The 126,682-nt window shown below is 34.1% G+C and overlaps 10 protein-coding genes and 1 long non-coding RNA gene across 16 annotated transcripts; 5 read left to right on the forward strand and 6 right to left on the reverse strand.

The window, feature by feature from the left end:
* Positions 1–12,157: 12,157 nt before the first annotated feature.
* On the forward strand, positions 12,158–24,441 carry LOC134236443 (uncharacterized). Of its 3 annotated transcripts, none has more exons than XM_062718625.1 (8): positions 12,158–12,645; positions 13,620–13,721; positions 16,849–16,959; positions 23,029–23,121; positions 23,234–23,338; positions 23,486–23,539; positions 23,708–23,782; positions 24,109–24,441. In XM_062718625.1, the coding sequence occupies exons 1-8, from the start codon at positions 12,583–12,585 to the stop codon at positions 24,172–24,174; spliced, it is 669 nt and encodes a 222-aa protein (XP_062574609.1). In that variant the 5' UTR covers positions 12,158–12,582; the 3' UTR covers positions 24,175–24,441. The 3 variants fall into 3 exon arrangements, with proteins under 3 accessions (XP_062574609.1, XP_062574610.1, XP_062574611.1); XM_062718626.1 differs by having other exon boundaries at positions 12,159–12,645; positions 16,849–16,947; XM_062718627.1 differs by lacking the exon at positions 16,849–16,959 and having other exon boundaries at positions 12,165–12,645.
* Positions 24,442–25,382: 941 nt separating this feature from the next.
* On the reverse strand, positions 25,383–27,850 carry LOC134236459 (uncharacterized). The gene is made up of 2 exons (XM_062718643.1): positions 27,448–27,850; positions 25,383–26,507 (listed from the first exon to the last, which is right to left on the reverse strand). The coding sequence occupies exons 1-2, from the start codon at positions 27,667–27,669 to the stop codon at positions 26,406–26,408; spliced, it is 324 nt and encodes a 107-aa protein (XP_062574627.1). The 5' UTR covers positions 27,670–27,850; the 3' UTR covers positions 25,383–26,405.
* A 4,602-nt stretch (positions 27,851–32,452) lies between these two features.
* Positions 32,453–33,722, reverse strand: LOC134236460 (uncharacterized). Its single transcript, XM_062718645.1, has 2 exons — positions 33,474–33,722; positions 32,453–32,682 (listed from the first exon to the last, which is right to left on the reverse strand). Exons 1-2 carry the CDS (start codon positions 33,693–33,695, stop codon positions 32,584–32,586), a joined length of 321 nt encoding a protein of 106 aa, XP_062574629.1. The 5' UTR covers positions 33,696–33,722; the 3' UTR covers positions 32,453–32,583.
* Positions 33,723–38,466: 4,744 nt separating this feature from the next.
* LOC134236444 (small ribosomal subunit protein eS6-like) lies at positions 38,467–49,372 on the reverse strand. Its single transcript, XM_062718628.1, has 5 exons — positions 49,307–49,372; positions 48,678–48,809; positions 48,301–48,511; positions 41,825–41,974; positions 38,467–38,727 (listed from the first exon to the last, which is right to left on the reverse strand). The coding sequence occupies exons 1-5, from the start codon at positions 49,310–49,312 to the stop codon at positions 38,501–38,503; spliced, it is 726 nt and encodes a 241-aa protein (XP_062574612.1). The 5' UTR covers positions 49,313–49,372; the 3' UTR covers positions 38,467–38,500.
* Positions 49,373–49,688: 316 nt separating this feature from the next.
* LOC134236445 (TP53-binding protein 1-like) lies at positions 49,689–71,014 on the forward strand. The gene is made up of 33 exons (XM_062718629.1): positions 49,689–49,845; positions 49,981–50,160; positions 52,353–52,428; positions 52,546–52,666; positions 52,867–52,913; positions 53,109–53,282; positions 53,743–53,819; positions 53,934–54,029; positions 54,383–54,487; positions 54,819–54,897; positions 55,068–55,217; positions 56,417–56,566; positions 56,680–56,911; positions 57,168–57,365; positions 57,535–57,991; positions 58,181–58,597; positions 58,824–58,949; positions 59,246–59,402; positions 59,553–59,619; positions 59,746–59,957; positions 61,379–61,436; positions 61,551–61,639; positions 61,891–61,963; positions 62,169–62,369; positions 62,518–62,639; positions 63,069–63,392; positions 63,852–63,938; positions 64,455–64,610; positions 64,922–65,013; positions 65,566–65,691; positions 66,133–66,206; positions 68,224–68,360; positions 69,754–71,014. Exons 2-33 carry the CDS (start codon positions 49,993–49,995, stop codon positions 69,927–69,929), a joined length of 4,824 nt encoding a protein of 1,607 aa, XP_062574613.1. The 5' UTR covers positions 49,689–49,845; positions 49,981–49,992; the 3' UTR covers positions 69,930–71,014.
* A 1,933-nt stretch (positions 71,015–72,947) lies between these two features.
* LOC134236463 (poly(A) RNA polymerase GLD2-like) lies at positions 72,948–79,347 on the reverse strand. Its single transcript, XM_062718649.1, has 14 exons — positions 79,227–79,347; positions 78,622–78,925; positions 77,957–78,083; positions 77,572–77,686; positions 76,779–76,870; positions 76,362–76,425; positions 75,940–76,006; positions 75,604–75,684; positions 75,499–75,502; positions 75,115–75,166; positions 74,755–74,801; positions 74,496–74,626; positions 73,838–73,944; positions 72,948–73,745 (listed from the first exon to the last, which is right to left on the reverse strand). The coding sequence occupies exons 2-14, from the start codon at positions 78,900–78,902 to the stop codon at positions 73,606–73,608; spliced, it is 1,308 nt and encodes a 435-aa protein (XP_062574633.1). The 5' UTR covers positions 78,903–78,925; positions 79,227–79,347; the 3' UTR covers positions 72,948–73,605.
* A 127-nt stretch (positions 79,348–79,474) lies between these two features.
* Positions 79,475–89,337, forward strand: LOC134236446 (regulator of nonsense transcripts 1-like). Of its 2 annotated transcripts, none has more exons than XM_062718630.1 (24): positions 79,475–79,692; positions 80,036–80,175; positions 80,493–80,582; positions 80,762–80,971; positions 81,292–81,504; positions 82,763–82,935; positions 83,147–83,245; positions 83,375–83,483; positions 83,585–83,792; positions 83,923–84,069; positions 84,178–84,266; positions 84,354–84,468; positions 84,622–84,765; positions 84,927–85,140; positions 85,333–85,450; positions 85,574–85,730; positions 85,851–85,993; positions 86,157–86,199; positions 86,310–86,441; positions 86,647–86,719; positions 86,838–86,996; positions 87,202–87,335; positions 87,928–88,044; positions 88,398–89,337. In XM_062718630.1, the coding sequence occupies exons 1-24, from the start codon at positions 79,513–79,515 to the stop codon at positions 88,515–88,517; spliced, it is 3,327 nt and encodes a 1,108-aa protein (XP_062574614.1). In that variant the 5' UTR covers positions 79,475–79,512; the 3' UTR covers positions 88,518–89,337. The 2 variants fall into 2 exon arrangements, with proteins under 2 accessions (XP_062574614.1, XP_062574615.1); XM_062718631.1 differs by having other exon boundaries at positions 87,202–87,326.
* Positions 89,338–96,748: 7,411 nt separating this feature from the next.
* LOC134236448 (SHC-transforming protein 1-like) lies at positions 96,749–108,637 on the forward strand. Of its 2 annotated transcripts, none has more exons than XM_062718633.1 (12): positions 96,749–96,854; positions 100,406–100,553; positions 103,678–103,748; positions 103,998–104,055; positions 104,478–104,597; positions 105,133–105,186; positions 105,576–105,754; positions 106,583–106,733; positions 107,131–107,245; positions 107,531–107,704; positions 107,970–108,292; positions 108,447–108,637. In XM_062718633.1, exons 2-12 carry the CDS (start codon positions 100,407–100,409, stop codon positions 108,582–108,584), a joined length of 1,530 nt encoding a protein of 509 aa, XP_062574617.1. In that variant the 5' UTR covers positions 96,749–96,854; position 100,406; the 3' UTR covers positions 108,585–108,637. The 2 variants fall into 2 exon arrangements, with proteins under 2 accessions (XP_062574617.1, XP_062574616.1); XM_062718632.1 differs by lacking the exon at positions 96,749–96,854 and adding an exon at positions 99,708–99,875.
* Positions 108,638–108,730: 93 nt separating this feature from the next.
* On the forward strand, positions 108,731–111,676 carry LOC134236449 (uncharacterized). The gene is made up of 2 exons (XR_009985611.1): positions 108,731–109,687; positions 109,730–111,676. It is a non-coding gene; the product is annotated as an uncharacterized LOC134236449 (long non-coding RNA).
* A 2,050-nt stretch (positions 111,677–113,726) lies between these two features.
* On the reverse strand, positions 113,727–115,710 carry LOC134236461 (zinc finger CCHC domain-containing protein 9-like). 2 transcript variants are annotated; one of them, XM_062718646.1, is made up of 6 exons: positions 115,664–115,710; positions 114,933–115,347; positions 114,683–114,827; positions 114,206–114,298; positions 114,013–114,084; positions 113,727–113,877 (listed from the first exon to the last, which is right to left on the reverse strand). In XM_062718646.1, the coding sequence occupies exons 2-6, from the start codon at positions 115,338–115,340 to the stop codon at positions 113,747–113,749; spliced, it is 849 nt and encodes a 282-aa protein (XP_062574630.1). In that variant the 5' UTR covers positions 115,341–115,347; positions 115,664–115,710; the 3' UTR covers positions 113,727–113,746. The 2 variants fall into 2 exon arrangements, with proteins under 2 accessions (XP_062574630.1, XP_062574631.1); XM_062718647.1 differs by having other exon boundaries at positions 115,657–115,687.
* Positions 115,711–118,064: 2,354 nt separating this feature from the next.
* LOC134236450 (uncharacterized) lies at positions 118,065–121,018 on the reverse strand. The gene is made up of 2 exons (XM_062718634.1): positions 120,930–121,018; positions 118,065–120,386 (listed from the first exon to the last, which is right to left on the reverse strand). The coding sequence occupies exon 2, from the start codon at positions 120,369–120,371 to the stop codon at positions 118,737–118,739; it is 1,635 nt and encodes a 544-aa protein (XP_062574618.1). The 5' UTR covers positions 120,372–120,386; positions 120,930–121,018; the 3' UTR covers positions 118,065–118,736.
* Between the last annotated feature and the right edge of the window lie 5,664 nt (positions 121,019–126,682).

The following is a 126,682-nucleotide window of genomic DNA, read 5'->3' on the forward strand; positions in this document are numbered from 1 at the left end:
ATTATATAGTGAAAATGCATTAATTCTATCAAAATCTTCTCCTCTGCTCCTGGGTATTAAATAAACTAAGTACATAGTTATGATAAGCAAGAATGCCTTCTCCAAAATGGTGAATTTTATAGCCCCAGTGTCAGGGGTTCTGGTGTTAGGGCGAGGCTCTATTGAATATATTGGTGAAAATGCATTAATTCTTTCAAAATCTTCTTCTCTGCTCCTGGGTATTAAATTAACGAATTTAGTATAAAGTTATAATGCTTCAACCAAATTTGTGAATTTCATGGCGCCATTTGGTGTAAGGGGGCGGGCTCTTTTGGTTATATACGAGGGGTGATCAAAAAGTTCGCGAACTATCTCTATATTTACAAAACCACAATTCAGATCAAAATGAAAGTAGGCACGCATAGAGTCCAAAACATGTTCTATAAATAGTATATGTAATGGAACGTTTTGCCCCATGTCTGTGACGACACAATGTGAAAATGACGTCATAAGGTAGATCACTTGTGACAAAAAATGGTTGACTCAATCGTATTCGAGAAATGAACGGCTGTAAAGTTAAACGTATATCTTGGAAATTCCTTCGCAGAAGTTTATAATAATTTGTACACGGTTTAAGAAGACAAAAGACTTGCCAAAAGTTTTTTCTTAAATTGGATTAATTGTTTAAGCGAAGAAAGGGAGATGTTTGAAACTGATGTTTGTTGAAAGCAAACTGGGAAAGAGAAGTGTCCTTTGTTAAGCAATTTGATACGAAATATCGACAACTTACAGTTAGAAAAATAGATGAATATCTTTGCAATAATATAATAGTCTCTAAAATAACGTTTACTTTAGACTTTAAACATATCAGATATTCATGATAAAGTGAAGGCACTAATACTTTATCCACATGAAATTATCGACGCTTAAAAGACAGAGGACTTGGGTTTTGATGGTCACCATGCTCATTCTGCAAAAGGATATCATTATCCACCCATACTATTGCCGAGATTAGGCCATTTCTGACAAATGGACTGTTTTTGTTGTAAAAAAAAATAACTTGCATGGTAAGACATATAATTTAAGCTTCTGTGACAGAACGCTAAGAAGCATGTCACGTGACTGCCTATATCACGTGATCCGCGCATGGGCAGAATGGTTGCAGAGCGGATTAAAATCGGAGAGGACTATTTTGAAAAATTTTAACACTGAAACTTTATTTCATTCCTTTTTTGGAAATCATTCAATTAGTTCGCGAACTTTTTGATCACCCCTCGTAGTGAAAATACATTAATTCTTTGAAAATCCTTTCCTTTGCTCCTGGGTATTATGCTAATGATCTAAGTATATATATTTATGATGAAGAAAGGTGCATCTAGCAAAATGGTTAATTTCATGCCCCCTGGGTCAGAGGTATCGGAGGGGGGGGGGGGGGTTACCTAGTTTGAAAATAAATTAATGCTTTGAAATTTGCTCTTTGGTATTAATCAACCATTTATGATGAAATAAAATTTATGATAAAATTTCCAAAATTTTGAAATATGTGGTCCCAGGGTCAGTGGTTCCTGTGGGGTGGGGTGCACAACTGGTTATAAAGTGGAAGTGCATTTTCTCTTTGTTACTCTGATCTACCTTTGGGTATTACGTAAATAGAGTAAGGATGCCAAGTTTATAATTATGATAAGCAATGGTGCTTCTTTCAAAATTGTGAATGTCATGGCCTCTGGTTTAAAACACGAACCAAATTCAATTGTTGAAAAGTTGTTACATGATACTCAGGTGACCTATAAGGCCCGTGGGCCTCTTGTATTATCTTATGATTCATATTTGATGATTTTTTTTTTATTGAATTGTGATGAAACTAAAGTGCTACCTGCACAAACTACCTGCAAATTTTCTTGCAGTGTAAATCAGAACTCGAGATACATGTGTATGTAAAATTAAAATTTTGATCTGTTCTCAGTTCATGGTTTTGATGCATATGCCTTGTTGATTTGACGTACATGTATTGTCCATATCATTTTATGTTTTGTCATTAAAACATATATATTTTGAACTTAAAATCTTAAAGGAATTTCAACTTAATGTTCCACAAGTTGTATATAATTATGAGCTATTTTTAATGTAAAAGATGTTTTTAATGCATTTGCACTTTTCTTAAAGAGTGCAGTTTTATGTACCCGAAATATTTAAATCAAAATAAGTTTATAAAGTGCACAATGCTTAAATATTCCGGTAACGCCAACTTAATGAAGAGCATTTTAATCTTTGAATTTTCACTTTTAAATAGATATTGAGAAAACTGTATGTAATCTTTTTATTTTATAAATAATAATAATGTACAATCATCATGACAAATCCTTGAGAACACGTGGAATCGTCAGATAATTAAAGGTGGAAATTTGTACTGTTTGCATCTCAGGCATTGTCCATACAGATTTATTAACCTTGGCTGATCCATTATATTCATAATACAAATTCTATAGTTAGAGCCTGTTATCCCACGTGACAGCCTTTCACATGTTCGTCGTCTTTTTCAGTACCATATATGCACATTCTCCTGAGAGATAATTGGCATAGGAGAATACTATGTCCTCAAAATCTGTCAGACAATGCTATTTAGAACAATTATTACTAACCGAACAAGAGAAAACTGCTATACGAGATGAGAGCGGCGACACTATCATACTCATTCTTATTATATATACTTTATCAGCAGGTAATTATAACTGCACAGGTGCCCTATGATGTATTACTATACATTATTTTTTTAAACAGAACTCTAATGAAGAAGAGGAAAGGAAGCAATCATGGTTTTGTTTATTTTGTCCTCATTCATTGTTTGCTTCAGTGTGATAATCAATACCTTGTTAGAATATAAGAAGAATTGAATAAAAATGAAAATGATACGCGAGCTTCTGTGGAAATAATTTCTTCCCTATACACTGTATATATAATTTTATTTTAACCTCGATGAAATATTAATCGATAGAAAAAAAAAACTACGGTACATAAAAAAACAAAAATGGTGGATTTCCTCTATGATTTAGACCTATATGATATTTTTTAAATAAACATTGATATCCTTTTAAGTCTGTTGGTGTGCTTTTTAAGATCTATTGATCTTTTGAAGTTCAGCCATTGATGGATTTATGGTAGTTTTTTTTTTTCATTTTTAATACCTATGATTGTTTCGAAATACACTTTTTTCTTTTTTTTGTAGATTTGGATTCTTCTGCTTACAGATCTAAATGGTGGTGATTTTCTCTTGGATTTTATCCAATTAAACAAGACAAATCGGGAATAGAGCAAACAAGGACCTCTTAAACATCAGAGACAGAATCAGGTGCCATGGGAGGAGTAATACATCCTCTTTAGACTGTTCACACATGTCACGTGCTCCTAGACTTTATCGGGTTAACAGAACAATCTGTAGAAATTTCAATAATTACGTATATACCTAAGAACAATATGTATGAAAATATTATTCAGCATTTGACCTAATGATTTTATGTTTTTGTTGATCAGGTCACCCTATCGACCATAGGACTTGCAAAATTCATTGACTTCATTCGAGACTGTTCATTCCTTGTTACATCAATTTGTTGGTTAATCGCTTGCCTCGTTTTAAAAACTGATCGTACATAGAGAATGTTCTTGCGTATCGAACCAACCTGGGGCCATAAACCCCAAATGCTGGTGATACGTGTATATTGCGACAGTTGAAAGAAAGTAAACGATAGAAAAGTTGAAGTCATCACGTTTATTATTATGCTTTGATGTTAGGTTACCTTTAACTTTTTACTGATAAAATATTCAAACATGAAACAGATGAGTCTGAATCTGTTGTCTTTTATTTCAAGTTCACTTGGGCCCCGTGGGGATCCGGGTTAGAATAGGTCCTCAGTACCCCCTTGTTTGTCGTAAAAGGCGACTAAATGGGGCGGTCCTTCGGATGAGACCGTATAAACCGAGGCCCCGTGTCACAGCAGGTGTGGCACGATAAAGATCCCTCCCTGCTCAAAGGCCTTAAGTGCCGAGCATAGGCCTAAATTTGCAGCCCTTCACCGGCAGTGGTGACGTCTCCATATCAGTGAAATATTCTGGAGAGGGACGTTAAACAGTATACAATCAATCAATCAATCAAGTTCACTTGGCTACTGTAGAATAATTTATTTTAGCGACATCTTTTTTCGTCAGCTATTAGCTATTCGGTATTTTAAAGCGGGTCCAAATTATCGCGAGCTATGGCTTTTGCTGTAATATTAATACAAATATATGCGAAAATTAAATTTTCGCGAGCAGGCAAACTCGCGTAAATACGCGAAAATAAAGTTTTTGCGAATAAAAAGTGATTTACAGTATATGGATAACCATTGTTTATTGGTAATACGTCGTCAATATATCTTAATGTCGAATTGAAAGCCACAGCAAGTGTGTTCTTTTGGAGAAGTTTCTTAATAAATTTTGCTTCATATGAATATGAAAATAGGTCTGCTAATAACGAGACACAGTTGGATTCCAAGGCAGTTCCAACAGATTGATAGATCTGATCTCCAAAAGCTACAAAGTGATTTTGTCAATCAGAAACTAAAGCATTTTTTAAAATATTAACTTCAGAGTTATTTCAGGGTACTTGTGTACAATCAGGATGTTTTTGATTTGACTTTGCAAATGACCAATGACCAACGACAAGGTAAGTATATTTCGGGTTTCATTTTGATTGAAAAGGCAGCTGTCAAAAAGCCTGGGCTATAATTTATCGTTGAAATGGTTGTATAAAATGTTAAAAAGTCGAACGTTTTAATGTTATTATACTTTTTTCATTTTGTGATTTCAATATTTCTAATAGTTTCTTGGAGATTTTCAGTATCCATATCTGTTTTACACATCTTTTCAAATATAAGATAGTACCTCCGAAGTTTCTTCTTTACTGATGCAATATTTTGGTGAGACGTAAAGGAGACATTGTAAAACCTACTAAAACAAGCTGTGTAACCTTTCGAGAAGTTTTATGAGGTTTTGAAATCCGGTATAGATATGGTAATTCAAAGTTATTTTGATTGTAGTGAATATTATTAAAAATATTTAAAACTGGCATTATCTTTTAAGAAATTCCTCCTTAGAAAGGGAGCTATCGGTGTAAGCTGGAATATCACTCGCAGAACTGGTTCCTTTAAGATACAATTCAAAGAATGAGCCTTAACACAAGAGAAGACAATTCTGATAAATGCTTTGTCAGCTGAGACCAGTACACAAGAAAATGCACATTTAATATGTAACTTTTCTAAAGTGCACTTCGAACTCATACGACGTGTGTCTGACAGTGCAACTTCCTCCTATGAATAAAAACCACAACCAACCCTCATATAATGTACTTTAACACTATATGAGGGTTGGTTGTGGTTTTCACCAATTGGCGAAATGAAATTTCAGCAACTGGAACTGAACACACATTTTAAAATAAAACATGTACTTTAACATGTTTTATTTCAAAATGTGTGTTCAGTTCCAATTGCTTAAATTTCATTTCACCAATTGGCGCACATCTTCTGTAACAAGTGTGTGCTTGGGGTAATGTCTAGATTGCATCAATTTTTAAAGCAAAAAATGATTTTAAACTTAATGTTTTTTGTAGTCATGCGATTTTAAGGAAGTAAAAAAGTTTATTTTTTAAATGCACTTGCACTTTTGTTTAGTTTACGGTATTTATTGTATAAGAACTACCCAAACAAGAGGTTTATTGGCCATTAAGGTCACATGATCGGGAGACTCTTTCTTCAGGTTATTTTTCCTTTCAACTTGCATTATGTTAAATTTTATATTAGATTTTAGCCTCACTTAAACTCTACAGTCCATATTTCGAAAAAGAAAACAAATCCATTAACTAAGTACCGCTTAGGAATGTTTATTAAATATGAATAATATTCAGTGTAGCCTTGCTACAGTTGAAAGGACTTTTTTTACTTCCTCTAAGAACTATGGTCCCCTATGGTAGCTCAACTATATTCCAAAGGTCCCAGTTAAACAAATTTCAATCCTTGCTACTTAAACTTGAATATAATTATAATAACTAATAATACTAATAACGGCACTGGTGTTCTTCAGTAAAATCTTTAAAAGATATATTTATGTACTAGTATTTCCATGTAAAGCTTTTTCAAGAGTACTGTGCAACAATATATTCAAGAAGTGGTGTGAATCAGATGTGGATACTCAAAAATTCCAAAGAACTTTTGGACAATTTGAAATCACAAGATTTTACCAAAATCAACAGCTTAAAAACTTATGACTTTTCAACTTTATACACAACAATTCCCCACGATAAATTAAAGTCCAGGCTTTTTGATATCATTGGCAGCTGCTTTTTTCAATAGAAATGGAACTCGTAAATTTACTTACTTGGTCATTGGTCATTTGCAAAATTATTTGGTTAAAACACATTCTGATTGCACACACAAGTACTCTGAATTTGACATCAAGATAATGCTTGAGTTTCTGATTGACAATACCTACGTCGTTTTTGGTGACAATGTCTTCCAAAAATCTATTGGAATTCCCATGGGTACCAATTGCGCTCCGTTATTAGCAGACCTATTTTTTATTCATATGAAGCAGAATTTGTGCAAAATCTTATGCGTGAAAAGAAGAAAACACTTGCTGTGGCCTTCAACACAACATTTAGATATATCGACGACGTATTGTCAATTAACAATTTCCTTTCTTATGTCGATACGATATATCCTGGTGAGCTTGAGAAAAAAGATACCACACCGTCAGAATCTGACACATTTGTTTCAAACTTGGATATTTTACTTGAAAAAGACGTTAATGGTAATCAAACAACCAAACTCTATGATAAACTTGATGACTTTAACTTTTCTATCGTCAACTTCTCTTACTTATGCAGCAATATACCTTCATCACCTGCATATGGCATTTATATATCTCAGTTGATTCGATACGTAAGAGCATGCTATACGTATGAACAATTTCTAAAACGAGGTAAATTATTGACAAACAAGTTGATGAAACAACAATATCAGCAGTCTCGTTTAAAGTCACCATTTCGTGAGTTCTTTGGTCGATACAATGACATTGTCAGTAAATACAATTTATCATTGAGTCAAATGCTGATTGACATTTTTCATACTAATTGTTCGTCTTTTATTTATACACTGGATTAACGACGGATTTACCCGTTATTTCCCGATCATGACAAGGAGCACACGGCGGGTGTGACCAGTCAGCAGAGGATGCTCACTCCTCCATGGTACCTGATCCCACCTCTGATGTTTTAGAGGTCCGTGTTTGCTCTGCTCCTATTTTGTATTGTTTTATGGACTTTGGTATTGAATACTGTTCGTTATCTCCATATCCTTCATTACTGTAATTGTGGTCTCATCTTATCCAAGATTCCATGATTTGAATACAATTGAATCTTCATTACTTAATGATGTTTGCATATAAATATGACCTATTCTATACACTACCCTGTAAAATGTGAATCATGTTTTATCATTGCGATGTTTTAAATTCTTTACTTGTCCAGTAACTGTGGTTCTTAAGAAGAGAAGATTTTAAATGATTCCACTAGATTTTCAATTCTTCTTAATAATTTTCTCCCCTTGAGAGGGTTGCCTTTCCCTTGGACTTGCTGAATCCCTTTTTATCCAAAGATGTAAATTTAACATAGTGGTTCTTGAGAGGTCACTGATGCTAAGTAACTCACAGATAATGTTAGCAGCTTACCCCAGCTTTCTTCTCATGTTAGCTAAAAATGAGTTATAAGGTGCTAATTTTATGATAGAACATAATTAAATATAGAGCTAGTCCATCTTTAAATGATCAAATATAAACCTTTAATGTGCATATTTGTAATACATTATTATAATTACAGCATATAACATTGTAATTTATTTTTAATCTATAGCAAGTATATCCAAGAGGTCAGTTCTATTGTACAGACACCACAACAGACCATTATAAAGACGTGCAATCGTTAAGTCATATACTATACACGTGTTTGTATCTGATGTATTGTCTGTAGGGTATTATGTATTCAATTCAGTGATCGGGAATAATATAATACACAGTCTGCATCAAAATAGAACCTCACCATGACAGTATTTCACAGCTTTAACATCTATGTCAATAACATACTCTGAGAGATAATTGGCAAACGCGTATAAGCTCCATCTGCTCTTTTTGGTTTATCTTTGAGCTTTTCTGATTAAGAATGCCCTGCGTTTGATTGTAGTTTGTAATGTGTTGTTTGTAATCTGTAAGTTTTCACATTTTGACTTGGTCTTTTTCTATGGAACCACTAAGCCAAAATTATTTCATATTTAGACGTTACGGTCTGGGTGTTCAGGAGGCTGGGGGTGGGGGGTCAACAAATTAACCGTCAGATATAACTCTTTTTAAAAGTATACATTAAGTTGTCAACTTTCATTTGGCAAAGAAAAATCTCAGTTTTAAAAATCTGATCATTTTTGTATATCTTATACCGGTATAAAGAAGATCAATATAGTACGAAAATGGTCACAACCACCCAGCCCTCTCTAATTTTAAATAATACATTAATACATGGGGGATTTCAAAAACAGTTACACAATTCTCAAAGGCGGATCCAGGGCCGGCGTGCGCCCCCCCCCCTCCCCTCCCCGTTTGAAGTTATCCTATAATCATGGAAAAAACATCTCTTATTTGTAAAAACTTGTCAGCTTGTGAAGCCCCCGGACCCCAAAAAAGGACCTTGCCTTAGACCCACTTTGGGCTTCAGTACAGCCGACAGACCCCCCCCCTCCTTTCTACTACGCCCTCCCGTTACGAAATTCCTGGATCCGCCACTAATTCTTGTTATATTGTTACTGACTCATCCCCAAGTAGCTTGGATTGACATTTTGTTAAGCCGTGATCCGTTGTGAGCTCTGATGAGCCAAACTAAAAGGTGTCAACATTTTAGCGGGAATATGGAGGCGGAGAGCGCTGAGTCCCGTGTGCCTCTTGTAACGAAAGCTTTCAGACTTTGCAATGAAATAAAATAAACATGAGACGAATGCTACGTGATAGACAGTAGACACACAATCAAGACTTTATTTAGACACAGTATGAAATTTCAACAGCAGGATATTACACTAATGTTAACATGTTTTAAGTACAGCTCTACTGTTGTAGAGGTGTATTTTTATACCCCCCGCTTGAAAAGTGGGAGGGTATATAGTAATCGGTATTTCCGTCCAGCCGTCTGTCCGTCCGTCCGTCTGTTACGCTTTGGGGTACCCATCTCTTATCCGCAACTCCTCTCATACCACTGAAGGAAATTTAATGAAACTTTCACAGATTCTTAATTACATATTGCCATTGTGCACCTCCTATTTTACTTTTTGATCTGACATATATTTTTGATTTTCAAGAGCAAAACATGGACACTGCCATTATATTCATATGGGACGCGGGGGGTATCATTTAGTGAGCTCATTGCTCACAGTACCTCTAGTTGTGATAGGTAACTATACAGTTTCTAATTTCGTTGTTTTCTAGGCATGGCATGGAAAGACCCACAAATTCATGAGCGCTATTTAAAAATTTTATATGTATAACTTCTAAAGATTCTCCCAGCAAACCAATATTTTTTCTCAAACCTCGAAAAGTTGATCCCGCGAAAATATATGGAGATTGATGATTTCACAGTACATGTGTCAATAGTTTTTAAAAAGCCGAAGTACTTTCTTCACGGGGTCTTAATTCTACGGATTCTCTATTTCTGTTCAATCTGCGGGTTGAAAATTAAGCGAATTTCTTGGATAACCATTGAATGTTTTGTTTTGACTTTACGGTTCATTATACCCCCGCTTGAAAAGTGGGGGGGGGGGGGGGGGGGGGGGGGGGGGGGTATATAGTAATCGGTATTTCCGTCCGTCTGTACGTCCGTCCGTCTGTCCGTCCGTCTGTCTGTTACGCTTTTTCTCTTATCCGCAACTCCTCTTATACTACTGAGTGAAATTTAATAAAACTTTCACAGAATCTTTATTACATATTGCCATTGTGCACCTCCTATTTTACTTTTTGATCCAACACATATTTTGGGTTTCCCGGCCACAGCAAAACATGGACTTTGTCATCAGTTATAACCATATGGGAGGCGGGGGGTATCATTTGGTGAGCTCATTGCTCACAGTACCTCTAGTTGATACTCTGATAAGAGAGATAACTCTTAATAACATAAAAGTCTATTATTCCTTTATAGATTTGCAAAGTTGAAATGTCTTTTTGGTCCAATTTTGCCCAGCAAGCTATGCTATAATTGTTTGTATTTTTACTTATAAAATACAATTGTTTCGGAAAATCATTAAGGTTCATACAACATTTTATATGAGTGAGCAGAGGGTTTATGAACCTTAAGTACGGGTTTTTTTGACAAACGTGTGACCGTGAAATTAGCGTTATTAAATCCCATGCTAAAATACATTTTAATAAGAGTTTCGTTTCTTGTACAATCTTTCTTTTTATTTGGCTCATTTTGATAAAATCAATATATCATTTAGAACAGAAAGAAAAGAAATAAATAACTGGATTAATGACAACTTACCTGTTCGTGCGTGATTTTCTTCTCGATTTTATAAGATATTCTAGTGAAGATTATAATCTCGAAAGAAAAATCGATCATGCGAAATGTAAAAACCATATATATGGCTTAACGAGCTAAAAATTTTATGATGCGTTTCCATGACTCGACAAAACGGGAGAGAAAGGCTTGAAAATGGTATAATTAGTATAATTATGTGATGTAACGTTAAGACATCTCTAACAAAAAGTGCATGTCAGCTACTGAGCTAGCAGCGATTGGATATACCCTGTTGAACTGAGGACGAACATGGAAGATGTTACGAAATTCCTGGATCCGCCACTAATTCTTGTTATATTGTAACCGACTCATCCCCAAGTAGCTTGGATTGACATTTTGTTAAGCCGTGATCCGTTGTGAGCTCTGATGAGCCAAACTAAAAGGTGTCAACATTTTAGCGGGAATAAGGAGGCGGTGAGCGCTGAGTCCCGTGTGCCTCTTGTAACAAAATATTTCAGACTTTGCTGTGAAGTAAAATAAACATGAGACAAATGTCATGTGATAGACACACAATCAAGACTTTATTTAGATACAGTATGAAATTTCAACAGGAGGATATTACACTAATGTTAACATGTTTTAAGTATACAGCTCTACTGATGTCGAGATGTATTTTTGTGATAGATAGCTATACAGTTTCTAATTTCGTTGTTTTCTAGGCATGGCATGGAAAGACCCACAATTTTAGGAGCGCTAATTAAAGATTTTATACGTATAACTTCTAAAGATTCTCCCAGCAAACCAATATTTTTTCTCAAACCTCGAAAAGTTGATCCCGCGAAAATATATGGAGATTGATGATTTCACAGTACATGTGTCAATAGTTTTTAAAATGCCGAGGTACTTTTCTTCACGGGGTCTTAATTCTACGGAATCTCTATTTCTGTTCAATCTGCTGGTTAAAAATTAAGCGAATTTCTTGGATAACCATTGAATGTTTTGTTTTGAATTTAAGGTTCTTTGATACTCTGATAAGAGAGATGTCTTAATGACATAAATGTCTATTATTCCTTTATAGATTTGCAAAGTTGAAGTGTCTTTTTTGCCCAGCAAGCTATGCTTTAATTGTTTGTATTTTTACTTATAAAATACAATTGTTTCGGAAAATCATTAAGGTTCATGCAACATTTTATATGAGTGAGCAGAGGGTTTGTACGGGGTTTTTTGACAAACATGTGACCGCAAAAATAGCGTTAATAAATCCCATGCTAAAATACATTTTAATAAGAGTTTCGTTTCTTGTACAATCTTTCTTTTTATTTGGCTCATTTTGATAAAATCAATATATCATTTAGAACAGAAAGAAAAGAAATAAATAACTGGATTAATGACAACTTACCTGTTCGTGCGTGATTTTCTTCTCGATTTTATAAGATATTCTAGTGAAGATTATAATCTGGAAAGAAAAATCGATCATGCGAAATGTAAAAACGGTAAAACCATATATATGGCTTAACGAGCTAAAAATTTTATGATGCGTTTCCATGACTCGACAAAACGGGAGAGAAAGGCTTGAAAATGGTATAATTAGTATATAATTATGTGATGTAACGTTAAGACATCTCTAACAAAAAGTGCATGTCAGCTAGCAGCGATTGGATATACCCTGTTGAAGTGAGGACAAACATGGAAGATGATGGAACAGACGACATCTTCAGGGACATATACTAAGATCAAGCTATACTATAACACAATTGCTAAGCGGTGTTTATTCTTTGACTAATGGAATTAATGCTGATTTTATTAGATCGGATCAATTAATCGGACAGTACGGAACAGGGTCTATCAGTGGCGTGTTTATGAATTAATGAGCGTGACCATCTCTGGGCTTTGATGGTTAGTGGCAGGTAAACAAAGCTGACCTCTCACTGTCTTGTTTTCCATTGATGCCTTTGACTTCTCACGGCCGTGGTCAGAATTCAGTTGCATGTTTCAGTGTTTTGGTGTTTGTAATGTGAATAAAGTGCGACAAAATGAAGACTTCATACAATCTGGAAAACCATTCTGATGGTGATGACCGGCAGGTCTATAATAAGGTAAGATATTGTGATGGAAATGACTTGGTCCTTCAATGTGTGTTTGAATGCTGATTATTTTTAAAAGGAATTTGGGAATTTAAACTTAAAAGGTGTAAGGTACTTGAAAGTCCTATTCAGCTACCTTTTATGGTCCTAGTCAACTGACATTAAAAAGAGAAAAAGATCACCTCGGAAAATACACACCCTGGAAGACTTTGGCAATTGGTATACAATGTAACTCTCTGTGAGGGCTATAGGAAAAGGGGGTAAAAACTGACAAGTAAGAAGGATTGCTTCATCCGTCGGGCTCCCATCTGAAACCTCACCTCTTTCTAACTGGAAAAGTTTTGACATTTTGTAAAAAAAGAAAAAAAAATACAACATATTTTTAGTGTTAGCTAGAATGATGATCCGCGCCTGGCATTGCCTACTAATAAGATTTTCTTTTATAATCTCACAAAAGCTTACACCAAAACTGGTCAGAATTTAAGTTAGTTCACAAGAGAAATGAAGGATTATCTTAAGTAAAAATTAACAAAAGACTCTTTAACGAAAAAATGGCAATTCAAAGCAATGTTTAACTTATTAAATATTTACCATTTGTAGTGTTTACCAAGATAAATTGCTGCATAATATCATTGCTTTTTTATTGAATCTGTCCTTTGGTTGACTCGTTTGGGATTATTTGGCTTTCCCGTGGCATTTAAAGACTATATAAGAATATATTCTTTGGCCTCTTTGTACTTGACCTTTGTGGCTAAAATGAATTTTAGCACGAAAATATTTATTTGATTTACCATCATTCAATGGAGTATTTGTCTACCTACAAACAGTTGTTTATGTAAAACTGCACTGGATTTGCTAATCGCTTTACTTCGGATTATTGAAATGTTCCTGTACCTTTAAAGGTATATATGTATGTAAAGTTTAAATGTAACGAATGTCGTCATTTATATACAAAAAATAACTTCACTGAACTTTTTGAAATGTAGGTTGAAAACAGTTTTTCTGTCCGTGAAAACGGAGCACCGTTCAGCAGTATGGCAGATTTGGATGTCAGTGACGTCATCATAAAGACGGAAGCAGAGAACGAGGTGAGATGTTAAATATTTCAGCCAAAAGTTTCAATGAAAAGCTTACGAAAGTTATAGCAAATAAAATAGTAGCGGCAACGTAAAAGCTGCTTGTATGGTGGCATATTTCTGCCTCCTTTTTTTCATTTCATTTTATTCAGGTAAAAATATCACAGAATGTCATGATTCACAAATTAAAACATTACAGACTAGCATACTGCTAGAAAAAAGAAATACACACACATTATCTCAGCACTATGCTAATTAAGGAAAATCCAATTTAACATATATATGTAATTATTATTAAATACATTGCATGACATACAGATGATAGATATTACCTAAGGATAGCCCATAAAAGCCTTATTAAAAAAGCTTATTTCCAATGGGGTCCTCAAATAACAGCCATGTTAGTAAACAAAAAATAACAAAATTACATAAACATTGGAATTTAGGCAGGTACTTCTATGAGTATATTATAATGCTTTGAAAAATGACATGTTTACAGTAGCATATTTTGTCTTGATAATTATCACAAATGCTTATGATACTAAAATAATAAATAAACGATAAAATTAGACAAGCTTTTTATGTTATAACACTAGCATTTGTAGATAAAAAAGATTTTACAGCTTTCTTAAAACTTTGTTTTGTTTTCACCTCTTTAATCTCCAGTGGCAATGTATTCCAATCTTTGATAGCATTATAGAAAAAACATGAAGACTCTTTCCCTTTTATCTTTGGAATAATAAAATTCTTATTTGTTGCACTTCTTGTGATATTATTATTTAATACAAAATGTTCATGGAGGTAAGCTGGTGCATTACCATGATATATATTAAAAACATGAATTAATCTTAATTGTTTAGCTCTATCCTCCACTCTTAACATATTTAGAGAGTTTAAAATATTGTTAGAAATACTCTCTCTAGGACTAAGGTTTAAAATGAACCGTTCTACTTTGTTCTGGGTTACTTGTAATCTGTGTTTAAGTTGCTTGTTTATTCCACAATACCAAGAAGAACTGGCATAGTCAAAATAACATTGTATCAAGGCAGAACATAGGGTCTTTCTAGAATGTGTACTAAGACAGGATGCATTTCTATATAAAAACTTAAGTCTAGCATTAACTTTTTGTATGATACTTAAAACAATATTTTCACATGAAAGAAACTTGTCAATACAGATTCCTAAATATTTAACACTGTCAGAACCTTTAATAATGTGACCATTACACACAATTTTAAAATCTGTGATACTTTTAAGCTTTCTTGGAGGACCAAATAAAATAGATTCTGTCTTACCTAGATGGGGTGACAATCTATTGTCAACTAACCAAGAAGAACATTTGTCAAGAACAATGCCCAGTTTTTGAGCAATAATAACAGGATCTCTGTGTGCATAAAAAATGGCACTGTCACCCGCATATAAAATTAATTTACAGTCATCATCAATATTGACAGTCATATCGTTAACATGTATTAAAAATAAAAGAGGTCCTAAGATGCTGCCTTGAGGAACACCACAATTTACAGTATTAAAGTCTGAAGAAGTATTGTTGACATGAACTTGTTGTTGTCTACAAGACAGATAAGATTTGAACCACTCAGTGGATAAAACTCCTAAAACTTTTAACTTATCACATAAAATTGTATGATCAACAGTGTCAAAAGCTTTTTGTAAATCCAACATTACCATACCTGTAAAAAGCCCTTTGGATGTATTACTTTTAATAAAATCTAACATATGTATTAAACAAGTATCTGTTGAAAATTTGTTTCTAAAACCTGATTGGTAAGAATACAACAAGTGATTATTGTTTAAAAAATCTAAAAGTTGAACATGGACACATTTTTCTAAAATCTTTGAAACTATACATAATATACTGACTGGCTATATAATTTCCCACTTCAAGGGAGTTTCCTTTCTTGAACAGAGGCTTGACTCTTGCCATTTTAAAATCATCTGGTACAATACCGGTGGTTATAGATTTGTTTACAATGGACATTATAGGTTCCTTAATATAAAAAGCACCATCTTTTAAAAACCTTGCAGGTATATTATCTAAACCAGTGCTTTTATTTACATTCAAACTTCTTAGTTCTTTGTATATAAAATCTTCAGTCACAGGTTGAAGTACAAAAGTTTTGTTTTCTATGTTTTTATCTGCATAAAACTGTCTAAAAACCCTTGAGGTGACAGAAAACATACGAGTATGAAGGATTAGGTAATTTACTTACAAGTTTTAATGCAATAGTTGTAAAAAAAACAGTTAAAATAATCTGCTAAAGTTTTCCCTTCATGTTGTACTATACCATCTATGTTTAAGACAATGTTTTCACTACTTTTTTGTTTATATTTATATCCTATGTTCTTGAGTTGTTGCCACAATTTTTTAGGCTCTGACCTATTTTCTTCAATTTTGTCTTGAAAGTAAGAGGATCTAGCCTTCCTTACTTCTCTCTGCACTTGATTTCTCAATTTACAAAATATCTTATTGTCTTCCTGACTTTTATGCTTTCTATATAGATATAAATGTTTATCTCTATCTCTAACTTCAATTAAGCGAGATAAATTAAATGTTGATGGTAAACTTACTTAATATTAAAACCAGTATACATGTACGACATCAGGGAAACAAGATTATTTTGTTAACATGCAAGAAATCATCATATTTATGTCAACATGCGACTTTTTAGTGTCAACATGCGACTTATTTTTGTCAATATGCAAGTTCACTATCTTTCAACATGCAAGATATTTATCTCATCTAGCAAGCTAGGTTGTCAGTTGCAAGTCAACATACTTGTCTCGTACGTCGCCATAATTAGCTTGCATGTGAACATAATTATCTTACAGTTTGATATAAATAGGTCGCGTGACTATATTTATTCTTGCATGTTCACATGAATGAGTGCATGCCTACTTAATGATGTAATTTTTGTATGTGTGAGGGGGAGTGGTTAAGAATTTGCCGAAGATGGGAGCATTTGTTAATTCGTAAGCTAAAATATGGATTTTTAACTTTATACTCTCTCTCCTACTTGGTTATTTCAGGTTCATCTCTTTCTATTGCATGTAAAACTACAGCATGTATTTTTGTTAATTAGCTCAACTTTAATTAAACTATTAGATATTGTTTGTTCAGGACACGAGAGACAGACATAATGACAGTCTTATCACCGACCTTGATGACGTCAGTGTATTATGTCATGAGGAAGAGAAACCAAGATCAGAATGCTTTAACGTGAATAGTAAGGTAAAGGTTACACTGACTTTGACACCTTTAACACTAATAAATCCTATGAATTGCACGAAGATTTTCTGACGTTCTTATTGAACAAATAATTATTTCTGTCGCTCTAAACACTGCTTTTTTCATGTATTATTTTACTGGATATCTCACTTTCTTTTTAGGTCACCTGAGTAAACTCAGGTGACCTATTGCTATCCGTTTTCGTCCGTCGTCGTCCGTCGTTCCTCGTGCGTTAACATTTAAAAATTTTCAGCTTCTTCTCTGAAACCGCTGAACCAATTTCAACCAATTTTGGCATATAGCATCTGTGGGTGAAGGGGAACAAAAACTGTGAATTTCATGGTCTCTGCCCCCCTGGGGCCTGGGGGTGGGGCCAAAACCACTAAAATTAGTGCAATCTTTAAAAAACTTTTTCTTTATTCCTGGACATCAAGCAGTCAAACTGTGGGTATGATTGTAATCAGCATTGAGTCCTCTACCAAAATTGTGAAATTCATGGCCCCAGGGTCAGGGGTTCTATTGCTATGGCGGGGCTTCATTGATTATATAGTGAAAATGCATTATTTCTTTGAAAATCTTCTTGTCTGCTCCTGAGTATTAAATAAACTAAGTACATAGTTATGATGAGCAAGAGTGCCTCTAACAAAATTGTGAATTTTATGGCCCCAGGGTCAGGGCGTTAGGGCGGGACTATATTGATTATATATTGAAAATGCATTATTTCTTTAAAAATCTTTTTCTCTGCTTCTGGATAGTAAATTAACAAACTAAGTGCATAGTTATGATGAGCATGAATGCCTCTACCAAAATTGTTAATTTTATGGTACCAGGGTAAGGAGTTCTGGTGTTAGGGCGGGGCTGTATTGATTATATAGTGAAAATGCATTATTTCTTTGAAAATCTTCTTCTCTGTTCCTAAGTATTAATCTAATCAAATACATAGGTTATGATGAACAAGAGTACCTCTACCAAAATTGTGAATTTTATGGCCCCAGGGTCAGGGGAAATCTGGTGTTTAGCATGGGGCTCTATAATGATTATATAGTGAAAATGCATTAATTCTTTGAAAATCTTCTCTACTTCTGAGTATTAAATATACCAACTAAGGAAATAGTTATGATGAGCAAGAGTGCCTCTTCCAAGTTGTGAATTTTATGGCCCCAGGGTCAGGAGTTCTGGTGTTAGGGCGGGGCTCTATTGATTATATAGTGAAAATGCAGTATTTCCATGAAAATCTTCTTCTCTGCTCCTAGGTATTAAATAAACTGACTAAGTACATAGTTATGATGAGCAAGAATGCTTCTACCAAAATTGTGATTTTATTGCCCCAGGGTCAGGGGTTATGGTGTTAGGGGGTGGCTCTATAATGATTATATAGTGAAAATACATTACATATATGAAAATCTTTTTTCTCTACTCCTGGGTAATAAGCAGATGTTCTACCTATATAGTTATGATGTGCAAGGGCTCTTCTTCCAGAATTATGAATTTCAAGGCCTGTGGGTAAGGGATACCAAAGGGGGGGGGCTCTACTTATATACTGAAAATGAATTGTTTGAAATCTGCTCCTTGGTATTAATCAAACATTTTTGATAAGCAAGTGTGCCTTTTCAAAAATTGTGCAATGTGTAGACCTAGGGTCAGGGGTTCATGTATGATAGGGGCACTTCTGATTATTGCTGAATATTACTGATTAGTTGAAATGCATTTTTGTTCCCCTACCCTGCTTATGGGTATTAAGTAACCAAACTAAACAATTAATTGTTAAGTGTATAGTTATGATTAACAATGGTGCCTCTTTCAAAATTGTGAATGCCATGGCATCTAGCTTAAAACATGAACCAAATTCAATCATTTGAAAGTTGTTGCATGAAGCTCAGGTGACCTATAAGGCCCATGGGCCTCTTGTTCTATTTACCCATATGACCAATTGTCTCACTCATTTTGCACATTCTTTCACAATGCTGGGAAGAAATTGTATTTTATTTGGTAGTGGACGATAGTCCGCAATAACATAGCTCATTTTAACCGAACATTTACATTTCAACAAATAATGGCCTAACAATAAGAAAAACGTCTGCAATTAACTTATTGAATGTTGTATTTGCTGAAAAGGTAATTGAATCTACCATAGATCTTACGAAATGATGACTTCAAACGAGTCTGTTGACATAATTGTTTCATCAACTTGATGGCCAATAAGTTACCTCATTTTAGTAATTGTCTGGCGCATGCTCTTGCAAATCGAACAACCGACAGAAAAAATCCCCATTACAGGTTACTGCAAAAGTTATGGAAATTAATGGTTGAAAAGTTAAAGTCATCACGTTTATCATAAGATTTTGTTGTTAGATTACCATTAACGTCTTTTTCAGGTAAAATTTCCAAATATGACACTTTACGGATGTGTCAGACTCTGTACGGAAGCGTAAATGGCTCTACACTTGTTTAGTTATGACTTTGTATATTGTCTTATATTTTATCGACTTATCAACATGTAAAGTGTTATACCTTCTTATCTATGCACATATTTTAAATTGTATCAAGAGTTCTTAATATAATTGATGGCAACTTCTTTTGTTCAATAGATTTTATTGCTTTAAGTTTTATCGACTGAAATAATAAATTGATTTTCAGATATTGGTTAAAACAAGATATTTATTTATATCGGTATAGTATTGTTGATATGATGAAATAAAGATATAGTTACATCGATTTTAATTTATGAATATTTTCGATTAAGAAGTCAGAATAAAGTGTTTTTGTATTATTTTCGCGGGGGCGGGAATTCCAATGATTCTTCACTTCACTCGGGATTCAGTAAAAGCTTATGTACATGTATCATGTACGATTAAAGGCTGAATCAAATTAAAAAGTATACTCCAGTATTGAAAAAGGGATCCATAGTGGACTATTGCACCGATCACCACTTTTGAAGAGGGGGAGACAATCTTGAGTAGCTTTGTGCCCCTCATCCAGCTTTAAAAAAAACTAAGTATAACAGAGATCTATTAATATGTCCCAAAATTTAAGAAAATTCTCGCAGTTAGATTATTAAATCCTTGGGGTGTTTTGCTTGTTATATATTTATTTTGGCTGACACTACACTTTCCTCCTTTAAACATTGTGACTAAGCTTATACAGATTGGATGAAATCAAATTATTTTATATTATTTAAAGCATAAGACGTTAGATCTGGTGTTTATATTTTTATGCACGGGGGGTGGGGGTTCAAGACTGTTGAGGTTCGCATTCATGAGTCAGGTCCTACATGTATGTATAACACAGAGTGGAACAACATTAAATACTTACAAAGTACATATATAATCAGTGTTACTTTTATAATACATAGTGTTACTTTCTATTTTCGCTTCATTAGCAATTAACAATCCCCCACTGAACTCAAGAGATATAGGCAGTAAACAATGATAGAATATAACAGATCCCCTCTTCAGAAGTAGTTATGGGTACATTAACCCTCTATGACAATGGTAATAATCTAACTGATGATGTCTCTCCATCTCCCTTTTTCAAATATTTTTGAATTTTGTTTCAGTCTATATAATCGTACACAATAGCAAATGCATGGTACATAAGCTTCCTAAGTGAAAAGAAGATTCATTAGAATTCCCGCCCCCGCCAAATTAATTCAAAAACACCTTTTTCTGACTTCTCGAAAATATCCATATATCTATATCGATATAACTTTTATATCTAAATATTTATTTCTTCATATAGACAATACTATATTGACATGATTGAATATTTTGTTTCGAACGATATTTCAAAATTAGTATAATATTTCAGTCGATAAAAGTTAAAGCAATAAAATCTATTGAACAAAAGAAGTTGCCTTTAATTATGTAAATACAGCTCAATACAATTCAAAATATGTGCATAAATAAGGAGGTATAACACTTTATATGTTGATAAGTCGATAAAATATAAGACAATATACAAAGTTATAACACAACAAGTGTAGAGCCATTTACGCTTCCGTACTCTGTAGTATCTTTTATTTCAAGTTCCCCGGGATATTTGTCGACGTAAGAATGGAATTGACCATAAGATTGTTAATTGTCAATACGTCGTCGATATATCTACATGTACATGTCGAGTTGAAAGCCAATGCAATTTAATTAAGGCCATTTAAAAAAAAATGTTTGCTTGCCCCCTCCCGAATCAGAGTAAAATTATTGGGTCGATAGGTTGGAAAATCTTTTTTCCAGAAAATTTCAATATATTTGTCAACTGGATAGGAAGAATAAAAAGGGGAAAAATGTCGTGTGTTGGAATGTAAAAAAGTTTTGAGTCGGGCCATTTTAGTCGGCCGGTCGTGAGAGGGCAACCAAACAATTTCTTAAAGATGGCCTTAGCCCAATTTTTTTTTTTAAAAACAATCCATGATTTCCCATTGATTTCAGTCATTACCCTTGTATGTGATGTAGCACATTGGAGTCGATTTAGAAGGAATTTCCATAGAAATAGTGATACATCAACAGTGGCCAATATAAATATCGTATATTTGAGTGTTTTTATATTTTTTCCGTTATTTCTCGATCATAACAAGGAGCACACGGCGAGTGTGACCGGTCGGCAGGGGATGCTCACTCCACCATGGCACCTGATCCCACCTCTGATGTTTTGGAGGTCTGTGTTTGCTCTGCTCCTATTTTGTATTGTTTTATGAACTTTTGAGCTTGAATACTGTTCGTTACCTCCATATGTTTCATTGCTATAAAGTTGTGACCTTTAACTCGACATTCATTCTATAACAGACGTTTTCTCAACATCAGCTACTTCCATTCGATCAAATGTTGTCTCTATATATATATACCTGTGAACTCGAGATGACAGACGCCATAGAGTATTGGTTTCTGTTTCATATTGGAATGTTTAACTGACTGTAAACGATAAGGTCCAGCTAATAGCTAAACTGTTTGAAAAATGAGATGGCTTCAGGCTTTCAATCGTCAACTTTTATTATTTATGTACTAGTAATATTCCGCAATCAACTGCATATACAGTACATGTATATGTTGTTTATGGCTCCCATCTTCTTCATACTCAAAGCTCAAGAACAATCAATTTTTGAACCAAGACAGACTATCCACAGATAGGTAAGTGGTATACAGAGATTTCAACAACCTCGTTTGAAGAAGATTTTGTAAATTCTATGGTCATTATAATGGACTTGTTGGCATTTTGTCTGTCAAATTTCATTCCCATTTTAGACCTTTGTTTTTCTGCTAAATTTGATACGAGATAATCATTCCTCCAGATCACAACATAGGGTTCTGGGTGGGTATGACCGGTCGACAGGGGATGCTCACTTCTCCAAGGTACCCAATCCCAAGTCTAAAATTACTGGGATCCCCGTTTTATGCTCTGTTCAGGCTTTCCCAGATCGTTGTTTTTCATTTCATAATTATATAAAGATAGTACATGTATGTGACTGAGGTTCAGAACTTCGTACTAGACGTATGGATTGTTATGTATCATATATCATGTTTCTTATATACTACTGTTGACAATTATATGACAGACAAAAAGTCAAATACTGAAAATATCAGCTGGTCATCATGTTTTGTATTTGCCCTTAGCGTTATATAACGTCAAAGAGCTAAAAAACAAAAGATATTGCATGACCATATCTCAGTCTAAAATTGCATTTCAAAGTACGCCAGTGTACTGAACAATGATAAAAAGAAGAACTTCCTCAAAGTCCGTTCATCGACATTTGTGGCTACTGTATAAACATTTTGCTAAGATATTAATATAAATGAACACAAAGAATTCAATTACTTTGCTAAAGTTTAATGCCTGAGGCTGAACATGGAGTCTTCAGGCATGTGATGTATATGTAAGTGTGACCTATTTTGCGTGCTGTAATTTAGTTCATTAACCTCAACTTAATATACACTGTATAAATACATACGCACATTTTTCCATATGACACTAAATCTAATGTGATCATAAAATTATATTTTCTGACAAATCATGACATATCAATCAAGACCTATTCAACTACAAAAATGATAGCATAAGATGTAGTTTATTTAATTTTTTTAGGATTCATCCAGCAAGAATAATCACATCAACGTTTTAGATGGTGTCAACACTCTAAGCGAAAACGGACTCCACAAGGCCGCGAACGAGGATGAGGTATTTATTTACCACTGAGTGTATACCTCAAGGAAATGTTTGTTATATATACTTCCTTTTATTAAGATAGAAATCACTTGTTTTTAAAATGACTTTTAAAACATTTTTGTAGACTTTAAACAATGGATGTGAGATTGAGCTAAACGCCAGTACGAACATCCATGAAGTTTCAAAGATGGGACTGAATTCAGAGGAAATGGAACGCAAAAAACTAACGGTATGTCATATTACAAGTGCTTCTCTTATTTATTTTAGAATTATTTTGTATTGTTTCACAGTCGATAATGGTGGGTGGGGTTCAAATCAATAGCTAAATCAACATGAATTATCAAAGTAAACCTTTCCAAAAATATTCATATTTTAGAATCCATCAGAAGAAAAGGAGTCTGTACAAGATGTTGATATGGAAGCTGTTAAGGTATTGTTTTGTTGTGTTAACCGTAAAATTCATTATCAAGTAATTCATATTTCAAAGTAATTATGGACTTATACTTAGATGAATATATGTATCTTCTTCATGAACTTGTCTATATACTATACATGCAAAGCTTGCTGGTTGAATTAATATGTTTCAATTTATTTTTAGGATTATGTTTTAAAAATTGTCAACCGAGCACGAGAAATAGTTCAGAAAGAATCAGAGAATAGCACAAAACCGAAGGTAAGAAAGATCATTTTAGGACTAGAATGTATGTACATGTATAATCATGTGTAGACATCAAATAAAATTAATGTTAAAATTAATTTATCAATTATAGGGAAGAATATATATTAGTTTACAAATAATAATTTTAATATTCTATCAACAAGAATATATTTTAGTGGTTATAATCTATGAATTCTGAAGAGAATAATTCAGTATCTTTCTCCAAGTTTAACACTTATCCTTTTGTTATAAAAATAGCAAATTATGCAGTCTTCCTATGAACAATGTAGACTGTGTTTATCACATTATTTCAATGTTTCTATTTTATTATATATCTACAGAACCATCGGTCCACAAAACCATGGGCACAAAGACTTCTCGAAATATTCTGCTTTCGAAGAAAATGAAAGTGCGATAGATATTCATGTGTAAAAATAAACATCATGGATATTGTGAATGAAAATTGATCAGTCGCCATGGCGGCTTCAGTTGGAAATATACTAGTACAACGACTGCGCTGGACGTCAATTTCGAGCCATTGGCTTCACTTGGAATCTGAAGAGAATGCATACCAATATGGAATTCTCTAGTAAATATTTCAGGTTGCAGTGATAATCTTTAACAAAAAAGTGAAACTTAGTTTTACTGAATGAAGTATATACTGTGACAGTTTCTATTTCATGTGGTACATATCAGAAGAGCTCAACATTGTTTTCAGACAATGCAAGTATATAAATTTATAATTTATGACCCTGTGGATTTATAACCAGTTCATTCATTCATTATTTGTCAAATGCAGTCTATTCAGTAGGCTGAATTAACCTTTCAAATAACCTACTCAGTGTATTCGATGTACATGTAAAATTACTTCCCCAATCATATTTTAAAATGTGTAGGAATAAATCGACCTTTTGTGCATGATTTAGACATTTTATAATTTAAAACAAGCATGAATTCATCGTCATTGTTCTATGATAATATCTACACATTCACTCGACATTTTAATTTTGATTTTTTATTTTATTGTAATATTGCGAAGAATAAAATATTTTTTGATGTAATCGTTTATTGTGAATATTTTGTTAGATGAACATAATTATAAACGCATGTATCATTTGTCCAATACACCGACAGCCCGTCTATTAAAAAAATCAAGACGGATCAGAATTCCAAGTCAATTCTTCCTATCTAAACGTGCATGGGATTTGCTCGAATAGAGGATTCCAAGTTAGATCTACATGGTGCAAAGTTAAAGAAAAGTATCAGGTTAAAAACTCTCAATTGCTCAAAACGTTAACATGTGTTCTAAAATGAGATACATGTAATTTCACGATTGGTCAATTTGTTCTGGATTCTGTTTTACGTACCGGTATAACTGACCAAAGAGTATACATGTTTTGCAAATTACTGAGCATTTTTGCATGGATTCCGTTTTCTATATATTACGTATTTTTCCTTAGACTGTGATCAAACAGTGCTGGTTTGTGAACTGTTTTGTATTCAGTGATTAATCATTTTCTTGCAAAACTAATATAGTAGAATATAGCTCTCTGGGACAAAAAAAACCGATCAAATATGTCATAGAGCTGTAATTTCTCCCATTGTAGAGTCTTCGCTTTACGTTGACACTTTTTCGTCGCAAGGTTTTGGGCCTTAATGTAGTATTTCTTGCAACTATCTTATTTTTGTAGTTTGAATTCTGATTGCAAAAATCGTTATTTACAAACGTACAAAAACTTTTGTTCATATGTCGATTCCATAAATCCCTGTAAACTTGATACCATAGATTCTGTTATATCATTTTTGTAGAGATTTTTTTCTGAATATAGACGATTAGAGCCAACTAACAACTAAAATTGTTTGAAAAACAAGAGGACTTCAACATTCCAGTCGTCAATTTTCTTTATTTTTGTAGTAATATCCCAACAATCAACTTCTTATGGTGTTTACAAATCTCCTAATGCAACTTGTCAAAGTCTAAAGAACGTGCTAAATGTACGATCAATTTTAAACCGAGACAGGCTACACACACATAAGTTGATGTACATGTATATGAATTTCAATGACCTCGCTTAAAGCCAACATTTCCTAAAGTCTTTGTTCGATATTATAGCTTTGTAAGCAAATATAACCTATCATTTTGGTCGTATTTTGGCTTGCTTGTTTCGTAGTTCATACCAATGGGTAATTGCAATGGTTAAGCCTTTTTAACTACGGAAAGTTCCTTCTACCTTATCAATACATAGGGTGTGACTGGTCAACATGCAAGGAATGCTTATTCCTCCTAGCCAATTATCTAACTAATTAAACAATGAATAACCTTAATCATTTATAACATTTAGCAATTATGCCTTTGAATCGATACCATTATCCAGTGCCACAAAGATGCCTTCTTAATCTGGCAAAGTATAAATCAAGTTTTCTAGATTTTACAAATGACACCGGAAAAGGCGGTTTAATAGAAAATTTTTCACTCTTTTTTTCTGCTACACAAATTACTATTACAGCTAACAAACCATGTCTGTAAAAAACACAAATCATACACGTAAGTGGCATATAGAACAATGTTGAAAGTGTAAAACACTTCTAATTAAAATACATGTAATGAACAAAATCATATAACATCTTAAATTCTTCATTATTGATCCTCCAGCAGTTTCTTGAGCTCCCCACTAGAGTCCTTGCCGACCACTTGATCCCCGCCACCAATGAATTTCCCCTTCACAAAGACTCGGGGTACCTGAAATAAAATAATCAAATGTACTCTTCTATTCATTGTCGGAAACCCACGGTCGGTCTCGCTTCTCTTACCTATCCGTACCGACGATGTCTTCTATTTATCAGTATCAAGTTTTAAGGATACGCCCAGTAAGCACGATGTTCTAAAATACTGTTCTATTAATATGTATCAAGTTTTAAGGATACGCTCAGTGAGTACGATGTTCTAAAATTACTGTTAGATACGTATCAAGTAATTCTAAGGATACGCCCAGAGAGCATAATGTCCTAAAATATCACTTACTCACTTTGTAGACACAACGACAATCCAAATTGGGAGTTAAATGTACATAAGTATATGCAGCTCAAATTACAATGTTCTAAAAAGTGGCACGTGAGCGTGTAGTACATTTAAATTTCCCTTTGCTTGAATGTTGATGCTGAACTCGTTGCACTTCAAGCGCGGATCCAGGATTTGGAGTTAGGGGGGGCGCCAAAATTAGGCAAGGGGTCTGGGGGCCTGGGGGCCTGGATTTTAGAGATTTTGAAGGGTTAAAATGAGGTCTACCAAAGCCCTGGTGGGGGCCCAGGGGGCTTTCGGAAGCTATTTCTAGAGATTTTGAAGGGTAAAAATGAGTTCTACCAAGTAGACATATTTGATTTACGCTAACTTTGACAAATTTTAGGGGGGGCGCGCGCCGGGTGCGCCCCCCCTTAAATCCGCTAGCACAATAACTAAACACTTTAATTTGTGGAGGGAAAAAATGAAGCAAGCTATACTTCGATATTTCCTCATTTCCTCTTGACACCTTTAAAATCATTGATTTGCGATGTTCAATCTAGATTACTTAGCAACTGAGATTTAAAGATCTACTCAATTAATGAACTAATCATTACCATCGTAAACAAAGTAAATTTAAATTCAATTTTTTTAACAACAGAGAGTTAATCAAAATATTTACCGTTCTGGCTCCTGTTTTCTTCATCATATAAGTCTGGATGGCCACACAGTTTGGGTCGTTCTCTATCTCGATGACTTCATAGTCTTCTCTCTTCAAGGTTCCTTTCTTTATATACTTCTGGAATACTTGTTTTGCCTTCTTACAAAATGGACATGAGCTTTTGGAGTAAATCACGACTTTCTTTGAGCTAATCTTTTCCTTGATGGCAGCTTCCACAGACATGGTGATAACTTTGTGTCTAATTGTTCCACACGTGTCGTCTGCGAGCAAGTGTTTTCAGAAATGGTCAATGAAAGGATATATATATTCAATACAGAACCGTATGATTGATTTAAAAAATAACGTTTCTATTTAAAACACGTTTAAAGTTCCCGAGTCAATCCAGGTCAAAGTGGATCCACGAATTTAGCAATGTAATGGTACTTAAATATATGTCAATGTGTTTGTATTACGGCTATAGAATATTTATAAGTTTCAATGTAAAATTTTCTTAATCAAAGTCACAGCAAATTTATTTACGACAACAAAATCAACAAAATAATGGTGCATAACAATTTAATTAAATTAATTACCAAGATGGCGAAAGCACAAATAATCATAATAGAAACTGCATCATTAAAAACACGTATTAGTTTGTTTATCGTCCTTTCCAGAATATTTCACTCATAGACACCATGCACCACTGGCAGTGGAGGGCTGCAAAGAAATACGCACGCTAACTCTCGATTCCCGCCTACATTTTGGAACCATTTAATTCTATATAAATAGCAATTTGGCCATAAAATCTTTGTTTGATACAAAGAACAGTTCTATGGTAATTGATGAATTGTCTTAATACCAGCGCTAAACAGAAAATTATCCATAATTCCAGCTCTTGAAAAAAAGGGGGGTAAACGATATTTTCCGTTGAAATCGGAGTTTCAAGCATCACCATATTTTGAAATAGTCTTGGATATAATTAAATAATCCTTATATCTTTTCCTATGTCTTAGGCAAATAAATAAAACATAAATATATCAATAAAATAAAATGTTTCAGTTGTAAATCGCTTTGAAATTGATGGAAAATAAGCATTTTTATCGTTTTTTGTCAATAAACATATCCCCCCCGTGTCACACAAAAAGCTCTGGTATAAATTTGTCAAATAATATTCCATATTACCTGTAAAAAGGAAATTTTTGTGACACGTAGTCAAAAACAAAAGTTTTACCAAAATGTTACAGTTACAATGTATCTCTCTTTGTTTTCCCAAATATGTAAATAAATGTTTTATGAAAATCCATATAATTATCTATAAAAAATATTAAAAATACATCTAATATGTTAACTTTTGAAAATTGACTTGGAGGTAGGCGGGAGAACAATACTACTATCGTTCGCAGTTCTTTTACTTTGTAGTCGTCTGCTGCAACACGTGATCTGGGTTTACACGGTCTAGACCAAACTCGCGTCACGCATCGGATTCGAACTCGCGACAAAAGGATTGTCGCGAATTCAGCATAACACTAGATTTCACATACGTCCCTGACATTTATTCCAGCATGATAAAAATCACATAACATGAAAACACTTATCTTGTTCATGCAATCAACAACTTAGTTCAAGGTAAAGAACTTGTGTATCTATACGTACGAGACGGGAACTACCTTTCAGTATAGGCAAGTACTATCATTACATTTATCGATTATACCTTTCTTTCTGTTTTAACTTTGTCATAAACTGTTTAATATACATGTATTAAACAGGATTCTTATAAACTGTTAACGTTTCTGATCATATCAGACAAAAACAACAGTGTATCTACTCAGCCCAAATAAAGTGAATTCGAAAGATTTAGATATATGTATATCTGTCCTCCACAATACATTACCTTGAACGTGAAATATCTATACAAACTCAGGCGCGGATCCAGGAATTGAAGTTAGAGGGGGCGCCAAAAGTAGGCAAGGGGTCTGGGGGCCGCCTTGAGGCCCCCAGTGGGTCCAGGGCAAAGCCCTGGTGGGGGCCCAGGGGGCGAAGCCCCCGGAAGCTCTTGGGTATAGAGATTTTGTAGGGTAAAAATGAGGTCTACCAAGTATACATATTTACATTTTCTAGACGAAACTGTGATTTACGTAAATTTTGACAATTTTAGGAGGGGCGCGCGCCGGGTGCGCCCCCCCTTAAATCCGCCACTGAAACTGCTTATATAGGATAGCTAGCTGCATGCAGAACTGTATCTCTGTGAGCTAGAAAATTCGTACGGACATGTGTAGGTGTATCTGATTGGTATCGTTCGTTGTGATACATAATTAAAATTTGAAATAAATTTGAAATAAAAGAGCTTGAGCTTTCTGGCGGTTTTTTGTGTTTTCTCGTCTTACATTCCATTAATTAACCTTATACACCTGATCCTTTACCTTTCAATGGTTCGTCTAGACGTGCTTAGCCTTGAAATGTCAAAACATCTATGGTACACCTGCCGAGAAAGTCTAATTAATTATTTTTTTATCCAGTGTCATTTATAGCGGCAATAAAAGCGTGAATTATTATACAAAACGATAGTTGTGGACATTATTCTACATGTGCATTTTTTCCAGCACGTGCATTGAAATGTAGGTCGAATTTTTCGAAAATATAAGAAAAAATGTTTTATCATAAAACTTTATTGTTGATAAGTTCGAGCACATTAAGTAATTTTTGGTTTCCAACTACGGAATGTTAATACTTTGAAAGACCATTTAGTATGTCTTTGAATGGGATATACATGTATCTACGTCTGCAATAATCCTGATCTCTAGAGGAGGACTTTCCAGGAGGGGGAATCTCACACTTGAGCGATTTTCCCCTCTTTCTCTCTTGGAGTAGGATTTATCCTATTTGTCGATGTTAAAACATATCGCAGTAAAATATATATTTTGGCTAAAAGGTTCTGAGTCAACTGATTTCTGGATTGAATTGTAAGGGTTTTTTTGCCTAAAGAAAATATAGTTCAAATCATTGGTTCTCAATACAAAAATAAATTATAATTCAAAGGAAACACCTTTTTTGGAGAAATCCTACTCAATTTTGCCAGTTCTTCCAGGGGGAATTCTGCTCAAGAACCAGATTTCCCTAAGGAAAAATTTTATATTGCTGTATTAATTATATTGTTATAGCTAACAAATGAAAATAACGTCACTTTCAGATCATTAAATCAACATAACAATGGAGTTGAGCAGCTGGTTTGCCACTGTGTTACGCTGGTTCCTTCTTCTGCCGTTTATTGCTATGTCGGTGGCTAGAGATGTTTTGGGAATGTTTATACCTTCCCTGAAACCAGACCCCACTTCAAAACACAAGCCACACATGCATGGTACCGGAGAAACATTCCACAACAGATAGTTCAAGAAAACGTTCCGACAACACCAATGTGACTACAAGCTATTTCCTGTTTGCGCTTATGAATTTCTTTGTTACTAGTGCCTTGGAACATATACTTGATATAAACAAATAACATTTTTACCTCCTTATATTAAAGAGCGCGCAATGAATATAATGGCGCTAAATTTCAAAACCATTATTCGCATTTGAAAAGCAAATTCAATATTTATAACTTCTACCATGACCTGTTAAAAATAAACAATTATTGGCCATGCATTTAGGAGGAAATTTTGTTTAAATTTTTTACCCATGAACTGATATATACTGTACATATATCGCCCAAATTCTTTATTTTTGTGGACTGGCATTTACCCATTACTTGCTGCTTTACGATTTGAATGTTTTATACATGACAGCAAGATGCGTTTCGAACATTAGAGTTGATTCGTTTGTAGAATTTTGTTAAAATATTTTTACACCCTCTGCAAAGACATTTACATTATGAACTGCCTCACACAATGTCTCTTGCAAGAATTGTTTATTGCCTATATATGAATAAATGATAATGTTGCACTTGCATTTTTATTTTTCGGTTACATTGTATGCTTAAAAAGGTATAGATAAATCTGGGATTATTCGCTGTTATTTATAATTAAGTCCATGTTTGATTAAAGCCCGTATCTCTGCTTATACGTGTAGTTGGTGTCTTTGAAACTACATGCAATGCAGCATTGATATCTACGGCATGCTTCCTAAAAATGTGCAGTACACTTCTAGTGAAATAACATACAAAAATTATATACAAATTCACAACCCGTTCGATTTATATACGGACCTCCAAAACATCAGAGGTGGGATCAGATGCCATGGAGGAGTGATCATCCCCTGTCGACCAGTCACACCCGCCGTGTGCTTCTTATCATAATCGGGAAATAACGGAAAAATCCGTCGTCAATTCCGTGAATAAATAATGGACGTACAATTAGTATGAAAAACGTCAGTCAGCATTTGACTCAATGATAAATTGCATTTGCTTACAAGGTCATTGACAAAATTAAAGAATATACTATTTTGTATATTTTGAAAAATGACGCTAGAAGTTAGTTCTTTGTCAAACAAGATCTGCGTCAGCCGCTTTTTAATCATCCTCACAACGTCAGGGGTCCTGAGTCAACACGTTGCCGTTGGACACGGCAACGTGTTGACTCAGGACTATCCTCACAACGTCAGGGGTCCTGAGTCAACACGTTGCCGTTGGACACGGCAACGTGTTGACTCAGGACCCCTGACGTTGTGAGGATGCTTTTTAATCCCCGCAAGTTAGTTGTCAAGGGTTACAATCTGACCACATATCAGTACTAACACTGACATCCCCTTTCATCTATTCATGTTCCGTTGTAAGAAATGCGTAACAATATGCAAAGGATAGATAAATTTGTAAACTACTCAAAAGCTGCTCATTTCACAAATAATATGCTTTTAGCGTGTTCTGCATACATCGAGGAATACATGTCATGTACTCGTAATTATATAAAAAAAAGAAACATTTACTGTAATTTATGACTTTTTAAATAATTTATTTTACCGAAAATACAAGTCTGACATAAACAAAATTTTATTAAATTGAATTACGAAAGTAAATACAGCAGAATGGGGTAGAATGAGGTTGAAGAAACTATACTGAATAAAAATGAAAATTTAGTCCATCTGAGTGTAAAGATAGAGATATGTATTAAGCTTCAACTGAATCACAAGAAAGGTGTTTGAACATAAATAAACTTCCTGAATTGTCCACTAAGCTGTCAGGAGTGATTTGAGTTCTCCTGACGAATCCTTGGAAACGACATCGTCTCCTCCTCCAATAAATTTCCCGTTAATGAAGACACGGGGTACCTACAAATATACATTCAAGCATCATAAATAAAAGTGTTCAAAATGTACTATGTACTGGTCACTTTATTGGTACTCGATCCTGTATAATTGGGTTTTTTTTCAGTAATAACACATAGTACAGAGCATGTACATTTTTGCATTACAAATGAAAGCTAATAAAATTAGATAAGGTCATTTTAATTTTTCATTGTAATTATTGATATTCGCGTATCTTACAGTATACAGTCATGCAATTTTCAAGCAAATACGAGTTAGCTCCATATCATACTATGTGATTGGATAACAAAGTTCATTCTTAATTATGTGATTTCACAGTTTACTAATGTATTCAAGTTGAGTATATTAATATTGGGAATGAGATTTTTGAGTACTAGGGTACAGTTTTACTAGGATATTTATCAAATTGAAATCAACTTTTCAGTCAGCGATTGGTGCAATGATCATGATGACAATGTGATGACTGGATCATTGAATACTCATCCCGGAAACCTCTGCCTGACGTTAAAATCTATAAAATGGATCATTTTTTTCATGTAGCGTCACTTAACGATCAACCCATGTAATTTTAAACTGATCTGAAGATTAGTTTGACCGTCAAAGAATTATATTTAAAGAGCCATGCATGGATTCACTCGCAATCGATCGTTATCATGAAATTAATTAGAAATTGCGAAATATTAGTCTACGACCCATTTATGCTGTATATGGGTTTTTTTTTCGATAATAAAAAGTAAGATAAATGCAAAATAATTAAAGAATAAACCATTTTCCATTCTCCATGCACTACTTACAGAACTTGCTCCGGTTTTCTTCTTCATGTATTCTTGAATGGCCGAACACTGCGGGTCGTTCTCTATTTCAATGACTTCGTATTCATCTGCTTTTAGAGTTCCATCCGCTATATACTTTTCAAATACCTTTTTTGCTTTGGCGCAAAATGGGCAATAAGATTTGGAGTACACTATTACCTTCTTGGAGGCAATTTTTGCTTCGATAGTGGATTCCAAAGACATGTTAATGAAGTTGTGTCGTCACGTGTACCGGCGTAAGTGTTTTTGTTTATGTAAAGACCTAAATATTGATACTGGATGAGGACGGAATATAGAATTCCGATTTAATAAAAGTTAGAAAAGTTGCAAATATATAGCCATAGATCAAATCAAATAACAATTAATAATAATAAAACAAAAGCGTAATAAAGAAGAACTAGAGAAGAATATATTGAGAGCGGAGGTAAGAGGACTGGCCATTTTTATAGTTGTAAACTATTTGAATACTCTTTTTGTCGCCCGCGTGGCGCAATGGTTATCTAGCGTCTGCTCTAGAGTCGCGAAGTAAGGATTTGATTCGTACGTCGCGGGTTCGAATCCACAGTGGAGCGTGAAAACCGGTCCTTCGGATGAGACCGCGTATAAACCGCGGTCCGGTGTCGCAGTAGGTGTTGGCACAAAAAAGATTCCTCGTATAGCCCTGAGTGCCGATCGAGCATATAAGACAAAATTTGCAGCTCTCCACCGACAAGTGGAGGCGTCTCCATATGAGTGAAACATTCTCGAGAGTGAAAAATTCTAGAGAGGGACGTTAAACAACATACAATCGATCGATCAATATTAATTTAACTTTTTTTCCCAAATGAGTTTAAGATTATACATCATTCTGATCATCAATGACTGTTTGTCCCCAAAATATATAATATATTTGATTGACTCTAGAATAATTATGGCTTATATATTTCACATGTGTATTTCTTGTGATAAGACCATGGGCACTCCGGATAAGACCAATGTTATAGATGAAAATTTAGCCTTTTGCATGTTTTGAACTGTAAGCAAACATAATGACAAGTCAGTAACATCTAAAATAGTATAAAAATATATTACAATTTTTTCACTCTCTACCATCGGCTCATGCATTCACTGAGAGAGGAACGAACGACAGCTCTGCATGGGAGATTGCAATTTTTTATGAAAACTACCGGTATTTCATTTTTTTAAAGTAAGGGACACTGAGACACTTGCATCATGAATAATTTGATAAACTTAAAAAAAAAGTTTCGCGCCAATCATGCATAACTTTCGAGTGGGTGGGATTACATGTACATGTATGGCATTCATATTTCACAGGTTTATTCCGTGTAACCAGGCCTTTCTTTGGCCGGTGCCACCAATTTTGACCTCTTAACCTTGACATTAGAATGTGACCTACTTAAACAAAAAAATTACTACACTTTAACCTTGGCAATAACTTTTAAACAGTTGGTTCTAGGGCTTTCATACTTCACATGAAAAAAACATTAAATAATTTTAATCTTTTCACCTAAAACTCTAAGTTTGACCAACTTAAAAAAAATTAATGCTTTATTTTGAAGCCTTTTCCCATAAAAAAAACTTTACCCGTGGCCATAACTTTTGAACAGTTAGCACAGTGGCCTTCATATTTCACAGGTGTATTCCTTGTGGCAAGGCCATTCTATGGGTACCAACAATTAATTTTGACATTGACCCTTCGATTTTGACTTTTAAGAAGCATCAATATATTTTGTTATGCCCTGATAATCGAAGACTCGGGGGTATATAATTGGTTTTTGCCCTGTCCGTTTGTCCGCAAAAACTTTAACCTTTTCAATATCTTTTGAGTGTGTACTGTGGAGCTATATGACTTTCATATTTCACAGGTGTATTCATTGTGACAAGACCTTTCTTTTGTTACCACCAAATTTGACCTCGTGACCTTGACCTTGGAGTCTGACTCTCTTAAACCAAAAATTTCTCAACCTTAACCAAAGCAATGAATAGTTGGTGCTAGGGCATTCGTACTTCACATGTATATTCACTTTGATATGGCCTTTACTTGGTATAAAGTATTTGACTTTTTGACCTTGACCCTAGATTTTGGTCAACTTTTAAGGATGACGTTTACTCAGGTTTCAGATAACAGAAAGGAAATGTTATAAAGTATAGTATGTTGAATCAAAAATTGTTCTAAATGGATAAAATAAGCAAGTTTTAAATCGAAATCAATTTAAAAATTAAATATTTTATTATTTAAAGAAAATATACAGGTACAAAAGTCAATGTATGGTAATGCAGAGGAAAATCGGACTAAATTTTTAATTTTTTATTTTTGTCAACAATTTTGATTTCTTTCAAAAATAATCACGAAGTAAAGGTTAAATGTATTTTTAAACATCATTTTGCAAATATTGTATGTGTTAAAGCTCATAAATTATTTCAAATAATTGAATGCTACGAAATAAAGAAATTCAAAAATATGTACAAAAACCATTCCAGACAATATATCTCAATAATTTGATCACTGACCCCATATAATATTCATACCATGAGAATTAGGGCATCAAAAGTAATCTGAGGCTATAGATAGTTTAGAGTTCTTATCAGTCAGATTTTTGTAATATTCGATTTAAAATGGGGAAAAAATATAAATATGACAGAGGAAATTCGAACTGTATAAGAATCACATTTCTGGCCCAAACGCCAATCATTTCTTTATATGAAGCAACGCTTTTCCATTGCTATGATATTTCATTATTTAAAGAGTTTAGTTGCTTGTAATATTTTGTGTGTATAGAAAAAATTGGTCATAGTGTGAAAAATTGAGGTATTTCCCGAGAAATACTCAGGGGCCACTAGCATGAAAAGTAGGTCATTGACCTAGTTATTTGAAATTGAAATTTAACGCAAGAATTATAGGTGTACAATAGGTCGTTTTTCGTTCTTATCAGTGGAATTTTTGGTCATCTGAGTAAAGGTATACCTTAACCCAGATCATAACATTTGAACCGTTAGTACTACGGCTTTCATATTTCACAGGAATATTCCCTTAGACAAGATCTTCTTTGGATACCGATAATTTTGACTTTTGACCTAGACCTTATAAAGTCTGGCAAACTTAAAAAAAATAACTTTAATATCTCACAGGTGTATTCCTTGTGAGAAGACTTTCCATTGGGTACCAACAATTTTGATCTTTTGACTTATTTTTATGCCTCGTAATCGGAAATTTGGGGTATTATAGTGTTTATCCTGTCCGTTTGTTTGTCTGTTAATCTGTTTGTCCACAAAAAATTAACCTTGCCCATTTGATTGATTGAGACTATGGCTTTCATTTCACATCTTTCTGTTGGTACCATCAAATTTGACCTTGGAGTCTGACCCAGTTTTGACAAATTCTAACCAACTTTAACATTTGGCTATATCTTTTGAACAGTTGATGCAAGGGCTTTCATACTTCGCATATGTAATCCTTGTAACAAGACCTTCCATTGGATCTCAACAACTTTGACCCTTTGACCTTGACTTAGGAGTATGACCTACTTTAAAAGAAAAATTTAACCTTACCTACAACTTCTGAACTGTTTGGACAAGGGCTTTCATACTTCACACATATTAATGATACATGTATTTTCCCTGTGACATAACATTCTGTTATATACTAACAACTTTGACTCTTTGAGTTTGAAATACTTTTAGAAACTTTACCCTTGGCCATTATTATTTAAATGTTAGGGCTATAGCTTTCGTATTCCACATATGTAATCCTTGTGACAAGACTTTCCTTTAGAAAGCATTGCCCTCTCCCGACTCAGATTGCATTTATTGGGTCGGTAGTTTGATGGGAAAATCTTTTTTTTTCAGAAAATTTCAAAATTTTTGTTGAAAGGATAAGAGAAATTAAAAGAAAAAAAATTAACTTGTCCTGAATGTGAAAAAAAGTTGGGGCTTAAGTCATCTGTCAGAAACAATTAAAAGTTGCTCATGTTATCAATTTCTTAACCAATGAGATTTTGAGAGACCCTAATTATGTAGCCTTGAGAATGCCACACCTCACCGAAAGTCCAAGGATGATTGTCAATTGTACTTTTCACTGACATAATTAATGAGGACCATGATTTTACACAATTCTTTATTGCCATTGTAATCATTATTAGTAATAAAGGAAGCGACTGTATACAGGGTTATTTTTGCCCCACTTTATTTTCGCCCTTTCACACTTGCAAACAATTTTGCCCCTTTTTAAATTTGCCCAGTCAGTTTTTTGTTAAAGAAATTATACTGTATTCTTTAAATTTGCCCGTCTTACCGAAGTTTAGGGCGAAAATTTCCCTGTATACAGTAATCATGACCTTTTTTTCTTTTAGAGGGGTTGATTAGCTTGTAATCAGAAAAATCCCTAATTACATGACTCATAATTACACTGTATGTTCCTCACAACAAGTACAATTTAGAAACAATGAACAAGTCATGCCACCTTTAATGGGATTAACCAGGATAAAAATGAGAGCTAATGGTTTGAATTGTTTCTTCAATGGACCAACCCTTATTTCCCGATCATGACAAGAATCATACAGCAGGTGTGACCATTGGCCATGCAGGGGATGCTCACTCCTCCCCGACACGATTCCAAATCTGTTTTATAGGTCTCTGTTTGCTCTACTCCTGCATGTAGCATTTTGTAATGTTTAATAGACTTTGAGCTTGTATTTTGTTTTATAATATATTTCATTCTTTCTTTGGTAAATGATTAAATGACAACCCTAACTGGAATATATGGTTTTCAGATTCAAATAAAGTATGATCTATACTCTATAGACAAAATTCCTAGTACATGTATTATCAAAATTCTGCAAAAACGTTTTATAAATCTTTGCAACATCTTTGTGTGTGTCCTTTACTAGTATGTCCTCTAGGTCATGTATATAACACAATGAATTTTCTCAAAGAAAAAAAAAAAGGTTGGGGTGACTAAAAAAACATCAAGACTTGATTACTTTAGTATTTTTTTTATTTGTATAACGTCCTCACTTAGATGTAGAGGCGGACATTGAGGTCCGACTGCCAGACCTGCTCCTCTTTCTCTCCTTGGCTTCCTTTAGTCTCTGTGCCAAGATTTTGGCGTACTCGGCGGCATCTTCCCTGCGCTTGGCGTGCTTCTTCTTCTTCAGAGCCAGCCTGTGTCTCTTCCTCTGAAGAACAACTGGGGTGACCAGTCTCTGGATTTTAGGGGCCTTTGTCTTGGCCTTCTTGCCTGTAAAACGGAGACAATTTATATTGAAATGTGAATACTTGTTACTGATCAGAAACAATCCTTCAATTCAGCATTCTGTGCTTTGCTCAGGTATATTTAGAATTTTCAAACTTTTGTTTTCAAAGTGAGCTGAGAATTTTTCATCACTGCAAAGCACCAAGACAAATTAAATTTCTTTATTATAAAATGTAATATACCATACTTTATATCAAGTTCTTACAGTTGCTGGTTTTTCCATGATTGAATCAAAGGCCTGAAGGGCCTGCAAGTTGACTCGCTCGAGTCAATTGAGCTTTTTCATACATATGGGCACCATACCTTAATATATTCAGTTTATTCTGCATCTTAAGAGATTGAATATTATATGTCTGATCCATGTTCGGTTCATAAATAAAGTGTATATTGCTTTTCCTTTATAAATACAGGTTGGAACTAATGGGCTTCCGTATTATTTTGACTGGATTCTATAATGAATTTAAGCACATCAGCTGAAGTGGTCAGTGTTATGGAATAATTAGGTTAAAGATTCCCACAGCAAATCTGGATTCTAAAAATAGATTTTCAACAACAACTAGCTGCAGCTAATGAGAGCAGCAGGTGTTTGTGTTAGGGAGTATTCTAGGTCAATTATAAATAAACTTCAGATGGGAAGATTAGATCCGCCTAACATGCTTGAACATATATTCATACGCAGTAATTGTACATCGTACAGATATTGAATCAAAAATTTCTTTAAAAGCATGAAGGCATAAATAATGTTACAGTATGAAATTTTATACAGTTTTCACCTCTTCAGTTTATACAATCACTCAAACCAAAGCATTTTTTGCTAGAACTATAATATTTGGCGTATGGATCACCTTGGTGAATGCGTGATAAATTTTACAGCTCTGAAACGGCTATGTCAACAGGGAGTAGCTCGCTACGCGAGCCAACTCAATAAAAATTAAGATTTTAGCTTTTACATTACCAAAGACCCCCCCCCCCCCAAGAAAAAGGAGAATCAAAGTACTGAGACAGTACTGAAAGACGGGGTCAAAATAATCTTCGTGCTAGATTTCACAAATGTGATTTTTTTTTTTACGAGTTTTAATAACAACTTTATTTTTTCATTAACACACTAAAAACAAAACTATGAATAATATACATTCACATTTTTCATTTAATTTGATTTGAAGTAGAAATTTTAATAATTGCTCAGTCTGGAAACCTTTCTGAACTGCTCCGAATTTCATCAGGTACGAACTAATAATTTTTCCGGAAGTAAACAATGGACGATGCGTACACAGTCATAATAATACGCAGGATAGTACTTTGTCTACTAGTGTTATTTACAGTTAATATTTTCAGTTTTAAATTATCAAAATACTTTATTAGTTGAGTTAGACAAAGGTTCATATCAATTTCTTCAGTTTGATACAAAATGTTGATGTTTTGATCGAAACAATTTCTGCACTCTTTCGTATGCGTAGATTTAATTCATGTGTTATCACCACGGCTTCCGTTTTCTATTTTTAGGCCTCTGAGAGTAAACTAAAAACATAAAAAATGAAGCTACATTTTAAAATCAGTAGTTGTGTACACATATAACCCTTCACAAGACTTTATCTGCTTCCTTTCAAGAGAAGTAGGAGCATTTCATAATTTATCTACAATGGATTTGGTTAAACTATAAAACTAATAATCTATAATAATTCACTCAACATTTAGATTTACAGCAAAATCCAACTTCTTTTCTGAATAGCTTTATTACCTAGATATGAACCCAATATGATATTTTAATTAAGCATATTAAGCTAAAGCATTTGAAAACACTATCAATATATTATAATTTGCTGTAAAAGTCTGCTCTGTCAACAGTTTTGTTTTCACATTATTTCAAAGTGAGCTGAGAGTTTTTCTTCATTGCAGACATCAAAACCATAAATAAAAGCCAGATTTGCTTTATGCAAATAATATTTCACAAAAATAGTATGCAGTATAGACTAAGAGTCAAATAATAATCTGACTTACTGACAGACTTTTAACAAGTTAAAATGAACCCTGCAAGTCAATTCATATTAAACCAAAATGCTTCAGTCAAATTGTAACAGACCCAAGTTACAAGATTATTCATTTTTTTTAATAGAGAAGTCAGTCAAAAACTTTATAAAACCTGATAGTTATACAGGAACTTTGGCATATCAAAAGAGACCCATTCAAAATTAAAATGTTCAATCCAGTGCTTTCTCTTTATCTCAAAGTAAAGGGTTAGAGATCAGTTGTTAAAGGCTAGGAGCTGAAATTTAAGAACAGAATCTCTGTGGACCTTGTAACAATTTTTTATTTCAAAGCAGCATTTTTGTCAATTTGGTTGATAGCTGGTTCTTAGAGAAAACAGCGCAATCTAAAAATCTTTGTCACTTAGAATATATCAATGATAACAAGAGATGTTTGTAAAACACTTATGCCCCCCTCCCCCCAAATTAGAATTTTTCTAAGTCCAAAGGGGCATAACTCTGTCAAAAATGATGCGATCGTAACCAAAACAAAACTTGACCTACATATTTGTCTGATTAATCTGTATACTAAATTTCATTTAGTATGTGCAACCTCTGCAAAGAAAATGAACGGAAACTGCAAATGATTGGAATTTTCTAAGTCCAAGGGGCATAACTCTGTCAAAAATGGTGCGATCGTGCCCTAAACAGAATTTGGCTTAGATATTGATCTGAAAAATCTGCATACCAAATTTCATTCCAGTATGTACAAAAGTTATGAAGAAAATTAACGGAAACTAAATGGACCGACAGACTGACTGACCGACAGACAGCAGCAAAGCAATATGCCCTCCCTTCTTCGAAGGGAGGCATAAATATTATAATGTTTTACTAAATGTATACTTTTTTTTGAATTCATTTAATGATTTATAGTGAAAAGGAATAAAATGAATTTTAAAAATGCTAATACTTTTGACTCAGTATTCCTGATCTTGTATATCCAACACAGTTTTCACTCCATTTTTTAATCAGATTGCATAGACTTTTCTGTACATCCAAAAACAGCCAAATTAACAACTAAAGTAACTACAGTACATAATCCTCATTGGACTACCTACCTTCCTTAGCTGCAAGTGGTCTCCTGACAACGTACTGGCGGACGTCGTCTTCCTTGGAGAGGTTGAACAGCTTTCTGATTTTGCTGGCTCTCTTGGGTCCCAGTCGACGGGGGATTGTGTTGTCTGTTAGACCAGGGATCTCCTTCTCTCCTGGATACAATGAACAAATTTAATAAGGCTATAGGATAATATTACACAGGAAAAATTCAGCTCATTCGGAAAATAATATCAATTCAAATCTTTTATGGATAAAAAAAGCCATCAGCAACTTGCAAGATCTCAGAATAAAAACTCTCATCAAAATTTTTAATTCAGAGAGATGGGTTTAGAATTGCATATACATCATAGACACCACAAATTGCTGGTTGAAATGTTAATTATTATTGTAATAAATTAAAATGAAATGAATAAAATAGAGGAATTTTTTCAACCTTTTGTAGGAAGTATAGGTATGTCTTAAGCTGTACTTAATGCCGTATACAAAGGATGTTCTTGAGTTTTGATGGTTACATGCATTTCTAAGTTTGTCTACTGAATGTAGCTGCAGAACTGCAGATCTCTGTTTGAGAAATTCAGACATAGCAGGGAGTCACAGATCCTAATGTTCATTCAATGTAAAAACCTTTGATTAACGGTGATTTTCAAAGTGGGTGAAAATATTAAATACAAGAAATAATACCCCAAATGAATGACAAAAAGCACAAATGTAAATTGAAGGTCTTTACAATGCTTGGATCTGAGGTCTCTGCTTTATCCATCTGAATTTTCTCAAGAAGAGGGCTTCATGTTCTGCAGCTAATCTGGATGGTGTAAGTGTTTGCTTTAGAGTTGGGATGTAAGGAGTTGATCCTTATGTCATGGGTTGGAATCCCACTGTGGGAAAACCTTAGAATGAAACTGTAAAACAAGGGAAAGTATTGCAAACGTGTTGGTGAGAAAAAGATCCTTCGCTGCTCAGCAGCACGAAGTGCCGAGTGTAGATCTGTAATTTTCAGCCCTCCACTCTCCTGGATACAACGAAAATACTTTCTGTATAGAATAGGAAATTTCAGCTCATTTTGACAACATAAAGTCATTTATTACATCTAAAAGGCTTTCCGACAGCAATTTGCAGGATCTCAGAATAAAAACTCTCGTCAAAATTTTTAATTCAGAGAGATGGGTTTAGAATTGCTTATACATCATAGACACCACAAATTGCTGGTTGAAATGTTATTATTGTAATAAGGCCTAGAAAAAACAAGAGGCCCACGGGCCTTTTAGGTCACCTGAGTATCATGTAACAACTTTCCAGCGATTGTATTTGGTTCGTGTTTTAATCCAAAAGCCATGAAATTCACAAATTTTGAAGAAGGCACCATTGCTTATCAAAGGGCAGATTTCAAAGCATTAATTTATTTTTAGTCAAAGTACCCCCCTGGTACCCCTGACCCAGCGTCCCTGAAAGTATCTATTTTGAAAGAGGCCCCTTTCTTCATTATAAGGCCAGCATTTTTTTTGTTTAGGTTTAGTTATGAACATGAGAATAAAAAAGTCCCAAAGGAGAAGGAAATCAAAATTTTTTTTTGATAAATCAATTATTAACATTTGTACATTCTTTTTTTTATGCTATTATAATAGGCTCCTTACCACTGGACACATAATGCTTACAAATAGGAAAGTAAAACATTGCTTATTTCATCATCTGCCAGTTTGGGCCAGTTATATAAATTTTGTGATGTTGGTCAAAATATATTTTAAAAAATCAATTCTTTAAAAGTCTTTCAATATATCTTAATTTTTTTAATATGTGTTAGGTGAATGTGTAGACATTGTTCTAAAATTTAATCCTATCATAAAACAGACAGGGGGTATTGCGGGTGTAAGGTGAACATTTTTTCAATCAAGTGTAAAATAATTTTTCTGGCTGATACAAATGATACTACATGCCTGTATATATTTGTATATTCTTGCCTTAACAATTTCTTCCTCAAATGGACTGAACTTCTCCCATAGTTTTATTCATTACATCTGATGCATAAGCAACCCTTTTCTGAAGAATGATGCTTAGACTGTAAGCTATAACAGAGACCTAAACAATGTTGCTGCCCGCTGGCAAATGTTGCTGCCCGCTGGCAATATGCAACAGCTACCACGGGCAGTTTAAAACCTGGGGGAGGAAAATAATTTACAGACAGATACTTTTGAAACGAATACATAATTATCTCACCAGCATGTCATTGTGCAACAAAGTCGTCAGCATTTTATTTGTCCTTTGAACAGGTGAAACTTTTTGAATGGCACTCGTATCGATGAATTTTACACTAAACCAAGCTATCTTTCAGATCTCGCTTTATTTACCCGCCGTTTCATCTTAAAACCGGAAGTGCGAGTTCGTAAATGTGAAATCTCGATCCCGACTCAAATTTGACATCGGAAAGAAAAAAAATTGTTTTATTTTTTTCTGAACATTCAAAACCTTGAGCGGAGGGTTTGTAAAACTGAAAATAAAATAAATCCTGGCCTTAAATATGTAATTAGATCATTAGCATATTAACCAGGATGTTCAAAGAATTCATGCATTTCACTATATAATCATTAGAGCCCCACCCTAAAACAAGAACCCCTGACCCTGGGGCCATAAAATTCACAATTTTGGTAGAGGCGCTCTTGCTCATCATAACTATGCACGTAGTTAGTTTATTTAATACCCAGGAGCAGAGGAGAAGATTTTCAAAGAATTCATGTATTTTCACTATATATAATCAATAGAGCCCCGCCCTAACACCAGAACCCCTGACCCTGGGGCCATAAAATTCACAATTTTGGTAGAGGCGCTCTTGCTCATCATAACTATGTACTTAGTTAGTTTATTTAACACCCAGGAGCAGAGGAGAAGATTTTCAAAGAATTCATGTATTTTCACTATATATAATCAATAGAGCCCCGCCCTAACACCAGAACCCCTGACCCTGGGGCCATAAAATTCACAATTTTGGTAGAGGCACTCTTGCTCATCATAACTATGTACTTAGTTGGTTTATTTAATACCCAGGAGCAGAGAAGAAGATTTTCAAAGAAATAATGCATTTTCACTACCTACTTATTTAGCCCCGCCCTAGCACTAGAACCCCTGACCCCAGGGCCATGAATTTCACAATTTTGGTAGAGGACTCATTGCTGATTACAATCATGCAAACAGTTTGACTGCTTGATGTCCAGGAGTAAAGAAGAAGATTTTTAAAGATTGCATTAATTTTAGTGGTTTTGGCCCCACCCCTCAGGCCCCAGGGGGGCAGGGATCATGAAATTCACAATTTTTGTTCCCCTTCACCCATAGATGCTTTGTGCCAAATTTGGTTGAAATTGGTTCAGTGGTTGCAGAGTAGAAGCTGAAAATGTTCAAATGTTAACGCACGACGGACGACGACGGACAAAAACAGATAGCAATAGGTCACCTGAGTTTACTCAGGTGACCTAAAAAATATGACTTGTTTGTTTCCGCTTTCAGGCTGAAAAAATATAGGGTAGGTAGGTCCGCAATTTTTTTTTTGAAAAAAAATTTTTTTTGCTTCTTTAATCAAAAATTAAAAACATGTACAGAAGTAACATTAATGACAAATGAAATGGTGTTTTTAAGCATTTCTGCGACTTAAATTGATAAGGCTTAAAAAAAAAAATGTTTGTTTCCTGTAACATTCCCAAAAAATTAAGGGTCGGTAGGTCGGAATTTTTTTTTTTTGTTTTTTGTTTTGCTTATGAATGGTCAAACATCCCCGGACTCAATATACCAGGTGTAGGGCTGTGCAATATTACCGGTATAGCGGTATATTGCGGTATTATCCACCACGATAATATATCGCGATATGAAAATCAGATACCGGTATTTCACGATATTTATAAAAATATATAAAAACCTCCTTTATTGTAGAAACTGCTGAAATAATACTTGTAACTTCAACAGGCCTATTCAATCTAGTTAGAAAAATACATATACTTCGTCAGCTTTCAAAGGCAGATAGAGAGAAAGAGAGAGAGGAAGCTTTTCATTCAGTAACTGTCGCAATTTTAAATATCTTACTTTAAAATAAAATTAATAATTAATAAAAAGACCTTTAAATAAAATTATCAAGAAAGAAAATTTATAAAACATTTCTACAGGGTGTATAGTGTATACCATGTGTTCTGTGGTTCTCAAAATCTCATGGAATCTACACGATCGACGATGAATGTTAAGTTCAAGATACATATTACAAATAAATGGCCATCCATGTTTTCACTTGATACAGTGATGCTTTTATTATTTTTTAACAACTGCCATTTTAAACACCTTCATGCTTTACCAGGAGCATGTATATTCAAACAATAGAATTAGGCCAATGCAGTTCCTGATCGTATGTCATAATGTGAAATTAGGTCGGGTCAGACTAAAACACCAAACGCCCGAAAATAGGTCACAATTTTTTTCTGGCTTTAATTTTATTCTGTGACCACGTAAAATTTCCATATAGTATGTTTTAATCATTAAGTTACATTTTATGCTATTTCAATAACCCCCCCCCCCAAAAAAAAAAAACGTATAAAGAATATACTATATGCATTAGCTTTTTTTCAATTTGAAAGTACATCAAATGAGTACATTTTGTTTTACTATTTTACCTGGTATTTGATTAAAAATGATTATGATTATGTGTGCGATTAATGTCATATCCCCCGCCCCCTTTAAAATTTATAAATAAATTCAAATAGTCTTTGAACTTACCGCATTTTAAACTTTCTGCACAAATTTATTAATGATAATTAATCTACAATATATCGCAATATATTGCAATTTTACCTGGTATTTGATTAAAAATGATTATGATTATGTGTGCGATTAATGTCATATCCCCCGCCCCCTTTAAAATTTATAAATAAATTCAAATAGTCTTTGAACTTACCGCATTTTAAACTTTCTGCACAAATTTATTAATGATAATTAATCTACAATATATCGCAATATATTGCAATATTCATCGTAAAATATTGCAATATATTGCAATATGGTTTTCACTCGCAATACCCAGCTCTAACCAGGTGTCATATTTACAGTGGACACTCAACATGGCATCCAAAATGGCTGCCAAGCGGCAGAAAACGAACTTCAGAAAGTTGTAGGGGGAAATTGTTGTTATAATAATGATTACTCTTTATAACTAAGGTAAATGTAAACTAGGTTGACATATTTTATGTCTTAAGTTAAGCTACAAGCTAATTTTCTATTTTTAATAAATGGAATCAGCTGATTGATCAAACGAAGTTTTGCCATTTGTCAGAAAAAAAAAATCCACCCGGGGGTAATTTGAATGGGTCGGTCGGGTTACAGGAAACAAACATATTTTTTTTTAGGCCTAATAGAAAGGTCACCCAAACTTCTTTCTGTCTTGAAAAACTTGCAAAGTTGGGAGACTACAGTACCCTGGGTGAAATCTTGCACACCATGGGACAAAAGCATTAAAAAATATTTAGGGTCGGCACTATAAATTAGGGTCGGTCGGGAAAGCAGAAACAAACGTATTTTTTTTCTAGGCCTTAAATTAAAATGAAATGAATAAAATAGAGGAATTTTATCAACCTTTTGTAGGAAGTATATGTATGTCTTAAGCTGTACTTAATGCCATACAAAAAGGATATTCTTGAGATTTGTTGGATAAGTGTGTTTCTACTAGTTTTGTCACCTGGATGCAGAACTGCAGCTCTCTGCTTTAGAAAATTCAGACATAGCAGTTACAGATCCTAGTGCTCTACGTAAAATCCTTTGATTTACGGTTATTTTAAAAGTGGGTGAAAATATCAAATACAAGTAATGACCCAAATAAAAAAGCACAGGTGTAAACCAAGGGTTTTTACAATGCTTGGATCTGTAGCTCTCTGCTTTATCTGTTCAAATTTTCTCAAGAAGAGAGCCTCAGTTCTGCAGCTGGCCTGAATGGTGCGAACATTTGCTTTAGAGTTGGGATGTAAGGAGTTGATCCCTATGTTGTGGGTTGGAATCCCACTGTGGGAAAACCTTAGAATGAAACTGTAAAATCAAGTTCAGTATTGCAGTACGTGTTGGCCAGAAAAAGATCCTTCACTGCTCAGCAGCATTAGTGCTGAGTATAGGTCTATAATTTGAAGCCTTCCACTCACTGGTAAGTAGAGGTATCTCAATAGGAGTGAAAATTCTTGAAAGGATGTTAAATTGATATAACCAAGAAATAATCAGAATTTGTATAGATGAATAGAAAATAACAAGGGCAAATTATAAGTGAAAAGTCATCAACAGTTTGTGGCATTTCAGAAATATGCTCTCGTCAAAATCTTAATAGATTCAGAGAGTTGGGTTTAGATTTGTTGTTACATCATAAATACCACAAAATTTCAAAATTTACACTTCCTACATCTGATAATCATTTTTCTAACTTTGCAATCAGTTTCATAAGTTAAGGCATTTTGATTTTCCAAGTTTGTCAAACCTTTTTTCACAATGACCATGGCCAATACACTGAGATTGGAGTCCACAATGCATCCCCTGACAGACTTCCTGCGGCGTTCTCCGTCACGCCTGGGGCGGAAGCAGGAGTGTCCCTTGCTCAGAAGGAGTCTCACTCTAACATTGGTGAGAATTCCCTGTTTCATGGGAAATCCTTGTTTGTCGTTTCCTCCAGCAATTCTCAGGACATACCCCTGCAAACCACGCAAGACACAGTTAATAAATCCAACTTGTTATTTTTTTTTAAATCAGCATTAGACTTCAAACCTAAATGAAATATCAATTTACAGATCAATCTTATTAAAGCAGTAATTTCACAAACTTTGAATTTAGAATTGATTTGTTCATTTCTGAACCAACCTTCCACTCATCACCAAGACTGTCAGCTGGCACTTCAGAAGCCATTCTCTTTTCATAGAAAGGTCGCAATTTCTTTTCATCATCAACTTCGATGAGTTTTTGACAGCCAGTGGCTGGATATGAGATGTTGAGCTAAAACGAGCAAAGACAACAATAATTTACAGCCCAACTCGCATCAGTGAGAGAAAGGGCATCACTCACACACTTACATACAGTAAATCTACAAGGCTCAAACTGGACTTGTTATAAACAATTCTTCATTATTTTTCATAGATCCATCAATCCTTCCGATTTCTTTGGTGTTACCAAGTACTGGCAATTATGACAGTGACTGTGTCATTAAAAACTTGAGTAAATAATGTTTTCATCTTTCATTAACGCTGCCAAAGTCTAACTGTGGTATTTATTCATTTGTCTGTGTAGTAGTGCAAACAACTGCCCAATGGAACGTTAAAATCACAGTAAACATGTGGGGCTGCAGTGATAGAATCTACCAACATCGAAGATTTTGGCCTGCACAACGACTCAATATGGCAATTACTTATAGCACGATTTATTGAAATATCTCACAGATGTAATTATTTGATGTATTGTGGGCCGATAGAGACTTATATTGCAATTTTATCTACCTTCATGTCTGATCTTTGCGATCAGTTCGCCTCAACCGGAAGAAAAGGAAGTTATCGTCCTTGTTTGACAGGTCCTTTACTCTCCAAAAAATTAAATTGCGAACATTTTCAACATACTGCAATTTTTTTTTTCAAATTATTTTTAATGATTTTCATTTTGTTTTCAATTTGATAAATTCCAAAAATTTTATCTAAAAAATTGTTCAACAATAGTTGTGTTTGTTTCGAGACTATAATGGAGCGCGGGAAGTGTCAACACGTTTCAGAATTTCCTCTAGTTTAAATTTACACCTACCTAAAATCTTCCGAATAATTCATTACTGTTTCATTTTAACCATATTTTACTCAGAAGGCCTTTGATTTATAATGGCACTCGCGTTGAAAAAGCTCTTAGCTGTTGAATAATGCCAAACATTCTATTTCATGATGCACATAGGACGCGTTGGCTCAGGCGCTGTATCTACGCATCATTACCAGACTGGGATTCTGAGTTTTGTTTTACAAAAATGTGATGTGTATTGCCATTGATTAAACTGAAGGTATGGAAAATAGCTTTTATTCTCTAAAATAGAAATGATAGACTGGCAATTTACATTTGGTTTAGACTGGAAAACTATGTAGACATACATGTAGTCTATAATAATAAGTTAAACGTTATTTTTTTTATAACGCAGATTTGATGACAGATGGAGGTGGACGATTCTGATTCAGCAAGTATAGAATATGAATTTGAGACACAGCCAGGAAGTGTTGGTTTCATGGTGCTGGACTCGCAGTCGGAGCCTCAGGCCAAGAATACTGAAGAGGGTGATGTGATGCAGATGTGGCCTGCCCTGCAGCCAAGAGAACAGAAAGTAGGAACTACATGTATCAAGCTCAACTAGAGTAAACTAAATGACACTGAAAAAAAAATATTCTTGTTTTCACAATAGTGGTGAAAAAAAAAATTAATAAAAGATAAAGGCCAGTGTACATTCTGAAAGCGTAAAAGACAAGATCTAGATTCTGGGAAACAGGTGTAGTAATTAGCCCCTTCATGATAACTGCCATACTACACTTTTGCAGAGCAAAATAATAACAGATAATTAAATGAAGTATATGAAACAATTACTCATATTTCACCAAACTTTATCATTTTGCCCTGAAAAAGAGCAGTACCGCAGTTACCCTGAAACGGTCTAGGGGGATATACATATAAATAATAATTATGCAAGTATAAATATGTTACCAAAGCTCAATTTACAATATTAAATTTTTACGAAAAAATGATAATATCTCAAAGTAAACATCGGGTATATAAAGTTTGTAAAAATCATGCTTCACAGGGGCTGACAAATAGATTTTTAAGTCACTTGCCCAAGGGCAAGTGCATGGTCAAAACTTACTTGCCCTACCTGAATTTCTGCCTGCCCAACCATTAACTTACACTGTATTTAATATGTTGACGGTGCGACCGTTAGAGTGAGCGCAAACTCTTCTCATGTTTTAACTCTTTCAACACTGAGTAACTTTTATCAACCAACCCCTGGTACACTGAGTAACTTGGGACATCACTAAACATTTCACCTTCCGTCACAAAAAATACTATAACTTCTTTATTTCTTTGAATATTTTAATAAATGACACATCATTAGAAAGGTGAGGCATTTCTCTTTTAAATGATATAAATTTTATATATATACAAAATTATTTATCAAGTCAAAAACACTAATAAAATTCATAATTACATTTTAGAACGGATCTTATGCAATAATTCAATAAATTTGCTGCTATGAAGTTTCAAAATCAATTATGTTCTTACCATCGTTTAAAAGAGAAATTATTTCCGAGTAAAATGATATGCAATATGTCAGAATTTATCAAAAAGCAAGTCCATAATTATCAATAAATAAAACGGGGTGTTTCAGAACATCGGAAGAAGTCTGGCGCGTGGAAAACATCCTCTCTTTAGGAGCCTTGATATTCCGATTCCAAGTCATCTTTCTCCGACAAAATTTCACAACATTGTTAATAACTCATGTATTTGTTGTCTAGAAACATTTATAATGTCTAATTCCCTCATTTTATTAAATCTTTCATCGCCAGAAAGATCGGACATTTCGTCGTTTACCGCCATTTTGCTTTCTTCTTCGTTTTCTTTACTAATCATCTAATTTTCCTTATTTTTTCGTAGTTTTCGCCATGTGGGCCGCCATTTTTATTAACGGATGTTTACATCATTCTACCCATAATTCATAGCGAAAGATTTTGCGCAGAGAACACTTTCTATTTCTAAGAATAAACGTTTGACTTTCAGTTTAGTGTCTGAGACCGATGTATCGGTCTACCGTGTTCCAAGACAAAATTTTATCAGACCGATGTATCGGTCTACAGTGTTGAAAGGGTTAATTTAGATCGGGCTCGTCAAACCGCACGTGACATTTGGTGTGTCTAGACTCTGACGTCACATGACGTCGTATGTAAGTTACAAAATACCAAGAAAAAAATGAATAGTGAGGAAAGATAATGAAAAAAGTTACGTTTACTATTTATCTTCAATATGTATCCATTTAATCAAAGCAAGTAAACTTTTTGTTAAACATTTGCCGTCATTCTCGTGAGAACGCAACTTTACTAAGTGATGCATTGTGGGTCAAAATTACTGCGGTAAAAAATTCTAAAGAATGAATGTGCAGTAGTCCGATTTTTCTCTTCGCCCAGGCGTTGTCGTTAGAGCTTCGCGACGCTCGCTATAAATATTTCAAAAAAGAGAAAGACAAATACTGAGTTTAAAATTGGCATAAATATTGATTTTATTTTTGATAATTGATTAAGTCACTTGCCCACGGGCAAGTGGTTGATAAAATTTCACTTGCCCAACCCAGTGGCAGTGGGATTTGTCATCCCCTGTGCTTCATTTAATTCAACCTGCCATTATCAATTTTTGAACTAATCTTTGATTCTTAACTCATTTTAAGTCATAACTAGAATCTATACAAATTAATCTTCATATCATTTTTTACTTCAATAAGGACTTGATTTCTCAATTTTCTTGTTTAATTGTCAGGAGGAGGACGTAAAGACTTCAAGAAAATGTATAACCTCTGTAATGGACACATCTGGTGATGAACAAAAACCAACAGGTATATATATATGAAACATGGCTTCTAAACAAGTTTAAAGTATTTGACAAATTAGATTGCAAATCATCTTTTAAAGATAATATCAGTGATGATGAAGAAAACATATTCATATTTCAGAAGCTCCACAAATTTTAGCAACTGAGACAGAATTAAGTGAGTCTGAGCTGGAAAATGATGTCACTGTGATTGAGAAACCAGAAAAGACAGACAGTCAAAAGCGAACAACAAGTAATGAAAAGTAAGAGTGGATTTTCTTTTCATGGAAAATGAACAAACATTAAGTTTAAATTGCAATAATAATGCAGCAATTTGTTCAGAAGAAAATTATTTATATCAGGGTATCACAAAATTTACTCTTTTCTGGATGTATACAACAATTTGTTCAGAAAAGAATTATTTATATCAGAGCATTATAAAATTAAATTTTCTGTTTTCTAGGCCCTCGGCATTGTTTAGATCCATGTCTCCACAGGATATGTTTGAAGGTATGTGTGATTGATATTTACATTCACTAATATCTTGTGTGCATTATCTCTTACAGTTCAACATTGTTCACGGAATATATTCTATCACACACACAACGTGGCTTCATGAAGCAACTGCAGCAGAATCAGAATTTTTATGAGGATAAAGTTTTGTGATCTGAAATTTTATTTGTTATAAAGTAACTCTGATTGTAGATGAGGAGAAAGAAGTGTGTACACCAGCAGGGTTTGTGGGGTCTCTACATTTGTCTAATCAGGCCATGCTGGTCCCTGAAACTACAGAGTCTGATCCCTTCCCCTCCACCCCAGAAGAATTTGCCGATCTCCCAAGAATAATACCTAGCTCACCCACAGATGGGTCTTTTAAAGGTAAGGGAAACAAGATCAGGTGTTATTTTTTGACATCCCTTTTAGAATTTGAGAAATATTAAGAGTTAACAGTTAAATTTAAATATACATCTGAACACAGGCTAAACTCATATATTCACAGTTTATATCATGAATACAATGTGGATACAGTGAGAAAAGTACATGTATATAAAAGATATTTTTTCACCAAATACAATAGTTTATCCTAAATGTTTTTCTATAACTACAAAATTTTTGGACAAAAAATGTTTTTTCATAATTTTTGAAAATTATCTATTAAACTCTAGCTTAGTTTGCAAAACCACACAGCCAGCCCTGTTGATTTGAGATCATCACCTGCATATCCCAGTCTAATCTATTGTAGTTAGACAGATTTCTTACTTTTGAAAATAGTCAATTATTGTATGTATGAACATATTGTCTGAGACTTGTTACACAAATAAATCTTGTTTTTCACTAGATGACTCTATAGATAACCCAGCTCACTACGATCCACAACAAGACTCCACCCTGGCAGATGATGTCACTGTCCTGCAGGTAACACTACAGGGTTTATTGTTATACATTTATACTGAATGTTAGTGAATTGGATTTTTTATTTGAACTGAAATGCAATGCTATTTTATTATTCCTGTATTTTTTGTTTTAAAGAAACCAAAGTCTGATAAATCTGATGAACTGGAGAAGAAGACTCCAAGTTCCTCTGAGGAAAAAGAGGAAGAGGAGAAACAGACATCCAAGTCAGAGGTTCATAATGGCAAATTAATACTGTAGAAAGCCCATTTTCTGGATGGTATTATTTAATGCTTTGTGATCTGTCACAAGTTTTCTGCGGAATTTGCACCATATTCATTTTAGTACATTAGAGTCATATAGTGATGATTTAAGAACATTGCATAATTTTCAACCCCAGGATTGAAAAACATTGTCATTCCATGGAATTGATATTTCTTGGAAAAATTAATTTTGCAGTCAGTATGCCCAAATATTTCATAACTTAACAAGCTTATGTTAAAGTTCTGTCCAATAGAGAATTTGTTCGGTAGTTTGTTTTCATCTTAAAGGATAGTTTATTCATGTGTTTTTGACTTTTATTCTAGTCCGTAGAGTATAATCCAAAGGGGGTGTCTACATTGGCTGGGAGTTCAGATGACCAATCTCTACACCTACACTACTCTGAAACCCAGAAGTCATCACAAGCACAGGTAAACTCTAAGACAGCCATGCAGTATGCATCTTAAGAGGAATTCACCAATATTGCTAAGATTATTCATTGATAAATTGAATGGACCAAATACAAAGACAAATACCATTGACAAAAGCAGGTCTTAAAACAATAATTTGTGACATGCATCTGAAATCAATTAATCCTTTTAATATTGCTGATCTAATTTAAGTTTGCATCATCAGTAATTTTAAAACATTGCATCATCAATATAAAAAGAGCCTTATTCAAAGCACATTCATTAAATTATTCAAAAAGATAATCAAATTTATCTTAAACGATAATGAACTGAAACAAAACCTTCTTCACAGAAACACCCAGCTGATTCAGTAGAAGTTGTTGGAACTGAGTTTATGGATGTCATTTCTATTCACAGCACTGATCCAACTGGTAAATAGTATACAGTACATGTATGTTCAAATGAAAAACAAATATATTTATTGAAACTATTATTCATGAATTATTCAGCCTCTATATCTTCAGAACAAGAGCAAATTAATGAAAAAAAATTTGGAGATGTGTTCTATAGATTGTTGAAAAATGTCTAAATGATTTCCTAGAGATGGACCAAGTGCCAGAATCTCAGGAGCTATCCTTGAGATTGACTCCGTCACAGAGTGATAAATCGGGCAAAGAAACAGATATAGAAATAGTGCCTGACCAAAACAGAACAAGGCTACCACTGGTTAAAAGTCAAGATCTAGTCACAGGTTTGTATGATAAGTCTGACAGAAAAACAGATACATGTATGTAATAGAAGTTGTGTACTAAAACTCATCTCAATAAGAAAATTCATGTTTTATTCATTCAGTATGTATTACTAAAATTCATATGTAGGTTAGACCTTATATTGCTTCTGATGTAATCAAAAAAAACATTGTTATTTGAATCTTTTTGACTGTAAATATTTTATTTATTATCCCGTAAGCATACATGTGATAATTTCTATACCCAAATACTGTACAGCAGTCTTCAAAATACTGGAATTTTGGCGAAAATACTGTACATTGCTAATCAAAAAACGGTACAAAAAACGGTACAAAATATCGACCAAAATTAATGTTAGGCGTTCATTTTTTAATAATAAATTTCAAATCAATGTACAGATGCACCACTGCATAACTTGTATTATGATTTATTATTCATTTCAAGAAACTCTTGAAAGATTTTGAATTTCGGCAATAAACTATGCTAGGCCTAAATGCAGAAAGTAAAAAGTACAGTAATTATAAAAACAGTTAAATGTATGAGTCTGGTCGTCTCCATTCATCTGCATTTTTTTGATTGTACTAAAAAAGCATTTCTCATAATCTGTGTTCGAATAAACAATATGTATGCCTAAGCAAATAATGGACTAAATTTCGTTTTGCTATCACAAAGTCTTTGATTCTTGTGATTGGCGTTTTCTCTTTGAAATGTCTTTATTTTCAACAAATTACAGTTTAAAAATCCTTAAGAAGGGTTGTATTAAAAAGCAATCAGCCAAACAAAATGCTTTGATATCTCTTAATTACGATGTAATTATCACAGGAATATTTCACACCTTCGTTAATGATGTTTTGTTTACATTAATCAAGCGCAGTAAGTCACGCATAGTTCAAGATTTCCGGTGTTGCGCAGGGGGGAATGAGAGAAAAATGGCGGTTTCCGGTAAACATTTCAAAACACGGTACACATTTTCGTTTCCCGTGAATTTTGGTGTACCGCCGTGAGCCCGTGAATGGGGTCGAAAATATGTGATATTTTGTAACCGCCGGTACATATCACATGTATGCTTAAGTGAGATGTAATTACATATTCATTGAACATTTATGTTTTTATCACCCATACAAATACTTGGGTCTGCTTTAAAACATCTTCTCAATCTTCATTTACATACATGTGTATAATGTGTATATGTTTATTACAGAAAAGCAGACCACAATTCAAAGAAGACAGGCCTGCCTTTCCCAGCCAACCAAACTGGACAGAAACATGGAAGTAGATGTGAGCAGACTTAAGAAATTAGCTACGGAGGCTAAAAGCAAAGAATTGGATGTTACATTGGCGTCTGAATCAGGTGAAAATCTCAACAGTTTCATTTTGAAAAGATTTTATTCATTTTGTTCTTCATATCTGTTATAACTTAATATTAAGAAGGAAGTACATGTAAGTGACAATTTTGTATTGCAGAAAACTTTGCGTTGTCATTACCAAAAGATGGGGAGCTTTTACATCCCAAAATCTCGAATGGAAAATTGTCCAGATCTGGAGTTCAAAATGAGGCAAGTCAGAGAACCAGTCAAGAAGCAAGACCTAATCGCTACATTCTGGATAGTCTAGAGCAGGGACCCAGTCAAAAAGCAGGGCCTAGTCATTACATTCCTGATAGTCCAGAGCAGGAAACCAGTTGTCATCGTGTAGAGTAAGTTACAAAATATAACAATTTGTTATTATATTTTTTGGCCTAAAAGTTGAACTTTGGCATTTCAAATCGGTTTGGATATGCTGAATATCTTGGACATGTTAAATTAAATATAAAGTTCATACTTGTTTAGGTTTGAAAGCTCTGTGATCATAAAGTTTGTTTTTGTCAGTCCTGCTGAGTTAGACACGTTGATACATGGGAAGCTTAATATCAAAGTAATTTCTTTGTAAATATTGATTGCATCCTGTTTTAGCCCTGGTCTAGAGAACACACCACCTGCAGTACCTGTATCAGTGGAATCTCAGTCCCAGGGATCCAATCAGAGCTTTATGCTGCTGCAGCCAGACGTACAGAACATAACCATCAGGGACTCGGAGGAGACTCAGAAAAATGTCTTCAAAAGTGTAAAAGGGAGAGATTCTCCAAGGAAAAGACTGATTCAAGAGGACAGGTAAGCAGACTTGTACAGGTCCTTGTTTTCAACAGGTGCCATTTTAATGGCACCATTTGTTCAAATAATGGCTAATAAAATTCAAGATACATGTTTTGTTTGATTATTTTTTATACAGTACATCTTACAGTCTTTTTATTTTTTGCAATTAAATTTTTTCTTATTTTAGTGATGAAGAAGTAGTCATTGTGCAGAGACACAAGAAGTCCCGACCATTAAGTCAGGATGATTTTGATGAGGTCACGTGTCATATCACAAAGTCACAGTCCAAGCAGACTGGTACCCCTGACATCACGTCATTGGAGAAGACATCCCAGCCGACAGACAAGGTGGCCCCAGGAGGGACTCCGTTAAGGAAGGTTCCGTCTATCTCTAGTGAGGGCAGCCAGTCGAGAGTCTCCCTCTACAAGAAGACCTCGGTGTCAACAGAGGGGGGATACCAGGCCAGTGTAGAAGAGGAACACAGCACCACTCACGTGGCTGAGCAGGAACTAGTCGTTCACAGCACCACTCATGTGGCAGATCAGGAACTTGTCGTTCAGAGCCACGAACCCGAACCCTTGATAGCCATTCCTGTTCACGTTCCAGGAGAAGTGGTTCAAAGCCATGAAGCTGAAACTATGAAGGTAAATGTTTAAATTTGATTTTACACATATGTAATTTAAATACAATATCCTACCTGAATACTTTTGTTACATTAGATGGAGTAAATTTGATCAAGGAAAACCGAATAAACTTAACTACATACAGTATAAGTTGTTACAAATGCCTTTGTACCCCCTGGTACTTGCACAATATATGATTTCTACACATAGGTAACCAAAGCACAGAAGAAACGCAGACACCCAGCGAATCCAATAGTACAGACCCCTGTCTCTGGGAAGAAAAGAAAGTGTCTAACAAAGCTGAGGATCAGGAAAAGTTCCCCCAAAGAAACCACAGAAGCTGTGACCCCCACTTTATTGACGACGCCCACTGTGACTACAACTTCATCTACCAGCGGCGAGGAAGGCTCCCAGATCAATGCGACAAGGCCAAGCCTGCTGTCCGAGAGGTCAACCATCGTCCTCTCGCCACCGCTGGCCCGGGCATCATCCCTGGAATCTGTGCTGGCTAAGCCACCTCTGATGTCCACATCAGTGACACCGACAAACAGACCAACGAAGGTCAGGACAAGTCAAACAGAACCCAGGTTCAAGGTTCCACCGAGGAGGTCATCAGATTTAGATCAAGTATGTGAATGTATAGCCCAGTTTATAGACATGTGTAGTCCAGATTATAGTCTTGTAATTTAGTAAACTTTTTATCTTAAAATGTACTTAACTGGAAAAAAAGAAGCAAGGTCAACCAATATTGTTCATATTCAATCTGAATTTTGATAATTTTCATATTTAAGTAAATGCTTATTGATGAGAGGAAACTTATTTTTATTTCAATTTCCATTTTAAAACTGTTCAGCAACTGACTGCTTCACAAGACGTTGAACGCAAGACCATCATTGTAAAGGTCAAGCAGTTTGAAGTGCGGACAGAAATAACAGAAATCATAAGGCAGGGAAAGGTGGTGTCCAAAACCGAGAAGGAGGTATGTATCCTTGACAAAAATTTATGTATTTTTAGATAAAGAATGGTCAGAAAAGTAACATTTTTGTCATCATACATGTAGTTTTCAATTTATTCTCCAATTAAGTATAGTAAAACACATATCAGAAAAGGATATTTTATATGTATATGAACCTGCCTCTAATTGCGTGACTAATTGTAACTGGATAAAAAGAATTGGCAGATATTACATGTATATCAAATGAAGCAATGCATTTTTTTGATGATTTGCTTTAACTTTTGTATACAGAATTGAGTAGAAATTAAAATTTTGTACAGATAGCAAAGGAGCCAGTGACCATTAAAGTGAAGACTTATCAGGAACTGGAGGCCTTGTCTCCTAGTACTCTGTCCCCCTCCCGCACAGGAAGTTCCTTGACCTCAGGCGACCTGGGTGACATCAGTTCAAGTCTCTCAAAGTCAGGGTCATCTAACGGTAAGGAAGAAAAAATGAGTAAAGGGTGTGCAAAAAGTCTTAAACTTGAGAAAAAATGAAAATATTCAGTGTTCAGTATCCACTTAATATATAAATTTTTTTCACTCTCTTTTTCCATTAAATAAGGTCACAGAAAACTTTTGATTGTAGTTCCGTCTTCGTTGAGTGAACATGATGTACCATCAAGGCAACCAAGCATCTTAAGTCTGGATGGCAGGTTGGTTCAGTTCATATGTAACTATGTTCCATGTTCCCCTAGCTCAACAAGTTCTTTAATTCAAGCACCCCCTTAAAAAGTAGATATTACAAAAAGCAGCATAAATTGGCATGTCTTTATTTCCAGTACTGAGGTGTCACAGGTAATCTCCCCTGTCCAGGAATTACCAGAGCCCACAGACAGAGTTGTGGTGGCCCCGCCGGTGGTTACCGGCACCACCACTCCAGTCCCCTCTACAAGATCGGCCTCCTTTTCTCCTAATGTCTCCACTGGGTTCAGTATTGATTGTGCCTCTGTCCAAGCCGAGTCAGTGGTCAGTAAACCCAGTACTAGTGCAGGTGAGTCGTGCTGCGGTGTGGTGGGAGTTTCAAATGTACTGTATGTGTACTTTAAAAAGCGGGCTACATATTCTAGTGGCTTTGGCGCTGACAGTGATGCGACATTTGCAGCACTATGGCAATAACTCTATACCCAGTGATTGCTAAATTTTGAATATGTCATTTATGTACACATTCAAGCATACTGGCCCACAAAAAAAAATACAAAAAGCTTTTATTCGTAATATTTTTAATCAGATTGTAACAGGAAGAGTTAACTTGATTTGAAAATATAGTAGATTTGTTCATGTTAATTGAAACAATTGCAAGTTATCTTTGAACTAGACAGTTATAATTAGTAACATCCCCAATATTCCTACCCCAGTTGAATTGCAGAGAGTATGTCCACATTCCACAGTAATCCATAATCCTTTAGATTTTACTTTGTATTGTTAAAATATTTTTATACCCCCCGCAAACAAAGTTTGGGGGGGGGGGTATATAGGAATCACCCTGTCCGTCTGTCTGTGCAAACGTGTCGGGTCCATATCTTTCTTATGGAGGGACATTAGAATCTACTACTCCACACAAAGATTGCCCATGACCTAAGGGTGTGTCATGACCTTGACCCAAGGTCATTTGGGGAAGTTCAAGGTCACTGGAAGAAACATTTCATAATTTGTGTATGGTCCATATCTTTCTTATGGATAAACTTAGTAGGTTCTCATTTCACACAAAGATTGCCCATGACCCATGGGTGGGTTATGACCTTGATCTAAGGTCATTTAGGGAACTTCAAGGTCACTGGAAGAAAAATTCTTGTCTGGTCCATATCTTTCGTATGGATAAACTTGGTAGGTTCTCATTTCACACAAAGATTGCCCATGACCCAAGGGTGTGTCATGACCTTGACCCAAGGTCATTTAGGGAACTTCAAGGTCACTGGAAGAAACATTTCATAATTCGTGTCTGGTCCATATCTTTCTTATGGATAAACTTGGTAGGTTCTCATTTCACACAAAGATTGCCCATGACCCAAGGGTGTGTCATGACCTTGACCCAAGGTCATTTGGGGAACTTCAAGGTCACTGGAAGAAAAATTTTATAATTCATGTGTGATACATATCTTTATTATGGAAAAACTTACTTCTGAAAAATCCAGCGGGGGTATTTTGTCCCATTTGGACAGTTCTAGTTACTTTTGTATCTGTATAACAAAGAAGTTAAAAAGTATATCACTGAGGGAGTTAGCAAGATTCCAATCCCCCCAACTTAAGCTATTTCCCTGGCCTTTGGGAAATGGAATCTTGACAACTCCCTTAATGATGTACACTGTACTTAAACTGTATATTTATACTTGATTTAGGAAAATAGTATATGTAAATACGGAATATTGTTTAAAAATTCATCAGTATGTCTCTATGTGAATGAACTTTTTGAAGGAGCTGGTAGAGAAGTTCCAGAAGAGAAACAGAGGGGTGGATCTAGTGGAGAAGTCAGGTAAATTTTAAATAATTCACCTTTGTTATGTTCTTCAGTATATATGAAAATTGTGATGGTATTTTCTTATTAGTACATTTTGTTAAATAAGGTATTTGTTTCTTTTTTCACTAGTTCTGAGGTTCCTTATCAAGATGAAGTCAATGTGATGGCGACCTCGGAAACTACTGGAGTCGGCTTGATCCGAACGGAGCCTGTGAAAGGTATTATGTTAATAATTTCTTAATCTGGTTATATAAACATTGGTCAAAATTTGTTATCTGAGTGTACATGTACAGGTATGTATATCAAATAATTTAAGAAACAATCATTGCTCTCAAATATTACTTTCAACTTCTTCATATGCATTAAAATGAAAGGTGGAAAAGTATAGCTTTAGAAAAATCCATAACTTACATATTATGTACATGTAACTTTGTAATTTCTTGTGTATTAAATCTTCTACATATTACAGATTCCAGGATAATGGCTAAGTGGAAAGATGGCTATTTTTATCCAGGGACAGTACTAAAAGTTGATGGGTCTAGGTATAAAATGAAGTTAATAAAATAACAATTATCTTCTTCTCAAAAAATCCTTCTGCTAATATTATTAATCTGTAAACCTGTGTAGTTTATTTGGTCTTCTAATGAGATAAAGATATTATTTTGAAAAATATAACTGCATAGCCTCATATTTTGACATCTTGCTAGTAGATGTGTTTTACACAGTATATCTTCCCTAACATTTCAGGTTCCACGTGAAGTTTGATGATGGAGACTGCTGCTGGGTTAGACACTCTCAGATTCTGTGGGTGGAGCGCCTCCCTCTGGGGCAGCCTGTCATGGTTCAGTCACAGGACGGCTACTTTGATGCTGGTCTGATTGTGGGGCAGGAAAAGAAGGGCGGGGTCGTACAGTACTCTGTGGAGAAGGACTCGGGGGAACAACGACTGTAAGGAACAAAGTTTTTTTAAAATTAGCACAAAAATGGTATATTTTGGTGTCAAAAAAGTCACTTTTCTTATTGCTTGAGTAGATGATTTCAGCAGATACATGTATTAAGTATATACCATTGATGTGTTCTGTTTGTGTATTGACAGGTTTCACAAGAGTCAGGTGATTTTAAATGAGGACCAGGCTAACCTATTGTTGACTGACCTCCCAGTCTCCCCCCAGAAGTCTGCTCCCACTGTAGAGCCTAATCCAGGCAACGTTAGTCTGGGTAGGTAACAGTAATATGTACATGTACAGTGTATGATGTATCTTTTGTGAAAACATTCAGGATTACTTCATTTTACACTCCATAGTGATTGGTGTGTACACATTGAGGGTAGCCATCTCCCTTGCAAAATTCAAAATATACATGTATTTAGATAAAACTTTTAAAAAATTTAAAAATATTTTTCAAGGGTTTCATAAAATATAGATTTGATCCTTTAGAAAATTGTTTACATTTTGGGGGAACAGGTACTGGATATTTAAGATATTTGAGGTTGCAACATTTAACACACCATATTTGTTGGCAAGACTGGTAATTTATAAACAAGTTCTTTACACTACTGCTTTATAAATGTTAGTGTCATATCCTGATCATTAAATATTATTTCCTAGCCTGGCTTCTTGTATGTGAAATTTTCTATTAAATTAACAGATAACCTGGTTGAGGGAAAGAGGAGAGTGGGCAGTAAGTATGCCCAGAGTGAATGGCCTGACTCCAGACCTGGGAAATCGTCAGATTCCACGGACACGCCCAGCAAATCTAAACCACACAGGTCCTCAACCAGAAAAGCAGCCAACAAAACCGAGGAATTCGAGAAACCTTCTACATCAAAAGGAATGAGGAGGAATGAAGAGTCAGATTCAGAGAAACCTTCAACTTCACGGGACCCGAGGAAAAAATTCCCACCCATACCCCAGAAAGCAACCAGTACACCCACACCAAAAGAAAAGGGGAAGGGCAAAAGGAAAGCAGTAGGTAGGGTTACAAATTTTGTAAAATTATAGTTTTTATAATGTGATCGAAATCACATTAACTTTTTAATAAAAATTAGAAACTACATGTAAATTTAGGAATTAAATAAAAATTAGAAATTATAATGCGATAACACAAAAGTTCACTTGGTAAATTTTGCATAAAATCTTTTATAATGTAACCACTTTTACCTAAAAATGATGTTTTTGTGAGAAGATGGCCATGCATCATTTTGCTTAAATAAAGTTCTTGTGAATAAGAACTTGCAGTATTACACATCTGAGATTTTCTACAGACAAAGCTTATTATCTTGAATTTGATGGGCCAAGATATATAATGTTGAAGTACCTAAAGAAAAAGTGGTTTGGTCTTCCCACTCATTTCAAGAGATACATGAATCAATGATTTACATATCAAAGTTTAACTGTTTTAACATTAAATGTGTAATTAAAATACTTGCAGACTCTGAATCCACCCCTACATATCCTGACATACCTGTAGCTGTCTCTCCTATAGAACATAGGAGATCTCCTAGAAAGGTCAGACAAGGTAAGCATGAATAATTATCCCTCACAAAGGTCAGACAGGGTAAGCATGAATAATTATCCCTCACAAAGGTCAGACAAGGTAAGCATGAATACTGTATATGTATTACATTTGGCGTGTACGATATTTGGCGGAAATTCAATTTTCAACAAGTTAGCGTAGATTTGATTTAACGCTGTCTGAATTTGCTAGTTATAAAAGTTAATATACAAGACATTTAGTGATGTACTTGAATTAGCAGACTGTTTTCTGCCAAAATCGCCAAATAGAATACACCGCTGAATGTAATAGGTTTACAGTAATTATCCCTCACAATCAGATAGGGTAAATATGAATTACATTCATAATTCATTTCTAATCACTAACAAAGGTCAGTTAAGATAAGCTTGAATGTGTCACCCACAATCATAAACATTAAAGGGTAGGTTATTAATGAATCTTTATTAGTAGTAAAATGTTTGTCTATGTGAATGTTGGATAATGTGTGAAACAATTTGATCCTCATCATTACCTTTACAGGTTTATTTGACAAAGAGAAGCAGCCATCCAATCCCTTGCCATTTGCTGGTTTTGTGTTTCTGCTGACTTATGTGGAGAAATCCAGAGACTTTAAGGAAGAGGAAAAGGCTCTCCTACGTAATCCAAACTTAACTTCTGATGAGAGCTCAGCAGAAAGTAAGAAAATGTCATTCAACATGCGTTTCTGTTATTTTCTTTGGACATTAACATACATGTAAATATCATGGTGTTAGAATTTGTTTTTCAAATAAATCAAGAAGTACATGCAACTTGATATTTGTTAAGTGATATATTTTTGCCATACAGATTTTTAAAAAAAAATCCTTACAATATAATATTAGATATTTTCTTTAATCTTACCTTATTTGGGATGTTACTAATTCCTAGTGGTGGGCATGAATTAAGCAAAATAACCCACATGTAGAATATGAATTGGTAAGTTGAACAAAGCATTGCACATTTTGCAGATGAAGACGAGACTCCCTTTGATAAACAAGACATCACTAGGAGGATAGTAGCAGGGGGAGGAAAAGTCCTGGACAAGTTTGATGAGGCCGAGGTACGAGGTGTTAGATTAATTAATGTTAATTAGGAGTTCATGTTTTGTTTGAATTCTCTTGCAATTTGGTGTGAGGGAAATTGATTACACATAGCTGTTAGCCCAAGATTTAATTCTAGGTGTACTTTTTTCTCAGTTTTTTATGATTAAAGGTAATTTACACCATACAGTCAAATTAACATGATTAAAAAGTACACCATCCAAATACTGAACATTTTAATCCCAAATACAGGAAAACTCAGTTATAGCGAAGTCAATGGGACCTATGAAATTACTTCGCTGTAACCGTAATTCGGTATATCCGTATAAGGAATTCTTTAAATTTACATAGCTGGGGATCCAAGATAACTTCATTATATCCATGAATTCGCAATATCCGTGTTCGTACTAAAGGAGTTTTACTGTACATGTAATATTTTTGTTTGGTTTTGGAAATAATTCTTGGCACAAATAAATGCAGGCACTGCAATACTTCACAAACTAACAACTGTGAATCTATGATGACCAATTGTAATATTTGAAATAAGACAACTTGCTCTACTCTGTTGACAGATTGCCAGTGCCAAGCAGTGTTTCCTGATCTCTAACTCCTACCAGAGGACCATTAAATACTTCCAGTGTCTGGCCGCCGCCATTCCATGTGTGTCTCACCTCTGGATCAGGGATTCCTCCTCTGAGGTCAGTCAGTTTACTGGGGACAAAATCATTCGCTTGAAAATCCCCAGACTGTGAAGGGAAACTTAATTAGTACATGAACATTGTAGAAGGGTAATTAAAAGTAGGTTGGTTAAAAATCTTTATAAGTCTGTATTACTGTTGGAATGGAATGTAGCATTGCGACAATAGAAAATTAAAAAGTAGAGAACTGCTGCTAAGATAAAATGGAGAGAATTCTTGATAGAGCTTGATACAGTGAAGCACTGTGAAAATCTGTAGCAGACAACTGTGCAAAGAGCAGTATTACATGTACTGACAAAGTCAAGTAACCTTTACTTCACTAGAAAGTTTAGATCGTTTCTGCATTCTCTGAGAAATAAAATTGTACATACATGTACATGGTTTATATTGATTTTATGACACTACATGTACCTTTGAAAAAGAATTTTAAATATTTACCAGGGAATGCTGTTGGATTACAAAGCTTACAAACTGCAAGCTGGAGTCAGCATAGAAAAAAGGAAGCTTATGGAATGGTGGGTATTATTTATTTTCTTTGCTTGTATGTCCAAAGTATGTACTTGTGAAAGTGAAATTAGAATGAAGATGTATACTGTAGAAGCACAAATTTTCGTGGGCATAAAATTTCGTTGTTTTGTCATCAAAAATAGATTCGTGGGCATTTAATTTCGTTGTTTTGAAAGAAAACCTATTCAATATATAGTCATATAAAATTTCGTGTGGGATTTAATTTTGTTGAATATTGTTAACAACAAAATAAACGAAATTTAACTCCCATCGAATATTTGTGCTTTAACAGTATATATTTTTAGCTCACCTGAGCCGAAGGTACAAGTGAGCTTTTCTGATCAAAATTTGTCCGTCGTCTGTCGTTGTCGTCGTTGTTGTAAGCTTTTCACATTTTCATCTTCTCAAGAACCAACAGGCCAATTTCAACCAAACTTGCCACAAAGTATCCTTAGGTGAAGGGGATTCAGGTTTGTTCAAATGAAGGGCCACGCCCTCTTCCAAGGGGAGATAATTATAAATTTAGTGAAAAATTAATGGCATTTTTAAAAAATCTTCTTCTCAAGAACCACTGGGCCAGGAAAGATGAAAATCATGTGGAAGCATCGTCAGGTAGTGTAGATTCAAGTTTTTTCAAATCATGACCCCCGGGGGTAGGGTGAGGCCACAATGGCTGATCAAAGTTTTACATAGGAGTATATAGGGAAAATCTTTGAAAATCTTCTTCTCAAGAACCACTGGGCCAGGAAAGATGAAACTCATGTGGAAGCATCCTCAGGTAGTGTAGATTCAAGTTTGTTCAAATCATGATCCCCGGGGGTAGGGTGGGGCCACAATGGCCGTTCAAAATTTTACATAGGAGTATATAGGGAAAATCTTTAAAAATCTTCTTCTCAAGAACCACTGGGCGAGGAAAAATGAAACTCATGTGGAAGCATCCTCAGGTAGTGTACATTCAAGTTTGTTCAAATCATGACCCCCGGGGGTAGGGTGGGGCCACAATGGCTGATCAAAGTTTTACATAGGAGTATATAGGGAAAATCTTTAAAAATCTTCTTCTCAAGAACCACTGGGCCAGGAAAGATGAAACTCATGTGGAATTCATCCTCAGGTAGTGTAGATTCAAGTTTGTTCAAATCATGACCCCCGGGGGTAGGGTGGGGCCACAATGGCTGATCCAAGTTTTACATAGGAGTATATAGGGAAAATCTTTGAAAATCTTCTTCTCAAGAACCACTGGGCCAGGAAAGATGAAACTCATGTGGAAGCATCCTCAGGTAGTGTAGATTCAAGTTTGTTCAAATCATGACCCCTGGGGATAGGGTGGGGCCACAATGGCTGATCAAAGTTTTACATAGGAGTATATAGGGAAAATCTTTAAAAATCTTCTTCTCAAGAACCACTGGGCCAGGAAAGATGAAACTCATGTGGAAGCATCCTCAGGTAGTGTAGATTCAAGTTTGTTCAAATCATGACCCCTGGGGGTAGGGTGGGGCCACAATGGCTGATCCAAGTTTTACATAGGAGTATATAGGGAAAATCTTTGAAAATCTTCTTCTCAAGAACCACTGGGCCAGGAAAGATGAAACTTATGTGGAAGCATTCTGGGGTAGTGTAGATTCAAGTTTGTTCAAATCATGACCCCCGGGGGTAGGGTGGGGCCACAATGGCTGATCAAAGTATTACATAGGAGTATATAGGGAAAATCTTTAAAAATCTTCTTCTCAAGAACCACTGGGCCAGGAAAGATGAAACTCATGTGGAAGCGTCCTCAGGTAGTGTAGATTCAAGTTTGTTCAAATCATGACCCCCGGGTAGGGTGGGGCCACACTGGCTGATCAAAGTTTTACATAGGAATATACAGGAAAAATCTTTATAAAAATCGTCTTCTCATTTTTCGTAGACGATTTGCTCAGGTGAGCGATGTGGCCCCTGGGCCTCTTGTTATATGATGCAATAAAGTACAAGGTTGTCTCTAAAGATATTGGCCCACAAAACACCCCATTTATTCTTGATTACCTGTAGGTCTAACAGGAAGGGGGATCTAAAGGGCCTGTCTGTGTTTGTGTCCTCCTCCCACAAGAAGTTCCTGGAGGAGTGGTCCTTTACTCTGAGGTTAGCCGGGTGTCAGGTGCTGGACAAACTGCCATCTGTTAATTCAGGTAAGGGTCATCAGAGGTGAAAATTTCATACCTACTTGTACATGTATGTACATATACTGTGGACCTTCAGATATCCGGTCGATTTTTCATCGGAACGGAATTTTTTAACGTTATTTTGTCTTGTTTAACTGGTAATTCAGATATCCGGATGCTTCACATATCCGCACAAATTAACTAAGAACCAAAGCGTCAGGAGAAACGAGGCACCACTGTATATATTTTTTACAACATGCAGTATATATTTTTTAGGGATGTCAAATCGGTCAATTTTTAATACTCGGTTACTCGGACGTTTTTCCGATCGAGTACCCGGGTACTCGGTAAAAGTGTAAATAAATAAGAACAAGTAAATTGATGAGTGTAAAACATTGTAAACACTTGTAGAAATAAAACCACGTGCTCTGATAGGAGGTTTACACGTAAATGCATTTCTATTGTAACAATGATTAGAACTTCGTGCCCGAATTTAATACAACATTTATTTAAGTTCAATTTATTTATCAGATTAACACAAGAATAAAATTGTAAGTGGTTCATGGTCTTTTTGTTTAAAAAAAATAATCTACTCCGTAATTGTAATGTAACTCTTTGTTGCATTTGACGTCAAGGTACATTGTATATATCAGTCGTACAGTTTGACTTGAACTTGACCAAGTTCTAACAGAGCCGATTTACGATTTTCGTATACTTTTCGATCCTAGATTTTATAGTACATGTATCACGGGACGGTGTCGGTATTTTGTAGTTTGGTGCAATGATGGACATCATTTTTTTAAGCCTTTGCCGTCAACTATTTGTACATGTATTGGCATGTAATGAAACACAACCATATCAACAGTCGCGCGTATAATACATTTCTATTCCCGAGAAATTACGGTAATGACAAAATTATCTAATTTATTTTATGATAACAGACCTTAAAAAATGTTCAGTGAAAAAATAATTAAAGAAAATCAAAAAATAAGGGTAGAAGACAGCCGAAGGTGAGAAAAGCCAGGTAACAGGCGCTTGGTCACGATAATTACTGTATAAACACTGCCACGGGCGATAACGGTCATTTAGAGGAGTAGGAAACCCTAATTACCGTATGTACAAGTGCAATGAGTATTTTACTTTTCAAACCAGAATGTTTAATTCATTAATAAATAACCTTAGAAATATTCAAAAATATGCATCCGAGTAACCGAGTACCGATTTTAGTATTCGATACTCGGACGTTCGATCGAGTACCCGGTTAACCGGGTACTCGTTGACATCCCTAATATTTTTACATCTGTTTTATTTAACAGAGCTTTTTTTGAGGGACCTGCATTTATGTTGGAGGATCATTTCTCTATAATATAGATCTGTGAAATGTCCTTTATTCTACAAATGTTCATTTATTATTTTCTAGGTACACCTGTTAATGTGATAGTGACTGATCTCACCTGTCCTAAATCTGTGTTACGTTACAGTAAGAAGTATGCAATCCCCTTGGTGGCCTCAGAGTGGGTCATTCAGTGCTTGATTAATGGTAAAAGACTGAGTTTTACAGGACACCCAAGATACAGTTATGACTTCAAAGTGTGACAAAACTAGAGGGTTTTACATTTAAATTTGAATCATTGTATAAATACACATGTCCACTCCTAATAACCCCTAGATCCACCACATTTTATATTCAACAGGAATAATACTCCTTGATATCATATAGATGTGCCTCGTAGTCTTGATCAATTCATCATGAGATAGAATTCAGTAGAATGCAGTTGGTGTATAAAAAAGACTGCAAGATTATAAAAATTCTGTAAGGTGTTAGCCATTAAAAAATAATGGACAGTGTACTGAAAGGAGGGGAAAATCATATGTATTTGTACATGCATGTACATGTTAATTGTATACATTTCATTTACTTGAGATTTTATTTTTCAGTTTTATCATTTGTTGCTCATATATGTACTTTTAATGTTTTCCATTTTCTGTTCTTAGTAATTAGTAATAATTTTAATTTTTGTAAACACAGACAATTGCTGTGTTAAACTATGACTACTCATAACAAAAGGCAAGCTTCTTTGTACATGCCTGTGGATTCTTGTATCTTATTAAAAATAGACCTAACGAATAATGAGAAAATGTGCTTTCTTAGCTGAAATGCTAGTACAATTTATGTATACAAAGTATCCACAAGCATTTTCACTTCACCTCTGTAACTTACAGTTTTGTGTAAACTGCTTTAATTTATTTAAACTTTAAAGAATTTTTGTTTGAGGATATTTGCTTTTATAAGAGGAATTTGTTGCATGAAAAATATTTTGAATTTTTAACACAAAATGTAGAAAAATAAAAGAGAAGTCAAAATTTTTATTCAGGATTCTTTTAATATATTCTCTACATTACATTATAGACATGCTACTTTTACAAACCCCTGATTTAATGAAAATTGTATTTTTTTATTTTTACTTTAAACATGGTTGTGAAGTTAGGAATATTTTAAGGATTATGTAATGACAATTTTAGTTGTCTTCTTTTCACATCAATTTCCTACATACTGTACATGTAATCCTAAAAACACACTTCCAAGGTGTAACTGTGCATGCTTTATTCTGGCCACTCCCATTTTTTTTTAAGTCCTCTGTGCCAAAATTATTTTTCAGTGATTAAAAAATACAACTGAGCTGACTTTTGTTTTGATATTGTCAAGTTGACAAAAGGTTTTGATCCTCAAATTATTTTTTATGGTGATCTAGAAACCACCTCTGAAGCAATTATGTATTGAACATGTCCAAAACATATGGGCAAGATTTCCAACTGTGAATTTGACCTAGATCTTTTGCACCTCAACTAAACACTAATCTTGCAACCTTTGTAGCAAGTTTGAGACTGAATGATCCCATTGTATCAATAAGTATGAAAAATTACATGCAACCAGTGAGGGAGAGAAAATGTATCCAAATTCAAACCTGGTCCCCTTGAATATCCAGTTAGGTGTGCATCTTTATAGTTGTGAGTTATCCTGTGTGACTGCTACATTCCACTTTTGAAGTCTTCCCCATGAAGACCCCAACCCAGGCTCTTCCGTTGCAGGTCTTTCATTTCTCATTTTAAGGGGATAGGATGGCACCAAATGTTATAGAAGAAAATATTTTACAAAGAGTAAAATCCAGCATGTGAGGCAAGTTTGAGTGTTCATCCCTTGATGCATCATCCATGCAAGTTAGGTTGAAATAGGCTTATATAGTATTCCCTTGCAGGTCTTTCATTTCCAGGGGATAGGACAGCACCAAATGTTATAGGAGAAAAGTAATAAAGAGTAAAACCCAGCATGTGATGCAAGTTTGTGTGTTCATCCCGATGCAGGCCCATTGCAAGTTTGATATGCCCTAACAGGCCTAAACTTGCATGGATGACATGTAAAGGACTTTTTAGAGATCCATATTTAGCTCACTTTGATGAAGTCGGGATGAGCTTATGCTATACCTCCAGTGTCGGCGTCCAGGTTAAAGTTTTAGGATCAGACCCATTCCCAAGTAACTATAAGCCCTACCTGGACCAAACTTCCATGGATGATGCATCTAGGGATGGGCACTACCAGATTTGCTTCGGATGCTGGATCTGACCTACATTTTCAGATGAGTGACCAGGTTCAAGTTTTTGGAGCAGGTCCATTGCTAATATGCAAGTAACTTACTTTAAGCCCTACTCGGACCAAACTTGCATGGGCGATGCACCTGGGGATGGACACTACCAGACCTGCCTCGGATGCTGGATCTGACCTACATTATTCAGATGAGTGACCAAGCTCATCTTTTTTGAGTATCTAGGAAAATTGTTATTAGGATGCATACTAACTATAAAGAAAATATAATGAGATTGCATTATTTAAACTGATAACATTAGCCATGGTGAGCTGCGTAATCTTTGATAACCTATATTTTTATCTTGGACATAACATCTGCATTCAAAAGCTCTCCTATTGATTTGTATTCTATCAATGGACTCTAGCTTGATTATTGTTCATTATCTCCAGATTTCATCTGCTCCAAAAACTTAAACCTGGTCAATCGTCTGGAGGATGCAGATCAGATCCAGCATCTGAAACAAATCCATTAGTGTGCATCCTTAATGTATCAGTCATGCATGATTGGACAATATAGGGCTTGTAGGTATATGTACTTGGAAATGACACCTTCAATGTACTCCAAAAATATTAATCTGCTCCAAAACGTGGTTATTCTTTTATAGCTGAAATTGCAGCATCTGAAACTTTGTCTTGTGCAATGAAAATATAATTTAAAAGTGTTTACGGTAAAATCACATTTTCGTGGGGTCAATTTTTTGTGGTTTTTGTAAAAACTCGTGGTTCGTGTGGATTTGAATTCTTGGATGAAGAATTTTTGAAAAGTTATTTAACATTTTACATTGCGTGGTGGACATGAATTAGTGGGTGTCCTCATACCTCGAAAACAATGAAAATTAAACCCCAACGAAAATTTGTGATTTCACAGTATACACATCTGATTAAATGAGCAAAGAAGTACTTGAAAAAAAATATTCCAAAACTTTAAACTGTAATACTTGTAGATATACAGATAGGTAATAATGAAAAAATTGCAAATTATATAGAATTTATTTACAATGAACAGGTTCATCAGAATTTTTCTCTCATACTGTACATAAACAAACTTTCAAACATGATAATCACATTGTCAATTTTCGAGAACAATGAACAAAGAGACACCTTTACTTAAACCCACTTATCATGGAATAGAAATAAAATGTCTGAGCTGCCTCTCTCTGTGTAACAAAATTTTGCAGTGCTGAATATTTACACTGCTCAATGAACAGTAAATGTACTTTATACATGATTTTCAGATAACATGTACATTGTACATGTAATCAAAGAATCAGTTCTGTTAATATACATGTATGTGTAAGTAATTGTATATGTCACGAGATTAATTTTACACTTGATTCACATTTTTCAAGTGGCTGTACATTGCACTTTATGTGTTTACTTAGCACCATCTTGATTTCTGTACAGTTCCGCACTTCAGCACACCTCTGTCTTGTCCCTTATACAGAACAACTCACATATTCACACCCAATTACATGTATCTGTAGACATTCCTCATAAGCATACTAGAGTTAGACAAATGTCCTACAATTCACACTCACACTACCACCATGCTTCCAACAATGGTCCCAATCTGTAGTCCTGACCCAAACTCCACATTTGTTCTCTAATTGAGCACTAATGTTCGGCACTTTAAAATGGCTGTGAGAACAGACAGCTGACGTCTTTCTTTTTCTGCAGTTCCCGGTAACTTGTTTTGAACACTTTTTTCACTCGGTCGAATTTATTTTTATCGTGACAAGACCTTGCTGTATTTGACATGTCAAATGGCTCTGGAAAAAAGCAACATCAAGGAGGAATGTTTTAGATCACATAAAATAAAGATACATTTCAATTTGAATTCATTATAAAATTGAACACCTACCTTCAATGCAAAGAGGCTGCATCTGAAAATACTCGTTCTTGAATCGCATGTAGTCATCTAAGTTGTACTTTGTGGCATCCTTTATTGATATACAATCCTCATCAAACCTAGAAAAGAAGAACAAACTCTCATCGTATTCATTCATATCCATAATGATACTTTAAGATAATCACAGAATTGACTTGGGTTGTTTTGTTTATATGTACACATAAATTGGCGTATTCAAAATTTAGCATAATCACTTGGTATGCAGTTGTTGGCGTAATCATGAATTAATGCAAGACATGTCTGTGCAGTGTGTTGTACATGTATTTATAAATGATTTCTTGGCACACAATGTATTCATGAATAGTGCACATCGGTGAATGGTGTTGCCATGGAGCCAAAACCTCTAAAATATGAAGCCTGCTTTCTAAAATAGTCACACAGTATACATGTATTTCTACATAAAATTTGACAGTTTTAGTTTGATTTTAAGTTGGCACACAAGTAGACTTACACAAAGATACATTTATCAAATGTACAAATTTTTAGTTTACTCTGCATGTAGTCATACAGAATATATATTTGACCATTAACAAGATTTTATCGAATGAAATTTTAGTTTACTCTGCATAAATTGTTTGCATATCAACTTTGACCATGCCTATTTACTTACTTGAACTTATTGCTATAGTAACCTAGGAATCCCAGAAAGAGTTCCCCCACACTCTGTCCATTATCACTCTTATAGGACACAGTATCATCAAACTTCAGGTCTCGGATGTCTAAGGAACCATTGAAGCGCGCCTGTTTGGTAAAGCATAATGTACTACTAAACCATTTACAGTGAAAGCACTTATAATATATACTGTGAATGTAAACACAGGAAATTTGACTATTAATAACTACAAAGTACAAAAGTCAGTTTCACTTACTGGATAGAGTTCCTGTAGGGATGGAAGAACTGGTGGTGAACAGGCATCTGTAATTCAATGTTATGATATAAATAATCATGTATAAGGTACATGCATGTTATTCCAGAATTATTTTTTCTTGCAATGAGAGATTGACATCTACATGTATCTACTATGGAGAATCAGTAGCATGGAGTTGATTTGTTCTATATCCTACAGGTATATGTATTTGAAATTTTACATTTTGTGGAGGACATTTATTTGTGAGTCTTTTTATATCATGCATATTAGTGATTTCAAAGAACATTTCCTTTTTTACTTACATTGTAGAATAGTCTGAGAGCACTGAGTTAGAGAGAGTAACTACATTTGAAATTTTACACTTTGATGTCAGGACATTTACTTTTTTATGTACAGGACTAGTTTTTATCAGCTACAATGAAACATATGAATATTAGTGATTTCAAGATCAAAAGTCCATAAAACTTTTATAGGAGCAGTGCAAACAGGGACCTCCAAAACATCAGAGGTAGGATCAGGTGCCATGGAAGAGTGAGCATCCCTTGCCGACTGAAAAATCTGTGTCAATAATGAACTAACAATTAGTATGAAAAACGTCAAGTCAGCATTTAACTCAATGATAAACAGTATTTGCTGACAAGGTCATTGTATCAATCAAGGATCAAAATTAACATCAATTAACATAATTACAAGGACGAAGTACATGTATTTAAAATATATACATGTACATGTATGAAAACTCGCCAGTCTGAAACAAAGTTCAACCGTCAATGTATGATTATATCAATCAATCAAAAGATTAATCATGAAAATATAATCAATATACATGTACCTGTATTAATATATTACTTACTCATGCAGTAATACTTGAGTAAATGAGTATTTCTTATTCCAACACTGTTGTTGACATTCAGATCTATTTGGGCTTTGCTGAAAAAGGAAATATAGTATTAAGCTATCTGAAATAAATCATACTTTCTATGTATTAATTATGAATGCAAACATCAATGAAAATTCAATTACTTTACAAATAAAGTAAAGTTTATAACTTAATAAGTTTAAAAAAGAAGTTTACAAAATAAAAAAAAAATAATTTTTTAAAGATAAAATTAAATTACTGATGCACAATATTACTGGAAATATAACCTAATGAAATCATTATATCATGACTGGAAATATAATTACCTTACGAGATCGTTAAAGCGTAGAATTGGGACTTTAGCTCTGATGACCATAGATTCCCTCACAAAGCCTGAAGTAGATAAAAGTAAGGAACAAATCTAAGTAATGGTGAAAATAATAATTGCCTTTTCTATTTTTCTTTAAAAATAGATGTTACACCTTTATTTGATCTTTCGAATAAAATTTCAAATTACAAATGTATGAATATTTAATAAGCATCTAGTATTTATTAAGTATCTATAATAAATAAAATAATATTCTTCATCCTTTTAAAATCAATTTTGGTTTGCAAAGTGCATGTAAATTGCATCAGCATAATTGTTAGTTTTAAAATCAATGCAGAAATAATGTGATCATTTTCTTTTTAAAAACTAAGATGCATATACGTATATGAGAGGTTATTTTATGGAACATTTGTCACTTACTGCATTTATAAAGAGCTTTCTGGATGAGATAAAGAAGTTCTGGGGCTTCTCTCTTCTGGTCTATCTGTAATTAAACTCTTTCATTTTAATGATGATAAAAAAAGCAGGCACAGGAAGTTTAAAACATAGTGTATCTCTGACTAAAGGGGTGTGGGCAAGCTCTTCACAATTTTCTTTTTACACAATAAATCTATGAAGAATGTGGCGATTTTGAGTGAAAGTTTCCATGCACTTAATAAATCCATTGCAAATTTTTTTGGTAAAAAAAAGAATACCTTGTATTTTTATTATTTTATTATTTCCTTTTGTATGTCAATTTGTTCAATTGAAAAGTTCACCGAAACAGAACATGTACAGTATATAAATGGGAATAAAACTGGCACTGATCTTATTTTAATGAGTTGTCTTTATACTTACCCCATCTTCTGAGATCATAAGGCACATGTCCATATCACTCTTCATTGTCCCAAAGCCACTCATAGAGGATCCAACAATGTACAGTCCACAGTCTACATAAAATAATGAATTCTTACATGTAGAGTAGTACCGGTATAACTACGTGCATGGAGTCTCTTAATCTTCAATATATCACTTGCCACATTTCCTAGCTTTCATTTAAATCAATGTACATCTCCATGTAGCTGCAGAGCTGTAGCTATCTGCTTGAGAAAATTTGGACAGATAAAAGTTAAGCAGAGGGCTACAGATCCAAGTATTGTAAAAACCTTCCATTTATGCCGCCAATTTTTGACTGCTCACTCTGAAATATTATTTCTTGTATTACACTGTATATGCTTTTCTCTGCATAAAAAATGGTATCTGATAATTTACCATATATTTTTTAAAATCTAATTTTTGGGCAAACGTATGTTCTTTAAAAGATATTTTTACCCACAATCTCCAACATGGACTTTGGAATAGAAATTTTGAAAACCGACATTCCAAAAATATAAACGGGCTCTTTGGGACCGTTGAAAAGTAAATTAAGTATTCAAAATAATTTGAAATACATGTTTAATTATTGAATATCATCTTTAAAGCAAAGAATAGCTGAAAATACAAGAAATTATACTCAAAGTGAGCAACAAAAAAGTGGTTGGCATAAATTGATGGTTTTACAACGCTTGGATCCGTAGCTCCCTGCTTTGTCTGTCCAAATTTTCTCAAGCAGAGAGCTACGGTTCTGCAGCTAATCTTGATAAAAACTTACTTGGCATAGAAGCTTGAAATATTTTGAAGAGTACATCTCTAAGTTGAAGTTTCTGTTTGTATGCTTTGTCTGTCTGGTGGTTCTCTAGGAAGTATCGGATGATGGCCTCGGTGATCTGAAATATCACAAGGCAGTCAAAATTTTTGCAAGAAACTTAACATTGCTACACTGACAAATTGTACGAGATATTATACCTAGGATTCATTTTATGTCTACTTATTTTATAAAACAAGTATATGAGAGCAGCAGATGTTTATTCTGAACTTTTTGCAAGAATTACAAATACATGTACTTTATCTGAACTATGAGTTTGAAGCAAGGGATAAAATTAAACAAATTTACAGATTTAAGAATCATCATTTGTCAAGGTTAATTTTTTGTTTACATTGTGTATGGGATTGTATCCCGGTGGAGGGAGGGGAACATCTTTAATCACAGTACAGGATTCAGAGGGGAGGTCAGTCCTGGATTTCTTACTGCTGGAAGAAATTGGAAGGGAATCTGCAGATCTCCTACAAAGTTAGAAAAAAATACAATTATATTAAATAATGGAATACTGATTACTATGTATTGCTATGTAAGAAGTACAATTATGACAGAGATTGAGAAAAATTTAAAAATGGAGTTGCAAAATTCTGCATTGTGACATTTAAAAATGTCTGAAGGATTTAAAAAAAAACACACAAAATTTTGCAAACTTCTATATAGTCTGGTTTCAGGATCACATTTTTTAAACACAGACTAGTACACATTACCATTGGACTCTCAAAGGCAACAGACAAATCAAGATCAGAACCAATCCTACCACTTCAACTGACAGCTGTAAAATCATATCAAATTCTATATTACCGGGTACTCATTTTTAAAATAAAATTTATTGATCCAATATATATATCATATGTACATGATGTAACACCTAAAATATTTATTAATAATCATATTTTATCTACAATGCTTTTTTTGACACTGTATAACACAATAAATCTAAGAGATCCAAATACGAAGAAAATTCTTACAAGATAAATTAGTATCATCAATTCACTGTCTTACTTGCGGTTTTGATGACTAGTGCTGGGATGTCTGTGAAGCTGTGATAGAATGTCTTGTCTGATTGTTTCTCTGTAATCAACAGGAGGATAGCCAACATCCACTTGAAGATTCTGCCAGCCGTTGTTAAAGTCAAGAAAACTCGGATGCCGCAGACGATGCTGGTTAGGAAGAAAGGTGTACTGCTGCTGTACAAGCCGTGAGAAGCGGAATGTTGGATTAAATTGTGGAAAAAATGAATTTGGGTTCCCTGGAGGTCCAGGATAGTGAACTCTCCTATTCATCTCTCAGCGGTATACTGAATCCCCTGAAAGTAATGATAAAACTATAGCCATGCATTTCTATGATGTTATATGAAAAAGTGTTTTAACATTTTTACAATACAAAAATATTTTTTCACACTTTCATTGTGCATATAATAGGACATCTTTTAAATCACAGGCACCTGATAAAAACTCCAGGTGCATGTGGACAAAATCACTAACGTTAGGCCTAAAATGAAAAATGTGTTCAGAAAAAGTCCATGACATGAATGCATTTTTAAAATTATGAGCCGAACATCTCTGTCTAAATATAGGCAATATATTTTGAACGTATTGTTCTCTTACATTCCACAACAAGAGGAAAATTAACCCTTTTAGTCGAGCAGTGATAACTTCTCAAGTCACTGATGAGAAAAACGTGGTAAAATGTTGTGTACTGAGTACACATGCGTCAGAGGATATTGTGTTCTATGTGACGTAGGCAACGAAGAACGAAATGGCGTGAACGGTGTACGAAGAAATTCTACTTTCAGTTGTAAACATTTTCAATTCGACCGTTGCGTCGTAAAATATTTGAAAACACTAGGATTGGGTTAATTTAGTACTAGTGTCAAGGAATCGCTATGTCATTATGAGTGTGGACGCGTATGCCCCAAATTCTCAATCCTTGACTTTCCTCGAAACTGAAGAGGACCTCATTGGGGCCGACACTCAAGGAACTGACTATGACTACACGGATTTCACCCTACCGTCCCAGACTCAGTCTCAGACCCAAGCTTCACAGCTAGAACATGGACAGAGTCAAAGCCAGGTACGTGAATTCTGAAGGAAGATTTTACCAGATGGCAATGGCGTAATGGAGTCGCCATGTGACATGTGGCCACATGCATCTGTGCACATACTGATGCATCTTTAAAATGTTTACTTCATTCTTGTTTTATTTTAAGAGTTGTATTAAATGTCTATGTAATTTACTTTTAGTCATGTAATTTGTTCCAGGAAAAGAGAAGAATTTTATAAAATCTATTTTTAGATTCAAAGTCATTGGATAGTAATTGTGCAACTTTCATCTTCATTAATTTTAAACAGAAATGAAACTAAAGAATAATTATGTTTTTTATGCAGTGAATTATTTGTAACGGTGTACTTTGCAGGTTAATGGTCCAGAGGCTCCAGTTCAGAATGGTCTGGATAAGGGAGTTACATCGATCACCCAGGGGGTGGGGGAGCTCAATTTTGAGGAGGAGGAGGAGGAACAGTTTATGATGAAAGATCTGCCCAAGCATGCATGCTCGTAAGATCTATGAAAAAAAGATCTATGAAAAAAATTTGTTCTAATATGAAGTGTTATATATGAAATATTGAAATAATGAAAACATAGCATATTATGATTATTATCATCATTGCTTTGATTTGAAACCGTAACGATGAAACCAATTTAGGTACATATGTATGATTTACTCTTTCAAGTTGCTTTATCATGTGTTTGTAGCAAAAGGAACTTGCATATATGTTTACATTTTAATATATGAATGAAACCGATTTTTTTTAGATTTCAGTATATACATGTACAGTTCAAATGTTTATCATAATCATTATTTTCTCGTGCAGGTACTGTGGAATTCATGACCCTGCATCTGTGGTGTTCTGTAACAGCACAAAGAAGTGGTTTTGCAATGGAAGAGGGAATACTTCTGGGAGGTTTGGAAATATCATTTAACTTGCTTTGTGTTAGACTTTTAAACATTTTTTTAAAAAAGATACAAAACAACATATATCATTGAAATCTTGGTTGATTGTTTTTGCTGGAGTGAATATATAACCTTTAGATTATATTATGATTTAGACCTTAGTTTATCTTTTGTCTTCTTTGCTGACAGTCACATCATCAATCATCTTGTGAGAGCCAAGGCTAAGGAAGTGACGCTGCACAAAGATGGCCCCCTGGGAGAGACTGTGCTGGAGTGTTATAACTGCGGCTGTCGGAATGTTTTCCTCCTGGGCTTTATTCCTGCCAAGGCAGACTCTGTGGTTGTACTGTTGTGTCGTCAGCCATGTGCCACCCTTACCAACCTGAAGGATATGAACTGGTAAGTAGATTTACATTGAATTTAATGGCACTCCATCATTTTGGTGGATTGTTCAAAAGTTTCATGCAAAAATTAATCTGAACTGTTTTTTCGCCTGTTCTGCAAAGTACCAGAGATGAACAGTGTTGCTTTGATATAATCCTAATTGTTTTATATATCTGTTACTTTCTTAATATGTATTAAAACTTGTGGAATGAAAAAGCATTAAAAAGAGCACATCATCATCTTCAGCTTCTTCTCACTTGCATTGAAATCATACATTTATGAACACATTAAAATAAAAAAAATAAAAACAAGTAAAATTGCTTTCTATTATGTAGGGACCCGAGTCAGTGGCAGCCGTTGATCCAGGACCGTCAGTTTCTGTCGTGGCTGGTCAAGGTTCCATCGGACCAGGAGCAGATGAGGAGCCGGCAGATCTCGGCCCAGCAGATCAACAAGCTGGAGGAACTCTGGAAGGACAACCCCGAGGCCACGCTGGAGGATCTAGAAAAACCAGGGGTGGACGAAGAACCCACTCAGGTGTTACTAAGGTAAGGGCAAAACATAGCTGCAGATATTTGTCCGTCCATCCAGCAACAAGCCTTTAGGATTTGCTGCATGACAGATGGCAACAGGAAGGAGCATTGGATAAAAATAGTACACCGTTCATTTGTCGAAAGATACACAATGTTCTGAATGTTGAGATATAACAATATTTCTTTAGCACAAAATATAAAAAGTATAAAACTGTTTCTCAGAATCAATTTAGTTGCTTTTTTTTCTTATTTTACCTATGACCAAAATTTGAATAGACAATTTGGTCTATCTATTTTAATTCAGATCTGCATAGCCCGTTTCAACTTAAGATAGATTTGGAACATCAGAAAGGCATTAATTTTGCACACTGATAAATTGTAAGAATTTACTGGTTACTTAATGACTGCTCTATTGTCATGTTTATCATGTTTAATAGTTTCAAAATATTTAGAAGCTAAAGGAATAATGTTTTGACCTTGCTTCAAGGTCATATGGAAAGGAAAAGTGTGTTTAAGATTTGTTAATGAACTTAGGTAGTCCAAAAAGATTCTTATAAGAGCAGTATTAAATTCATAGGGGCTGCAAAGGAACATGCATTTTTTAAGCATTGTTAAAATATGTATATAATAGAATGTTATGATGAACTTTTGGTTACACTTCACACAATGATAATATATACTAGTGCATGCTAATAAAAACTTTTGGGAAGTTATAAGTTAGGTTTGTTTTCCTTAAATCTCTATGTACAAACAGGATGGAACTTATACAATCAAGATGAAAAATCATTCCATAATAAATCGATCCTTTCATATATCCTGATATTAAAAATATAACGATTGCTTAGTGCTTTTATATGTAAATGAACTCAAGGATTTATCTGCATGCATGTAAATGTTTTGATTAATCACCTTTTTCACATAAACATGATAGAGGCTTTAGGGAGAAGATTTGGACATCAGTGCAGGATGTTTGAATATACATTGGAAATCTGTAGGCTGACTCCCCTGGAAATTTTCAGATGAAATAACGTTGCTAGAACTTGCAGTTTAAGATCTAATTGGGGTGTCATTTCTATGACTGAATTGATTTTCAAGTGATTGTTTATAAGTATTGAACCCACTTTACACAATAGACTTTAGCTACATGTGTATCTCAAGCCAGGATTTATCAGCGGAAAAAACACCAGTCAATATTTTTCCTTGTAAACATTTTACAAATTACTTGTGCAACATGTACTAATTACTCCAGTATTAAGATCAACTGATTTTTCAGATATGATGATGCATACCAGTACCAGAACATCTTTGGCCCCCTGGTTAAGTTGGAGGCTGACTACGACAAGAAGCTGAAGGAGTCCCAGACCCAGGATAACATCGTAGTACGCTGGGATGTCGGCCTTAACAAGAAGAGGATCGCTTACTTCCACCTGCCAAAGGCCAATGATGGTAAAGAAAAGAGCATGTCTCTGCATAAAAATTTTATGTAAATCAATTCTTTTCGAAAGTAAACCATTGTCCTTTGAGTGTTTTAAAAAAAGTATTGTATAAGGATACTGATGTTTTTAAGTTCCTTTATAAGATAAGTAAATATATAAGAGACTCTCTGCATATGTATTGTTTAATTAAATATCATGACTTAATTTAATTTTAATTACAGAGATGAAATTGATGCATGGTGATGAGCTGAGGCTTCGTTACCAGGGAGAGCTTCACAAACCCTGGTCAGGTGTAGGACATGTCATCAAGATCCCTGACAGTATCCTTACTTAAAACTTTATGATACATCTATTTGTTAAGCTGGATTTTGATAAAAGTTACTTGTGGTATCATTAATGTAACCATACAAGTAAAGATCTGTTTGCATTAGTTTCCTGACCTGTATTAGACCATAGTGATGAAGTTGCCATTGAATTGAAGAGCAATGCAGGAGTACCTACTGAGTGCACTCATAACTTCGTGGTGGACTTTGTTTGGAAGTCAACTTCTTTTGACAGGTATGAAAAAAAAATTTTTGATAAAGAAAACAAGCCAGATGTTTTTCTAGTGACATTTTAGTTACATATTTGCCATTTGATCAATGATTACATCTTTACAGGATGCAGGCAGCATTGAAGACCTTTGCTGTAGACGAGACCTCAGTATGGGGTTATATTTATCACAAGCTCCTGGGACACGAGGTGGAGGATGTTGTAATAAAGTGTCAGCTCCCCAAGAGATTCAGTGTCCCCAACCTGCCAGAACTCAACCACTCCCAGGTGTATGCTGTCAAGACTGTGCTTCAGCGACCACTAAGTTTGATCCAGGTGAAAATTTATATCAGTATTGCAAAGATTTACAAAGATATTATGTCTATCTTTCAAAATCTTAGCAATTATTAGTTGAAGAAGGATCCCTAAATGATCAATTAATAAAAAATCTGCTTGGTTTTGAAAGGGTCCCCCAGGAACTGGTAAGACTGTGACTTCAGCCACCATTGTGTACCACCTGGCCAAACAGAACAATGGACAAGTATTGGTGTGTGCTCCCTCTAACATTGCTGTGGACCAACTGACTGAAAAGATTCACAAAACTGGACTGAAGGTGGGTTTGAGAAAATATTGACGAGTTGTTATTTTTATAAATAAAATTTTAAAAACATACAAAATTTGGAAATGTTTTCAATTTTGAGATACATTCTGCTTTTTCCAGGTGGTGCGTTTGTGTGCCAAGAGCAGAGAGGCCATTGATTCACCTGTGTCCTTCTTGGCCCTCCACAACCAGATCAGAAACATGGAAAGGTAGGCCGTGTGTGATTGTTAACGCGTCAAGTTCAAGAGTACTAATATTGTGTAGTACTGGCTTTTATTGATGTATTTCTGTTTCAGTGTCCCTGAGTTACAAAAGCTGCAGCAGTTAAAGGATGAGACAGGAGAGTTGTCCTCCACTGACGAGAAAAGATACAGGTCACTGAAGAAGCAGTGTGAAAAGGAACTGTTACAGGTACTGATGTACAGAGGTTTAGCTGGCTAATATTACATCACTGTGTTTAGATAGAAACATGCAACTTTTAAGATGCCAATTATCAATTCCTAGATATACAAATTTATGAAGTTGTCTGATGAAGTACCTGTATAAGTGTGCTCTGTATTTCAGCATGCTGATGTGATTTGTTGTACCTGTGTGGGAACAGGAGACCCCAGACTAGGAAAAATGCAGTTTAGATCAGTGCTGATTGATGAAAGTACACAAGCCACAGAACCGGAGTGTATGATTCCTGTAGTGCTAGGATGTAGACAGGTAAGATACTTACAGAACAAAACAAAGGTACTCTAAATACACTGTACAGGTTCATGTTGAGAGCCCAGGCATTGATAAAAAAACTTCTTTCAAAATTGAAGAGACAATGTTGTGTATGTTAATTATACATGTATTCTATTAACAAATGTTTCCCAATGTAGTTGATCCTGGTGGGTGACCATTGCCAGCTGGGACCAGTGGTCATGTGTAAGAAGGCTGCCCGGGCTGGGCTGTCCCAGTCCCTGTTTGAGCGATTAGTGGTACTGGGCATCAGACCCATTCGTCTACAGGTCCAGTACAGAATGCATCCCGCTCTCAGTGCTTTCCCATCCAACATCTTCTACGAAGGATCTCTACAAAATGGAGTGGCTCCAGGTAAAACTGGAAATTAAGATAATGATTTCTCAATTTTGATGTTTGAAAAATAACTATAAACATGGTTTAAGATCTTCCAGCAAAATTGGGCCCTTGGAAGTTCTCGTTTGACATGTTTGAACCATACACATTTACAGTGTTTTGGAGCATGTTGAATTTAATGTCTACATGTACATGTATGTATTTCTGCAGGTGATCGCACAAGGAAAGGACTTGACATCCCTTGGCCGCAAGGAGACAAACCTATGTTCTTCTACACAACATCTGGACAAGAGGAAATTTCAAGTTCTGGAACTTCTTATTTGAACAGGTAAACATATTTCCTGCTACAAGTCTAATTTTGTGGACTGCAAATTACACTCATCTACTGATAAGAACATGAGTATTTTGTCAGTTTTTTCTCTGAATTTCATACGCCTGATATTCTTTTTAGAACTGAGGCTGCAAACGTAGAGAAGATTGGTACAAGGTTTTTGAGGTCCAATGTGAAGCCAGAGCAGATAGGTATCATCACTCCGTACGAGGGACAGAGGGCTTACATTGTACAATACATGCAGTACAGCGGATCTCTGAACAAGAAATTATATCAGGTAAAGAAGAAGTGTAGATAATCTGTAGAATTACTAGTGCACAGTTCAGATATTTCCTCAAAAAGTGGGTTAAAGAAAAAAGTTGAATGTTTTACTAAAAATGATAATTTTATATTACAGGAGATAGAGGTTGCTAGTGTAGATGCTTTCCAAGGAAGAGAGAAGGATTTCATCATTCTGTCTTGTGTGCGCTCCAATGAACATCAAGGAATTGGTTTCCTTAATGATCCGAGACGTCTGAATGTGGCCCTTACTCGGGCAAGGTATGATTGATTGTTTATTGTTGAATACCAAGTTGGGAATATTTCACCCATATTTTTACATGAGCAAAATATGAGCTAAGAAGAAATTAGTAGAAAAAGCTATTTACATGTTATAAATTCTGAAATGCATTATGTATGAACCAGCTTTATGTTTCTTTAACAGGTATGGTATTATAATTGTTGGAAATCCAAAGGTTTTGTCAAAGGTAAGGAAATTATACATGATAACCTGTATAGATTATGCACATTGAAAAATATCCAACATCTTGACAAAATTGTGTTTTGTGATTTCTAATTGCCTCTGTTTTGGTTTCAGCAACCCCTTTGGAATCACCTGCTAACTTACTACAAGGAGCAGAAGTGCTTGGTGGAGGGGCCCCTCAATAATCTGAAGGAGAGCATGATTCAGTTCAGCAAGCCCCGCAAACTGGTCAACACCTCCAACCCAGTAAGTGGTCTCTCTATTGTCTGAGAGTTCAATATCATGTTTTATCTCTGTCAATACGTACATCTATGAAAAATTATAGGATGTGGGTAATTTTTACTTTTCAAGCTGTGTTAATACAATTACAATGTATGTGTACTTGTAAATTTCAGTTATTCATGCTTTATTTATACTAATGATTTCTAACTTCTATTTCTTCTGTGTTTAGGGAGGCCGATTTATGAGCAATATCATGTTTGATGCCCGGGAAGTGATGATTCCAGGCAGTGTGTACGATAGAAGTAAGATTCTTTGTTGCATAATTTAGATAATATCAGATAACATGCCCTATGCATTTGCCACCAAATGGATTACATCTGAGTACTAACATTTATACCAAACCTTTTTGTACCCCTGCAGGTCGAGGTTACAATGAGCCTGTGGTTCGCACTCATGATCAGCTGAGTTACATTGGTCCAGAAAGACATTACACTGGCCCCGCTCTCAACATCCCTGTCCCTGTCAATATGTTTATGGCACCCATGCCACAGCCCTTCAACGGCCAACAAGTACCAATGGGTATGTTGAAACATTGTACAGTATTTTAGAGTTTATTAACAGATTTTGTGTAAAACTTCATCACATCTTGAACATACATGTAATTTGTTGTATCAAGTAATAGAAACACTCCTGCAGCCAGAGGAAATTTTGTTAATTGAAGGTTTGTTTTAAAGTTAACTTATTAAAAACTTAGTTAAATTTTGAACATCATTTGTTGAATCAGGTAACAGAAATGCCCCGGCAGCAAGAGGAACTGGGCGTCGTCGTGGCACCAAGCCACCTCGCTATAGTAACACTCAGTCCCAGCTGAGTAACTCCCAGTTCAGCCAGGGCAACAGTCAGAGCCAGGCAAGTCAGGTTAGAAGATGGTCATATAAACAGGCCAGAATTAAAAAATTATAAATGTACATGTTTATTGGGTAATAATTTAATTTCATTTGTAACAAGTCATTTGATTGGTTAAACGGTTTTATCCATTTTGTATAAAATAACTTGCCTACGTCACAATGAGTTACGCCAAAAACGTATTACTCCACTGGATGTAACTTTTAAAATATGCTATATTTGAAGCCCTTTTCCGAAAGAAAAAAATGGAAAAATTGTATCATTGTCTACATTGAAATTAAATTATAAGGAATGAAGCTTATTTCAACTTATGTTATACGATATAACATAACTTGGGGCAGTTTACGCTTTATAAACTGCAAAGCGGTTTATAAAAAAGCGTTAACTGCCCCAAGTTATGTTATATCGTATAACATAAGTTGAAATAAGCTTCATTCCTTAATTCTGAAGCTGAACAAAATACAAGAATAGTATTTGATAACCAAATATATGTACATGTATGATTAGACTGGAACACAAGATAACAAAAATATCTAAAATGAGCATTTTCAATATTTTGAAGGATTGATTTGTTTCAAGTCATTAATGAAATATTGTCTTTCAGGATGTGTCCCAGCCCTTCTCCCAGGGACCTCTGACCCAGGGCCCCATGTCTATGAGCCAACCTTTCCAGATGAGTCAGCCAGGATTGTCTGGACTCTCCCAGCCAGAACTCTCTCAGGTTTATACTCAAACAATTTCCATCAAAAATGAACTTGCCATATTGTTTTCTTTTGAGTTTTGAGTCTTTGGACTTTTACAATTGCAAGGTTTAGTCAGTTTGTTTTTTCCAAGATAAGCAAATGGGATACTCTAAATGTACACTTATTTCATGACTACAAGGGGAGCAGTCACACTGTTTTCGTGAGGTAATGGAAAAGACCTAGGAAACTGCTGTCCAAGGTTGACTTAGGAAACAGTTGAACTGTTTCCCAAGTTGTCATGAAGAAGTGTGTTATATTTAAGATATTTCATGATAATTTTGACCATGTAATGTTGATTAGCTATATTGTAATTGTGTTTTTTTTATTACAGGACAGTTTCTTGGCGGATGACTTCAAATCTCAAGCAGACGGCATGCTGTCCCAGGACTCCACCTACCAGGGCGACCGCATGTTTTATGCATCTCAGCTGTCACAGGGTCCATTTAATTAGGACACCAGCATAGCCATCCTCTTTTATGGCGGAGTTTGTTCTTAACTGAAAATAACAATGATGCAAATTGTATTGAGAACTTGAAACTGACATGTAGCAGTGTCTAAGAATATGACGAACTGCCTGCCTTACTGCAATAGAGTCTACCCGCACTGAGTCACCATAAACTGGCACCCCGCAATCTCCGTCGGGGGGCTGGACACTCGTTCACAGCGATTGCTCCAACCACCGACGGTCCAAAATAACGGTGTGCTCACTGAAGTCTGAAGCAGATCAGACAAAGCTCAGATAGGTTTACACTCAAACAAGGGTGACCTAGCAGTATGGGGCTAGGCCAGGTCTACCATCTCTTACAAAGACACTGCCGGCTAGATTGTGTGTACAATGATGATGATGTGTTAGAGTTGGCATGTACCTATTATCTATAGAATTGAGATGATTCTGTTACTATCAGTAGTCTGCGTGATACAGTCATGTCGCCACACTAAGACAGCCATCTCGTCAACCAAAAATTGATTGTCACTTTATATCTGATTATTGTAATTGCCATCATTTGTTGCCATTTGTATCTTTATTCAGTTTCTGTGCTTTGTTTTCTTTTTTTAACCATCGACTAGTAACTCGGGTTCTAATTTTTGACTTGGATGGAGTGAATTAGATTAACGATACCTGCGGTGATTCATGAATGTCAGCACTATTAAATTACACGTTCTGTGATTTATTATCAAAGGGATAATATTTTTTGGAAATATAAAATCGGCCATTTCACAAGAGAAAATGATGGACAAGAAATTTTTTATTCTTGGTATATCTGCAAAAATCGGCTATGATCGCTGTTCTAAAACCCTGCATCCCTTTTGTTTTTACATGAAATTCTTTCATCTGTAATCAATTACATGTGTAGGTGCTTTACATGTATAGCTTAAATGTGTGTATTAATTATTGAAGACCTGTGTCACTCTGTCTACAAATAAGGGAATTAGGGACTGGGCAGTTTAATTAAATCAGCTTGTGGTAATTGGAATGCAAACAGCTTGGAGGGGTTATTTTTCATACTACATGTATCCAAATTGGACTATTTGGCACTTTCTTGATCGGTGTAATGATGTTCTCTTCAGGGTTTGCTCTAAAATCTTTTTTTTATTATAAATTATTCCTTATTTAGTTTCTGTGTGTAATAAAACATTATTCTGCAATTTTTTTTATGTTTTAATTTATTGTATACATTTAAGATAATATTTATTATAAACACTGCTTGAGAAACGTAAACAAACAAACAAATTCAAAGAAATGTGGTCCCCCGCTTTCAGTGTCTTTGTGGATGATTTGTCATTATGTTCCCCAAACGGAGTTTGGGAACATATTGTTTTTACTCTGTTTCTTATTATTATTCTTTTTTCTTCTAATTTCTTCTCCGGACTTTTTTTGTCCGCGAGTGTTCTCAGAAACTGTTCACCCAACTGAGCTAAAACCTTTTTAGGGTTAATAGGTGTGTAGTGTAGGTGTGCGGAACGAAGGTCATTTTGCCCGCATACGCATGCACGTGCGTGCGCGTGAAGTGAGTGAAATGACTGATATACTTGATAAAGTTATAACTTTTACATTTTTTGATGAAATGATTTGAAACTCATTATATAAAGATATATTAATAGTGTAGATAATGTGACACTGTCAAATTTGCACGAATTCACGCGCATGTACGTGCGCTTCGCTCTGATTGGCTGAAACAAAAATCTCAATATCTTTTCTGTTTTATGAGGAAATGCTTTGAAATTTAAAACAAAGGCATACTTTAGGATGCCCTATAAAACGATAATTAAAAATTGTCATGAAAGCACGCGCATGCACGTGCGCTGCAATCTGATTGGCTTAAACTATAAATGGCTATAACTTCCTTGTTTTTCAACCAAACAGCATGGGATTTAGATCATAGACAGACATAATGGACTCCTAGAAGAGGATATTGTCATTATGAACATGCTTGCACGTGCATGAACGCGCGCTTCGCTCTGATTGGCTGAAACAAAATTCTCAATATCTTTTTTGTTTTTTGACGAAATGCTTTGAAATTTAAAACATAGGCATGAATTAGGATATCCTACAAGATGATATCGAAAAATTCATGAAATCACGCGCATGCACGTGTGCTGCAATCTGATTGGCTGAAACTTTAAATGACTATATCTCATTTGTTTTTTGAGGAAATGCTTTGAAATTCGAAACATAGTCAAACATTAGGATATCCTGCAATATGATATACAAAAAATTTAAAGAAATCACGCGCATGCACGTGTGCTGCAATCTGATTGGCTGAAACTTTAAATGGTTATATCTCCTTTATTTTTTGACGAAATGTTTTGAAATTTTAAACTTAGTCATTCATTAGAATATCCAACAATACAATATAGAAAAGAAATTATGAAATCACGCGATTGCACGTGTGCTGCAATCTGATTGGCTGAAACTTGAAATGGCTATAACTCTCTTGTTTTTAGACCAAAGAGGATGGGATTTATAACAGAGATAAATACAATGGACTCCTACAAGAAGGTAGGGCCATTGTGCACATGCAGGCACGTGCGTGCATTTGGAACGATTGAAATAAAAAATACACTTGAATGAGTGAATTTTAATTCTTTTGGACTGAATGCTTTAATATATAGTTAATTAAAATATATAATAGATAGCGTAGACAAGACGACATGGTCATAAGCACATGCATTCACATGCGCACGGGTGCAATGCTAAAATTTGAATATAATTGGTATCCTACCGGAAAAACGTTGTTAAAGTCAAAAATGCACAGAATTTGTCTTATTTAAAGAAGCTTACAGGGAATATGGCACGAAAAGGAAGTTGGGGAGCGTTTGGGGAACATCTGTAACGGTTCCCGTTACAATTAGCACTAGTTTTTGTTATGACATGTCAAATATGAACTTTCTATCATATGTCATTTAGAAATTATCACCGAAGTTGAACTCTTTTTTATTAGGTCAATCATGAAGGTCAAGGTCAAGTGGTCAGAAGTCATATTATTTTACCTCATAAATATTCTAAACAATGAGTTATCTGATTGGTTCTAAGTTATCATGTGATCGGGACTTAAAACTTCATATTTCCCGGCCATCGGCACGCTTTTCATCATATTCCACCTCTTCAGAACACCTAGTGTATTTTCCCACAATATAGTTCTCGCTCATTGAACGAAAACTTCCGAGAGAAGTAGACGTCACAATAGCCTGGTTTACGTCACAAAACTGATGACAATGTGTTGAACGAAGGGTTTTATAGTAACTTTACGTAAAAAATGAAAGTGACTTTGAGAGCGGTGCCGAATTTGAAAGTTTATGTTTATTTCAAAGGTTTTGCTTGTTTCGGTATAATAAACAATTTATTGCATGAATGTTCGGGAAACATGAAGACTTATTCAGCCAAGAAATATCATATTCCCCTCGGGCGAAGCCCTCGGGGAATATGATTTTTCTTGGCTGAATAAGTCTTCATATTTCTCTTACTATCGTGCAATAAATGTATAGTATGCTCTGAAATATCTTGTCACAGGTAATGTCCATATCAAATATGACAGCCATATCTCTTCTCATATAGAGATAACAAGATGTGTTTGTGAAACACCAATGACCCTGTATGGCAACATAGCAAATAAATAACTTTTCATATATGCAAATTAAATATATTACAAGCAAATTCAAAGAATTGTGGTCCCCCCTTTCGGTGTCTTTGTGGGTGAGATCATTTTTTATGACATTTTGTGTCAAATATGAATGTCCTATCATATGTCAATTAGAAATTATAACCAAAGTTGAATTTTTTTTTAAAATAAGGTCAATCGTGAAGTCAAGGCCAAGGAGTCAGAAATCATAGCATTTTCGGAAATATGAGAATAGATAGGGCTTTAATATTTGACATGTGCATTACCTGTGACAAGATTAAAAGTTAAAAGGAACAAGATGTGTTTGTGAATCACGGATGACACTGTATGGCAACATAACGAAGATTAAACGAAGATTAAACTTTTCTTAAATGCAAATTAAATATATTGGTACCCAAAGTAGGAAATATGATTGTGAAATATGAAAGCCTTAACACCACCTGTTCAGAAGTTATTGCCAAGGATAAATTTTTGAAGGTAGGTCAAACTCCAAGGTCAAAGGATCAAAGTTGTTATTTCTTAAGAAAGGTCTTGTCACAAGTACAACATACCCGGTATGTGAAGTATGAAAGCCCTAGTCCTTGCCGTTCAAAAGTTATAGCCAAGGTTAAAGTTTTTAAAAAAGTAGGTCAAACGTCAAGGTCAGAGGGTCAAAGTTCTTGGTATCCAATGAAAGTTCTACTCACAAGGATTACATATGTGAAGCATGAAAGCCCTAGTCCTAACCGTTCAAAAGTTATGGCCAAGGTTAAAGTTTTTAAAAAAGTAGGTCAAACTCCAAGGTCAGTGTCAGAGGGTCTTGATTTTCAATTGACGGAAGCTTCTAAAACATCATGAAATTATTATACAAGGATTATACAAGTAGACAAATGGCAATAATGAAGTGACAAGTTATAGACAAGTGTTACTAATCTAATTATAGGAAAAACTTTATCTTTTCAACTGGCAAAATATTTGAATTACCCAGTTGACGGGAAAAGATAAGTGGCTAGAAACCAAGTGGCATATGTATAGGATTATAGAGTTACTAAACTGCGTCTGTTTAGCCGGGTGGTTAGAAATACTCTTTTGCCCTTGATATTGCTAAGTGGCAGGTATTAGCAAGAGGCTTTGGAGAAGCTAAGGGTCGACGTATATTGCCAAGTGGAGGTGGCATTTCTTTAGCCAACTGACATTGTTATAGCCAAGTGGCAGGAATTTCTTTGTAAACTATTTAAATTAGACAGTAGACAAGTGTCTACTGCGGGTCCCGCACGTTACCATGTGTAGTACATGTATGTTTTTCTTACGAGTTTATCAGTATTTTTTTTTCCTTACTGAGAGATCGTGGCAACGAACCCGACGCACAGTTTGTACCTTGTAATAACTTGTTTGCAAAGAAAACTTACGAATAAGGACAAGGTATTGTTCTAATACAATTTAAGCTGTAAAGTTTTGTGCTTTAATGAAGACATTTCAGGGTTTTTTTTCTTAAAAAAAGTCTTTTGTACTTTTGTATCAATTACTCGGCCTATTCACGGTGGGGGGGGGGGGGGGGGGTTAATTTTTACACGGGTACTTGGGTTTTGTTTTATGAATATGTACATGAATAAATCAATCCAATGCAAGAAAGTTCTCATCACTAGTGCAAAGAGTCTCTTGGTAATGAATCAGGTCTCATTTTTAAACCATATTGAGTTTATTTATTGTTTTGAAGTGTGATTTAAAAACTTTGAACTTTAAGTACCCCCACAGATAAAATTTATGGGGGTTAAGTCAAGTGAGTGTGGGGGCCTAATTTAATGGAATTGAAAGATTTGACTGATCCTCCAAACATTTGTTCTAACAAGTCCAAGGTTTAAGATTCAAAACATACTTTGACAGCATCCGATAAATACATGTACATGTACTTGGCTTGCTCAATTTTGAGTCGTATTTGTTCACAAGCTCAGTTATTTTACAAAATAATTTCATGTGAGTCTCTTAAACAATGTCTCTTTAGTAATATTCTAAATGTTTTCATGTGTTCTTTCTTCTGATTTTTCCTTTTCTTTGATCACGCATTAACTTTTCCATTAGCTGCAAAATTTTACAGATTTATACAATTTTGACTATATATTACTAAGCATGTTCTTTGCATTCTGTAAACATTATTTTTATTATTCTAACCACAAAACTGTGAGATTCTCTGACAAAGCAGTATCGGAACTACTGATTATTGCTTCTTATGAAATTCCATATAACATATTGCATAAAGAATGAAGTTATCTGTTTTTTCAGTGATGTCAAATATGACTTCATAATTATTTCAAATGGTAATTATTTCCTAATTTTTTGTTTTTAATAAAAACTTAAGCCTTTTTAGTATAATTAGATATTAAACTTTCTGTTTCTGTTTACATGTAAATAAAGTGAGAAAAGTAAATGGTTGCATGTTTTTGAAACACCTTGTATTTACCTTATTGATATGTAAAAAAAAAAAAAAGAGAAGCCTTTTACATATATAATAATAAACCAAGACTCAAGTACCTGTGAATTTTTAATCCCCCAACCCCCCAAAATCAATTCATTTGTAAATTGTGTATATTCGCTGCTTTTATCCTTCATGAAAATGAAATAAGAACATCTGAAGTACTTTATCCATAACATTGTATGAGGTTTCACATTTATAATAAACGTCAATTAAAGAAATTTTTATTTTTCAGGTTTTCACAAAAAGTGTGTGGGAATGGTGACGTACATCTACTTCATGCGGGATTTTGAACAAATTATTTCTTCCCTCTATAAGTCTGTAGTCTGTCAGTAAAAACTACGATTTACAAGTACACTATACATGTATGTATTTTCTGTTGTAAATGGTTACTATATATAAAAGCAATTTCCCGCGCTTAAATTGCGCGGGTGTTTATCTAGTAGGGTACAAATGTACCAATTTTAATGTCTATCCACAAGAACAAAAATAAAATATTGAATTTAGATGATGCCAGTGTCTAGGGGAGATTAATCTTGCAATATCATAGTGAATACCTAATAAGTAAGATAATTTATATATATCAAAGAAGTAATAGAAACATTTTGATATATTTTAATTTGATCTTTTCTATTACATAAATCATTCTCATGGCAAGAAATTAAGTTCAGTTAAGCTTTGAAGTCAGATTTTTAGCAATCGATTCTTATCTCTGAAATTCCCTGTTTATAGATATCACCGTGGTGAAACGGTGACAAATTCTGAACACATCAACAGAAAACAGGAAATAAATCTTTTACCATACATTTCTTCCGATCATGTCATACATGACATTTATTTCCTTAAGAAAATGATATTTATTTCCTTCAGAAAATTATTTGCAGCTTTTTTCAAACGATAATTTTTTTGGTGGGTGTTTATTTTGTCGTTGTCTCGATTTGAAATGGATGAACCAACAAAATCATTAGTGGTGATTTCTATTGCCTCTCATACCCATTTCACACATACATTGTATTCGCGTTTACTAGGGGGGTAATTTTCCAAAAAAGCATGGTAACTTTTTTCTTGTTTTAGTATATACATTTTTTAAACCGGGGGGGGGTATAGCAGAGAGATGCACCTTAGATCCGCGCATGACGGGCTTCATTATTCCATGTTTCCCACTATTGTTGATGTCCCTGGAAATATCTAACTAAAATGATTCCTTATATTTCCATTTCATCGTGAAATAAAATTGTAGATTTAGACTTTAAAAATACAGATATAGATTTAAATTACACTTTTCATCCCAATTTCAATTGTCCTCGCCCACTGACGTCAAACACAACGGCAATAACAATTTTTGCATATTTGGCCTCCTTAGCGTCAGACTCAGAGACAGGGGCCAGTTTTACAAAAGGACTTAAGACCAAATTTAATTCTTCATATAACTTTTTAATTAACATTATTTCGAAAATTATTTTAAACATTTTAAAAAGAAAGTAGTAAGAAATATTTACACACCCAATTTCAAAGAGGACAATTAAATTTGCAAAAAATTACAACAATCTGAAGTTTTTGATCTTAGTCGTAAGTTCTTTTCCCACCGTTTTCATTTTTGGGGAGAGAGAGAGAGAGAGAAATTTGAGAGAGAGAGAGAGAGAGAGAGAGAGAGAGAGAGAGAGAGAGAGAGAGAGAGAGAGAGAGAGAGAGAGAGAGAGAGAGAGAAAAAATTCAAAAATTAGAAATGGAAATATATTGGGAAAACTCAATATTCGGAGGAACTCAGTGGCATTATGATCCCTGCTTAAAATCACGGGCACTGTAAGTTAATGTAAATATTGAGTATGTGTATTTATATGAAAAAGGACATGCTTACTCAATCTAAATCTTTACATTACTTAGTTTAATTTTGTTCAATAAATATTAAGTGGCATTTTAAAATATCAGTAAATGGTTTAATATAGTACATTTAGTAGTTATTTATTCGATATTGATAGAGCTTGATACAGTATTTTTAATTCATTCGAACAAATAAAGAAACTTTAGAAATATCAGAGATTGGAGAGAAAAGACATCATTGGACCGAATACCTTATGGAACGATTTGACGAGATACATAGACAGATTGACTGCGCATGTTTTTATGAGTAAGACACTTCCGTATTAAAACAATACTGTGGTTGTTTATTTTTATTTGTGACAGTGGTTCAGGACAGAATGATCAAGATAAGATAAAGGTAACTGTCCATACGAGTTTATGTATATCGCTTTATTTTTATAGCTGTAAATAATGCATAACAACGAAGATAAATAAGAAACAAGCATCGACAGGTGCAGTATCGGTTTGACTGTAGATGCATTTCAAGACAAAATTTATGTGTATTGAAATATTTGGTGAAATGTAAATATCTAAAATACATATTGCTGTTTTGAAGGAATGCAAAGTGAGACATGACAAGTGTTTTAAAGATTTTTCTGAAGGAGTATATTATATAGGCCTACCTTTTTTTGACAAATATGATTTGGGGATATGTTAAATTGATGGTGTTGGTGATATTGTTTTTCTGTGTATTTGCCCTTAGGTAAAAGCCTTTAGAAAATTTTGGGCCCATGATCCATGTCATAGTCAAAGCAGACTGGAGAGTATGCTTTAATTCAATGTCTTTGAGTCTCGTATCACACTTGTAAATATTTTCATCTTTTTGTTCTGTATATATTTTACTGTATATCAACTGATGAAAGCCCTAGTCTGATGGAATCATGGATGCTTCTCAGTAAAAGAAGCAAGTCCCTAGAATATCAAATCAAATCGCTCAGGAGGCCACAACAAGACCTCAGATACTGTGTCTGAGGATTTTGATTCCCCATGTCATGTGGTGAAGACGTAGGTTTTTGTCATACCTTTACTCTTGGGGCAAGGCTTAGAGTTGATTTTGTACATGGGAAGATGTAAAAAAATTTTCTTCTAAACTTCTTGTGTGTCTTACTCTCTTACTCAAATTTTAATCTCAAGAAGGTACAGTATATGGTAGTCTGAAAAATCTGAGGTTTTCCTGGCTTTTTTACGATTTTGATATTTTACATGCCAGGAAAACGTCAGAACTGGCACCATTACGAAAACTGGAAAATTCGCCATTTCCAAACTGAGTTCATTTTTTATACTTGCTTACTGAACTAATTGCTGAAATCAGAAAATATCAATTATAGCACAATGCCTCTAGTATTCGCCAATATCGATGAAAAGAAAATATCACTCCACATTTCGTTCCAGTACTTGCAAGATTGTAAAATGCACGAAATGAAGACAAATCTCAACACTCTGATAAAATGTTTTAAACGGATTGTATTTTGTATAACTGAATTATAAAAAACGATATCGGTAAGTACTAAAAGTATTGTACTATTGATAACATGTGACTTTAAAATTTACTTCGATTCGCAAGTATCTAAAATCAGCTAGAGAATGCCGCCTCCAGTTGGAGGCAGTGAATTCCCAGTTTATGTAATGGCGCCAGTTCTGATGTTTTCCTGGCATGTAAAATATCAAAATCGTAAAAAAAGCCAGGAAAACGTCAGATTTTTTATGGTACAGCCAAGGATTAGTATAATATTAAGACTATAATATGTGTAGGAGATATTTTTCTTTTTTAGTATTTGTTTAAAAAGAAAACAAAATAAACAATCAATGGGACTTAAGTTAGTATTATTTATTCACAATCTCAAGCAATGCCTCTTGGCCATTGGGATAGTTAGAAGAAATTTGTTCTATATGCATGATATGGATTAGTGATTGGGAAGGGCTTGTGCCATAGTTGCATTGAAGTGAAAAAATGGCGCATTAAATCAATTAATCATGGCGCCAAGGTGCACATTCAATTCTTAGCCATGTTATTTGGAAATATTTTGCGTACGATTTTTTTCCTTGTTTTACTTTTGTTTTAAATGCCATCAATTTAAAACAACAAATCTCATTGGTTGAAACCTGTCAAAAAGTACTTTCGGTTAAACGAAGCGATACTTCATTCATTTGTATGGTAGGGCTGTTCCCTTTCCAAAACTGTCGTAATTTTAACACAAAAAACGGGTCATTTATATTCTAAGCAAGTTCCTTTAAATTTGCTGCATTTCATGTGTTAAAAAATCGGATTCGGTTAATTTAAAATGTGTTTTCTCTTGTACCGGTATTTCATATTTGTTTGTCACTTTGTTATTTCTTGAAATGGCCCTTCAGCTTATATTGATGGCTCATTCATTTTCAAAATGGCCCATCAAAAATGTTGGCAGTTGCGCCATAGTCCCATTGACCATTTTGGCCTTCCCAATCACTGGGATTACATATCTTGATATGATATACAAAGTTTACAATGTTTTTAATTCAGAAAAGCTGCATTTAAATATGCATTGTAAATCTAATATCTATATAAAAGTTGTTTAATTATAGTGTACCGGTATTTCAGATTTTCAGAAAATACAAGTCCAAAAATTTTAAATTAAAATTTGATTTAATTCATTCATAAGCACATGTGTATAGTAAGGCAGAATAGTGGTAAATAGTTTGATCAACATGAACAATTATTTGAAAAATTATACCACGTAAATGATGTTATATTTAGATGACTGATGTCCTAAAAATTATCATGGATATTTTCACAGCAGAAAGTAAAAATAAAGAATATATTGGCAGTCTAAAAAAAATCATGTTAATTCATATTCTACCTTTGGATTAAACAGAAATTTTGATTCAGTGAAAAGAGCATGTTTATAGTATTAAGGACAGACTAGTCTTTCACAAGAGAAATGAGAATTTTGTCTCAAACCAATCATTCAAATGAATATATATTTAAATGATTATACTTCACTTAGATCAAAACATTAAATAAAACATGATGAATTTGAAGTGCTCGAAATACAAAAAAGGTAAACAATATGTTCAAAACAATGTGCCTCAAAATCTAACATCTTTTATGAGTAACTATCACACTTTTTAACGCAAGTGTCTCAGGAAGTTATATTTTTAAGGTTTTAATTGTCTTACCACTATTTCCTATTGTAAGCACTTGTGATTAAAGATGATAGAAAGTAAATGCTGTGTTATTATAACATCTGTATATAACATTACTGTATTCCAAGTGCAAATATGCTGCAGAAATGTGTACTATCCTACAAAATATTTGGAATTTGATGCATTTGAGGCATTTTATTGATTCATAATTATTGTGGACTTGCTTATCCACACATATATCCTGTGTTAAATATGGGTAACGACCTATTATTTTACCGTACAAGGAAAGTTTGTTTGAGCGTTAGATTCTTTGAGTATCAGTTATTAGAGGTTACAGTCAAGCTAGCCAGTATCTCGTCTTTTGTATGCTTTACGCAATATGAAACCCTATCAGGAACTAGAGCTGATTCTTTTTCAGATGGTACTGTATTAAAGAGAAGTAATTTGTTCCTGTCATGACTGTTCAAACATAGGAATCAGTCAGAACTTTTACTTATATTGTACATAACTATGTAAATCCATATAGCTAATTCTCCCATTAATTGTTAATTGTGTTTATTTATGCCAAATGTCGACATAACTTCATGATGATGCTTTGCATAACATTTATTGTACGTATGTCCTTGATTGTTATAGATATATATCATGTATATTGAATGCTTTATGAATCACCTTTTATTTTGGGATTTCATGGTCAGAATAGCAGAAAGAAATTACTGTTTGAGAAATTATACAATGGAGAAATTATGTGCATGTCTGATAAATAAATATATTTTGTTAAAACAGAATGGCAGCTAAGATAGACAAGCATAAGAAGAAGGGCCGCTCATCAGAATGGTCCAAATCTGGGAGCTTCATGAACAAGCCAGATAGGGGCTGGATTCATCCGGACTTCCAGCTGGATAAAGAGGCAGGGATCTGTTATGGAGTCCGAGTAAGTGTGAAGTTTAGTGTAATGAATCCAGATCAGAATAAGTTAATGTGTTAATGTATCAAGTTGGAACATCAAAGAAATCTCTTAATTAAAGAGTTTGAAATACAGTGTTGTGTTCTGCCTTTGTATTGATAATGCTGCAATGATCTTTGGATTTGCAATAGAAAATAAAGTAATGAATGTATTTGAACAAGGATTCAGGGATTTGCCTTTTTGTCCTGGTAAGTTTAAAGTACTGGATTGTTTTGACCACATGATTGACCACCTGGACAAGGGGCAGAGGCCTGCTATTTAGTCCCAGTGTCCCACTGAGTTTGTTAATCAGAAAAAGAAAAAAAAATTGAATAGATAAAATCAAGAGAGGAAGTAATACTGTAGATTACTAATTATACGTGAGGAATTAATTTCCACTTAATTTCGCGAGAAGCATCACTCGCAAAATAATATTACTCATTTTTATTTTTAGGGTGCTAAAATTCATCTAAATTCTATTGATCAATTGTCCATTTGTGAATTATTATTCTCGCGATTTGACGTGAAAGAGCCAGTACACGATAATAAGTACTCGCGAAAAATAAGGAATCTACAGTACTTGTATAATTGTAAGTTGTAATGCATATATTTCCATACAATAGCAAGACTTCTATTTTGAAAGAATGAAAAGTCTTTGATATTTTGTCTATAAAGCTAAACATTAAACAGGCATATATATGTATAGGAAGCATACACTTTAAATGTTCTGGCAAGCTAATGGACAGATCTTGTTTTAAAGGCACTCCTCATCACAATTACCATAGCATAGAAATTATCTACTGAACTAATAAATTTTGTATGCAGTTTTCTTTTGATAAGCTATCCTCTTTGTATAGATACTAGTACATGTACCAGCAGGGATAGGAATGATAAAAAGCAATATCTCTCTGATATTTGACACTCTTTTGTATTCAGTAGTATTACAGAGAAGTTATCTGTGTTATAATCAAATGTAATCAAATGATAATGCAAACAAACACACTGGTATTTATATCACAATCGTGATTCAATCTTCTAGGAAGTAAAATCCTATGTCAACATTTCCTAGGCCACTCTATTGATACTAAAAATAAGTGAATGAATTTGTGGCGAAAAGTTTTTAAAAGCATGATCCACACATTTTTTAAATTGACCTTTTGTTAAAAAGAAATTCAAAAGTATGACTAGACCGTGTATGACTAATACTTTTATAGTACATGTTAAATGTATTGAAAATTTAGCACGTTAAGTATGTTGTACATGGTTATTGAGGGAAAGGATTGACATGATTGCTATCATCTTCGTAACGTGAGCATGTCACAGGGCTCTTAGTAACATTGCAAGTCAGGAAGAAGTTAAGCATGTCAGATGGCTCGCATTCTGCAATCTGCATGTTCTGATATAATAAATAAATAAAAATGACAAATTCACTCATATATTAGGTTTGAACTTTTTGAAAGCAGTGCTTTAAACAAATAAAAATCGCACCTAAGCTTCCTCAGACTTTTTAATTTGTAATAAATTAAAATGTGTTTTAAAGAAAATTTCCATTGAGACATGATGACACAAACTAGCATGTTATATCTACAAGGATTTATAATCTTTTTTAGGAGTATAACTATTTTTAGCACCAACTAACCAAGTCCTTGCCCATTGCTGCAGATGAATTACCTGGGGATTTAAGTGTTGAATCTAACAAATATTGTCTGAAAACTAGCTATGAATATTTCATTGGGATGTACGCGCATGATGAAATATAGTGAACAATTATCTCAGTATGGGCATAATTAATGAATCATATTTTCATCTCGAGCTATAAAATCCACATGCTCTATAGGTATCATCTCACATGGTAATTTTTTTCTGTTCTTTAACAGAAAACTGAAATATATATGCTGTGAAATCACTAATTTTTGTGGGGGGTTAATTTTCGTTGTTTTCAAGGTATGAAAAGACCCACAAATTTATGGCAACCACAAAATACAATTTTTCAAATATATTTCTATTGAACAATTCTTTAACCACAAAATCAAACCCCCATGAACCAATATATTTTCATATAACCATGAAAATTTGACCTGTCAAAAATAATTATTATGTGATTTTAAAGTAAACAGATACAATTCACAAAAATGTTAAAATAAGTCAGTCTGACCAAATCATTATTATCATTACCTACATGTGAAAATTCTGTACATGACATTTAGCTGTTCAGAATTTCAATATAAACATTGACACTGGCGGATTTAAGGGGGGGGGGGGCGTGGCGGGCGCACGCCCCCCCTAAAATTTTCAAAGTATGATGTGACTAATATTTATAAAGCCACATTTTGGTACAAAACTAACCAAATAAATGTTACTCTGCCTGGTTTTATTTTTAAAATACACAAAAATCCAGGAGCTTCCGGGGGCTGCGCCCCCTGGGCCCCCACTATTCAAAGTATGACATGACTAGTATTAAACACGTCGTACTTTGGTACATCACTAACCAATACCACTATTAGTAAGTAATAAGTAAGTAAATCGTTTATTATATAGTGGCATGTGTTACAATACAATGAGAATTGAGAAACATTCAATACATTTATTATTTAAACATCCGGACCTATATGCTATTTACTTTTACCAAAAATAATTGAAAAATATGCACTATTATTGTGCCTGGTTTTACTCTAAAATACACTAAAACCCAGGAGCTTCCGGGGGCTTTGCCCCCTGGGCCCCCACCTATATGCTATATACTTTTAACAAAAATAAATTGAAAAATATGCACTGGTTAATATGTGCCTGGTTTTACTCCAAAATACACGAAAACCCAGAAGCTTCCGGGGGCCTCGCCCCCTGGGCCACCACATATATGCTATATACTTTTACCAAAAATAATTGAAAAATATGCACTATTATTGTGCCTGATTTTACTCTGAAATACACGAAAACCCAGGAGCTTCCGGGGGCTTCGCCCCCTGGGCCCCCACCAGGGCTTCGCCCTGGACACACTGGGGGCCTTAAGGCGGCCCCCAGACCTCTTGCCTCAACAAAGTTATCCACACCCCCCCTAACCACAAATCCTGTATCCGCCCCAGATTGAAATAATTTATAATTTTTATTTCAGTATATTGGTTGTATTGAAGTCAAAGAATCCATGAGATCTTTAGATTTTGAAACAAGAACAGCCCTTGCCAGGTAAATATCAATTTATTTTTGTGTATTACATACATGTACGTGACAATTACATAATTAACGGTATACACATCAAATGTGAACAAGAATTTATATACATATATGTAATATTTAATTTATGGTAACACACGAGATATTATAAAAACTCTGGAATTATATTACTGCAGGATTGTTTAAATTTAAAATAAAATAAATCTTGAACATGTTGAAAATGATAAATTCCACAAATTGAAAATATATTTCTGTTTTTAGGGAGGCAATTAACAGAGTGTGTGAGGCAGCTGGTCTGAAAACAGCGAAAAAGAGAAAGGTATATAAATACTGACACTCTCAGATCAGCTGAAAGATAAAATGTGGAATGCAGTGGCCTATTGGCCATTATTGTACCATTTATATGCCGATGTGTACGATATATAAACTCAGTTTACTTAATATATAAGACATGACCTGCTTTGGCCCAAAGCATTGAATGAGAAAAGAAGTGCTTTTCTAAAGAAAGTTTAACATATAATTAATTTTTTATTTGATATCTATTGAAAATGTATAAAATTGTATCTGAGCTATTATTCTTTTCAACATGATCCTTCCTTATTCAGTGTACATATATATTGTAGTAGATATAAAACTCTTTTTGATAAATTTTTCTAAATTTTGACAAGGAACTATTTTGCTTTTACATATAACTAGCATCAGGAATTTGCTTCCTATATGCCTATTGTGTGTTTTTTGTAGGTTGATAAAAAGTTGACAAAGATGTTGGGTGAGAAGCCTATTCTACAGTACGCTGGGTCTAATGTCAACCTGACAATATCTACTGAGTGTCTCAACCTCATGATCATGGAATCAGGAGAGGTATAATTATATTGAAGTGACCCCCCTCCCATCCAACCCCCACCTTAAGCAACATCATTGACATTGAATTTAACAAACATGTGGAATCTTAAAAAAGTATTATAATAAAATTGTAATCAATGATTTGATATAAAAAAAACCCCCCAAAATACTACATTATGCATTTAGGCAGATAAGAGCTATTTCGAATTTCAAGGTCAAATTTTGATTAAAGGGGTGGGGGGGGGTCATGAGGGACAGGTCTTAAACTTAAGCCTGGAATTGTCCTTGGCAGCTGTTCATGCAATAATTGTATGTAGAATGTAATATATATTTTTTTCTCTTGTTTGAAGTGGATAGTCAGACAGTTTCTTTTAAATGTTAAAATAAATTGAAATTTCATCAAGGTGATTTTTTCAAAAGCTCAAAATAGTGTTAATACTGTATTAGTTTAAAAAAAATGTTAATGACTGTCATAATCATTCATTCAAAATTAATTCCTGTTACAATATGTATCTAAGTACTGGCATGTTTTTTTAATTTTTTTATTTTACAGATAATTGCCACTCATCAGATGCCCGGGATATCATTTGCCTCAGGAGGGGATGCAGTGAGTAGATAGGAATTAGTGAAATGGGGGGATAACTCATTGCTTATAAGCTCGTCACACGGTCACACTGATTAATTTACAAACCATTAATAAAGTATCTTTTATAAGTTAAAAGGACATGACATACATGTAGAAGGCTTAATTACATTATTAATGGGTTAATTCAGAATCATGTAGAAGGCTTAATTACATGATTGTACATTTGAGCTAACTGAGATACCCTCAGTTTGGTGTGAAAGGAAAAGTGCTTGATCATGTTGATAAATTAAACTTTTTTATGTAATTTTCTATTTAATGTTGTCAATAATTCTGTACACTATAAGGAACTACTGCACATTACTAGTTCTCTCTGTGTGGAAATTGACAATCTTATTACATGTTATTTGCAGGAAACCCTCGACTTTGTGTCCTATGTAGCTAAGGATTTGGTAAATGGCCGTGCCTGTCACGTGTTGGAGTGTGGAGGCGGGCTGTCAGAAGATGTCATCACAACTATTGGACAATCATTTGAACTGAGATTCAAGGAGTACCTGAAAAATCAACCCAAAGCCATGGAGATTCCTGACAGGTAACCACAGTTAGAAAGTACTTCTCTAATTAAGGAGTATTCTAATTAATGGTCCTCTCTTTTAACATCTGTGCAGTGATACTGGATTATGATTATGTCTCATGATAATTTATGAAAGATGATGCAAATAATTTCAGAAATTTTTAAGACAAGTTATTTCAAATGAAAGTTTTTGATCTTTTTATTTAAAGAAATGCAGGTTTATTCAGTGAGAGTGAATTGTTTGGAGAAAGTTGCCATTATGCAGCTATTGCTGATGATGTAAGGTTGCATTGTCACGGTTATATATGCTACTTCAAGAGCACTTGCTTTTAAGCACCTGGAATATTCTATTTTCAAATTGAAATTCCAATTGAATTCTGAAAACAGATAAAATCTATATTTAATAAATATTAATGAAACTTCCAACACTTCTCAATATGTAGAATATTATTAAATGGAGACCTATAATTCATCACAAAAGATATGATGTTTCATTAATATAGCCTAGGTAAACATGCCAACACCTAGAATCTATAGATAATGTGAATTGGCAAGTTTAAAAACTATCAATGTATATTCATTTACAGATATTCTTTCAATTTTTTTTTTATTAGAGATTAAACTTCACAAAAACTTCAATATAACCCTGTTACAGTATACATGTATGATATAATACATGTACATATTTTCAAGCAGTTAACCTGATTTTTGATAAGAAAAAAATACTGAAGCAAAAATGTGGCCATAAAAAAAGTAAGCTAAAAGTCTCACGCATAGTCCATGCTTACAATACAACCTACAGATTTTTGGCAGTACCTGTAAATGCCCCTGTTGTTTATACACTAGGTCTGAGGGTCCTCTGGCTGAATCGGATGCCTGGGGAGATGATGAGACAGAGAACGAGTATTATAACGACCGTCCTGATGCACGCGCACCCTCACCTCCCATCTCTAAAGCACCACTGGCTGAATACGCCACTCCCCCCTCAAACCTCCCCGTAAGTTTGCTTATTTTGTTCACAGGAACTTATGCTGTGTTGAAGCTTTCATGGGATTCCAAGTTGAACTTGTTCTTAAGAATCTGATTTTCTAAAAGTAAATTGTCTTTCTCATGAGAGAAAAATATTTTGACAATTTGATTGCAGCAAAATAAAAAAAAAAATAAAAGATTTTGTATTTATAAGTAAATTAAAAAAATATTTTAAGAAAATTCTTTTTATTATAATTCATTCATTATGAGTATGAATTTAACATTAAAGTTGTGTGTAAAGTATGGCCTTATCATTGCAGTCATGAGAATAGCTCTACAAATGTAGTTATATTTAGTATGGCCCTTCATATAACCTTGCTCTATTGCTGTGAGTATGTCTCTGAGATGTATTTAATACATTACAGGTCAGTGATGGAGTATACTCCTCTGTGAAGGACAAACCCTCTGTGTACGACACTCCAAAGGAACAGCCTCTCATTGATCTGTCTGACAACGGGGCCATTGTGTACGATAATAAAGGTAAGCGTAGGACATGTAGGTCAGTGCTATTGAACAAATAACTTGTTCACATAGAAACTACCTTAAAATATCTAGGATCCTCACCCACTTCACCCCTCGTTTTCAAAAGAAATTAAACTGCAAAATGTTACCTAGAGACCGAAATACATGTACATACATGTATAACTATGTTAGGTCAGTAGATGTGACAGTGCAGAATCTACAAAATGCCTTACGAGGTAGAATTCATATTTTCTGTAAGTTTTAAATCTCTATGCTATATGCTATATGCTCTTTGTCTTGTAGAAAATTCCACTTCTCCAGAATTCAAACCCAATATGTATGATAACAAGGAGAATGTTCTATCCGAGCCCTCTGTGAGGAGTCCCCCCTCTCCCAGCATTCCGGACAATATACCAGATGTCCCTCCCCCCAGGATCAGGGAACCAGTTAAGCCGGTAGAGGATCCATTTGACTTGGGTAAGTTTGTTTTGCAAACATATTCTTGAGTTAAGCAATTAAATTTTTATGCACCAACAAGAAAAAATTTACAATATGGTAAAATTACTTAACCATTCCATAGATCCTTTACAGGGTATACTCAGGTGAACATTAAAGTCCTTGAAGCTTCTTGTCATAAAATATTTACATACTATGCATATTTCTGTGTGTTTATAATGTACAGCTATACAGGACATAATACGTGTTGAAAATGGCTACTTTTATGAACATTTTACTTTCTTAGAACCCTTCAGTGCTGAATTGCCTCCACCAAGAAACAAATCCCAACAAAATGGTGTCCACGAAAAACCCATCGAAGACAAAGCGGTCTGTGACACCCTCCCACCCTTAAAAGAAAATCCCCTGCCTACCAATCTGAAGAGCATCTCCCCAATGTTTGAGGAATGGTATCATGGAGCCTTACCCAGGAAACAGGCAGAGAAGCTTCTACAAAAGGATGGAGACTTCCTAGTCAGAAAGAGTTCATCTGACCCCAATCAGTTTGTACTGAGTGGTAGACAGAATGGCATGATCAAACATTTATTGTTGGTGGATCCAGATGGAGTGGTGAGAAATTTTACTTTATTTGTTTACAAATGTAGATTTCAGAATCTGTTCTGTAGTTTTAATTTAATCATTCTATTTTTTTTTTGTGTATACTCAAATATTATTGTGGCCTCTTGTTTCATTTTAGTATCAATATACAAATAATTTTTTACAGGTCAGAACCAAGGATCATACATTTGAGAGTGTGCCTCATCTCATTTCTTATCACAGGAGTAAAAACTTTCCCATCATCTCTCAGGAGAGTGTGCTATATTTGGTTCGACCAATCAGCAACAATTACACAAACTGCTGACCAATGAATACCCTGAAGACAAAGCCATTCAAAAACAATCAAATGGACCAGTGTCAAAGTTTTACAGAAATATATAGGAAAATTCTGAATGACAAAGCCATAATTCATCATACAGTTAAAAACCGCCACCTTTCGTAATTTAGAAATCACGACACAAATGTCTTATTTACAACAATTCACTTTTGTTAGCCCTGTCTTATTTGATAAATAAGACAATTTATTAAGCTTTCTGGTAAATTAAAGTGAAATTATTAGAGAGTACAAATATACATTTTTGATGCATGCATATACATTAATATGTAGTATTTTTGGGTGCGATGGAAGCCAGGGGAAAGAGGGGAGGGGTAAGATTTGTAGCATAATAAAGCACTATAATGAAATCATGATATACTGGTACTGTAAAAATAGTCATGTAAATTTCATTACCACAGTACTATATTAGCTTTCTGGAATTGCTTCAAAATTGTACGAAGTACCACTGCAGAGATCAAAATAAGGCAGAATTTGAAAATTATGAATGTAATCAGCTTTTATGAATTTTATTTCTCATTTCTTGACCATGATGTATTTGTGTCATGGAAAGAAATAAATGAAGGTCAATTATTTTAAGCAGTGAAAGAAAAATATAAATATGGATTAAGAAAGGCCTTATTTGTGTTTTATGAAATATTAATTCTAAGTGGGATTTTTGTCTTTGAAACGTAAACATGTATGGATAATATAATATGAAGACAGGGAAGTGTAGACATACTGGCAAATTAAATGTTATCAGAGTGTAACCAACAACCAATTAATTTCACATATGGCAGAATTGAAAAGCTTTCAGTTGATGTTGGAGCTTTAATACTAATATATACATGTAACTTCTACAAACTTTTGTTACTACATGTATCATAACGCTGTAATTTGTGTGAATTACTACATCCATTGGGTGATAGATATTTGATTATTTTTATGTCCATATTACTTGGTTTTCATTTAATGTCATTATGCTATGAGTTTTGATTGTGTGCATATAGCTAGATAGGAATCAAGTGTAATTAATTAACAATTTGAAATTCCTGAGGAATATGCATGTAATGCTATTTTTGATGAATGTAAATGTAATGCAATGTCTTACTTCATGTTCTATAGAACAAAGCAAGATATGGTTTATTTTGTTACATATTTTGTGTTTGTATAGTTTATATAAGGGCTGGTACCAACTGCAATTTTTCAAGAAAAAAAAAATCAATTTTATTTTATTGCATCAGAAATCAAACAGCATTAAAGACTATAATCATGTTTTCGATAATTTATGTATTGAAATTATTGCTCATGTACATGTAGATTTTTTTTTGTCGGAATTTCAGTGTATGCAAGGATGCACTTTGATCCTAATGCTTTCTGCTTTTTAAGTTATTCTTGTCTGTAGTGTGCTTGTCATGTCATCTTCAGTTCGACTGTTTTATTTCTGTGATAATTGTTATTTTGTAAACTTATTTGTATACTCAGTGCTTTTAATTTTCACACCTCCTTTTAACTATGAAGCTTTGTTTAATTTTTATTTTGTTAAAACATCAGAGTCTGATGGATATTTTTGTTTTGTTTTGATTAATACGATTTACATGTAAGTCTACAATGTGCGTGTACATGTAAATCTGATTTAGGTCTGTGAAAAGTTTCCTAAAAATGTGTACATGTATCTTTGAAAGACTTTGACAGAATTAAACTAATTTGTGTTCTTCATTATATCTAGGAAATCAAAACATTGAAAGAATTCAGCTGGTTCATGTTCATCATTGTATCTGGAAAATTAAACTTCATGTTCATAAATCACTTTAATTATCCCTTAGTCTAATTTTCCAGGGTATTGATGGTTTTCACATTTGTATAGTATTTTGATCCCATAGATTATAAGTATTACATGTTAAACTCAATGGTTAAAACTTATCTTCTCAATTATGGTAAAAGATCTAGCCTATATTTTTTTCTACAAGTTTTGCCCCTTGTATTGGATACATACATTTATCCATTTATTTTTTGACCACAAGTTTATGAGTCACAAAAAAAGCTTACTTGCAAAATCATGAACAAAAAATTTGTTTTGTAAAAAACGTTTAAATTAAATGTAAAGTGCATGTGTCGTACAAATACCTAACTTTTATCTGGTTGTGATCTACTAGTCATTTGCATTTATAACCTGATACTAATTAATGTCTTCTCATAGGAAGTAATTTATATTCATTCTTTTATACCTTCAATTTCTTCTCAATTTGAATCAAATTTTGTTTATCATTTAAGCTTAGAAGACTTCAATATTCCCAACAGTAGATTTGCCGAGTGTCTTCCATCTTTTAGTAAGACTAATCTTGCCCACCAGTAATTTTACGTCCATAGAGGATGATAAAGTACATGTATTTGCAATGTGATTTGATTGCATGTGATGAATATATTAGATATAATTATTAAGATTAAAACTATGTGTAAAATTAACAGCTGAGAAGAATTTTCTTTTTGTAGTTGGTACAAATTGAATATTTGACATTTGACCCTGAAATCATATACCATGATCATATTCAAGAAGAAAATATACTCTTGTCAATATTTACTCGTGAGGTGGTGGACATTTTGCCATAAAATCTTTATGACCTTTTCAGCAAATGAAAGAATGTTGCAAAATTATGTGCAAATAGTTATTTTCTTAAAGTAATATGTTAGTTTCTTGATTTTTTGTCAATATTAATGTCTAATGGACAATGATTGAAAACATTTTTACTAGACCATTTCTTGTACAGGTTTAAAATGTCTGTGTTTAACCTCAATATACTCATTGTGATCATTTCATTTTATTACATACATGTATATAAACACAGATGTACAAGGTAACAACAAGTTTATTTTCATCATTTATATTGTGAATTTTGGGAAGATGAACTAACTGGATTAAAATGGAACATCAATATAATAGTGTGTGTGAGAATGCAAGACTGTTAACTTTTTAATTTGGAAAAACAGTCACAAGAAGATATAACTTTAATTTCATTCTTTAATGTTTTTATTTACATTTTTCATGTGCAAGTATGTGATATAAAAAAGATGCAAAAATTACAGTAGTGTTTGTTTTTTGTTTAAACCACATAAATATGGTTATTTGTTCCCACTATAAATGTTCTTTTTGATGTAGAAACAGCATGTATAGTATTTCAGATATGAATTACTGGGTACATGTAGGTGACTGTCTATAATGGACTCTAATCCTAGTTTCCACCTCATCCAATTTCGTTGTGTCACACCCAATTTTTCAACTGAAACCCGATTATTTTATATGATGCCGTGGGTCATGCTTTTCTCTCGATTTTTACCAAACAACCCGAAAATCTCCTGGCCTGGAGACCTTAAACTGAGAACACACTTAAATCAAAATTTTGATTTTGAATAGCTTGTCATTTATAATACATGTAAGACATATGTTACCAAGAGTCTGTAGTTTTGTAGAATATTCCGGTTTAAGGGGGCCGACTATAGTTTCCATTGCGCAATATTTCGCGCATCTTAGTAAAATGAAGCGTATTTACTGTTTTAATGCAACTTTTTTCGCTTAATTAATACAAGTAAACAAAATTAAGAAATTATAGGTATAAAAATGTAATTACAATTTGATATAACTGATTTTTTAACCGATTTTGCAATTGATAGGTAGGTTGACGTCGTTGCAGTGTGTTTTTGACGTTATGATAATCTGTAGCTCTTAAAGAAAGCGGTAATAAAAATATTATTAAAGAAAAAGTAATAAACAGACGCTCTTGAAATTTAAAAAATAGAAATTTGAGAATATCTTCAATATTTTTTTTATGTTTTCATGTGAATCCATTGTGTACGTCATGTTTAGTAATACTCTATAAAAATAGTAAATTTTGCTAATTTTTTTCATTTTGAGATTTTAGAATTTTGTGTTTCTTACATATATTGTATAATATAGTATTATTCATCAAATACTATAGTTTGAACAAAATGTCTATTGTAGTATTTGTATAATTTGCTTTCAAGTGCTAAAAATTGGTATTTTCCTATATAATCCTATAGTAAATGTACCTGTATTTTGAGACGGTCCCTCAAAAATACCTGGATGGTAGATTTTCGCCAAACTTTGCATGTACACTAAAGTTAATGTAAGTTATATATGGTATAAAAATGAAGAGTTTCGCTATTGTAGTTTTCACACAAAAAAACTATAGTTGGCCCCCTTAAACATGGTAAAAATGTTGTTTTCTTATCAGAAGTATTTTTAAAGTTACCAGGTATATTAATTTGAATTTTTGACTTAAGTCTGTTCTCAGTATATGATTTTGATTTCCAGTCTCTAATTGTCTTCTGTAATACATTTGTATTGCAAAACTCAGAAATGTGAAGTCAAGATCATTAAGGTCAAGGTCCTAGGATCAAGATTTTTATACTAGTAATATACATGTATTTATGGTGATTATTCCCAATACGCAGCAATAAATAAACTAGGTAATTTAGTTATGTAGAAGTTTATAGTCAGACTCTGTCCAAAATAGCTTACCCAGTAATATGAGAAATGATGATGATATTGAGAAAATAGAAATGGTAATTCATTTGGAAAACTACAATTTAATCCTCTTTCCTAAGGGAGATTCTGAGCAAAGACTGATTGAAATTTGCCCCTTGGTTCAGCAGAATTTAGAGAAAGACATGAAACCATAAGAAACAATATTTTTAAAAGGGGCTCTCGTCTCCACGCAAATGCTATTTTTGAGTTACTTTGTCTATTAATACCTTAATTATGCCCCTCTTTGAAGATGGGGGTAAGGGGGGGGGGGAGGAAGCATATTGCTTTGCTGCTGTCTGCTGGACTGTCTATCCACCAACAGTTTCAGTTCATTTTCTTTGCAGATGTTGCACATACTGAAATAATTTGGTATACAGATTATCTTCAGAATATCTAGGTCAGCTTCTAATTTGGGTAAGATAAAGCAACTTTTGACAGAGTAATGCCCCTTGTACTAAGAAAAATTCCATTTTTTTTGCAAATTTGACAGAGTTATGCCCCTTGGACATAAAAAAAAATCTTCTTAGTTTACATTTGTGCAGTAAAATTGATATTAAATCATTTAGTTCCTTTGAGAAATGAAAATAAAACAGTGCAGCAGTCATTTTTATTAAAACACAACAGTTTTTGGTCCACTTTTCTTTTTTACTGGAGGCGTTGGCTTGATTTCTTCCAGGTCTATCTCAGCATCCACACTAGTATGTGCCCCTCCTATGGTTGGCAGGCAGTAACTTTTAACTCCTTATTAAAGTAAAATTAATTAAACAGGGATTAAATTAAAAAAAATTAAACAAATTAAAGTACCATTTGATGGGGGAAAATTTTCAAATATAAAGTACTCTTGAAGACTACTTTTATATAACAGATAAATTCTACCTTGTTGGTTTTGAAGCTCTGGACAGTCTCTCTGATAATGCTCTACAGATTCACAGATTTTACAACATCCACCTTAATTTAAAAAAAAAAATCCTTATAAATAAAACAAAATTGAGGTGAATTTGATTTACTGGATAGCGGTACCAATAAAGACTGTGTTATTTATGCACTACCATTGAGTAGTACATCTTACCCATGGGATAGAGTCCTTTTGGGTTATCAGGACACTGCTTTGATAAGTGGCCAGTTTCCCCACAAATAAAACACTTGGCATAGGGAAATTTGCCTGCAAAATAAAAATAAATAAAAACTAGAAACAATGCACATCACATGTACTTCCCATTTCTATCTCAACTTCTATTTCATTCTTCTGGAAAGAATGAAATTAAATCCCAAAGTACAAACAGATGATGATCTATTTAAAAGATCATGTAAATTATAATTATTGAATTTATTTATAAAATATAGTAATGTGTTCAGGCAAATTAGATTTTACTATCATGCAATTTTAATTTTCATCCCTGCAAAATTTTTTCCAAAGCTAGGACAGATACCAGAGGCATAGCATGAAATCATCACAACCTAAGAGTTCCACTATGTCCTGATGAATAATAACAGGATGAGCAAACTTTGTACATTCAGCTTTTTGTATACTCATTCAAATTATTACCTGGTGGTAATCTGACAGAGCAACTTGAAGAAGAGTGTTCTGTTGATCCACATTTAAAACAGATTCCAGTTCCCTGCTCCATGTCTCTTTTTACCTCCGGACAATCGGACATCTGGTGACCTGATTCTCGACAATTGTAACATACCTAAAGAGAGCATCAAAACATGTACAATGGTTTGTATATATCACAGGTCAAAATTTCTATTCAAAATGACTACAATCATTGCTACTTGATTTAAAAGTGACATACTGTTTCATCTTGTCTTTTCTGGATTCTGTGCAACCTTCTGTTTTCACTTCTTTTGACTTTCTTGTAAGCTTCCTTGAGTTGAAGATCTTGCGTTGTCACTTGTGATAGATTCCTAAGACGAGACTCTAAACTGGTTTGTTGAAGTGTTGAATCCTCTTCTTTAATACTGCTCAATGAATGAGTCTGCTTCTTTTTCTTTGATTTGCCTTTCCCTGTTTTATGATCTTGATCATCATGTTTTGACTTCATTGATTTGTCAGGCTTACTTGCGTTACCTAGATCATTTAGATCTACCTTCTTCTTCTTGTCCTTCTTATGTTTCTTCCTGCTCTCTTTCATATCATTCCATTCTGTGGCATCCAATGGTCTTTTTCTGTTTCCATCTGATGCACGAGCAAATCGGGTCATTTTTTACCTGCCAAAAATCTCATTTTGTCAGCATTCACTTCCCACGTGTCATATAATTATGAAATAAATGTATTGTAAAGAATTTATAACAAATCTCTACTTTCATAGATGACGGTTTTAAGTCTGACCAGAGACGTAAATATCATGTCATTTATGTCTGTTCTAATTATATCGATATACAAAATTACATACAGATCAATAAAATATCGATTCCTGTAGATTTTGACTGATAAAAGTCTTTATCTATATTTGATTCTAAAGTCTTACTATGATTTGATAAATCAGACAATATATCTAAAATAACCTTAAAACTCACAGAAAACCTTTTTCTTGTTTCTCGTGTACACCAATTTCATGTAGGAAAAGGATTATCGAAGACTAAAATTAAAACCCATGTCGAAAAACCCTTGTTTTTCCGGATTCTGACACGACACACATAAATTTTAAAAATCAAGATTTTACCTCCGTTCTTTGTTTATATTGTAGATGTTTCTCTTCAAATACAATTTAACTGTGTTTAATACTATTAAATCAATTTTTTTAACAATTTGAGAGAACCTGGGGTATTTAAAACAAATTATTGGGAGGGTGTACTTTGGCAAATGGCAGATATACGAGGTTAGTGTTTATGTATTATAAGTCCAATAAATGCAATGGTATATTCAAAAGCCCCCCTCCAAAAAAATCAATCAAGGTTTGTGTAGCAAGTAAAAAACCACATGATATGTCTCTGAAAAACAAATCAAACAAGAGATGGTTGTAAAATAACTCCCCCCCCCCCCCAACATTGGAATTTTTCTAAGTCCAAAAGGGCATAACTCTGTCTAAAATGGCACGATCGTACCTCAAACAGAAATTGACCTAGATATTTATCTGAAAAATCTGTATACTAAATTTCACTTCAGTATGTTCAACCTCTCCGTGTAGAAAATGAACGGAAACTGCAAATAATTGGAATTTTTTCTAAGTCTAAGGGACATAACTCTGTCAAAAATGGTGCGATCGTACCCAAAACAGAACTTATCATAGATATTCATCTGATTTACATGTATACCAAATTTCATATCAGTATGTGCAACCGTTGTGAAGAAAATGAACGGAAACTAAATGGACCGACAGACAGCAGCAAAGCAATATGCCTCCCTTCTTTGAAGGGGGCATACATGTACATGTAGCCAAGTAATGTAAGCCTTGATCATGTTAAGTAAATTTAATTTGTAGAGAATCAAAATCCTGTTATCTTCTTCCAACATTTACCATCTGAAAGTAAAAAAAAAAAAAAAACACGAAAATTAACCCCCCACGAAAATAAGTGATTTCAGAGTATGAGGCGCCGTTTTGGTATTCACTGCTAAAAAGTGATATATTCTATTCAATAGGTGATATCACCTATTTGAATTTGTGATATCACTCATTCGAAAAGGTGATATCACTTATTCGAGTTGATATTCGAATAGGTGATATCACTTGTATAAATAAGTAATATCACATATATAAATAAGTGACATCACATATATAATAAATAGGTGTTATCACTGTTGGCTAGTAAATACCTAAACGGCGCCTCATAAAAATCATAGTCTGTTTCCTTGGCCTTCCTACAATGCTGTGCAAACGTGGGAATCCCAAGAAAACAGGCTAGCAAAATCTAGAAACTATCCCTGATAATAAATGGACCGGGAAATAACGGAAAAAATCCATCGTTAATTTAGTGTATAAATAATTGACTTACAATTAGTATGAAAAACTTCAGTCAGTATTTAACTCAATGATAAATTGTATTTACTGACAAGGTCATTGTATCGACCATATAACTTACGAAATGATTACTTTAAAAGAGACTGCTGATATTCTTGTTTCATCAACTTGTTTGTCAATAAAGAAATATAATAAATTTACTTCGTTTTAAAAACATTCTGATTGTACACACAAGTACTCTGAAGTTGACATCAAAAAGATGCTTGAGTTTCTGATTGACAATATATATGTCGTTTTTGGAGACCACGTCTTCCTACAATCTATTGGGATTCCCATGGGTACCGATTGCACCCCATTATTAGCAGACGTATTTTTGGATTCATATGAAGCAGAATTTGTTTAAAATCTTATGCATGAAAAGAAGAAAACACTTGCTGTGGCCTTCAACTCGACATACATGTATATCGACGACGTATCGACAATTAACAATGGCAATGTCTATTCTTATGTCGATACGATATATCCTGGTGAGCTTGAGATTAAAGATACCACAGAGTCTGCATGATACATTTGTTTCGTTTCGTATTTGGAAATTTTACTTGATAAAGACGTTAATGGTAAAAAACAACCAAGCTCTATGATAAACATGATGAGTTTAACTTTTCTATCATCAACTTCCCTCATTTATAATGCAGCAATATACCTTCATCACCTGCATACGGAGTTTATGTATCTCAATTGATTTGATACGCAAGAGAATCTCTACACATAAACAATTTCTAAAACGAGATAATTATTGACAAACAAGTTGATGAAACAAGAATTTCAGCTGTCTTGTTTAAAGTCATCATTTCGTAAGTTCTATGGTCGATGCTTACTCCTCCATGGCATGCATGCGCACCTGATCCCACCTCCAATTTTTCGAGGTCCATATTATATTTACTCTGCTCCTATTTTGTATTGTACGTATGATGGACTTTTCCCTTGAATACTAGACATTTACAGTGTGCAAATTTTAAAACAGTATTTAATTTATAAGGCATTTTATTTGCAAATAGGGCAATTTTACATTTTTCTTCATTCTTTTACATTTTTCTTGAGCAAAATACCCAAAATTCAAAAGAAGTAAAGAGCTTGCCTCATCCTTCAATTCTGAATTCATATTTATTTCCACAATAGGTATTTCAAAGATCTAGTACGTAGATACTCGTAAACTAGTAAAAAAAAAATTGGCTAGATAAGTTCTACTTGTCATTGTCAACAAATACTAGTAGGTAAAGATTAAAAAATGTTAACCTTAATGATTTTTTTTGATTGAAAACTGTCAAAGATTATCATAATTTGGTATGTTATGTTTATGACCACATTTTCTCGGGTGAATTTAGTATGCAATTCTGGGCAGAAGTTTGTTGACAAGTCATTTACCTCCACTGATTTAACATCTAAACCTTTGGTAGTCCTTTATCTAACAGCAAATTTTACTGATGCCATATCAAAGAATACATGAAGACAAAGTCTTTGGGAAAATTATAATTACATTATCATGTTTTAAAATTATCAAACATATGTTAATACATTCATCTTGGACAGAACAAGGAATATGACTACCTATATGTATGACCAATTTTTTGTGAATGTAGACTTGTATGAATTATGCTTAAAATGCTAGACTCTACCATGATATACAGTACAATAACATCACTGAAGATACTTGATTTTCTTCACTTGTATGTTTCTATACTGAGCAACAAACAGATTGTCATTTGTATCTATACACAGTCCATACGGATTTTTCAATGCGCATTCTATGTAACGGATGAACTGTCCATCCTGGTCTATGATGTGGATACAGTCATTGTAAATATCAGCTGTAAGGATGTGACTCTGACTGTCTGTGGTGATCCCTCGTGGACAGAAGGACTTGTTCTGTTCTCCAGTGTACACGAATCTCAGTATCCCGGCCTGATTGACCACCACTACTTCTCTAGCGTGACTATCAGACACACAGATATCCAGGTTCCTGTTCTCAGCTACGTATCTATAATAACCACTAGATGAATAGAGAGGTTTACCTTTATCATCAAACTGAATGGTTTGTTTCTCTGTGGAGCCAGAGTAACGGACAACTTTTGTTTGTTTGTTATCATCATCACTGTACATGATAACCAGGAGATCAAGAGAGGAGGTATTACAGACACCAAGAGGTATCCAATTCTGTAGTTTGATCATCTTCTCTGTCTTCTTATTCTTTACAATGTTCACAGATTTCTTATGATAATCAGTATAAACTAGATCTCCACTTTTTGTCACTGCTATGTCACATGGTATTTTCCCGGACTTGGCTGTTATTGACTTGAGTAGAGATCCTTGATTGATGCTGAAGAGTTTCATGGTGTTGTCATCTCCACTTGTCCAGATTTCTTCATCATTCAGACAGGCCACATTGTAAAGGTATCTATACCCAGTGTATATGGTGGTGACAGACTCAGGTTCTGGAAGTGAAAACTTCATACTGTAACAATAATCACCCGAGGTGAGAGAACTTGGTGTTACAGCTCCAATCATGTCATGAAGTTCTTTTTCTTGAACTTTTCCTGGCATGAATTTAGGTGTACAAGACACAATTTTTGGTGGAAGCTTTTTGTATTTGTCTAGACTTAATTTAACACTGAACAGTTTTGACAAGTCATTAGAGTCTTTAGTGGCATTAACTGCATCTATTTCATCCTCGATGTCAAATATTTTCTTATTTATCTCATCCAAATGTTTCTGTAGAGTTTGTAACTGTGTGTTTTTCATCTCATCAACTTCAGCTTTAAGTTTCTTGACAAGTTTGTCAATTTCTCTGTGCAAGTCCTCTCCATGTTTTGTTATGGCTGTTGAGAGATCCCCATATTCCTTTTCTAACTGACTCATTCTATTTTGTACATCAGAGGCAATGTCCTGGTAGGTTGGATATATTGTTTCTTTCAATTCGGTATGTGCTTTGATTATTTTGTTCTTTTTTTCATCCAGAATTTGCAAAATTGTTATAAATTTATGACCCAGGTGATGATCAGATGCAATGCAGGTGTTGCAAACAGAAATATCACATTGATAACAGTACATTTCACATCGTTCTTTGCTATGAGTTGTACATCTAGGGTAGAGGGGAGTGGATTTTCTAAGTTGAAATGGGACAATTTCATGTTTTTTGAATTGATCAGGCATCATGTGATCTCCCACACAGGCCATACACAGGTTGACTAGACATGTATCACAGTGCATCTGTACCACAGCGGTCTCACACAGGTCACATCGACTCACGTCCTGGGCACTGGTATGGGGGTCCATGATTAGATGATATGTCTATTAAATATACAAAAATCCCTGTGAATATTTATTGACAAATAAGATAGAATATAAAAAAGTATTACAAAAATGTATATCAGGCCTAAAATTAAAAGCTGAATATATCACGATGTATAAGGCTTTTTAACTCCTAAGATCAATTAATTTTTTCAATTTTTCAAACGATTAAGCATTAAGTTTTTTTTTAATGGGAATGGGAAACAACTTATATTTTTGAGTTGTGTTGAGTTTAATAATATGAATAGTGTAATTTGTCCTTATTTTGAAAAGCTAAAAGATAGCTGCGCAAATTCTGAAATAATTAAAAAAAGTTTATGACTGTGAAAACCATAAAATAAGTTAAAATGACCAACTTAAGGTACAGATGTATTCAATGTATATAAATGCATATAAACAGAAAAAAAGTCTTGATAAAGAAATGCTCACAAAAACAATGAAATTTCATTCTCAAGATGAAAGAATGTATTAAAAAAAACTGATTTACTATCATTTTGAAATATTACAAAATACACTCGTACATATTCGTAAGGAATATCCTACCTGATTTGTAGGAGACAATAATGCCGTCCGCCCAGCATACGACCTCTTTATCTTTACTCAGGTCCCCTGACCATATAGCCAGTTTAAATCTGTCAAGTGCTTTTTACTTCCTTGTATAAAATCTAGTTTTGTTTTTTTTATATATCAGCGTTCAGGAAGAATTAATTTCATTATTTAAGCACAAAACTCGCAACACTTAGAGAGAAAAAACAAGTATATACTGACAAAAAGTCAGAGATACTCAAGCTGTAGAAAATCAACTAAGAAAAGTCATTAATATCCTAAAATGGTATAATGTGGGCTATTGAGTTCAATCTTCTATTGAAATATATACATGTACATGAAACAAAATTCATATAATGAAGTTAATTAGAATGAATATATATATATATATATATATATATATATATATATATATATATATATAGATATATATATATATATATACGCTTTTTTAATATATATATACATTTTATATATAATCTAAATAGCTTGTTGCAAGTCGGAAGAAAAGTTTTTCAAAGTGGAGGGGGGGGGGGGGCTCAGGGCTCCAAAAAGCCTCGTAATTACCGGTATACGGGTACATCTAACTGTGCGGCATGTACAGTACATATTCCGTTCGAATCCAAAAGAAGTTATTTAGGTTCCGTTACCAAAGCTAAAGAAAGTACGATTTTTTAAAATAAAAAAAAACGTATGAGGGAGAAATTAACATTAATTTTGCGCAATTATTTTACTGTCACTCAAAGTGCACATCATTTTCAGGCCCGTTATAGGCAATTTCAGTTTGGGGGTACAGCCATACATTTTTTTGCTACGCATTGTAAAACTTTGACAGATAATAATGTATCTTAGTGTAGTCTACTTGTGAAGTTATGCCAAGTTATATTGAAATCAGACCAACACTGCGAGAAAATTTGTTAAGAGAAGGACGATTAGAAATGGGGTAACCTGCGTCACCTTTCAGAGTAACCAGTGGACTCGTCCAAGGATGCTTTGTCGGCGACTGTAAAAAGTACCAGATTCCTACGCAAATGAAAGCGCGAAATCTCTGTATAGAAACTGTTGCAAACGCTTCACTCATTGTTCATACGCTGTAGAATAGAATCCGACTTTTAACAACACTTAATAATTTTGAAGATACAGACGTTTTCAACATAAGCTTAATTTTTGTTTATAGAAATATGTTTATCTACAAATATAATATAATTTCGTGTTTTTAAACTGAGTAAATCGATGACCTGGCATCGTTTTAGATAACTCAAGCCCCTCTAGGGCTTGAGTAATTGAAACTTAATTAAAAATAATTAACACAATGGATATATTTGGTTATGCCAAGGACCTTTTGTCTAATTAAAGATTTTTCAATACAGATATATATTTATAACATTTGAAAATTTTGTTTCTTTTATTCAAGTGAAACTTATGTCATGTAGTTATTAAAATATAAAACAAAGTATGTATAGTAACACTTTGGACAGATAAATATAAAAGCAAATGAAAATCAAACTGCAAATCTTTATATTTGTTCAAAGTCCTTGAATAACATCAAATCAGGTACAGAAACACCTGCATATACATGAGAGATAGTCCAGAGTGCAATCAGAAATATAGACATGACTGTTGAAATAAATGGTAACATCATGGACATTTCAGAAGTAACATCAAGGAATATCCATAACAAGATAATACAACTGATTATTTACAAATTCAAGAAAACTTCTGAAATTGAGATAAGATTAATTTAAGCTTTATATGTTATATTCAGAGAGTATAATGGCACTGACGAATGCACAAAAAAAAACCCAAACAAAAACAGCGCCGTTATAGACAGGTAGGAGACAGTGACCCAGACAAAAGAGCAAAACACCTGACAAAATGCAAAACAAAGTACTACACAGACTTGGCGGTCGGGAAACGTAAACTGATCAAGGATATAACAACAAGGAAAAAAAGAAAACAACATGAGTGGAGAAAAATAAAAAAAAGATCAAAGAAAAAAGGAAAAATGGTAATACCCTGTACATTAGATGACACATATTTGAACCTGACAGGAGAAGATTATAAAGAAGCACAAACCTTTGAAACAGACAATGGCACCATGCAAATCAAAACCGTTAGAGGCAATGGCATTGAAGAGAATGGAATTGGTGACAAATCGACAGAAAAAGGTGAGATTTTCGATAAAACAAAAGACGAAACAACAGAACAAAGTGAACAAGAAATGTCAAAGACCAGTGAAAAAGGTGATAGGAACATAAGAAAGGAGAAAGTTGTAGACATAATCACAGAAGAAGTGTTAACGATCAGAGAAGAGGAAGCTTGACAAATGAGGAAAGCATAACAAATATAAATGAATTAGAAGATGTAATACAGGATAAATAAGTCATTGCAACTGTGGATGAGAAAAATATTCATGATTTTGTTCTAAACAATAACCAGAAACAAAGCGTTGGAGACAGTTACTAAGATGAAGATCAAAGTGTTGACAATGAAGTGAAACAAGGAGAGAAAGATGAGGAGATATTCGAAGCAAAAGATGAAAAAACAGAACAAAGTGAACAGGACTTGTCAAAGAGCATTAAAAAGGATAATATGAATGAGAAAGATGCGGAACATAATTCACCGAGAAAGCGCTAACGATCAAAGAAGAGGAGACTTTGGCAAATGAGAAATCAAATCAACTGAAACACATGAAGTACAGGATTGGTTAGACACAACAACTTTTCTCGATTTTGATCCAAATGATGCATTACTCTCAGATTTAGTTTATAAGTGCTTGTTAATTACGAGAACAAACCCTATATCTCGGCAAAATGATTGATTGTGGTGAAGAGGAAGTATATATCACCTACATGCACAGAGAAGGAAGAAATTTAAAAGCTTTCACGTTTTATTGGCCACTCGCAGTCAAAATTGAGTGCTGGTACAGCATGGACAAAATAGTTGAACTCATTCCGAACCTGTAGGTCAAAAGTATTATGTGGAAAAAAAATCTGTGGGAACGTGCTTTAAAAAAATTAAATGTAAAGAAAAAATAAATCAGAATTTATGTGAACTTTCTCTGTTGCGGAAGCCCATTTAGGACCTATCAAAAAATATTTTTGAATTCGTTATAACGATTTTTAGAATTCGTTATAACGAATTTAATTTGTTATAACAGATTTTTAAAACTCGTTATAACGAAATTAATTTGTTATAACAGATTTATTGAATTCGTTATAACGAATTTAATCTGTTATTACAGATTCATTGAATTCGTTATAACGAATTTAATCTGTTATTACAGATTTGTTGAATTCGTTATAACCAATTCAAGAATTTGGTTATAACGAATTCAACAAATCTGTAACGAATTCAATGAATCTGCAATAACAGATTAAATTCGTTATAACGAATTGAATGAATCTGTAATAACAAATTAAATTCGTTATAACGAATTCAATGAATCTGTTATAACAAATTAAATTCGTTCTATCGAATTCAATGAATCTGTTATAACAAATTAAATTCGAAAAATCGTTATGACGAATTTAAAAATATTTTTTGATAGGTCCTAAAAGCTTCCGTACACCTACGGAAGCCCATTTAGGACCTATCAAAAATATTCATTGAATTCGTTATAACGAATTTAATTTGTTATTACAGATTCATTGAATTCGTTATAACGAATTTAATCTGTTATTACAGATTTGTTGTATTCGTTATAACCAAATTCTTGAATTGGTTATAACGGATTCAACAAATCTGTAATAACAGATTAAATTCGTTATAAATCTTTAATAATAAATTAAATTCGTTATAACGAATTCAATGAATCTGTTATAACAAATTAAATTCGATATAACGAATTCAATGAATCTGTTATAACAAATGTGTATGTATAAGAAAGAAAATCTGTAATAACAAATTAAATTCGTTATAACGAATTCTAAAAATCGTTATAACGAATTCAAAAATATTTTTTGATAGGTCCTAAACTGGCTTCCGTACAACTTTAGTATTGTCTTGTAAAAATAATAATCGCTCGTGTGGCGCAGTGGTTAGAGTGCCTGCTCTAGAGTCGCGAAGTAAAAAGTTGATCCTTACGTCGCGAGTTCGAATCCGACTGTGAGACATAGAGACCAGGACTTATAAGACGAGACCGTATAAATCGAGGTCCCATGTCGCAGTAAGTGCTTGCACGAAAAAGATCCTTCACGGTTCAATGGCCGTAAATGTCGAATATAGGACGGAAATTCGCAGCTCTCGACTGGTGAGTGGTGATGTATCCATATGAATTAAACATGCCTCGAGGAAGACGTTAAATAACGGTAAACATACAAATAAACAAGAATTATAATTTGTTTATAATCTAGATACACCAAATGGTTGTGTTTATTGTACAATGAGACTTAAAATGATTTTTTAAATCATTCTGATTTTTGGTGACATTTTTATTTTGGTACAGTGATAGAGGAATAACATTCAAATAATGATTGTACTGAGTTTCTTTCTTAAACAAACCGTTGCACTGATTCGGAGTCAGAGATTCTTTAGCATCACTGGTGACAAGCAAAATAGTGAAAAACACTTTTCTTTTTAACTGAATTTGATATGGTTTCTCTGGATACTTTAATTTATATAATATGTTAGAGGTCTTTGATACAGCTAGCGACGTTCTATTAAAAAAACCAAAGTACTTTTAAAGAAATTAAGCACAGAACTAAAATACAAGGAAGATATTCAAATTTATTAAGGAAAACTTCAACCTTTCTGGTATTCAGATTTATTTTTAGCCGACACCATCAATAATTCAGACGCAAATTGCGTAGTTTATATAAGACTTGAAATACATGTATATATCAATCATTTAAAAAGTGCTCGGGAAATCCCTAGACAGATAACTATAAAATGTATTTACTAAAATTGATTTTCAATTATCATTTTCTTAATTTCATTTGTCCTTACGCAAAATGAGTGCTCTCCGATATTTTTTCACTATTGTAGCAGTTTTAATGATTTTATACGTGGCTTGTATCGATGGACGTGTCTGGCTTCCAAGTAAGTAATTTAATCTTTTAACAGGCAAACTAAATACATGAAGAAAACGAAAAGTATTCAAGAAAAAATATCCAAATATTGAATAGAAGTGTCAGACTTTATTGTATCTTTTATCAAAAGCTCACCTGGATATATCATATCGACAAAAATATGGAAATATAATCTTTGTTAATTCTTTGTGATTAAACTATCACATTGCCATTGTTACAAGTACACTGTTGACTGGAAAGATTCCCAACACCATCAACATTGTCATTGAATCCATAGGGAAAGGCTGTGGCTATTTTCTTTTCCAATATTCTTCTCGTTGTGTACGAAAAGGTGTACTCAATGAGGATGTAAATATATATGCAATGTGTTGCGGATATTGACCAAAGACATGTAAATATAGACCGAGGCAAATACGTGATGCATTGTAATTTTACAGTTTAGATGGAGGTATATATTTTAATTTAAATATAAAAGCAGTATTTCTGCAAGGTGCCCGAGTGCAAATATTTTTTTCAAGGTAGTAGGATGATGCGTGAATCCTGATGGGTTTTTCCTCAGTCCTTTCATGCCAGGAAACAAGTACTGTACATTTAAAATTCACAGATTTTATTGGCTGTTCCAATGTTCGACAATAATTGAAATCATGCACAAATAAAAATAGATTTAAATCACCACTTAGTTTTTTGGAACATCTTTACTGACATTTTGACATCTATGTT

The sequence above is a fragment of the Saccostrea cucullata genome, unplaced genomic scaffold (assembly GCF_032062105.1).
Source record: "Saccostrea cucullata isolate Sc308-1 unplaced genomic scaffold, CSIRO_AGI_Scuc_v1 ctg42, whole genome shotgun sequence".
Classification (NCBI taxonomy): domain Eukaryota; kingdom Metazoa; phylum Mollusca; class Bivalvia; order Ostreida; family Ostreidae; genus Saccostrea; species Saccostrea cuccullata.

What these genes read in the sequence shown, in the direction of transcription:
- LOC134236443 (XM_062718625.1), top strand. Translation starts at nt 12,583, where the DNA reads ATGAAGACTTCATACAATCTGGAAAACCATTCTGATGGTGATGACCGG. An exon ending in GCTTTAACGTGAATAGTAAG is followed by an intron (nt 16,960 to 23,028) that starts GTAAAGGTTACA and finishes TAATTTTTTTAG; the next exon opens with GATTCATCCAGCAAGAATAA. An exon ending in AGGCCGCGAACGAGGATGAG is followed by an intron (nt 23,122 to 23,233) that starts GTATTTATTTAC and finishes ACATTTTTGTAG; the next exon opens with ACTTTAAACAATGGATGTGA.
- LOC134236459 (XM_062718643.1), bottom strand. Translation starts at nt 27,669, where the DNA reads ATGTCTGTGGAAGCTGCCATCAAGGAAAAGATTAGCTCAAAGAAAGTC. An exon ending in AGAAAACAGGAGCCAGAACG is followed by an intron (nt 26,508 to 27,447) that starts GTAAATATTTTG and finishes ATTTTATTTCAG; the next exon opens with GTACCCCGAGTCTTTGTGAA.
- LOC134236460 (XM_062718645.1), bottom strand. Translation starts at nt 33,695, where the DNA reads ATGTCTTTGGAATCCACTATCGAAGCAAAAATTGCCTCCAAGAAGGTA. An exon ending in AGAAAACCGGAGCAAGTTCT is followed by an intron (nt 32,683 to 33,473) that starts GTAAGTAGTGCA and finishes GTATATTTGTAG; the next exon opens with GTACCCCGTGTCTTCATTAA.
- LOC134236444 (XM_062718628.1), bottom strand. An exon ending in GTCTTGGTGATGAGTGGAAG is followed by an intron (nt 48,512 to 48,677) that starts GTTGGTTCAGAA and finishes CGTGGTTTGCAG; the next exon opens with GGGTATGTCCTGAGAATTGC. An exon ending in ACCACTTGCAGCTAAGGAAG is followed by an intron (nt 38,728 to 41,824) that starts GTAGGTAGTCCA and finishes TCCGTTTTACAG; the next exon opens with GCAAGAAGGCCAAGACAAAG.
- LOC134236445 (XM_062718629.1), top strand. Translation starts at nt 49,993, where the DNA reads ATGGAGGTGGACGATTCTGATTCAGCAAGTATAGAATATGAATTTGAG. An exon ending in AGAAGTCATCACAAGCACAG is followed by an intron (nt 54,488 to 54,818) that starts GTAAACTCTAAG and finishes CCTTCTTCACAG; the next exon opens with AAACACCCAGCTGATTCAGT. An exon ending in ACCAGTTGTCATCGTGTAGA is followed by an intron (nt 56,912 to 57,167) that starts GTAAGTTACAAA and finishes ATCCTGTTTTAG; the next exon opens with CCCTGGTCTAGAGAACACAC.
- LOC134236463 (XM_062718649.1), bottom strand. Translation starts at nt 78,902, where the DNA reads ATGAATAGGAGAGTTCACTATCCTGGACCTCCAGGGAACCCAAATTCA. An exon ending in CGCTTTAACGATCTCGTAAG is followed by an intron (nt 75,685 to 75,939) that starts GTAATTATATTT and finishes TTCCTTTTTCAG; the next exon opens with CAAAGCCCAAATAGATCTGA. An exon ending in GCAGCCTCTTTGCATTGAAG is followed by an intron (nt 73,746 to 73,837) that starts GTAGGTGTTCAA and finishes GCTTTTTTCCAG; the next exon opens with AGCCATTTGACATGTCAAAT.
- LOC134236446 (XM_062718630.1), top strand. Translation starts at nt 79,513, where the DNA reads ATGAGTGTGGACGCGTATGCCCCAAATTCTCAATCCTTGACTTTCCTC. An exon ending in TGTCATCAAGATCCCTGACA is followed by an intron (nt 83,246 to 83,374) that starts GTATCCTTACTT and finishes GACCTGTATTAG; the next exon opens with ACCATAGTGATGAAGTTGCC. An exon ending in ATCCAAAGGTTTTGTCAAAG is followed by an intron (nt 86,200 to 86,309) that starts GTAAGGAAATTA and finishes TTTTGGTTTCAG; the next exon opens with CAACCCCTTTGGAATCACCT.
- LOC134236448 (XM_062718633.1), top strand. Translation starts at nt 100,407, where the DNA reads ATGGCAGCTAAGATAGACAAGCATAAGAAGAAGGGCCGCTCATCAGAA. An exon ending in TTGCCTCAGGAGGGGATGCA is followed by an intron (nt 105,187 to 105,575) that starts GTGAGTAGATAG and finishes TGTTATTTGCAG; the next exon opens with GAAACCCTCGACTTTGTGTC. An exon ending in AGAGGATCCATTTGACTTGG is followed by an intron (nt 107,705 to 107,969) that starts GTAAGTTTGTTT and finishes TTACTTTCTTAG; the next exon opens with AACCCTTCAGTGCTGAATTG.
- LOC134236461 (XM_062718646.1), bottom strand. Translation starts at nt 115,340, where the DNA reads ATGACCCGATTTGCTCGTGCATCAGATGGAAACAGAAAAAGACCATTG. An exon ending in AGAAAAGACAAGATGAAACA is followed by an intron (nt 114,828 to 114,932) that starts GTATGTCACTTT and finishes TGCTCTCTTTAG; the next exon opens with GTATGTTACAATTGTCGAGA. An exon ending in AAAAGGACTCTATCCCATGG is followed by an intron (nt 114,085 to 114,205) that starts GTAAGATGTACT and finishes TTTTAAATTAAG; the next exon opens with GTGGATGTTGTAAAATCTGT.
- LOC134236450 (XM_062718634.1), bottom strand. Translation starts at nt 120,371, where the DNA reads ATGGACCCCCATACCAGTGCCCAGGACGTGAGTCGATGTGACCTGTGT.